Below are 144,179 nucleotides of genomic sequence, written 5' to 3'. Positions count from 1 at the left end.
CAGTGAAAAGAACCAAAGAACTTACACAAAGACATTGCCAGTGATATGACCAAAGCTATCTTGGCACAGCACACTCTGGCTAACGCTCAGTTCAAGCCTCCAGTCATAACAAGTCAGAAGAAGATTAGTGAGAGACTGCTAGCCAGTTGGGAAAAGGCAAGAGATATCTCTCTTGGGAGAGGAAAACTTGCAGTTAAGGACAGCTTTGCCAAGCAACTGGACCAGTTATTTGACATAATTACTTGCAAGTGCCCAATTGTTCACTGTCCTGAGTTTGGATGCGATCGTGACTAAATCCGAGGCCCACATCTCCTGTATTTGCAAGCGTGAACTGAAGATTCCTGTGATCGAACTGGCATTTGTCAAAGCACAGAGAGAGAAGACTGGCAGTATAGGGGCTCTCATGATTTCTAGCCAAGATATTCCGGAGTCCAAGAGACAGGAGGCTGCCACAGAGAGACAGAAGAGGAGAAGAGTTGCCGAGGAAAAGAGACTTGAGAAGGCCCAGGGTGAGGTAAAAAAGGCCGATGATTGGAGTCAAGCTGATTCAGAGTTTAATGACTTCCCCATGGCTGATCCGAGTGCTGACCAGGAGAATGGTGACTTTGTCCCTAACCCAGAAAATAATGATCCCAAACCTTCCAGGCATAACATTCGAAATAGGAAAGATATCCCGAGCATAGCTCTGGCCAGCATGCGACACCACACTGGTCTCAGAGAAACTGCAGAGATAGCAACAGCTGCCTGGATTGACGGTGGTTTGATAACACCTGATGATGTTCACCTGGTGATAGATCATAACAAAGTAAGGAGAGCTCAGGAGAAACTTGTCAGTAACCTAGAAGAGGAGTTTGATAAGGGAATAAGAGAAAATGGAATCAATTGTTTGTTCTTTGATGGGAGAAGGGATGACACTAAAGTGTTCATGAAAGTTGGAGATTCTGACAAGTTGTTCCCTGCCATGGTGAAGGAGGAACACTACTCCTGCTGCAGTGAACCAGGAGGGAAGTATTTGTGGCATTTCACTCCAGAGAAAGATGACATGAGGAAACCAGCTGAGATAGTGGTAGATAACATTGTGAACTGGCTCAGAGAGAGGAACGTAGACCAGACCCTGCAGGCCATTGGAGGGGACAGCACCAACACGAACACAGGGTGGCAAGGGGGGTCATACAGTGGATAGAGCGGAAGATTGGGAGGAAGCTGGTCTGGATTGTTTGTGACCTCCACACCAACGAGTTGCCACTCAGACATCTGATCCAAGCATGTTTTCAACCCTCCTCTTGGCAAGATGCTGGACTCTGCCACTGAGTTAGAAATAAATCCGAGCTTTGAAAAAATCACAGTTGGCCCTCCACTCGTTGAGCTTGCACATACTGTCATTGACGACCTGAGTACTGACCAGTACTATGGTTACATGATTTGCAGTGCCATCAAAACTGGGGTCATGCCTGATAGACCTGCTTACCTGCAGATAGGTCCAGTCTCACATTCTAGGTGGCTCAACGGCTCTCAGGTTCTGCAGAATTTGGGTCGCTCATCATAACCTGAAAGGGAACCAGCTTCACAACCTGAGACTTATTGTCCAATTCATCGTGAGTGTCTACTTGCCAAATTGGTTCAACACCAAGGTCAAGTCATCGTTCTCCGAAGGTCCGAGGCATGTTCTCTTCCAGCTTGAGCTCCTGAGGAGTCAGCCAAGGAAGGTTGTTCAGATTGTGGAGCAGACTGTGAGGAGATCTTCCTGGTATGCTCATCCTGAGGCAGTTCTGCAGACAATGCTCTGCAGTAAGGATGAGGAGGAGGAGAAAGAGTGATCAAAAAGATCTTGGATATGAGACTTATGAGAGGATCTGGGCATGACGAATCAGTTGGTGACGATTCCTTCAGGGTCAGGAAGACTCCTGAAGTCAATCTAGGTGCCAAGACCCTCACTGATCTCATAGATCTGGATAACATCCAGGCTGGCAGTGAGCCCCTCTTACCTGCAGCCTCACCAATGTTCAAGTCAGAGCTTTCCTGGACAACGCCATGCATGTCCCTGCCTGGCCCTCGCACACCCAGAGTATAGAGCGTTGTGTACAGCAAGTGAGCGAGGCCAGCAGTCACGTGTACAGCCAGGAGAGGAGGGAAGGCTACATCCGAGCTCAGGTGGTCAGCAGGGAGGTGATGAGTAGAAACAGAAGCAAGAAAGACATGTTCTCTATGGTGTGCAGCAACACCGGGTCGTAGTAGTAAAACCGGTTTTTGTATTTGATGATTTTGTTTTCTAAAGGAATATTAAATTTAATAAATGTGTCAAGATCATTCGTTTCACTATTCTGGATCATTTTCATCCTAATAAATTAACCTGATACATTTACTTTACTTTAAATAAGCTATTTAGTGGTGTTGGTAAAAGGGTGGGAATACTGAATTTTCATAAGATTTCAAGTTAAAATTTACCTAGCAAAAAATGAAAACTTTTCAAATCTGAAGATATCACATGATTCTGCACATAGAACTACATCATTAATACCATGGGCCGATTTTTCAAACTCAAAAAAAAAAATTCGCCTCCGTATGACACACCCTACTAGGTTAGTCTTTTGGTAGTCCCCGTGGTGCTGTGGTAACGCTCCCAATTCCCACGCTGAGGTCCCGGGTGGATTGAAACATAGTACAAGACCATCTCTTAGTCCCTCCGTACCTCCCTACTAAATTTCCACAGTTTTGAAAATATATATGAAATTCAGTTGGGAAGTGCGGATGGCCTGGAGAATGCACTCGGGTTTGGAATATAATGGAACTGTGTCTGTGTCCTTACACAAGCATACAGGTACTGGACATAAATATAACATACTATCCTCCTCCAGCGGGTATTGAACCTGGGCCCTTGGCTTGGAGACAGGATCGCTACCTATGACCTACATAGTGTTTCAATTAGTAGTTCAAGGATTAAGGAACTGGTCTATTCGATTACGAATCACATATCTGTGAATTTCTCAGGGTTACTGGCTTACTGCCTCTAACACACACACACACGAAAAAAGGCACATGGAGGTGTTAGCAGTGTATTTGCCTATCACCTCCCTGGCCTGGTACAGTTCAACACAGGAATAAGACATCATTCCTACATCCTTGTTAATGGGGCTAGGACCACTAATTTCATATTTCAGAAAGTGTAAACTAGTTATTAATACACATGTAGTAAAAAAGTGGAAGTGGGTCCCATCGGCACGACTACCTCTTAGGGACTGTAGATACAGCACACTATACCAAGCCTTTGGTACACTCGCAACAGAAGGTATCTGCAAGGAGGGGTCCGGTGCATGTCAAAATGAACACTGCGACTCCTATTTTGTCGGCAGTATTGTCCATTGAGTCATATTGACTAGCAAAAAAGTTTGGAATACTTTTTGTAGAGTGTTCACAAGGAGGCAGCATGACCGATACTGCACTCGACAGCCTTCATTTCCTCAAGATGTAAACTTAGTTCCCCATTTACAATTGAGTGAACTGGGAGAGCCCGGGAATCGAACCACCGACCCCCGGAACAGGAGGCGAACGCTGTATCCACTGCCCCAAAAAAGAAAATAAAAGAGAAAAAACTGGTTATTTATCCTTATGTTGGGTAGTTAATTATGTGAGCAGTTACGTGTCGTTGACCACTCAAGTCTTCCTTCACTGACCTCTGCAGAGTTTATTATAGATACTTAGTGCCATCAGCGGTATGGTGTTGTGAGCACATTTGTAAAGAGAGATATAGGGAAATATTATAACACCAATTTTAGATAAATAAAGATGTTAAAGGAGTGAAATCTTTAGTCGTGGTTGTTAATGAACACAGAAAATGGGAAACTGAAGTGAAATGTGTTGTGACGGAGAGTGGGAAACCGAGAGGTGACGGGGGGAAACATGGGGTGGTGGGGGTCCGGTGGAGGAACGGTGTGTGTTCATCAGCACAGGATGTAGATATCAAGCCTTGTGAACACAACAGAAGGGAGAGGAAGTAGTGGATGACGAAGGAAGTATAATCAACGTTGGAGGAGGAGGAGGAGGGTGAGACCAGAAGTGAAAGTGTGGAGTAGGAACAAGTATATCTTAAGAGACGTTGGACTGTGGGCACTTTTGGTCTGCTCTTTTTACTTATTTTCATATGAATCGTAGTTCACTGAGGAGGTGGTTCTATATTTGTGTATGATCTTTATTATTATTGACTATTATGACAACTTTACAACTTCACTTCAGTACAGGCCTACTACTGGATATGATTACATCCGGCTTCTCAACTCTTCCATGTTCTTTTGTCTGCTCTCCCCCCCCCCTTTCACTTCATCAACTCTTTCCTTGTGGTCACTTCCCTTTCATTCTTCCCTCTTCGACATTCCAAAGCAGTCCCTCTTTCTTTCTCAACACAACCAATCTAGTTCTTTCTTCATGTTACCACGTAAAGGCATCTTCTTTCCCAAGCCCTCTGCAGAACAGCCTCGTTTGTCACACTGTCCTCGTAACTAATCTCCATTTTCTTCCATACTTAGTCTCCGTAGTTTTCAATGTCCAAAAAACAAATCCGTATAAGCCAACAGTTTCCAAAACCTTTTTTCACATCTTTGTTCATTGTATTCATCAGCAGCTTTACGCTCGTTGAATACTTTCTCTGGCATCTCAATTCTTGATTGCATCGCCATCCTCCGTGATACAAGCTCCCACGTACCTTACCTGAACTTTTCCATGACCTGTCTATTAGTCGAGATCCTCACACTCCTCTCCCAGATATTCTTGTATTATTTTAGTAATGCCAACATGAATTTTCATACTGTACTCTTTACTCCTCTTATCTACATTGTCCAAGACCTGTAGTCCACCTTCTGTCTCTGACTTCATCCCTTGTTCGTCTGCATACCTGACATCTGGTGTTGTTACGGTCAGCCAGGCGGACTCCAGCTAGTCAATGACCTTACCACGCAGGGCCCCAGCCAAACAGGAAGACGCCGGGAATGTTCTCCACTGGAATGCTGCTTCTGCATGACAATGTATCTCACATATGTCAGAGTTAAAAATGCTGCAGCTCCGGAGTGTGGCTTTACAGAACTTTTACACCCTGCGTATACTCTCCATAATTTGCCCAGGCAGTGACTACCACGTGTTACCAGAACTAAAAGAAGATCTGCGTGGCAAATGCTTCAGCGATGATCATGAAGTTAGAGGAAGCTGTGGATGTAGTTTTTGAGAGGTTCAAAACAACAACAACTGAGAATATAATGAGAAGCTGCGGGAGCAATACCAAAAGTTTATTAAAAAAGAGTGGCACTCGAAAAATATAGAGCTCGAGATTGTTTTATTTGTTTAGATAAAAAAAGACATTTGTACCATAAAACATTTTATATGTAGATCAACAGCGTCTGGGCTTCCAGGCTATCATGACGGTGATATATACCAAAATTAGCTATTAACAAAATAACTGCCAGGATTATAAATCTTTAGAAATGTGTTTAATTTTGTACATCATGATAACTGATGTGACACATGAATAGCACCAGAACATGTTTGAGTTTGCATTAGAATTATTGGTAGTAATAAGGTTTACTACTACTTATTGGTTTCACAGCACCAGCTTGGGAGTCACCAGCTCGTTCGTCATGATGGCAGACATTATTAATTTTATTGTTGGGCAATGAGAAATCAAGCAAAGATGACGTGTGTTTATATGTACTGGTAATTGTTTTCCAAGGAACAGTGAGGGTAGAAGGCAGCTCCTTGAGGCGACACGGAGTGTTTTCGCCATTAGTGGTTTACGATCAAACAGCTGTGGTGAAGTGTTAGCAGAGGCGAGTCGGCAAGAGGAAGACGCCTGTTTGTTGACATTGTGTTGCGCTTCACTGGTCCAGATGACGTTGTGTTATGTTGTACCGCAAGACTAACACAATTACGTCCCTTTGTAAGAACTTAACGCTGTCGTCTGCAAATATTAAGAAGTCGCTGGTCGCCAGAATTGCAGTTTCGACATTTGCTTTTAAATGGGGGTGCTGGTGGTAGAGTGGTACCGCTCTTGCCTTCGCAAGCGAGATGTCACGGGTTCGATTCCCGGGCCGGTGGAAGTTGTTTGGACATACTTCCTAGCCCCCATTAGTCCCTGTTCACCTAGCAGTAAAGTAGGTACCTGGTGTAAATCGAAAGTTGCGAATTCGTATTCAGGGACAAGTTGTTGGAGCTTCCAATAACTTGATGACATAAACCACTGACTCTTCAGGCTATGCCCTTGACTCTTCAGGCTTCTACGCCCTAACTCATGAGACATAAAGGCAAGCATGAACTTAGCATGCTTCCCTGTTGGGCACTGTAAACGCTTCTGCGCTTCACCTTACACAAGAATGTAGGGGGGTGCCCAGTAAAAAAAAAAAAATTGCTTTTAAATGACTCGCCAGTTTTGACTTTAGATTTAAACATTCCTAAAGTAATTAAGTACATTACTGGCGTTGTAACGTGGAGCCATTCTAAAAAAAATCCTAATTGTCTGTAATTATGTTCTTATGATATTTTACAATAACCGATCCATTGTGCTTATGAAGGTGTACCTCTGTATGCCGCTAAGTGTTGAATTTGAGATTAGTAATAACTACACTTCACATAGTTCCATATAAAAAAACTCTTCTCTATTTCAGGTAAGAAAAATTCTGGGTTGAGTGTGGCGGCGAGCAGTGGAGATCGGACCAAAGGCGGGTGAGGTGAGGCACACAGGACGCCTACGGTAAGTGAGGTGCGTCCACACGTGCGTACATTTTGTCGCCAACGTGATCAACAAGAAGAAACACTGATTTAGTGCACGCGGCCGCACCCTACCAGTGTCGGAACCCTGTGCCTTATTTGGTTTTGTCGATCACATGTTGGCAACAAAATGTACGCTTGTGTAGACGCACCTTTATGTTCAACTGGCTTCTTGCACACGGTGGGCGATCGTCTCAAACACCTGGTGCTGTGAAGAGATGGCAGAAACTAGAGAGAAACATTTAGCAAGTTACGAGTTATTGTGGGGGAGTTTTGTGTTGACTCGTACCTCTTGGTAGTGTTCTGAGTCGAGGTTAGTAAGTCACTAGCCAGACGCAGTAGTACCTGGGCCCTTTAGCCCCAACGAGGGGTAGCTTTCTTTCAATAAATGTCAACGAAATTAACCAAAATAAAACAAACTTGCACAAGAACACCTCAGAATAGGTACTGACCCGAGCGAAAATTCATTAGCCTCGGTCTGGCATCAGTTTTGTGCCCTTGGTCATATTCAACAAGGAGTGTCATAGAGGGAACGCTGCCGGACGTGAAAGTGTAGACTGACTTACTACTATTTTTATCAAGGTCGTCTTCATGTCATGTATTGGTGTCTAGCGTTCCTGGGTACTTTCGTCTCAGTTGCTTGGGAACGAGAACAGGTTTGCTGATATAACATAAATCAACATAAACATCCGAGTAAAAGTTTCGTTTACTAGTTGTTATGCAGCGACCATCACATGAGTCTAATATTGTCTGAGGTTAAGTTGAAATCTCTTGTACTTTTATGCGGAGTTCTGTGTAGTGGTGCTGAACTTCGAGTGATCAATACTTTAACAGGAGAAACAACTTATTATGTTGTAATTGTCTGGGGGTAATTTACATATGCTTTGTAGTGTGTACATAGTCTGCCCCTGTGAATTTTCAACACTGTTAAACACCTCAGATATGACTATGAATTTAGGCTTTGTAAATTTGTTTAACATTTCAATACAACTTACTGTATTATAAGATGTTTGATGTTAAACTCTCTAAAGATGACGTTGTTCATATTTTGACCAAAGTAAATATACCAAAGTTATTCCTAAAAGTAGCTACGGCTTTTGAGCCAAACGGTGGCTTATCAGCTGTTTAAATGATACTCTTGGGTAGTATCTTCTTGCACACCACACATTGAAATTCAAGATAGTCAGAAGGCGGCTTTCACAAGGGGGTGAGGGGGGTGGGGGTTCGTAGTGGGTAATTTTTTACGGATCCTCTTATAAATTTCCCGTTACATACTGTAAATGATTCTCGTCATCGCTCCGTCAGGCACCACCTACTGTATTGTATACGATAACACAAACGTCTTACTTTACTAGACTACTTATTTATGTATATCTTTATTCAAGACACCAATTTTGGGGAATGTTGGTTCAAAGGTGGCCAAAAGCCCTTTATTTAATGCAACCTGGTATAAACAGAGTTGAGTTGCCAAGCAGAAAGCCTGTTTTTAAAAAAGAAAGTGACTACACACGCACATACTAACTTAAACTCTTTCAGACTGGTTTACCAATGTGTGTGTGTGTGTGTGTGTGTGTGTGTGCGCGCGTGTGTGTTTGTGTGTGTGTTTGTGTGTGTGTTGTTTGTGTCTTTGTGTGTTCGCGCATACGTACGTGTACGTGTGTGTTTCTGTCTGTGCGTGTGTGTTTGTGTGTGCGTGCGTGTGTGTTTATGTGTGTGTTTAATTTTAAACAAAACAAAAGAACACAACAGTTACTAGCTGATGCAGACTCTCTCCACCCACCTTCCCTTTGCTCTTTGACCTATGAAAGAGAAACAGAGCCGTCAACCCACGTCTTCGTGTTCCGGTGTGGGATTCTGTTGCTTGATGCTTTATCCCACTCTTTGTTAAGAAACCTCACGCGCCATGATCAGGGCAGAAAAACACAAGGATCACGTGAAGAGTATTTCTCACCTGCGTATTATGACTGTGATTAACCACCCCAATCCTAACTGAACCTAACCTAGCCTAAATTTACTTTCCCAGATAGTGTTAGGGTGTGAAATCGTCAGGTGAAATAAGCTGGGGGATGGGGGTTTTCATCAGCTCTCGTGTCATGTCTCTGTGTATGGGATTCAGACAGTGTCCTGCCGACTATCATTGTACTGTACTTGGCTGACTCGACTTCACTGTTTACCCTTGCTGGTATGTCTGCATTTTTCATGTACTGTGCGGTACGTGGTGAAGTAGTGTGAGGTTATAAAAGATTTTACTGAATAAACAAATATCTAAATAAAGGAAACACCAAGAGCTATGTGTGTGTGTGTGTGTGTGTGTCTGTGTGTGTGTGTGTGTGTGTGTGTCAAACGGAGACGTACACAAAAGGTGCATATTTGTTGACTAAGCGGCAGGGAGATTTGATTTTTTTATTTTGCCGCTTCCAGCGGCTACTTTATTGTGCACCCCACACTCATCCTGTGAGCGGTAGCGCAAAAGGATTACAGAGTAGATTTTACAACGGGACATAATAATTAACCCCCGTTGTCAGGATTACATTATTTGTGAGACGACGGTGCTGGTGGTGGTGCTGGTGGTGGTGGTGTGTTGGTGAAGGTGTGAGCTAATGTCCCTCCCTTTACCTGTACACACATGACCTCTAATAAAATGATTGCCCAGGTGTGTTTATGTGTCGGGATATGGGGGGAGGAGGGTGGGCGGGAGGGCAGAGACGTTCAAGGAAGTCAGGAGATAAACTGAACTGCAAGCTGGCACGAGGAACAGGTATACCATCTCCCTCCCTCCTTCCCTCTCCCTGCAGTGTGAAGCTCCTGGGTGTAGGGTCTCCATTGTCTACGCCTCTATGGGTTCTCACCACACACACACACAGAGGCCGAGTATATCTCAACGCATGTGCCTGTGTTGACTCATCTAACGGAATGAAATGTGCTTAGAAATATAGAAAGTGGGCGCATCTCCCCTCCTCATCCCCTGCCCCAGCTACCCCCCCTTCCCCCTCCCAACCCCCCTTCCACCTCCTAACCCCCCCATTATTAACCTAAGGAACGGATATACCAGTATGGAGTTTTCTTGTTGTGTTTTTGTTTCTTGTATAAGTGAATTGATAATTTAGTTAAGACGTAGACACATGTGAGCTGTGGTCTGGTGATATCCTTAATTAACAAATAGGTGAATTTGACGTACTGCCTCTTTATCAGGAACAACCAACACTTATTAAATCGTAGGAAGACTAGATACATCATCCTGCCAGAGTGAATTTGTAGTTCTTGGGTAATGCGAGTTGTTAAAGGCATGGAATTTCGTATGTATTGGTTTTGTTTGTATTTTGGCTTGATTATCTAGTGTACAGTATTGATTACCAAGTTGTTTATGGTAGTTTTGATCTAAATGCTCTGCGTCATTTTTTATTTATACGAGTAAAATTATGATATTAGACTTTGACGATTTTTACATTCATAGATCGATCAAAGAAGTTTATATAAATTAAGAGAGGAAGGATTAATGGAGACAGGGCCAGGCGGATATTACTGAGAAGACGGGATAAATCACAGGTGGAGGAAAAAATTGTGGACAATATTACAGTGCAGTAGTGGGTGGGCTCCTTACCTGCCAGCCCCACCCGGGACACTGATGGAGGTCAAGGTGGTCTTGTGCTGCGATGTTGATGTTATTACTGACACCTTGAATCAGCATCATGTTGTATTTAATGTATAAGTCAACATCAGTAGTGAAACTATTAATTGAATATGATCGTGAGTTGGATATTTATTCCTGAGAACCGTATAACAATATTAAATTGGCACACAAGTGCGCCTTTCCTCGTCAAACCTTACCTTGATCATTTCCAACTTTTTCTTCGTGTTTGATAACCCGCTGACACAAATAACCAACGTCAGTTAAATTTTACCAGAAAATTTGAAAGTGATTTTCATTTGGCCTACGACAGTTGTTACTAAAGAACTCCCTTCTCTTGTTTCGGTCTTGACCAGGTGTCATGTATCTGCCAACACACCAAGTAAACATTGTTTCAGTTGAGTGGGTTGTGTGGTGGTCCCAGGTGCTGCAACAGTGTGCAGTAAGGTCGTCCTTCACTCACCTGATGAGGCAAGGCAGCGAGAGGCGAGACAATCAGAGTTATCCTCGGATCTGTGCTCAGCAATACCTCGTATTGGTAACTTATGGAAGACGCCACTTTCCTTATGTTATCTTATTATAAGTAAACTCGTATTTTTGGGAAGTGGAAAGACCGACAAGTAAAAAGTGGAAGACAGCCCTGTCAACTTAATTTTAAATGAGTAATTTATTGGCAACAACAGTAACAAATTCAATTTGGTAACTTATGGAAGACGCCACTTTCCTTATGTTATCTCATTATAAGTAAACTCGTATTTTTGGGAAGTGGAAAGACCGACAAGTAAAAAGTGGAAGACAGCCCTGTCAATTTAATTTTAAATGAGTAATTTATTGGCAACAACAGTAACAAATTCAATTTGAAATCACCTCGTAAATACGAGTTGATCAATAATTCAGAATGACGTTACTAGAGGGTCGTTCGTGTCTGGTAAATTTATCATCATTCTTTTCAAAGCTTTTTCGATTCTGCAGACGATGGACACAAGTATAATAAGATATTCCTCGACTTTAGCAAAGCCTTTGATAGAGTCACTCACGAAAGACTAATGCATGAAGTGGAGGCAGCAATAATGATACAAAATCCGACTGGATATCCATAGAAATCAAAAGTTTGATATCAATAACCTACTGACTATATATGAATAGTTTTACTGAATAATGTGGCGTCATCGCGTGTAAGGCTTAATGTATTTTTTACTTATCAGCCGCTTGGCAACACTTGTGGGAGGATAAAACAGGGCTTCCTATAGCATGGGCCAATACTGCCATTTGCTTCATTCTTATTCTTTTGTTCCTATAAAAATGAATGTATCAGCTATAGAAAAAAATATCCAATACCAAGGAAATTTTTTTTTTAAGCAAATATAATTTGTATGTGAGTTGTGACTACCGTAAGAGAAAGCTTGTTGTTAGAGGGAGTGTACAGTGCATGGCCTTCGCTGTGTTTGTTCATAAATACTGTGGTCACAACTTAGTGAGAACAGGGAAATTTACGTTTGATTTTCTGTTGCCATTGAAATACCATTTGGCGCTTTTAAAAGGGCAAACGCTGCTGTGAGGTCTGGACCAGCTGTTGTCAACCTTGTACTTACATTGATCTTGCTGGCGGAAAAGTCTCAACATTACTACTGTTAGAAGTTGTAGTAGAGGCGCTTGAGTATTTTGTGATGGTGTAGATCTTACAATAGTACTTATGTCTCGAAATTTTAGCACAAATACCAGATACCAGCTACAGTAGTTGAAGAAATAATAGGTGTACCGTGTGTGTGTGTGTGTGTGTGTGAAAGACGCAATGTCAAGGGGTGAAGGAGACGAGTTTCAAATTGTTGCCGTCATGCACCTGTGTGACCCCAGGCCTTACGTAATACTGTGTTGTGACCCCAGGCCCTACATAACACTGTATTGTGACCCCAGACCTTACATAACACTGTTGTGACCCCAGGCCTTATATACCTGTATACTGTGTTGTGACCCCAGACCCTACATAATACTGTATTTTGACCCCAGGCCTTACGTAACACTGTTGTGACTGCTGGCCTTGCATAGCACTGTATTGTGACCCCAGGCCTTACATAGCACCTGTGACCCCAGACCTTACATAGCACTTGTGACCCCAGGCCTTACGTAACACTGTTGTGACCCCAGGCCTTGCATAATACTGTTTGTGACCCCAGGCCTTACATGATGCTGTTTGTGACCCCAGACCTTACATATCACTTGTGACCCCAGGCCTTACATATTCTGTGTTGTGACCCCAGGCCTTACATAACACTGTTGTGACCCCAGGCCTTACATAATACTTTTTGTGACCCCAGGCCTTACATATTCTGTGTTGTGACCCCAGGCCTTACATATTCTGTGTTGTGACCCCAGGCCTTACATAATACTGTTTGTGACCCCAGGCCTTACATATTCTGTGTTGTGACTCCAGGCCTTACCTGGTACGTGTGACCATAGCCTTGACTGACAGTGATATCTTAACCTCAGTTTATAAGGTCAAGCAGTTAATGTCCTTCAGTACTCTCTCACTTATCTCTACGACTGACGTGTTGGTACAGTTGTGTGTGGCGAAGATTTTGAAAATAACGAGGTAACTCTTAATGAATACTTCTGTAGCTAGTTATCACTTTTGGGTGGCGTGCGTGTGGAGCGTGGCCTCTATATGTGTTGTTAATTTATAATGTTCCACGACAGTCAGGTTTCACGTCACTGAGGTTAAGATCACTCATATTTTAGTTCAAAGCAATATAGTGTGTTGTGGTGATATAAACATCGAAGATTACTTTATACAAAAATCTGCAAAAAGTAATATTAAAAGCAAAAATATATAATTGCTCAGAAAATGCAACCCCACTTCTGCTGCCTCTAGTTGCATGGCGCAAGCAAAAACGTTGCTAAAAGTAGAGGCTAATGCCTCTTGAACCTGCGCGCGCAGGCAAGGTCACACGAGGAGAGAGAGGGCTTTGAGGGTGGTTAAGGATGTAACGAAAGTGACTCTGACTAAATCCAGGCAGTGAATGGCTGTATATAAGGTAGGGAAGACGTAGCACGTCAACATTCTCCACCATGAAGCTCCTGGTGAGTCCTACCTCCTCTTGTCTCCTTTTTTTTCTTGTGACATCGTGTTCCCTTGTGTTCTGGCGAGGTGGTAGTGCACACTGATAATATCTCTTAGGTTCAGTTTGACTACCCAACCCGAAGTCATCATAGTGTTATGCTCAGTAGCCACAGAAGTCAACAAAGAGCTTCGATAGAATGAAAAGCACCAGGTTTAAGATCCCTACCCTCTTCCTCAGTAGTGAATTGCTTCAGCTGAGCGACTGATAATATTTATGTGAGTTCCCGTAGTGTGACACTGTTGCTGCGTCAGTTTATTGTTTCATTTTCTTTTCTTAAGTCAGTGAGTTTTATATATTGATCAATATAGTGGTGCTTGTGGGATGTCCTGACCTTTGTAGTAATCACTCGGAAGACTGTAGTGAAGTAAATGATGACCGGTAGGTGTGTGGTGTTATGGTGCCACTGGTGATTGCTCATAGGTCTGTGGTGTTTTGGTAACATTATAGTGGCAAATAGGTTAGTGATGCGGTAACAGATAATGTCAGTCTTGTGGTTTTATGGTAACACTGGTGATGAAAGTTGTTCTGTTATGGTAACGCTGATAATGACATTTGTGGTGTTATGGTAATACAGTACTGCTAATAACAGTGTCTTGGTAAATTATAGTTGGATGCTATAATTTTAGTGCTATTGCGTTTTATGTTAAACACGACGCAATATACACAAGGTTTATAGAATGAAATATTTGAGTATTTCAAATTTTGCCAAGTAGTTGAAGCTTTTTATTGGAGGCATCTTTAGTTAACCATCACCCTATACCGCCTTCATTAGTGTGTACCTGCTAATGTGATACTAGTAAGACATCTGGAAACACTGGTCCAGCGAGTCGGTAATGACTGACATAGAGAGGAGGTTGTCACTCACCATATGTACAGTCCCCTTCACTAGTGCGTTTACAGGGGCTTTTCATATGAACATTCCACAAATCATTATCGTTGAGATATTTGGTTTAATATTGCTAGTTCCTTCTGTCGAATGAAAACAAATACAGGGCTTCCACACTGCACAAAACCTGACGAGCCCCTGTAAACGCACTAGTGAAGGGGACTGTATATCTAAATTGATTCAGATATTTATTGGCAACTCCAAAGGGTAGTAAATGGAATTATTAATATATTTCTACTTCATCACACTTTTAGGCAAGAATATTTATTGTGTTTTGGTAATCCACGAGGTGTGGTCACTGATATGCATGAATTTATAGGTGAAAATGAACAGAATTATTGTACTCTGTTTCAAGCCATATGCATATGTGGAAATGCGAGTCCTTCCACGCTAAGTTCATAAAACTGATTACAGCTGACTTCATATAGTTAGGGTACATGATGGATCATTTATCATCCCACAGTGATCATCCGACGGTTTCATCCTACATACTTATAAGAAAAATCAAAGGTTAAATACAGCAGATAGATTTTTTTTATGAACTTTGCTGTTCTTAAAAAAAAATGTACATTTAAATGTACATGGGTGACTGGTAAGTTTGTTGCAAAATTCTATATTAATTACCCGCTAACATTGTCTACAGATCTTGGCTTCCGTGCTGGTGGCTGCTGCCAACGCAGCCCCACAAGGCTACACTCTGCCCTCCCCCTCTGGTCCATCGTACTCCTCTGGGAGCTCAGGATTCTCTGGGAGCTCAGGATTCTCTGGGAGCTCAGGCTTCTCTGGGAGCTCAGGCTTCTCTGGGAGCTCAGGATTCTCTGGGAGCTCAGGCTTCTCTGGGAGCTCAGGTTTCTCTGGGAGCTCAGGCTTCTCTGGGGCCAGCTGTGGAGGTGGACAGGTCCGTCATGTGGACGGAAGCTGCGTAACCCCTCAGGTCACCCGCAACCTGTATGTATTTACCGCCCCTCCGGTATCTCCTATTGTGGGTCCCCGACCAAATGTTCCTCCGCCAAGAGTTGAACATAATATACTGTTCATCCACACCCCAGAGGGAATACTGGGCCAGGAACCCGTCGTCGTGCCGCCGCCACAGCAGAAGAACGTCGTGTATGTCCTCAACAAGCGCACTCAGCTAGATCACCAAGTTGTCCACGTACCAGCACCAGAACAACAGACTCCACAGGTGTACTTCGTCAATTATGCCGAGGGGGACAACCCAACTCTGCCCAGCGGTGAGGACCTCCAGTCTGCTCTTAGCTCTGCTTCTCATGGTAGTGGTGCAGTTATTGGGGGCGGCGGTGTCGGCTTTTCTGGAGGCGGCGGTGGAGTCTCTTCTGCTGGTAGCATCCCTTTTGACATTAAAGGCAGTTCCGGAGGCGGTGCCAGCTTGTCTAGTGGCTTTAGTTCTGGAGGAGGTTCAGGCTTTGGTGGTGGCACAGGTTTTAGCAGTGGAGGCGTTCATGGAACGCCGTCCACTCAATACGGCACTCCTTAGGCAGCCACATTCAATCTGTGGAATGATGTTAATGATGTTGATAACTCCTTCCATCCTGAAAGGAAGAGCACCAGGCAGCCACCTGCCCTACCCCCCAACATTCCCCATCCATCTGTCCTCAAAGAGGCACAACAGTGTAAGGAACTATATACTCGACTATGCCATGGTTGATGCTTTGTTGCCACTTATTGCCAAGAAAATTTATTATTTATTTGTAACGAGGATGAAATTGACTTTAAAAAAAATCCAGAAATTTATATTTATTAATATTATAAAAATCTAATAAAAGAGATTGATATATATTTTCGTTTTCATGAAATATGGAACACGACACCAAGATATTTCATAAACCTTTTCCTCTATCATTTAATGGTGAATTTATCCTCTTGTATGAGACTGTACAGTTGAGAAGAATGTGAGCGTGGAACAGGAGCAGTGGCAAAGATAAAATACAAATAAAATATGATTTAAGACTAACAGGTTTTCTCACTACGTGGTTATGGCCCCAGGCCACAACAATACTGTATACTGTACCATACTGTCACAGATCTGTGTGGCTCCTGAGATTTGTGACAGTATTTTTTCTTATTAATACAATAAACAAACAAACTCTTACTAAAATATTAATTTTATATTCTAGAGATAATTTCCTGGAACGGAAATAAGAATTTTAACTCATTAAATTCACTTAGAATCACGTTAAATATGCACTAGAATTACAGCGTCTGACCGTTGTTGACATTAAAATTTTTTGAAACTACAACATGTAATTACAAATGATTGATGACACGAACCCGACTAACCTGAGTGAAAATCATAACGATCTCTACATCAGGCCAGTAAGGTTTGCTTTAATAATGATAATAATGATTAACGGTTTATTGAAAGAGCATAGCAGCCAGAAGGCTGAAAATATACAATTACATAATTGGGGACTGGGTTTCGATTTACATAGTGCCTTTGTGTCATCTTGCTTGAATTATTTAAAGTCGTGGTCACAGATCGTTTAGTGAGGTTGTCCATGGCGGGAATGGGACAACTGGCCGCCGCCATCTGGCCGCCGCGGACTGGGGGTAAACTGCAAACGCCTAATTTTGCGCTCTCAAGGCAGGTTAGGTTAGGTTAGGTTAGGTTAGGTTAGGGACTTCATGGGCTGCGGCCAGATGGCGGCGGCCAGTTGTCCTAGACCCGTCCATGGCCGCTTGTCTTCTGATGAGTTTAGTGCCTTAGACCACCACCTCTTCCTTTAATGACAAAGTTGACACCATCTCCATAATTGCATTTTTTAAAGTTTTCATTTCCGACAACTTTTTTGATCATCCAAGATGTAACCAAGATGTATGGTACTTGCTGTCACGCCTTAGGAGCAACAACTAAAATATCAATATTAATAATACGATGATACTATGCATGATAATGGTATTAGGTGTGATGATGATAATTCCGTAATAATTATAATATAATAATAATAATAATGATAATAATAATAATAATAATAATAATAATAGTGAAGTAAAAATAATAAAAAATGTGAAATACAGTACAAGAATTAGCTGTATCATAGGGCACGTCCCCCTCCCGACCCACCCCCAGTTTTACAGCTACTTTCTTGACACACACACACACACACACACACACACCATAATTAAGGAAGTTTTTAGAAGTCTTCAGGTAAAAGAAAAAATATGCCACCCCTTCTCCCTCATTGCTGGGAGCGCCTTTTAAAGATGTTATGTCGCTAGAGTGACCATCGACAGTACCATTACTCATCTTTATAGACAACCAAAACACAAACACCATAATGCAAATCTGATTAAAGTAAAGTGTCATGCTACTATACATATCTCTGGCCATTGACCTTACATCGTAGTTATCACTTTTCGCTCAAGCTTCATACAATAATGTGATAGATGTATAAAAATAAAAGAATATAAAACAAAATTTCGATTAGTTTTAAGAAGATGTGTGACACCATCATTAGACTCCTCCACCAGGATTATTAAAATTTAGGACATTAAAGCCATTTAATTAGTATGTGTGTGTGTGTAAAGAAGGCGTTTATAGTAAGTCCATTTATATGAAATCATTGTCAAGTTGCTGTTGAATCCATGAACTTATGACATACATATTGCAATGAACAATCGCATAACTTCAGGGGATCTGAGTTGGCATGCCGCTGATTGCAGGCCCATAGAACACACAGGTTCTAAACACAACATCGTTCCGTCTTTGTGCCTTAGATATGGAAACGTAAGGCAGATGTTTTTCTCTCATCATTCCGCCGACACTCAAAGACTTCTTGCATCGTTCTTTATATTAGTGTTGATTTTCTTTACGTCAGTTACCTGTGAGTCGGTGTATGTAGATAAACACTCGAATCGTGCCGTTACAAAGTAAGACTCGTTGGATGTTATTTAAATTTGGTATGTGCCATAAGTGACACACTGATGGGGTGTAACAGGTGACTCTCTGCAGCTGACTCACACCGGTGGGATGCCACAAGCGACTCAAATTGGGGAGCTGTGTGTAAGCCTCAGACGCCTTAGGAAGCACTACCAAGGAAGATGTACTGTTTATGTTTATTTTCAACTGCACCACCACACTCACACGTAATGTGTATCCTCCACATACACTGTTCTCCTTACTTTCCCTCCTCATTCACTTCCTCCTCTTACTCTCACTTTTCTACCCAGTTCCCCAGGATGTTGAGTTCCTTTGTTTTGGAGAGTCAGTTAAGCCGGCAGAGAATACTTGAATGTGACCCTGCAACCTACCCATCTGATAGTAGGTGGAGCTTAACCTTATAGTAGCATTTAGAGAGGCTATTCACTGAAGCGAATAGTCCCTGGATGGTATTAATGTAAGTTTGGGACAGGATAGGTCCTTAATGCTCTTACTGGCATGGAACAATTTCATAATGATGGGTAAAACCATAATAATAATGAAAAAACTCGGCTAACCACCCACATTTTCAGGCGCCATTAACTTTGTTATAATGGTTTTGTGATTTATGGGACAACTGTAGGCCTGTGGCTTGTAGGCTTGTGAGGAGTAAGACTTATCAGTATACATAAGAACATAAGAAAATAAGGAGTCTGCAATAGGCCGGATGGCCTGTGAATGGCAGCTCCTGTCGAGAGTTACTACCACTCTCTATCATCCATGAATCTATCCAGCCTCCTTTTGAAACTTTCCAGCGTTCCAGCACTTACTTCAAAGTTGCTAAGCTTGTTCCACTTGTCCACCACCCTATTAGTGAACCAGTTCCTTCCTATCTCCCTCCTAAACATAAGCTTATCCAACTTAAATCCGTTACTCCGAGTCCTATCCTGCTCGGATATTATAAGAACTTTATCTATATTCCCATTATTTATTCCTTTCACCCACTTAAATACTTTTATCATATCTCCCCGCACTCTTCGTCTTTTTAGGGAATGCAAGTTTAGCTTCTTTGACCTATCCTGATATGGAAGGTTTCTAAGTCCCGGAATCATTTTCGTCATTCTTCGCTGCACCGACTCTAGTGAATTGATATCCATTCTGTAATAAGGGCACCAGAACTGAACCACATAATCGAGGTGCGGCCTGACTAGCGCAAGATATAGTTGCAATAAGACCTCTGCACTCTTAATACTTACACTTCTAGATATAAAACCCAATACTCTGTTTGCCTTATTTCGAACATTAACGCACTGTTTTCTAGGCCGTAGGTCCGGGCTTACAAGTACCCCAAGGTCTCTTTCACAAGTCGACTTCTCTAGGTTGATGTTGTTAAGGCTGTATACACTGACAGTATTTGTTCTTCCGATATTAAGTACGCTGCACTTGCTGGTGTTGAATTTCATTTGCCATTTTTCAGACCACCCCTGCAGTTTATTTCGATCCTCCTGTAATGTATTTGCATCCTGCCCTGAATTAATCTGCCGCCCTATTTTGGTGTCATCCGCAAACTTGCTTATGTCACTGCTGATCCCAGTATCTAGATCGTTTATATAGATTATGAACAAAAGTGGGCCTAGTACTGACCCCTGGGGAACCCCACTGGTTACACGGCCCCACTCAGATTTAACACCATCTACGCTGACCCTCTGCGTTCTATCGGTGAGCCATGATTTTATCCAATTTAAAACTTCCCCTCGATACCCTGAGCCTTAACTTTTCTCAGAAGCCTTTGATGCGGTACTCTGTCAAATGCTTTGCTAAAGTCTAAGTAAATAACAAAGTAATTTTCGTCATTATCTACTACCTCGAAGACTTTCCTAATAAACGTCAGCAGATTTGTTAGACAAGGTTTTCCCTTTGTAAACCCATGTTGAGAGTCGTAGATTAATTTGCTTTTCTCTAAATGCGATCAGATACTATCTGCTATAATTGATTCAAGAAATTTCCCCACTACTGATGTCAAACTGATCGGCCGGTAATTTGATGCTGAGGCTCTGTCTCTCTTTTTGAATATGGGTACTACATTTGCCTGTTTCCACAAGTCTGGCTAAATATTAATTTGCTTGTAGTTTTTTAGAGTCCCGTTGATATAATAATAAATAATAATAATAATAATTAACAGTTTATTGAAAAAGTCGGCTGAAAATATACATTAGAAAAAAAAAAGACTTATTACATACAAAGACATGGGATGGGTGGGTCGTTTAACAAAAGCTTTAAGAACATAAGAACATAACATAAGAATGGAGGAAACTGCAGCTGGCCTATTGACCCATACTGGGCAGTCCCGTTTACACCCAACCCCTATTGCTCATATATCCACCCAACCTATGTTTGAAGCTATCCAGCGTATTCGAGTTAATGATGATATTTGGTAACTTGTTCCATTCATCCACTACTCTGTTTCCAAACCAGTGTTTACCTATTTCGCACCTAAATCTAAATTTGTCAAATTTAAAACCATTGTTACGAGTTCGCTCCTGGTTGGATAGTTTGAGTACCTTTGTAATGTCCTTTGTTTAGCCCTGACTTCCATTTGTACATCTCTGTCAGGTCGCCTCACGCTCTACGTCTCTCGGGGGAGTGTAAATTCAGATGCTTTAACCTGTCTCTATACTCAAGGTTCCTAATGCCCGGGATTAGTCTTGTCATTCTCCTCTGAATTCTTTCCAAGGATTCTATATCCATTCTGTCATACGGTGACCAGAACTTAACTGCGTAATCCAGGTGTGGTCTCACAAGCGCAAGATACAGTTTTAGGATGACCTCACTAGTCTTGTAACTAACACTCCTTTGTATGAACCCAAGTACTTTATTAGCCTTGTTACGAGCAAAAACACATTGTTTACTTGGCTTAAGGTTCCTACTTATCATTACTCCTAAATCTCTCTCGCAGTCGGATTTCTCTATGGCATCATTGTTCATCTGGTATCTGGTTTCCCTGTTTACATCTCCTATACTGAGTACTTTACATTTGTCCACGTTGAATTTCATCTGCCATTTTTCAGACCATTCGAAAAATTTGTTTAGATCTTCCTGTAGTTTTGCGAGGTCCTCGTCAGATTTAATAACACGTCCTATTTTAGTGTCATCAACAAATTTACTTATGTTGCTGTCTATGCCGATATCTAAGTCGTTTATGTATATAATAAATAATAATGGTCCAAATACTGAGCCTTGGGGAACTCCACTAGTGACGTTGCTCCAATGGGACTTAGTGCCGTTAATGGTCACTCGCTGTTTCCTGCCCTGTAACCACGCCCTAATCCATTTAAGGATATAACCTTTGATGCCATGTGCTTCTACCTTTCTAATTAGTCTTTCGTGGGGGACTCTGTCGAAGGCTTTGCTAAAGTCGAGATATACCGCATCATAATTGTGCCCCTCGTCCACCGATTCGAAAACTGATGAAAAGAATTTTAATAGATTAGTTAGACATGAACGTCCGCTTGTGAAGCCATGTTGGGAATCATTGGTCAATCGGTGCTTCTCCAGGTGATTTCGAATAGAGTTTGAAATGATTGTTTCCAGTAATTTGCCTACTATTGATGTTAGACTGATTGGGCGGTAGTTAGAGGATAGTGATCTGTCCCCCTTCTTGAAAATCGGTATTACATTCGCTATCCTCCAGGATTCTGGTACTAGACCTGTTTCATTACTAAAAGAAAAAGAAACAATGATTGAACATACAAATTATTTTAGTTTACAGTTGATGGCCTGGGCGTGAGCTGGTCATGGAGACACCAGGTGGTGAGGTGTTCACGTGGTGTAGTAACTCGTCCCCGGGTGTTGATATGAGGGACCTTACGTGGTCATGGAGACATCGGGTGGTGTGATGTTTTCGTGGTGTGGTAACTCGTCCCCGGGTGTTGATATGAGGGACCTTACGTGGTCATGGAGACATCGGGTGGTGTGATGTTTTCGTGGTGTGGTAACTCGTCCTCGGGTGTTGATATGAGGGACCTCACGTGGTCATCGAGACACCGGGTAGGATGCCTAAGACTGTCGATAATGATGGCCCAACAGAGCGGTCACGTCTTCCATAAAAGGGGGGGATAAATTATACCCAAAACTGGTGTATGTGTACAGTGTGATATTTACAAGTCCAAATACTGTACAGTTAATTAGACTGTCCCCGTGATCTTTTACTGGCAGTGTTCTCAGTGTGGGTTGCGCTGTAACTGAGGCAGGCTCTGTGTTAGGCGTGCCGGAACTGAGGTGGTCCAGGTGTATATCTTTACTCAAAGGGGTCCAGTTCAAGACAACTTAGGGGCTTGGTTTTGCCACGCCCGTAGAGAGAGTAATTCTTACACTCGCCACCAGAGAGATCTATGAATCAAGGTTCTCGAAGGAGGAAGTAGTCATCTCCGTGGAATGTCAAGCAAAACTATAGTCAGCGGTGTTTACATAACGTGTATAAATAACCGGCTGGTAAATTATCCATTTGACCCATGAATCACTCTTAACTGGCGGTGCCATTTTCTATATATTACTTAACTAACTATCTAACATACTTGACGCATTGCAAGTGTGAAGCAAAGTAACCAATTAGTACAAATGAGCAATCTATTCAGTGTTTAAAGAAATACCTACTACTGAGAGAGCTGGATCATACTGCAACGCTCGGGCTACACAAAACATCCGCGGAATGTTTAATACGGCTGTAATGGGGAGGGGTTTTAGATAGCAAATATAGATAGAATATTTAGTTGTAGGAATGTAAAGTGAGGAAGTTTGGTAGCGTGGCCGGTTAGTTATTTACACTTGATATTATCTTAGGGGAAATCTTCTCAAACGCCAATTCTAAGTACAGCTATTTATTATTCACTCAATGACACGGGCACATTAATATATTGACATTACTTGAACATTATGTTTGTTTCTTATTTTTTTTTATTTACGTTACTAGACCCTGACTCTCGGACACAAATATGAAATTGTTACACTTCCCACCTTAAGTGATTCACCCTATGGATAGCTCTGACAATGACTCACGTGTGACCTGAGGGAGGCCCAGCAGGTGCTGTTGAAGGGAGCGCTGGACTATGTCTCATATGGGAGACCCTGCTAGCTGGAGATGCGGTGCTGGGGAGGGAAGTCTCCCTCCCGACCTCGACTAGTGACGAGCGTCACTAAACTGGTTAGATCTGGACAGTTGTGTTTGCCCAGGTGCTTGGTCATGTCGCCGGTCGGTTATGCTTCCTAATTATTACCACCCGGGTGTGGTTTCTTTAACACGGTCATATCGCAGGGTTAACTCAAGTACTTTGTGGCCGTCAGCTCACCTGGGACAGACCTTGCTGTCACTGTCGGGTGTCAACTTATGTGGGTTACCACGAGGGCATTTATTTACTGTTCTATGTGTTGTTCTTCTGTGGGCTGTAAGCTGTGGTATGATAAAACAATCATTACACCTCCCGCCTAAACCAAAGCTTCCATACCAGAGAACTGATGACACATATAGACAGTAATATCATGTGCAGTATCTAAAATAGTCCCTGAGGCGATAATACATCCTCACATTTTACAAACAATAACCTCATAGAGTATGTTTTTCTATTGGCTTAGTTTGATCTGACAAAACTTACTATACCTCCCGCCAAGATCAAAGCTTCTATGCCAGGAGAAAAAACACATGCACAGTAAGTGATCATGGTGTGAGCTTAACTGAGCTAAAAATCCGACATATCTAGCATAGTATCCGAGACAAACTTGCAAATCACATTCTACAAACAATTACAGGTGTTACGTGGCCTTGCCAGCCCATGTCAAAATAATGATTAGCCCAATTAGTAATATGGCTACAACATTGCATTAGGTAGTACAAAACATTGATGAAAAAAATAAAGTTTATCTGTAGTAAATGTTATAAGAACATAAGAAAATAAGGAGTCTGCAATAGGCCGGTTGGCCTGTGCATGGCAGCTCCTGTCGAGAATTACTACCACTCTCTATCATCCATGAATCTATCTAGCCTCCTTTTAAAACTTTCCAGCATTTCAGCACTTGCTACGAAGTTCCTAAGCTTGTTCCACTCGTCCACCACCCTATTTGTGAACCAGTTCCTTCCTATCTCCCTCCTATATCGGCATAGATAGCAACATAAGTAAATTTGCTGATGACACTTAAATAGGACATGTTATTAAATCTGACGAGGACTCCGCAAAACTACAGGAAGATCTAAAAAAAATTTTCGAATGGTCTGAAAAATGGCAGATGAAATTCAACGTGGACAAATGTAAAGTACTAAGTATAGGAGATGTAAACAGGGAAACCAGATACCAAATGAACAACGATGCCATAGAGAAATCCGACTGCGAGAGAGATTTAGGAGTAATGATAAGTAGGAACCTTAAGCCAAGTAAACAATGTGTTTTTGCTCGTAACAAGGCTAATAACGTACTTGGGTTCATACTTAGGAGTGTTAGTTACAAGACTAGCGAGGTCATCCTAAAATTGTATCTTGCGCTTGTGAGACCACACCTGGATTACGCAGTTAAGTTCTGGTCACCGTATTACAGAATGGATATAGACTCCTTGGAAAGAATTCAGAGGAGAATGACAAGACTAATCCCGGGCATTAGGAACCTTGAGTATAGAGACAGGTTAAAGCATCTTAATTTGCACTCCCTCGAGAGACGTAGAGCGAGGGGCGACCTGATAGAGGTGTATAAATGGAAGTCAGGGCTAAACAAAGGGGACATTACAAAGGTACTTAAACTATCCAACCAGGAGCGAACTCCTAACAATGGTTTTAAATTAGACAAATTTAGATTTAGGCGCGAAATAGGTAAACACTGGTTTGGAAACAGAGTAGTGGATGAATGGAACAAGTTACCAGTGTTAGGAATGATGACAAAACTAAATTAGACAGGGAGTTTAAAACTAAGCGCGGTAAGGGGAGGACTCATAACACGACTAACTTAAACGTATACTATGCGAACAGTAGAAATATGAGAAACAAAATGGATGATATTAGGGCCTTGGTATGTACCGAAAAAATCGATATAATAGCATTCACTGAAACGTGGATCAACCTAGACACACGTGAGTTACCGGTCAAATACCAAATTGCTGGTTACAAACTGTTCCATGCCGATAGGCAGACCAGGAAAGGAGGCGGAGTAGCAATCTATGTTCTGGATAATCCGAAGTGTGAAATAAATAAGGAAATAAAAACTGAGCAGAGTACAGAAGCAATTTGGATAGAATTATTCGACGGTAGGGAAAAATTAATCACAGGAGTAATATATAGACCTCCCAATCTTGATAGAGTCAATGAGCGACTTATCTGGGATGAAATGCGCAGGGCTTCCATACACAACAAAGTCTGTATAGTAGGCGACTTTAACCTTGGCCAAATAGATTGGACTGACCTTACAGGTAACCCAGAATCAGAGGATTTTCTCGAGACGATCCAGAACTGTTTTCTAAGTCAACATACAACCGAACCCACCCGGGGTAATAATATGCTCATTTAGTTCTGTCAAACAGAGAAAACCTCAATAGCAATGTCGAGGTAGGGAACGAACTTGCAAACAGGGATCACAAAGAAATTTGATTCCAGTTAGATTTTCAGGGCAGACGTAAGGAAAATTCCACTAAAGTACCAGATTTCAGAAGGGCAAACTTTGACAGTTTGAAGAGGCAGCTCAGAGAGGGGGTGTCGCGCTTGGCCGTGAACCTGACAGATGACACCAACCTGATAACGAGATCTGAGATTGCCGAGTTCCACGACAATTTAAATAGTGAGTTACTTAATGCACAAAGGCAGAACATACTATACAAAAAACTAAGATCAGACAACAATGACCCTAAATGGATAAATAATTATTTAAAGAACATCATTGGCCAAAGGAAGGCTATAGGTAGAAGGATAAATCGTGGCGAAATTTACCTCCGGGATTATTATAAGGTATTGGCGAGTAGGGTTAAAACCGAGATAAGGAAAGCCAAGAGGAATAATGAGGTAAGGATAGCAAGGGAGGCGAAGACAAACCCCAAAGGATTCTACCAAATGTATCAAACTAAAACACGAGAAAAGATTGGACCAATACGGTCAGACACCGGCGAGCTCACTGTTAACGACAGAGAAATGAGCAATAATTTGAATAAATATTTTTCAACAGTTTTCACCACCGAAAATTTAAACATGATACCCGAGGCACCGACTCTATTCAGAGATAGTGAAGAAAACAAATTAAGCGAGATAGTAGTGACTAGTAACGATGTAGTAGTAAGCAAATAGACAAACTAAAGCCTAATAAGTCACCGGGTCCTGATGAGATATTTGCCAGAGTAATGTAAGGAAGAGCTTAGTATGCCCTTAGCAAAGTTGTTTAACATGTCCTTAAAAACAGGTGTAGTACCAGAATCCTGGAGGATAGCGAATGTAATACCGATTTTCAAGAAGGGGGATAGATCACTATCCTCTAACTACCGCCCAATCAGTCTAACATCAATAGTAAGCAAATTACTGGAAGCAATCGTTTTGGGCTCTGTTCGAGGTCACCTGTAGAAGCACCGATTGATCAATGATTCCCAGCATGGCTTCGCAGGCGGACGTTCGTGTCTAGCTAATCTGTTAACATTCTTTTCATCAGTTTTCGAATTGGTGGACGAGGGGCACAGTTATGATATGGTGTGTCTCGACTTTAGCAAGGCTTTCGACGGGGTCCCCCGCGAAAGACTAATTGGAGGGGTGGAGGCACGTGGCATCAAAGGTAGGATCCTTGAATGGATTAGGGCATGGTTACAGGACAGGAAGAAGCGAGTGAGCATTGATGGCGCTAAGTCCCATTGGGGAGGCGTCACGGGTGGAGTTCCCCAAGGTTCAGTGCTTGGACCATTATTGTTTATTATGTGCATAAACGACATAGATATCGGCATAGACAGCAACATGGGCAGATTTGCTGATGACACTAAAATGGGACGTGTTATTGGATGTGACGAGGACTCCGCAAAACTACAGGAGGATCTAAACAAATTTTTCGAATGGTCTGAGGAGTGGCAGATGAGGTTAAGCGTGGACAAATGTAAAGTACTCAGTATAGGAGATGTAAACAGGGAAACCAGATACCAGATGAACAACGATGCCATAGAGAAATCCGACTGCGAGAGAGATTTAGGAGTAATGATAAGTAGTAACCTTAAGCCAAGTAAACAATGTGTTTTTGCTTGTAACAAGGCTAATAAAGTACTTGGGTTCATACAAAGGAGTGTTAGTTACAAGACTAGCGAGGTCATCCTAAAACTGTATCTTGCTTTTTGTGAGACCACACCTGGATTACGCAGTTCAGTTCTGGTCACCGTATTACAGAATGGATATAGAATCCTTGGAAAGAATTCAGAGGAGAATGACAAGACTAATCCCGGGCATTAGGAACCTTGAGTATAGAGACAGGTTAAAGCATCTTAATTTGCACTCCCTCGAGAGACGTAAAGCGAGGGACGACCTGATAGAGGTGTATAAGTGGAAGGCAGGGCTAAACAAAGGGGACATTACAAAGGTACGCAAACTATCCAACCAGGAGCGAACTCCTAACAATGGTTTTAAATTAGACAAATTTAGATTTAGGCGTGAAATAGGTATACACTGGTTTGGAAACAGAGTAGTGGATGAATGGAACAAGTTACCAAATATCATCATTAACTCGAATACGCTGAATAGCTTCAAACATAGGTTGGATGCTTATATGAGCAACAGGGGTTGGCTGTAAACGGGACTGCCCAGTATGGGCCAATAGGCCCGCTGCAGTTTCCTCCATTCTTATGTTCTTATGTTCCAACTTAAATCCGTTGCTACGTGTCCTATCCTGCTCGGATATTTTAAGAACTTCATCTATATCTCCTTTATTGATTCCTTTCACCCACTTAAATACTTCTATCATATCTCCCCGCACTCTTCGTCTTTCTTTTGAATGCAAGTTTAGTTTCTTTAACCAATCTTGATATGAAAGGTTTCTAAGTCCCGGAATCATTTTCGTCATTCTTCGCTGCACCGAGTCCAGTGAATTGATATCCATTCTATAATAAGGGCACCAGAACTGAACCGCACAATCGAGGTGCGGCCCGACTAGCACAAGATATAGTTGCAATAAGACTTCTGCACTCTTATTCCTTACACTTCTAGATCAGATGTCACAGAATGAAATACTTCAAAATACACAAAAATTGTGCCTTCTTTCACATGTTAGGGTGTTCTCTCTTTTTATTATACATAAACAACAGCAATACGGTAGTGGGGCCCAGCATGGCTCACGTCCTCCACCAGCTGGTATCAGGGAACTGGCAGCACAGCAGGGGTGGTGGGTTGGTGCTTCCGATGATCCACCTCTTCATCGTCGACCTTCTTCTGATGCCAGCACAGCACGTCTTCTGTCTTCTCTTCAGATTGTACATTTTTCTTTCTTCAATACCACTCCTTGTAGGTCGTGTCTCCACACCTTTTGACTTCTTCTCACTTCCTACTGGTTTCTATCATATTCCAGATACGTTTTTCTAGCCCCATCTGTGTTTCTTATATACAGCGTAATTTTCCGCCTATCCGGCCGGGGGCAGCCGGTCACACTGGGGGGATGCCATCACTCAGGATGACGTGCAGGGCAGGATACATGGACCTTGGTTCGCCCTCTGTACACGAGTATCGGCTGGATCCTTGACCCCCTGCCCCACGCCCCCACAGCGGAAATCCCCTCCCTGGTTCGGCTGGCCAGGGTTTGATGTGTGGTGCTGCATTCCACACGTCATTAACTTCCTAAAGTAGAAAAAATATAAAATCTCCTTAATCCTAGACCAAGGGAGGACTTGAAAGAAGTGAAGTGGTGTGTGGTGGGTGTGGTGCTGCATTCACCACCCTGCTTCTCCTCTGCTCGTATGAACATAAGAACATAAGAAAATAAGGAGTCTGCAATAGGCTGGTTGGCCTGTGCATGGCAGCTCCTGTCGAGAGTTACTACCACTCTCTATCATCCATGAATCTATCCAGCCTCCTTTTGAAACTTTCCAGCGTTCCAGCACTTACTACAAAGTTGTTAAGCTTGTTCCATTCGTCCACCACCCTATTTGTGAGCCAGTGTCTTCCTATCTCCCTCCTAAACCTAAACGTATCCAACTTAAATCCATTGCTCCGAGTCCTATCCTGCTCGGATATTATAAGAACTTTATCTATGATTGATTGATCCGTATATTGAGATACAAAAGACATTAATACATCTCAAAGGGATGAAGTGACATAAGTCATCCCCACCCTAGTCCAGGAATGTCCCTCTCAGTACTCACATAAATCCCTAATATTTCATATAATCAGTTATAGTACATAGTTATATTCTAGATGCAAAATTTCTATATTTCTTTAATATTTCATCTATTTTCCCAATTTTAAACATCCACTGTATTTGCTTGGGGACATTATTTATATGGGCATTTCTATATACATTAAGCAATGGGCAGCCCAGTATAAAAGAACATAAGAAAATAAGGAGTCTGCAATAGGCTGGTTGGCCTGTGCATGGCAGCTCCTGTCGAGAGTTACTACCACTCTCTATAATCCATGAATCTATCTAGCCTCCTTTTGAAACTTTCCAGAGTTCCAGCACTTACTACAAAGTTGCTAAGCTTGTTCCACTCTTCCACCACCCTATTTGTGAGCCAGTGTCTTCCTATCTCCCTCCTAAACCTAAACTTATCCAACTTAAATCCGTTGCTCCGAGTCCTATCCTGCTCGGATATTATAAGAACTTTATCTGTATCCCCTTTATTGATTCCTTTCACCCACTTAAATACTTCTATCATATCTCCTCGCACTCTTCGTCTTTCTAGGGAATGCAAGTTAAGTTTCTTTAACCTATCCTGATATGGAAGGTTTTTAAGTCCCGGAATCATTTTCGTCATTCTTCGCTGCACCGACTCTAGTGAATTGATATCCATTCTATAATAAGGGCACCAGAACTGAACCGCATATTCGAGGTGCGGCCTGACTAGCGCAAGATATAGTTGCAATAAGACCTCTGCACTCTTATTACTTACACTTCTAGATATAAAACCCAATACTCTGTTTACCTTATTTCGAACATTAACGCACTGTTTTCTAGGCCGTAGGTCCGGGCTTACAAGTACCCCTAGGTCTCTTTCACAAGTCGACTTCTCTAGGTTGATGTTGTTAAGGCTGTATACATTGTCAGTATTTGTTCTTTCAATATTAAGTACGCTGCACTTGCTGGTGTTGAATTTCATTTGCCATTTTTCAGACCATCCCTGCAGTTTATTTAGATCCTCCTGTAATGCATTTGCATCCTGCCCTGAATTAATCTGCCGCCCTATTTCGGTGTCATCCGCAAACTTGCTTATGTTACTGCTGATCCCAGTATTTAGATCGTTTATGTAGATTATGAACAAGAGTGGGCCTAGTACTGACCCCTGGGGAACCACACTGGTTACACAGCCCCACTCAGATTTAACACCATCTACGCTGACCCTCTGCGTTCTATAGGTGAGCCATGATTTTATCCAATTTAAAACTTTCTCCTCGATACCATGAGCCTTAATTTTTTTCAGAAGCCTCTGATGCGGTACTCTGTCAAATGCTTTGCTAAAGTCTAAGTAAATAACATCATAATTTTCGTCATTATCTACTACCTCGAAGACTTTCCTAAAAAACGTCAGCAGATTTTTTAATGTGGCAGGGTATGGGATCTGAATGTTCTACAAACTCTACATTCTTTATCCTGTTCACTTCTCTCAGCTCCAAGTTACCAATAATATTTATATCCTAATCTTAACCTCATATACACTGAATCTTTCCACCTACTCCTATCTTTCCCATATGTAAATTTTGTGTTCATGAGAACATGATGGTAATGTTTCATTGTTTCACTTTTCTCGTATATTTCATTCCTTTTGAAATTATCTGCTATTGATTTATTTTCCGTAATTTGCTCCTTAATTGTTTCAAGGTTTTAGTACATATTATGTCGATCTCGGCCTTTTCCGTGGCTCTTTTTGCTATTATATCTACTGCTTCATTAAGACCAATGTCTACATGTAAAGGGACCCATACAAATTGAATATTATGGCCATTTTTCCTTATTGTATTCACTAATTTTCTTCATGAACCAATAATGTGTCTAAAGACTGGACTCCCACTGTTCAAAGAATCCAAAGCTGCCCTACTATCAACAACAAAATATGCATCTTTATACCTCTTTACAACATTTTCCAATCCTACTAACATTGCATATAACTCAGCTTGTGTTGATGATATAAAACTGCTCAACCGAAGTCCAATTTTGATGTCATCATTTCCTTGTTCTGTGTAACTGTCTTATAAGGATCCCGCACCCTGCCCTGCCACTTGACATAACTGAACCGTCACAATATACATGCAATGTGTTTATTTTAGGCAAATTACTAATCTTATTCCCATATAAAGCCCTTAACTGTCCTGGCTCAATGATTTCTTCATTGTGAGAGGCACTGTGTCTAACTCTACTTCTCGTTCTTCCCAGGGTGGAACTTTATCTATATCCCCTTTATTTATTCCTTTCACCCACTTAAATACTTCTATCATATCTTCCCCGCACTCTTCGTCTTTCTAGGGAATGCAAGTTTAGTTTCTTTAACCTATCTTGATATGGAAGGTTTCTAAGTCCCGGAATCATTTTCGTCATTCTTCGCTGCACCGACTCTAGTGAATTGATATCCATTCTATAATAAGGGCACCAGAACTGAACCGCATAATCGAGGTGCGGCCTGACTAGCGCAAGATATAGTTGCAATAAGACGTCTGCACTCTTATTACTTACCCTTCTAGATATAAAACCCAATACTCTGTTTGCCTTATTTCGAACATTAACGCATTGTTTTCTCGGCCGTAGGCCCGGGCTTACAAGTACCCCTAAGTCTCTTTCACAAGTCGACTTCTCTAGGTTGATGTTGTTAAGGCTGTATGCATTGACAGTATTTGATCTTCCAATATTAAGTACGCGGTGGTTGGAGTCAATGCTTGGTCCATCGTCATCTCTTGATTGCTGCTGTGTCGTAAGGTGACGTCATCCTGGCCGATCATTGCATTTAGCTTGGACATGCGACATCAGGTCATGCCGAAGTGAGATGGTTATCTCTAATATCCGGCTGGCCATGGGGCGGTACTGTGTGTGACATTTGACAGAGAAAGACAATCCTAAAGGGATGATGGATTAGTTGGAAGTGTATCCGTAAAAAAAAAAACATTTACTCTATACGTTACGTCAATATTTGGCAACTATGGTTTCCGTCACGACAATGTTCTCAAGGCTGGTTCGGGGAGTGAAGCTCTGCTCACTACGCTGAATGTTACGTGTCAAAGTTTACATTATAAATCATACTAGCCTAAAAATACACTGAGTGAAGCTCTGCAATTATCGCAATATTAAGTTAGACTAACCATCAATTTCAAAGCATAACTTAAGGAACAAAACAGACTCGACGGCGGGGCGGGTGAGGCGGGGCGGGTGGAGTGGGGATTTGTGAGGTCACACGGGGTGGGGCAGAGTCAGGTGAGACGGGGCAGGGCAGTAGGTGGGCAGACGGGTGGGGTGAGGTGGGTTGAGTAGGGATTAGGACAGGGAGGAGGATGGAGGTTATAAGATATGTTAGGTTATAACAGTTAGTAGTATAGGCACAGCTTCTATCACTAAAACACAATGGGTACATTTAACACTGACCGACAATTAAAATGCACTAGGGATACTGAGAACGTTAGAAATCGCGGGGGACACTGTCAGATTATATTAAGCACTGAACATATATTGGGGAGAGTGTTATGCTAGTAACAATTTGCACATACCAAGATGATAAACATTTACTTGAGCTGTAAAGATGACACACTAGGACACTTTTCACGCTGTACTACTACACAGAATTCCTTACTACACACGGTTAAGCAATGCTCAAGCTGACTTAAATGAAGGAGGAGACGAGCCAGGTGTTATGGCTAAACGAGGGGGGGGGGTTTACGTTAAGTGCGCTGCTACCAGTGTAATGGGGGGGAATGTAGAGGTAAAAAGTATAGATAGATATTATAGCAGGAGGTTTGTAAAGAGATGAAGTTACACAGCCATACGAACATGAACCTTGTGGTCCCTCATAACACCATCTGGGAGGGAGTTACTACACTACGTGTTTGCTGTTCAACACGTACAATCCTACATTAATCTGTATGCTCACTGTATATTCCTTTACCTCTCTCTAATGAAGGCTTTTGTTAAACCACCAATGTATGTAATAAGTCATCTATGTCCAATGTATATTTTCAGCCTTCGGGCTACAGAACTTTTTCAATAAACCGTTAATTATTATTATTATTATTATTATTATTATTATTATTATTATTATTATTATTATTATTATTATTATTATTATTATTATTATTATTATTATTATTATTATTATTATTTTTATTATTATTTTTATTATTATTATTATTATTATTATTATTAGTTTACCTTCAGTCATCACCTCCACTCTATTTTATTTTCTTAGATACTGTACTCAGGTTTCCCCAGCTCATGACCTCTAAGGCTTAACGGTACTTAATTCCCAACTAAGCATTCATCTCTTCCTTTTTCCGTTCAGATCTTCTCTTCTAGTATCAAACCTCGTGTGCTCCAACCATGATCTGCTGCGGCGCAAGCTTTCACTTCTCCATAAACTTACTTCCTTCTGTTGCATCTACTTTTCCCCAACCTCACTCTTCTTACACTCAATTTTTGACCTAAAAAACTGAAATCTTCTCCTCCTTTAAACGCCCTCCTGGAATTTTCGTCCTTGATATCAGTGTACACATTATCCCCTCTCTTCTCGGACACACAGACCCGATTTGAAAACCTTTCCTTTAAGAACGACTTCATCCACTTAGTCTCTGACCCAACACGAATCCGTGAATGACCTGATAACAGGAAAATGATGAACCGGTGCTCTTGATTTGTGCCTCGTTGGTGGGTGGTGGGATGCCACAAGTGACTCAATTGTGGGATGTCACAAGTGACTCACACTGGTGGGATGCTGCAAATGACTCTCACTGGTGGGATGTCATAGGTGACTCAGAATGGTGGGATGCCACGAGTGACTCACTGTTGTGATGCTGCAATTGACTCAATGGTGGGATGCCACAAATGACTCACTGGTGGGATGCTGCAAGTGACTCACACTGATGGGATGTCGCAAGTGACTCAAACTGGTGGGATGCTACACATGACTCACACTGGGGGATGCTGCATGTGATGCTCTACAAATAATGATTAAGAGAACAAGTTTGGGAGGAGTCAGTGAGAATTATCAGGTCATAGATGAAGAAGACTTGTCGGACGAGTGGCATCACACAGGGGGTACATCAACCCCAGACTCAATGTTTACCTTGTACAGGTATATTTTTCCAAGGGTGATTCTGTACCAGCCTTGTACAGGTGTTTTTTTTTCCAAGTTTGTCTCAGTACTTACCTTTCGTAGGTGTCTTGATTCAAACCTGACTCGGTATTAACCTTAGGCAAGTGTTTTTATATAAGCTAATGTCAGTACAGGTCTTATATGAGTGGGTGACCTTATGCAGGTATGTTACATATTATAGTCTCAGTAATGGTCACGTGCTGGTGTATTCATCCAAGCATGATTACACTGGCCTTTACAGGTGTTTGTACCAATATTGATTCTTGACCCCAAGTAAGCGTGTGACTAATTATTAAGCCCAGACGGGTTCGGTATCTGTACTGTTGACTAAGATGTGATAGACTCCAGCTCTGATTGGCACTCTGGTTTATTAGAGATGTGTACTACCCTTGACCTTAAACGACCACCGGAGTGATCATCTTGAAAGTCCTGTACTCACGCAGTCGTGATGGCAGCGATTGAGATAAAAAAAACTTGCTAGAACTAGTCTCGGCGGACATCCTTCGAATTCTCCGAGAGAGATTTCATTGAAGGCCACCATATTAGTAAGAGGCAGGGCTACTCGTTCACCTTCCACAGTGAGAGGGATAACTTTTCTGGTTGACGTTTAACCACAAATAACAATTAAACTTCCGGGAGGAGGACACTCATATGGCGTAGAGGTAAATACTTCCGAGCTTTTGGCAATTAAAATAATCAGAGGAAGAAATAGACTCACCTGACATATTGGGAGTTGTTTTTTCATGTTTGTCTGTCAAGGATGGTCACGAACGTTTCAATATCTAATGCAGGTCAGTGCTCCAGTAATCTCATGTGTACCTGAAGGCTTACGTCTGAAACTACTTCGGTGATGATGATGAGAGAGTAAAATTAAATAAATGATGAATTTACACTTAAAGAAAATATAATAAATTGTTTAGAATGAATTGGCGGGGAGGTACAGTAGTTGTGTGAGGGTGAGCTGCCGGTGACCACATACACACTACAGTCACTATATATTATTCTCTCTTACATGTTTATCAAATTTTATTGATATTTTATTAATTTACCCTTGAAGTGTATGATTAAATGGGGGGTGACAAAGATACATAGTTAATAAGGTACCCAGTAATCAAAATAGGAAAAGAATAACCAAGTGGTAAACAAGGAAAGCAATATATGGTGTTGGCATTGACTCTCGAACCAGGATGTTGATAATGAAGTGGGAACGGAACGACGGAAGGGGAAGAGGATCAATGAAGGACACAGGATGTTCTTTCCGAGGTCAGTAGGAGTTGTAGTATAAAAGAGGAGAACGCTCGAGTGGATAGTACAGTACACTCCACCATGAAGCTCCAGGTGAGTTGTCTCTCCTCTCTGAATGTGACCGTGAGGACGAGCCAGTGTTATTATTCACCACAAACTCGAACGTTGAAGTGTGAGGCGACTTAGTGATGAAGTGTTCTCCACCAGCCGGTCGTGCGAGGAATAACACGCGTGTTCTGGAAGAAATTAAATCCTAGCATGGCCCATGTGTTGAGCTTCGGTAAAAGCGTAGAGGTTTGATGCGGTGTAGTAACAATTGTTGTCTGTATCTATAGGAGGTCTTCAGTGATAGAATCAACTCGCCTGTGGTAATTTGGTGACACTATTAATGGTTAAGAGTTTATATTATTTAGGTATTGACTTGAATCTTTTATTGCTGTGGTAGTATTGGCAAAGGCTGATAATTTACATTGTCATGATAGCATTGATTATGGCTGAAATTTTGGGGTAATTTAGTGGAAAGTTATGATCATTGTTGCTAAATTTAGAGTTTAAGAGTCCGGACCATAACAAGAGTTGTATGTACCGACCGTAATGATACTTGGTAGGATTCATTTCGACAATTTATTCCTATTCATGATATTGTGTAGATGTCTTTATTTTTAGGATAGGAAAGTCCTTGTCGATTTTAGAATCTGTCTCAAAGGTATCTTGCTCCAGGTTGTAAGAAGATACTTGTCGAGTTTGCGTACAGCGGGCTTTGCTTATAAATGTTGAATGTTAGCTTGGATGGTCAGTGTTGGTGCAACCTGACGAAACAAAAACCAGGGCCGGTATACACAAAGCTTTTAAGTTGTTAAGGTTGACATTTTCCTGTTAAGCACTAATAGTACATACACAAAACTTTTAACGGCCTTAATAGTACTGTTAAGTTATAAGACCTCGGGAGCACTTTTAAGTCCCGTAATAGTCGTCTGTCAGTTGATACCCTGGCGATCCAACAACATTATCAGCGGTGGCAACGCATTTATCGGGAAAGGAGAGATATATTTAATGAATATAGTGTGTATATTATTAAATATAGTGTGAATATATTACGTGTATTCCCTCTTTATAGCAGAGATCTTCTTTCTTGACTTGGACAATACTGAGAATCAGCGTGTCTCACACTCTGCCACACCAGGAAACGCAGCATTGACTCTCTTAGTGATTTCCAGTCATCCCCTCTTTGTTTATTTTTTGTGACCCACCCATCAACTTTTTTCACATGAAAAAAAATCGCTAGTTTTCTTGCTGTTTAAGATGATTCTGACATTTATCTTTGGGGCAAATCACATTTTTTATTTAGGTTAGGAGGTAAGGACGTGGCCTTATAAACAGTAAATTTTATTTTCCTTTTCCAGAGCCAGATTGTTGAAAAGATTTATCTAACACAATCTGCACCAAGAGAATGTTTAAATGGCCATGACAGATGTGTCCATATCTCAGTAAAAATAATATATTCCACAGATACTGGTGTCCATATTCGCAGTGGCCAGAGCCGGAAGACTTCAGAGTTATAGCCTGCCAACCATCCCTGAACCCTACAATACAGAGAGTCCTACTGTCGACTTAAGACAATTCCTAAGGAGCGGAAAGAGTCGTTTAGAGGCCTCCACTAATAGTTCGATGCACTATGGCGACGCAGGGTATGAAGGGAGCCCCAGCTGTGGATCAGGACAGGTCCGTCATGTGGACGGCAGTTGCGTGACTCCTCAGGTCACTCGGAATGTGGTCAGAGCCGAAAGACTTCAGAGCTATAGCCTGCCAACTACCACTAAACCCGACAAAACAAAGAGTCATTCTGTCGACTTAAGACAATTCCTAAGGAGCGGAAATATTCCTTTAGAGGCCTCCACTAATAGTTCGATGCACTATGGCGACGCAGGGTATGAGGGGAGCCCCAGCTGTGGATCAGGACAGGTCCGTCATGTGGACGGCAGCTGCGTGACTCCTCAGGTCAATCGGAATGTGTATCACTTTAGGATTCCTCTTGCATCCTCGATAGTGGATCCACGACCAGTCCTTCCTCCACCGATAATTGAAAACAATATATTCTTCATCCATCTTCCAGTGGGACTTTTGAATCGAAAACCCATTGTGGTACCCCCACCACAACAAAGAAACGTTGTGTACGTCCTCAACAAGCAGCCTAACCAAGAGCACACGGTTGTTCACGCACCAGGACCTGAACAACCAGCTCCTGAGGTGTACTTCGTCAACTATGCTGAGGGCGAGAACCCGACTTTACCTCGTGGTGGGAAGCTCCAGTCCGCCCTCAGTATCGCTGCTGAGAGAGATGGTGAGGTTGTTAATAGCGGTGTTAAAAGAACCAGTGTGTTTAACAACGAAGATATACTTTACACCAGGTCTAGTGTGCATGGCTCACCCTACACATTGTAATTTGTTTATTTTCAGGAATTTTTTCTTCAAAAGCAGAAGTAAGTGGCATTATTTCTGCTACTGTAATATATATTAGTAATTTAATATTTGTGTGATTTTATATCTTTCATATTAATGAAAGTAGTGGCCCAGATTCAAAGAAATCAAGAGAACATAAAACATATTAAATGATGCTAATTTTTTGTTATAGCTGACCGCTTAATATGTAACTATAAAATTAATTCGTGGGGTTACTGCAGACAACTTTTACAGTTTGTATATGTACATTTAGTGTACTTATTGGTTTATTTCAGATGGGATCTTACGGGTAATTACTCGAAAACAAGGCTCTTGTCAGTGTATTTCGAGTAGAATTTACAGGTAATGAATATAGGAGCTTAATTTTACGATACAGGTAGACAAATTTTAGATAATGTTTTTAATGACACGTACAGGACAAACGTGTGATATAAATACATGGTCAGTTTGTGTCAGTTGACTAATTAAAGGTATCCATCTTATGCTTCCTGTCTCGTGATTTAAATAGATCTTGCCCTCTGAGCATCTGTTTAGTAGTTGGTGTTTTCCTATTTCGTGGAATCCAGTAGAGGCTCTCCTTAGTCCACTGATGACATGTCCTTTGTCACTTCAGGTTCCCAGCCCTCGTTCATAATGTATCTTGTTGACCCTATGATTTTTTTGAACGACTTTAAGAACTTTATTTTGGCCAACACCAGACGATTCTATCCAGATGAGGTATACCCATAGTAAGAACATAAGAACATAAGAAAATAAGGAGTCTGCAATAGGCCAGTTGGCCTGTGCATGGCAGCTCCTGTCGAGAGTTACTACCACTCTCTATCATCCATGAATCTATCTAGCCTCTTTTTGAAACTTTCCAGAGTTCCCGCACTTACTACAAAGTTGCTAAGCTTGTTCCACTCGTCCACCACCCTATTTGTGAACCAGTTTCTTCCTATCTCCCTCCTAAACCTAAACTTATCCAACTTGAATCCGTTGCTCCGAGTCCTATCCTGCTCGGATATTATAAGAACTTTATCTATATCCCCTTTATTGATTCCTTTCACCCACTTAAATACTTCTATCATATCTCCCCGCACTCTTCGTCTTTCTAGGGAATGCAAGTTAAGTTTCTTTAACCTATCCTGATATGGAAGGTTGCTAAGTCCCGGAATCATTTTTGTCATTCTTCGCTGCACCGATTCTAGTGAATTTATATCCATTCTATAATAGGGGCACCAGAACTGAACCGCATAATCGAGGTGCGGCCTAACTAGCGCAAGATATAGTTGCAATAAGACCTCTGCACTCTTGTTACTTACACTTCTAGATATAAAACCCAATACTCTGTTTGCCTTATTTCGAACATTAACGCACTGTTTTCTAGGCCGTAGGTCCGGGCTTACAAGTACCCCTAGGTCTCTTTCACAAGTCGACTTCTCTAGGTTGATGTTGTTCAGGCTGTATACATTATAAGTATTTGTTCTTCCAATATTAAGTACGCTGCACTTGCTGGTGTTGAATTTCATTTGCCATTTTTCAGACCACCCCTGCAGTTTATTTAGATCCTCCTGTAATGCATTTGCATCCTGCCCTGAATTAATTTGCCGCCCTATTTTGGTGTCATCCGCAAACTTGCTTATGTCACTGCTGATCCCAGTATCTAAATCGTTTATGTAGATTATGAACAAGAGTGGGCCTAGTACTGACCCCTGGGGAACCCCACTGGTTACACGGCCCCACTCAGATTTAACACCATCTACGCTGACCCTCTGCGTTCTATCGGTGAGCCATGATTTTATCCAATTTAAAACTTTCCCCTCGATACCATGAGCCTTAATTTTTCTCTGAAGCCTCTGATGCGGTACTCTGTCAAATGCTTTGCTAAAGTCTAAGTAAATAACATCGTAACATAGTAATCAGAGGGTTAGACCTATCTCGATTATTGAGTGCAGGAATTTCAGCAATACTCCAAGAAATATTTTATAAACTGAACTGAATGTGGTTAAGGTAACTGGATAAAACAAAAATAAGATAACGTGTCGTGGCCTTTGACCTCGAAAGGCAGATTACACTAATTCCATATTCTGTTGACGACAAGTTGTTTTATGAGTAGTATTGTATTTTATTTCCTCTGAGACAATTAGATCAGCATTTTGATATTCATCATATTATAATGTTTAATATTGAACATAACCTGAAAATTATCTTAAGTGCCAATATAAAGACCGTAAATACACAACACTAACCTTGAAACATGAAGACTGGAGGTATTCCTACTTCACTGCCAGGTTACAGAAAGGTCTTTGATGTGTATGTAGCAATAATACGGCCATATTTTAGATTTTTTCAATTCTGCTTCTTTAATTACCATGGAGAAGTTATGTTAATTACTCGAAAAATAAGCGTTCTTGCTACTATGGACTATTCAAACCTAAATACATATTAAATTATGAGTTTTTTTTTTATTTAACCTTCTATATCCTTAACTCGACATGTTGTATTTGTGTTAAAATGTTCCTCACTATAGTTGCAAATCTCTTGTTCATTTCTTTTCTCTTGTCTGTTTCTTCCTAGTTTAGTATCGCTCCATACTTGTTCATTAGTGGTTTGGAGATGTTATATATAATTTTCTCTCGTAACTGCTGCTATGTTCTGCATTTTATCTGTTGTATTTACACTCACCTCTCGTGCACCACACCCACACGTAGGTCATATTGCTTCTGAATACATCGGCTGCAGAGGAAATAACACTGAGAAATTATGTATTTATCATGAATATTACTGGGATGGAGTGGTCAGTCAGCTATGTTGAGCTTAGGTTGCATATATCACTTGGCAATGACGATTCTATTACCGTGTTTCAACCACTAATGTCTTTCAGCGCGTAACTTGGTTAGTAATTACATTTGTCCACTAACAAGTAAAGAATTATAACTGATAAAACTCTTTGTCATTAATTGAACAATAGCGTTACAACGTCCTTATCGCCTGGTGTAATTTCATGGTGATCGGTAATGAACAACGCTGGGAGATGGGTGAGTTATTTTGGGTGTTATTGGTCTCTTTTGTTTCTTATGGGACGGAAGACACGCGACATAAGAAAAACTTAAGGCGTCACAGAAATTCGTGACCTTTGACCTTGAACTTAAACCTAACCTAACCTAATTAAACCAATGCAGGGCCGGCAGTCTTCCGCACAGACAGCATGTTTGCGTGCTTGAAGGCCATCATCATTTAGTGCGAGAGAGTTTCTCCGAAGCTGCGACTTTTCCGCCTCCGTATGTTGTCGGCGGCAATGTCAAGTAAGACCTTGGTCGTCGGTTAACCTAAATCGTTTTTACGTCTCCTCGCTCTGTACTTCTCGGAACATCATATATATATATATATATATATATATATATATATATATATATATATATATATATCGATAAAATCACACGGGAAAAGGGAGTTCTGTGGGTTCTGTTACTTACAAATTATCCAAGTGGCTGGTAAAGATGCTATCCCCTCTTACAGGCCAAATATCTAATTCACATATACACAATAGCAGTGATTTAATTGATAAACTCAAGAAACACAATGAACCTTGTGAATTAATAAGTTTTGATGTAAATTCACTTTTCACTAGAGTACCTGTGAAAGACCTACTTTCATTTCTTAAAGATAAATTACAACTGTTAGATTTAACTATTGAACATGATACTTTTCTCAAATTGATAGAGTTATGCGTAACTGACAATGTGTTTAGAGCAAATGGGAAGTTTTACAAGCAAATATTTGGCATGAGCATGGGTAATTGTCTTTCCGCTCCTCTAGCCTGAAAGAGAAATAAATGGATCCCTTCCATTCCTTGATATGCTTATCATGAGAAATGGCCAAAACTACAAATTTAAGGTATACAGAAAGCCCACACAGGTAGACAGTTTCATACACTTATTATCGAATCACCTGGAGTCTACCAAAATGTCAGTTTTTTCTGCTATGTTCTTAAGATGTCTGCGTATTTGTGACTCTGAATTTATTGATGATAAATTGAAACACATTCCTTCCATTGCACAAAAACTTGGGTACCCTTCTGTGTTTGTTGATCGTTGTTTTAAGAGGGCTAAAAAATCCTTTCATTCCTCTCAAACCAGGCAAATTCCTACACGTAAGAATATTTTGACTCTGCCCTATCGTAATGAATTTGTCCCGTTAGTTCGGTCCCTCAAACTACTAAATATTAATGCTGTTTTCAAGTATGACTCAACCATTACCAATATGTTAATAAAAAATAGCCCAAGTTTAAATGTAAATGGAAGTGATTATTGTATTCCATGTAGCAAATGTAATGGTAATTATGTAGGACAGACAGGAAAAACACTGCAGCTCAGAATCAGACAACATAAGTACAATATCAGAACAGCATCTGAAAGCAGTGCCCTGTTCGTTCATGTTAGGAATAATAATCATCCCATTGCTTGGGAAAAAAGCTTAGAAGTATTTAAATCATCTTGTGTCACAGAAAGACTTCTGGTTGAAGCTAGTTTGATTAAGGAATTAAAATTAATAAACCTTAGTGATGGTCAGTTCAAAACTGATAATATGTTACATAAATTTATTTGTCAGTGGCCCAAGGTTAAAAATGCTTTGAAAACCTTTCATCTAGATGTAGGATAGTTATTTTGTGGGTCCCTTATTTTTGACCTGACCTGACTAGTCACGTCGCCCCTTCTCTTAAGCTCCTCTACGTGTGTGTTGGTGTGGGGATTTGTGGATGACATCATTATGACCTGACCTCATGTTTAATAAGGTCACCCTGTATATTTAAGCCTTTCTCTGTCCATGTAATCCAGTTGCTTCTGAGGATGTCTTGAATAAAGACGGAAGCTAAGGTGCTCCGTTGTTTCCCTTTTCCCGTGTGATTTTATCAAGATTTATCTTATCCACGTTTTCATTGTGGATCTACAATGAAAACGTTTATATATATATATATATATATATATATATATATATATATATATATATATATATATATATATATATATATATATATATATATATATATATATATATAAACTACTCTATCATGCCATTGCGGTACAGCATTAGATAGTTATTTGTAGATGGCAAAAGGAATAATTCAGTAATCTGGCAAATTACTTTGAAGTCTTTTTAAGTCTACATCCTGATGAGTAGCGCATGTTTGTGACGACTGTTCACCTTTAAATGTTATAGAGTGGCGACAATGGGTTAATTTCTGATCTAACCTCTCACATCGTTGCTCATAGATCGTGATGATCCCAGCCACCGGTACAGTAGAGTCGCCAACATGTACGGTACTGCTGGTGTTTGAACGACTCGCTGGGACGCGGGTGTCCATGCAGGTTGTAGGTGGAATCGGCGTAGCTTCACGAACTTTTTTTCGTGTGTGTGTGTGTGTGTGTGTGTGTGTGTGTGTGCGCGCGCCCGCGCTGATGCTTGCAGAGCGTTGTTGGCCAGTAGTAACTACAAGTGATCGCGGGCACCTTCGTGCCCAGTGAAAGTTTGAACGCTCGTCCTTGACTAGCGTACGGCGAATGAGGGTGCGCCAAGTCCGTAGACTTGCATGGTTAATTAGGGTGCGCCAAGTCCGTAGGCTTGCATCGTTTTCCATCGTAAATAAAATTGTTAATGCCGTTTCGGCTGCCTAGAACAGACAGACAGACAGACACACGTCTAGTCCTATATTATATTAGATACTGGACCCATAATAACTAAGTTGGTTTAAATAAGCGCTATTAACTTCTCCACCCGATATCACATATTTTCCTACATTTAGACAGACATATTTTTTATTAAAATTATCATAAAAAATAATGACATCCTTTCCTTATCTTTTATTTCTTTAAAGAGTCGGTGTATAATTCACACATGAAATTTCGTAAAAGATTGAAGATTGTGGGTGAACATTTATGTTGGTGCATTTATACACTCACTTGTTTAGTGATGAGTAACTCTCCATCATTTATATTACTCGAGGAGCTTTTCTGAAAGTCTGGTCTACACGATCATTAGTATTATTTACAATTTATTATAACTTCTTATCATTATGATCAACAGGTAATTTATCACAACTATTATGAGAAGGGCAGTTAGGCAGAAACTAAATATTTGTTAGTTTATTATAATTCGAAGATAAAAAAACTTGGGTAATCATAGAGGAAAATTTAATAAAGACAGAAGCGATATAAATAAGTGTGCCATAAATAAATGAACCTTCCAGAATATGTTCTCCTTAAGAAGAAGAAGAAGAAGAAGAAGAAGAAAAATAAGGCTCTTAGTGTTTGGCACCTGGAGTAGACGCGTCGTCCTAAGGAACGCCATATATATCAGACGGGGCGGAGACGCCGGACACACCGGTGCCACCACCGCCGGTGGTGATGCCACTTATGCCCCCAATGCTGCCTCCGCTGTCACCAACCAGTTCACCTCCACCGTCAGAGGCTAAGCTGAGGGCGGACTGGAGGTCTCCACCACTAGGTAATGTCGGGTTCTCGCCCTCAGCATAGTTGACGAAGAACACCTCAGGAGCCGCTTGTTCAGGTCCTGGTGCGTGGACAACCGTGTGATCTTGGTGAGGCCGCTTGTTGAGGACGTACACAACGTTTCTTTGTTGTGGTGGTGGTACCACAATGGGTTCTTGGTTGAGAAGTCCTTCTGGAAATTCGATGAAGAGTATATTGTCCTCAACTCTTGGTGGAGGAACGTTTGGTCGTGGACCCAAGATCGGGGTTGCTGGAGGAACTCTGTACCGGAACAAGTTTCGGGTGACCTGAGGAGTCACGCAGCTGCCGTCCACATGACGAACCTGCCCTCCTCCACAGCTGCTGTCAAACGGGTCGGGGCCCCCAGAGAACCCTGAGCCCCCAGAGATCCCTAAACCTCCAGAGAACCCTGAACCTCCAGAGATCCCTGAACCTCCAGAGAACCCTGAAGCTCCAGTGATCCCTAATCCTCCAGAGAATCCTGAGCCCCCAGGGAACCCTGTGCTACCAGCCGAGAAGCTGCCGGCGGAGAAGCCAGAGCCAGAGTGTGATGGTAGGCTGTAGCTCTGAAGTGAGCCGGCCGTGGCCGCTGCTAATATGCTCGCCAATATCTGTGGAATAATACGTACATATCTCAAACACTTATTTTTGATGACTCAGTATTTTCATAATATTGAGTATGCTAATTGTGTGTGTTTTGATACCTACTTGAAATATGAAGATATAGGATATGATATTAAGCATATTATAAAGAAAATATTTAAATGCACTAGAAACTTGTGACTAATTACATTTTGCAAGAAATTTCGCATCTAAAATGTAAACAACACAAAAAAACAAAACACCCATTGCTTAGCCTTCAATAACATTACAATAATTGTTTAATTTTTAATAGTGATCCCGTGCATTAAAACCTTTTCGGCCTGTACCAGTGTTCCGATACACAATACTAACAATAAGCAACACAGCTGCCACTATTACCGGTACCTGAGATTCAGTGTTACCTTGAAGCAGTGGCTCTTACCATAACCATCCATAACCACTGTATGTTTCTATGAACGACAAAGACTTCACTATTCTTATCACTTGACAACTATGTTGCTGAACATAAATTTTTTTACTAATATCGTCATCCTCTTTTACAGCGAAAAATAGTACAATTAAACAGTTTAATAGAAGCAGAGTCGTGTGTGTGTTAGCCTTAGTATGGTAACCAGTGGTTCTTCACTGAACAGTTACAGACACGATAAACACCTAAGATATGTTCCGTCACTTCTCCGCCTAAACCTTCTTCCAGGAATTAGTTTTCTTTCTGTACACAAGAGTTATTCCTCAGACGACTGGCTGGTGGAGAACACTTCATCACTAAGTCGCCTCACGTATATACATCCCGGGTAACTGTCCGGGTTTGTGGAACGTAACACTGGCTAGTCCTTATGGTCACACTCAGAGAAGAAGAGAGACAACTCACCAGGAGCTTCATGGTGGAGTGTACTGTCCACTCGAGTCCTTCCCTCTTTATATACTCTCAAAGACTTGCATGTGTCCTTCATCAATAGTCCCTTCCCTTCCTCTCCTCTCACTTCAAGAATCTCATCTGACGCGTGCAAGAGACCGCCACCTACTTTCCCTCTTACCAACGTTTTGACCTGAATGTTTTTTTTTTTAATTCTGTTTTTCATTTTATTATTGTCTTTTTTAACTCTACTCTCATCTCATTGATAACGGCCTGTATAATAAGAGTTGTGGATTTTTTAATATTATCCTGAATGAACGTAGGGGAGGAATATGGTGTTTGGTAATGTTCCAGGGTCCACCTGGTGATGGTCACCTGCCTGTCACGTGCTGGACGAAGACATTCGGCTCACCAACACACACCTTAATACTACGCTAACTAAACCGCAGCACATCGAGTTACTTTTGTTTTCAATCGAATTATTGCACTTAAAAGGGCGATACACAGTACTGCTTCCTTTATTTTTAAGGACCCAAAACATATGCCGAATTACTGGTAACAAGTTGATATTTATTATAATACAATATTATTATTAGTTTTTAATGTGATCATATACTGTCTGTGTACCTGTGTACGTATCATTATTTTGTGCAAATATAAGAAGTTTATCGTACGTGTTAGTTGGTAATATTTGCTTCGTTTAAATAGTATCTACCTCACGCTCCTCCTGTTTTGTTTTGTGCAAGAGAATGTTTAATTTACTGTAGTTATTCTGCGTTTTTTTAATTTTCTCTTATTTCATATTCTGGATATTATTAATGCCACTGTGATTCCGAGTACATTACAAGTACCCAAAAGATTGCGAAGGTTATAAGAATACTTCGTTATTTGTCAAAGGCCTAGGCTCTTACTTATTGGATGCCTTAAAGGACAACTTAGATATTCATATATTGAAATTATATATTTATGTAACTATCATAATGGGTAAATCACCGATAGTGTTCATTTCATGGTTACAATAATGAAGGCACTTTGGTACACTCAAATATAGAACCCCGGACACAGTAAACTATAACCCTCAAATTTTAACGTGAAAATAGTGGTTATCGAACTCAGAGATTTTGTGTTACATCCTCTTATTAAGATTTACCAGAATTCAGTTCTGTTTGTTTAATGTATTGTGTTTACAGGATACCCGTACAGAAGATGTTTCCATATTTCCTGTAGGAGGCGACGGGTACACCGAGAGACGTGGGCGGCATCACATTACTTCACTTTCTCCCCCATCATTGCCTATCTCCCCCCTCTCCATCATTGCCTCTACTGTATCTCCTCCCTCTCCTCCTTCACTGCCTCTATCTCCTCCATTACAAACTTTATCTCCTGTCTCTCTCCGGCACCACAGCCTTCACCAGGGTGGCATAATATGTGATACACAATGACACATGACCCAGGTGCGACCCTCTGTCCCATCTCCTCCAATTCCTCGATTTATCCATGTCAAGATGTGTGTTACATAGTTGAGGTCCTTCTCTCTGCTGCCTCACCTCTTGGCAAAGGAGTTACCATAACACCCAGTAGGAGATTCTTGCCGCAGCAATATCAGGAGAGAATTTTATATATATATACAAGGTACATGAAGTCTCTGAGCAGCTCCAGAAATACCTTCTCCCGCTCACATGCCATACAGCCGACCAACGGCTCCCCAGGAAAACTCTCTTCCGGATATTCAGGTCATATGGAATTTAGGTTTTAGAGTAAGTTAAGGTGTTTGCTATCCGATGGTATTTTACTGGTGGTAACCCCCCCCCTCCACTCAGATTAGGACACCTTAACTACAGTGATGATGTTGATTCCTGCATTAATGAAGCTATTCCCCTGTCACACCTGGGTGAAGTCTTCCCCCTGTCACACCTGGGTGAAATCTTCCCCCTGTCACACATGGGTGAGGCCATCCCCCTGTCACACATGGGTGAGGATGTCCCCTGTCACATACGGATGAGAACTTCCCCCTGTCACAGATGGATGAGGACTTCCCCCTGTCACACATGGGTGATGACATTCCCCTGTCACACATGGGTGAGGCCATCCCCCTGTCACACATGGGTGAGGACTTCCCCCTGTCACACATGGGTGATGACATTTCCCTGTCACACATGGGTGAGGCCATCCCCCTGTCACACATGGGTGAGGACGTCCCCCTGTCAGACATGGGTGAGGACGTCCCCCTGTCAGACATGGGTGAGGACGTCCCCCTGTCACACATGGATGAGGCCACCCCCCTGTCACACATGGGTGAGGACGTCCCCCTGTCACACCATGGGTGAGGACGTCCTGTCTGGATGGATGAGGACTTCCCCCTGTCACACTTGGATGAGGACGTCCCCCTGTCACATATGGGTGAGGACGTCTCCTGTCACATATGGATGAGGCCCCCCTGTCACACATGGGTGAGGACGTCCCCTGTCACACATGGGTGATGACGTCCCCAGTCACATATGGGTGAGGACGTCCCCCCTGTCAGACATGGATGGGCCACGTCCCCTGTCACACATGGGTGAGGACGTCCCTGTCACACATGGGTGAGGACGTCCCCTGTCACAGATGGATGAGGCCACCCCTGTCACACATGGGTGAGGACGTCCCCTGTCACATGGATGAGGCCACCCCCTGTCATGGGTGAGGACGTCCCCTGTCAGACATGGGTGAGGACGTCCCCTGTCAGACATGGGTGAGGATGTCCCCTGTCAGACACGTCCCCTGATGGATGAGGCCACGTCCCCCTGTCACACATGGGTGGACGTCCCCTGTCATGGGTGAGACGTCCCCTGTCAGACATGGGTGAGATGTCCCCCTGTCAGACAGGGTGAGGACGTCCCCCTGTCAGACATGGGTGAGGACGTCCCCTGTCAGACATGGGTGAGGATGTCCCCTGTCAGACATGGGTGAGGACGTCCCCTGTCACACATGGATGAGGCCACCCCCTGTCACACATGGGTGAGGACGTCCCTGTCACAGATGGATGAGACTTCCCCTGTCACACATGGGTGAGGACGTCCCCTGTCACATATGGGTGAGGACGTCCCCTGTCACACATGGGTGAGGACGTCCCCTGTCACACATGGGTCGTCCCTGTCACAGATGGATGAGGCCACCCCCTGTCACACATGGGTGAGACGTCCCCCTGTCACGTCCCCCTGTCAGACATGGGTGAGGACGTCCCCTGTCAGACATGGGTGAGGATGTCCCCCTGTCAGACATGGGTGAGGACGTCCCCCTGTCACACATGGATGAGGCCACCCCCCTGTCACACATGGGTGAGGACGTCCCCCTGTCACACATGGGTGAGGACGTCCCCCTGTCACACATGGATGAGGACGTCCCCCTGTCACACATGGGTGAGGACGTCCCCCTGTCACATATGGGTGAGGACGTCCCCCTGTCACATATGGGTGAGGACTTCCCCCTGTCACAGATGGATGAGGACTTCCCCTTGTCACATATGGGTGAGGACGTCCCCCTGTCACATATGGGTGAGGACGTCCCCCTGTCACATATGGGTGAGGACTTCCCCCTGTCACAGATGGATGAGGCCTTCCCCTTGTCACACATGGGTGAGGACTTGACCAGCAGACAAATACGACATCATCAGACAAGGTTTATAACCCCTCTGCCGCCATAGGCCAGAGGGAATTGTCATGACTCATGCCATCTGTTTGTCCTGTGCCAGTCGTTTGGCGTTTGTCTTCTATAAACTTTTGTGTAAAATTGAAACCTTCAGAAAAGAAGTTAACTATCCCTGAAAAAGAAACTTAAACGGGTATATTGTCGGTTATCTATGTGAGATGATCCCCTAATTTACATAATCAGTGACACTATTATGTCCATTAGGTCAAGGGGTCATCCATGGATCTCTTGCAGACTAATTTTTCATTTTCGGGTTCTGAAGATATATGTGTACAGTACATGGTCATTGTCTTCTGTGTTTTGCGTTACTTATTAAGCACCCTGTATAATTTTAGCAAATAATTATAATTTTAAAGGTAATTTGGAGGAAACAGCCTCAGTCGTAGCATTATCCACAAGGCGTGAGAACTGAGGAACAACACGTAGACACAGTTACTCTTACGTCCTTTTGTGCACATTTTTGATATTCCTGCAAAATTATCTTCGTCTCCCGTATTCAATCTTCACAGTATTCAAGAATGATCTGCTTTATTTTCACTTATATTTATTATGACTGAAGAGGAAAATCATGTACAAAGGAACTGTTTTATATTATTTACTGTTTTCGTAATATTTTGTGTGTATTGGCTTACTGGAGTTGATTATTAGAGGTAAAAACATCTCCAGCAAAGAATAAATAGTAATATATAATTACCACAAATATGACCATAGAAATAACATTTACTGCCGCCTTTAAGAAGAGTCATGAAGGCTTTACAGTTACGGCGCCTGTGTGGGATTCATCTTCCTAGGGCAGACCGTAGAGACCAGAAGGGGCGGAGGTCCCGGATGTGCCGCTGCCACCGCCACTAACAATATCACTGACGCCGACGATGCTGCCACCGCTGCTGATAATGCCACTGACGCTGCCACCGCCACTAACAAAGTCACTGACGCCGACGATACTGCCACCGCTGCTGACGATGCCACTAGTGCCTCCACCTCTGCCACCGCTATCGCCAACAAGTTCACCACCACCGTCAGAGGCTGAGCTGAGGGCGGACTGGAGGTCTCCACCACTGGGTAATGTCGGGTTCTCGCCCTCAGCATAGTTGACGAAGAACACCTCAGGAGCCGCTTGTTCAGGTCCTGGTGCGTGGACAACCGTGTGATCTTGGTGAGGCCGCTTGTTGAGGACGTACACAACGTTTCTTTGTTGTGGTGGTGGTACCACAATGGGTTCTTGGTTGAGAAGTCCTTCTGGAAATTCGATGAAGAGTATATTGTCCTCAACTTTTGGTGGAGGAACGTTTGGTCGTGCACCCAAGATCGGGGTTGCTGGAGGAACTCTGTACCGGAACAAGTTTCGGGTGACCTGAGGAGTCACGCAGCTGCCGTCCACATGACGAACCTGCCCTCCTCCACAGCTGCTGTCAAACGGGCCGGGGCCCCCAGAGAACCCTGAACCTCCAGAGATCCCTGAACCTCCAGAGAACCCTGAACCCCCAAAGATCCCTGAACCTCCAGAGAACCCTGAACCTCCAGAGATCCCTAACCCAACAGAGAATCGTGAGAACCCTGAGCCCGCAGAAAATTCAGAGCCACCAGAAATTCCAGAGTCGCCAAAGAATCCTGTACCGCCAGCAGAGGATCCCAAATCGGTAGAGGAACTGCCTACTGAGAAGCCAGGGCCAGAGGGTGTTGGTAGGCTGTAGCTCTGAAGTGAGCCGGCCGTGGCTGCTGCTAACATACACGCCAGTATCTGGAAAAATATGTATTTTTTTAGGTAACATTACCACCATAAAAACACGTCTTTTCATGTATAATAAAATTGGGTAAATAGGACTTAATTCAGAAAAAAAAGGTAAGACAAAGAAAAAATCTAATTTACTTTGTTTTATAAAACAAAGAATGTGATGAGTCATGTAAACAAAACTCATAAAAATTTATTCTTTTCTGAGGACAATGACTCCCGGTCACTTCCAGTGCAGCCATAACGCCGAACTTTAATTTACCATCATTATCAGTGGTAAGCCAACCCTACGCCCCCCAGAATGTGTAAATATTAATATAAATTACCGTTTACATAAGCATTGTCTCTACCACATTCTCAGATAAGTAACGTTGAAAGACTCCGTTCATTGTTTAAGAGACTTGCCCAAGCGCAATTTCATAACTGTTGACGTGGTACACTGGTGGCACAAGTATCATCTTACATATGTGGGGAACTACTTATTTATACACCGTCAGTTAGTTCTCTGCATCAGCTTTACTCCTGGTAGAATTGTTTCTTTATGAAATTATTTGGTTGACCCATTGCCCGCATTTCCTGGCATAAATAAAATGTGTTTTCGCATTGAGGTATGTTAAGTTTTCAAGTGCGGCTTAACGCAACTAGTGACTACTGTTGGTCACCTTTGTCTCAGTACACAAGAGTTATTCCTCAGACGACTGGCTGGTGGAGAACACTTCATCACTAAGTCGCCTCACGTATATACATCCCGGGTAACTGTCCGGGTTTGTGGAACGTAACACTGGCTAGTCCTTATGGTCACACTCAGAGAAGAAGAGAGACAACTCACCAGGAGCTTCATGGTGGAGTGTACTGTCCTCTCGAGTCCTTCCCTTCTTTTATACTACAACTACTGACCTCACAAAAGACCATCGTGTGTCCTTCATCAAAACTCCTTCTCCTTCACTCCGCATCCGCTCACTTCTATAATCTCACCAGACGCACACTCGGGTACCAACAGGTACTTTCCCTCTTATTGACTTTATGACCTGCAATTTTTTTACGATCGGTTTATGTATTTATTTTTTAAGCTTTATTGATAACTCCGACCTGTGCATGTCATCTTTTTTTATTATTGTATGGTAACAGTTGTTGGATTTGATACCGTAATATTATCCCTAATGAGCTTGGATGAGGAGTATGGTGTTTAGGTATGGTAATGTTCCAGCTGTCCAGGGTCCACCTGGTGATGGTAACCTGCCTGTCACACGCTGGACGAGGACCTCGGCTCACCACCACACAACACACACCTCCCTACTCATCCACCAACTAACTCACAAGTCAATTTATTGAGCGTTTTGTATTAATGTAAATGTTATGTTTATCTGCTTCCTCAGTCTTCATCAATGGCTGCCTCTGACATAAATAGTGGTTAGTGAACAAGGCAATGACGTATCTACTGTTTCATAAGTGTTCGTTAAGCCATAATTTTGACTTGTGGTGAATCATACCATGTTTACAATGATGTTAATTAACGTTCATGCATTAATAGTTTGTATTATTATTCTAGAGGTGTCTCTGTACCGCACCAACAATATAGATGCCATATTCCGGCGACTGTAAAATCTATTGTACACGTAATTATGCTTAGTTTTGTATGTTAACCTTTTCTGTCTTGTTTGTGTGTATTTTTATATGGCAGAATGATTGTTCATTCATCTTACTTTTATTAAACATTAAAATTTATACAAGTTAGAATTATTATGATGACTCCGTTAATCTTCCTAATAGATGATGATCACACCAAGATAAACTCAAATCAATGCAGTATATTAAGTATTTATCCAGAGTAAATAGATGGATATTTATTCAGTAAAATCGTCTTACAAGTTCACATTGAAATAACATGATAAAGACAATGTAGATATACTAACCTAATAAAGAGATCCGTATTTATAAAATGTAAAAAAAACAAAACAAAACTTTATTTAGGTCACAAAATAACACCGAAGGAACAATATAAATAAATCGGAGATGTTCTGATACATTACTTTAGCCAAAAGTCTAATGGAGACAACGTTGGTTCACCCACACGTCTTTTAACATCTTCACTACAGAGACGCCACTTTTAACATTTTATTTGGCTAACTCGAGACGATTTTACTTGGCACAGAGAGGACCCCGTATGCACCAGGGGTTAGGTTTAAGAGAGCAACAGTAGTACAGTACATTATGGTTACTTCCCCTTCGGCAACTGGTCAAATGAGCCCCAATTCTGATTGGTTTAAGTATAATGAGTTGTGGGAATTAGCTTTCGGATGTATCACACTATTTTATTAGGCCTAATAACATATGCATGAGTTGCAGCAAAAATGTTTCATAATTTCGAGAGCTTAAACTTCATTTATTTGTTTTAGAGAAATGGGTGGCTTATGTTTCTCATAAATAGAAAAAAAATGCTTGTTCTCAGGTAATATTGTTTTGTATTATTTCACAAAAATGATTTTGAAAAACACACATTACGTCATATATTATAATTATGCAGTAGTACATATTACTTTCTTCGTATCCCCTAGATATTTTTTTGTTGGGTGGGTCGTGCCATTTATTGTTTGTAGTTTTGGCTCAAGATTATTTTGACTCATATTTTTCAACCTTTCCACTAGTTACTCGTGTACAAACTCATGTTCAAGTACATGGAATTTTATGTTAAAATGTCAGAGTTTGTTGGAAAGCAGCGTGCTTTTCTCTGCTCTTAATTACCACTAGGTACGGACGTGAGAACAACCAGTAACATACTGGCGAAGGCAAGTGACGTCCTAATTGTTATATAACTAAAGAAAAATGTGACCGGAGAGGTTAATTTGCTTTCGTTTTTTGTATGATGACTTAGAAACAACACACATCATTGTTGTTAATGTGAGCTAGTCAAATTGTTCACCTGGGTATGTTATTAGGAGTGGGGCTGCTTCTTTTACCTTAAAACGGTAGGTACACTCGCAACAAAAAGTATCGGTGCATACTGTAGTGTGAACAATTTGAGACCAGTGACGATAGGTATTGGGAAAGGCGAGTTGTTCTAGCCGTATGTTGGCAGCCCTGATTGTCAGCCATATGGCAACACCTAGTGGAGGGGGGGGGGGGTTATGAGGATACACTTACCAACCTTCCCGACATATCACAGTGTATACGTATCGTTTCGGATCTCGTCGATCTCACCCTGCACCGATACTTTTTGGTGCGAGTGTGCAATGAAAGGGGATTGCTGAATGTATGTACAGTAGGTAGAGTGTGTCTTTAATGCATAAGTGAAGGTTAAATGAAGGAAACAGTTTTGGCAGCCGTATTACCACAAGCTCCGAAAACGGCTATGAAATCCCAGTCACAGTCAGTACCAGTACCTCAATGCTTTCAACACAAACCCAAATCCACAACATGGTACGATACACTCCCCCGTAAGTGTATAGTTACTCTCGTATTTGCTAATTTGTTTTTTTTTAACTCAAATTTTAATTTCAACAATATATTGTAATAGTTTGCTTTATTATTATATACTAATATCATAAGGAAAAGGATAAATGAATGTTAAAGGGCATCATTCATAGTATATTTATTATGCTAATAAAATTTTGCTGGGCTTGGGTTACCAGAAGCGATTATTAAAGATAAAAACATTTTCAACAAAGAATAAATAGCAATATATAACTACCACAAGATGTGGCAACAATAACAGCATTTACTATCGACCTTAAATACACCAGCCATGAAGCTCTACAGTTAAGGCATATGTGTGAGGGGCGGGGAGCGGGGTGACTTAGGGAAGACCGTACAGACCAGACGGGGAGGAGATCCCGCTGCCACCGCCGCTAACAATACCACTAGTGCCGCCAATGCTGCCACCACTGCTACCGACCAGTTCACCGCTACCGTCAGAGGCTGAGCTGAGGGCGGACTGGAGGTCTCCACCACTGGGTAATGTCGGGTTCTCGCCCTCAGCATAGTTGACGAAGAACACCTCAGGAGCCGCTTGTTCAGGTCCTGGTGCGTGGACAACCGTGTGATCTTGGTGAGGCCGCTTGTTGAGGACGTACACAACGTTTCTTTGTTGTGGTGGTGGTACCACAATGGGTTCTTGGTTGAGAAGTCCTTCTGGAAATTCGATGAAGAGTATATTGTCCTCAACTCTTGGTGGAGGAACGTTTGGTCGTGGACCCAAGATCGGGGTTGCTGGAGGAACTCTGTACCGGAACAAGTTTCGGGTGAACTGAGGAGTCACGCAGCTGCCGTCCACATGACGAACCTGCCCTCCTCCACAGCTGCTGTCAAACGGGCCGGGGCCCCCAGAGAACCCTGAACCTCCAGAGATCCCTGAACCCCCAGAGATCCCTGAACCTCCAGAGAACCCTGAACCTCCAGAGATCCCTGAGCCCCCAGAAAATCCTGAGCCCCCAAAGAATCCTGTGCCGGTAGAGGAGCTGCCGGTGGAGAAGCCAGAGCCAGAGGGTGATGGTAGGCTGTAGCTCTGAAGTGAGTCGGCCGTGGCCGCTGCCAATATGCTCGCCAGTATCTGTGGAAATATGAATACATATTACAGGTTAATCGTCATTATCACCATATCATGTTAATGTCTTAATTGCTTTTAAATATTAACATGAGCTGAATATACAAGAAACTAGCTAAGTAGGACTGGCGACAAACATAAGGCTACAGAGGCTCACCCGTGTGTCAGTTGTTTCTCACCCACACTATGAATAGGATAATAAATTATAGGAAAAAAACAAATGTCAGTAAAAACATTCTGTTAAACATGAAATATGAAAACGCGATTTTTAAGAAAATTATATTCCGTTGCTTGTAATACCACTGACGACCTTACCAGTATTAATATTACCACAATGTTTTATGGCAGTGGCTCTTACTATATGTCTTTGATTTTGATGATGATCGATTGTTTACACGGTGCTCAGTATTCGTAACCTCCACTTAACCTAAATTGACGAAAAATCAACCTAACCTAACCGAAGCTTTCCTTATTAATAACGTTCTTGAAATTTCGCGAAATTTAAGTCTTGTTTTCTGGCCTGGATATGCGTGTATCTTTGGTCAGGATAACGATGCCGCCTTCTTGTTCACGCGCAGCAAACCAAGTATTACAATCGTGAGTATTTGCATCATATTTTTACTAAGACAATGATCAAACATTCATTGTTCTTGCCACTCGAAACGTACAGTATCTCAGGGAATGTAAGCAAGTGTGTGAAATATCCTGTAAATTCATCAACAGTTAGACTATTTCCATGGCTTTATTGTCTCTGCCCGGTGAACACTCCATCAGCATCGTGGATACTCACAAATATCAACACTCACTACTTTCCTTTTTGGCTACCAGCAGAGTTATTGTAACACCGTAAAAGCTTTTCAAACTTTGTAAATATTATTATAACTTCCTTCATACACGAGACAATCTTAGGACATTGAACATTTAAAGAATCATTTTAACAATCTGCAACGTGTACTCTAATACTGTTAGAGGAACCCCGTGTGAAGTGGTCGGTAACAGATAGCCACAGAACGCCTGGACCGACACTATCGTTTTTTTGGCAGCTCTTTGTAATTAATTAGTTTTTTCCGATCACAAGAGTTATTCCTCAGACGACTGGCTGGTGGAGAACACTTCATCACTAAGTCGCCTCACGTATATACATCCCGGGTAACTGTCCGGGTTTGTGGAACGTAACACTGGCTAGTCCTTATGGTCACACTCAGAGAAGAAGAGAGACAACTCACCAGGAGCTTCATGGTGGAGTGTACTGTCCACTCGAGTCCTTCCCTCTTTATATACTCTCAAAGACTTGCATGTGTCCTTCATCAATAGTCCCTTCCCTTCCCTCCCTCTCCTCTCACTTCAAGAATCTCATCTGACGCATGCAAGAGACCGCCACCTACTTTCCCTCTTACGTTTTGACCTGAATGTTTTTTTTTTTATTCTTATTTGTTTATTTTGTTTTGATTATTGTATTTTTATCTTATTTTTATCTCATTGGTAAGGGCCTTCAATGTTAACCTTTTCTCTAAATGAATAATAAGTTATTATTTGTTATACTGTAATCTTTTCCAAATGAGCTCGGAAGAGGAATATGGTGTTAGCTGTGGTAATGTTCCAGCTGTCCAGGGTCCACCTGGTGATGGTCACCTGCCTGTCACACGCTGGACGAGGGCCTCGGCTCACCTCCACACGACACACACCTCACTATTCATCCGTCAACAAATTCACAAGTAATTTTCTTAAAAGCTTTGTTTAAATGTAAATTTTGCGTTCATTTATCTTTTCATGCGCCCTCATTGGCTTTCTCGAATTTGAATTTAAAATGATAAATTTGCTGTTTTTAAATTACCAATGGGTAGATGCTTCTTAGCAGCTCATAGTCAATACATCAGTTTTTTTTAATAATGTTAAGTATGATCTGTGTCTGCCCATGACATCATTCTCTGTGTTTGTAAATAATGATCATACCGGTACAGTTGCCAGCAAATGTGTCTTCACTCTTGTTTGTAAATATGTGCAAGGTACTACAACGCCATCTGTGGGCAGATGAGCAGTTGGGAGACTTTCCTTTCAACAGTTTGGAGTCAAATCGTATAGAGGACTTAAGTTCATGACTCTTCACGCACTTAATATATCCCGGTATTTATTAAGTATAACTACTCATTATGAAAACAAATCCACAACAAAAATATGTTTCTTGGTGCTAAAGAATTAATTATAGTTTCCTGAAGTAATTTTTGGGGTATTTTAATCATGTGTCACAGTGAGCGCCGTGATGTTAGATACCAATTTATATCTGACAGATGAAACAAAGTCGCCAAATCTATCCAGCTCAACGTAATTAACCCGACCTAACCTACCCTAACCTTATGTGACCTAATTTGATATAACCTAACTTAACTTTCCTTAACCTGGTCTAACCTAACTCAACCTAACCTAACCTGGCCTAATCCAATATCATCTGGCCTAACCTAACTTAACCAAACCAAACGTAACCTGACCTGACCTAACAGACTTAAACTATTCCTTACTTGATCTACCCTAACTTAACCTGATCTGATGTAACTTAACCTAACATAACCTAACTTAATCTAACTAACCTAATCTAACCTACCCTCATCTGACGTAACATTAAGCCTAGTGTAATAACCTAACTTAATCAAACATCCTAACCTACCCTAATTTGCCCTAACTTAACCTAACATAAAAGGTATATAAGGTTTGTGGGTTCAGCTCCGTTGGTTTTTATCGACTGTTTAGCCTCAACAAACAAACATGGTCACCAACATCGCCCGGCCCAGCTGATAGTTTCCCCTGTGCATTTCACGAAAGGTAAAAAAAAAAGTAAATAAAAAGAATTCAGGGAAATCATTTATTTCTAGTGAAAATTAAAACATGTTTCTTATCGTGGAAACATTTCTTATATTAAAATTTATTAAATCTCTACTATACCTCTGGCTCGCGACTGTACCACACTTAGGTTTCATTAGTATTTATTTATTTATTTATTTATTTTTAACTGAAATATGCGAATGCCCCTGACACTTCCGACTGGATAATCTTTAATACCCGAAAATTTGGAAAGGAAGTGAATATGTTTCTTCATCATTTCTCCAGACTGTTGCCTCGCCAGTGTCCCGATGAACACATAAAATACGTGTCTGGGATCTGGAGTCTTTTTCCGAGTATTAAGGGTTTTCCCCCCATCTCGAGCCTTCTTAAATGCAGCTTCACACCTTGAAAACACTATATATATATATATATATATATATATATATATATATATATATATATATATATATATATATATATATATATATATATATATATATATATATATATAAATTTTTTAACCGCCAGAGTCCATAGAAGTGGCTCATGCTAGGTCTATCTGTAGAGGTGGATTCTCTTATTTGTATATATTAGGAAATTTGCTAATGGATCATCTTTGGCCAACTGGGGATCTACTTTTAGAGTCGCTAGATGTAAACACTGTTATTAACATGAAACTGATAAAAGGAGGTATGCATTAGCAGTAAGAATTCCAAGTCGTAATTAGCAAACAAATAAGTACTGGATGGAACACCAATACAACACGTCAAACAAGACTCGCATTGTGGAACCTAAAGTAAATAATATCGCTTGACCCAAAGACTTACTGTATAATAGGTGAGGTTGTTGATCCGTGCACGATGTGACGCAGCAGCCTCCCTCACTGTCATCATCACTTCTGAAAACAATGTGATTATGTTTTCTTCTACCATAAAACACTTGAGCTTGGAAAGTTACTAAGTGTATGTGCCATTGCTTCATAAATTTAAAGGGAAGAGGAGGAGTTTTCACCTGTTGTTTGTGTACAGACTCATGTTAATGTGTATTTTCGTTAAGAATTGATGTACTTGCTGGGGTCCTCGTCACATTCTTTTTTCAGTTGGTATCGACACCAATTGTTGACGACGTTACACATTCGATAAACAACTAATATTAGATACTGACGAAGGCGAATGACGTCCTGATTATTACAAGTAAAGAAAATAATATGTTGAGTTGTATGGGGTGACGTGTTATTATTAAATCCTGGTCATTTAATTCATCCGGACACCGGATTTGGGATGTGTTATTAGTTTTGTTCTTAAACAATAGATACAGTCAATAGGGAATACTCTTTACACTTGGGTACATATTTCATAAATAGGTAAGGGTTATGTGGAGGAAACGGCTGTCTGAGAGCCACGGAGAAGTGCCAGACCAAAGCCAATAACTACCTGGATGTTACGTCCGGAACATAATCTGGTGTGATTGCTCGATTACAATACACGTGTAAGTATATTTTCATTATTTTTTATGAATTTCTGTTTTATCATGGCAGTTATTGCTAATAACGTACAATAAGGGTCTGCTTTATCATCATTTATTATTAATATAAACGAAGAGGATAATAATATGTTAAGAACACTATTTCATATTTTATTATCCTTGTAACATTTTGGTGGGCTTGGCATACCAGAGGCGATTATTAAAGATAAAAGCATTTTCAACAAAGAATAAATAGCAATATATAACTACCACAAGATGTGGCAACAATAACAGCATTTACTATCGACCTTAAATACACCAGCCATGAAGCTCTACAGTTAAGGCATATGTGTGAGGGGCGGGGAGCGGGGTGACTTAGGGAAGACCGTACAGACCAGACGGGGAGGAGATCCCGCTGCCACCGCCGCTAACAATACCACTAGTGCCGCCAATGCTGCCACCACTGCTACCGACCAGTTCACCGCTACCGTCAGAGGCTGAGCTGAGGGCGGACTGGAGGTCTCCACCACTGGGTAATGTCGGGTTCTCGCCCTCAGCATAGTTGACGAAGAACACCTCAGGAGCCGCTTGTTCAGGTCCTGGTGCGTGGACAACCGTGTGATCTTGGTGAGGCCGCTTGTTGAGGACGTACACAACGTTTCTTTGTTGTGGTGGTGGTACCACAATAGGATCTTGGTTGAGGAGTCCTTCTGGAAATTCGATGAAGAGTATATTGTCCTCAACTCTTGGTGGAGGAACGTTTGGTCGTGGACCCAAGATCGGGGTTGCTGGAGGAACTCTGTACCGGAACAAGTTTCGGGTGAACTGAGGAGTCACGCAGCTGCCGTCCACATGACGAACCTGCCCTCCTCCACAGCTGCTGTCAAACGGGCCGGGGCCCCCAGAGAACCCTGAACCTCCAGAGATCCCTGAACCCCCAGAGATCCCTGAACCTCCAGAGAACCCTGAACCTCCAGAGATCCCTGAGCCCCCAGAAAATCCTGAGCCCCCAAAGAATCCTGTGCCGGTAGAGGAGCTGCCGGTGGAGAAGCCAGAGCCAGAGGGTGATGGTAGGCTGTAGCTCTGAAGTGAGTCGGCCGTGGCCGCTGCCAATATGCTCGCCAGTATCTGTGGAAATATGAATACATATTACAGGTTAATCGTCATTATCACCATATCATGTTAATGTCTTAATTGCTTTTAAATATTAACATGAGCTGAATATACAAGAAACTAGCTAAGTAGGACTGGCGACAAACATAAGGCTACAGAGGCTCACCCGTGTGTCAGTTGTTTCTCACCCACACTATGAATAGGATAATAAAATATAGGAAAAAAACAAATGTCAGTAAAAACATTCTGTTAAACATGAAATATGAAAACGCGATTTTTAAGAAAATTATATTCCGTTGCTTGTAATACCACTGACGACCTTACCAGTATTAATATTACCACAATGTTTTATGGCAGTGGCTCTTACTATATGTCTTTGATTTTGATGATGATCGATTGTTTACACGGTGCTCAGTATTCGTAACCTCCACTTAACCTAAATTGACGAAAAATCAACCTAACCTAACCGAAGCTTTCCTTATTAATAACGTTCTTGAAATTTCGCGAAATTTAAGTCTTGTTTTCTGGCCTGGATATGCGTGTATCTTTGGTCAGGATAACGATGCCGCCTTCTTGTTCACGCGCAGCAAACCAAGTATTACAATCGTGAGTATTTGCATCATATTTTTACTAAGACAATGATCAAACATTCATTGTTCTTGCCACTCGAAACGTACAGTATCTCAGGGAATGTAAGCAAGTGTGTGAAATATCCTGTAAATTCATCAACAGTTAGACTATTTCCATGGCTTTATTGTCTCTGCCCGGTGAACACTCCATCAGCATCGTGGATACTCACAAATATCAACACTCACTACTTTCCTTTTTGGCTACCAGCAGAGTTATTGTAACACCGTAAAAGCTTTTCAAACTTTGTAAATATTATTATAACTTCCTTCATACACGAAACAATCTTAGGACATTGAACATTTAAAGAATCATTTTAACAATCTGCAACGTGTACTCTAATACTGTTAGAGGAACCCCGTGTGAAGTGGTCGGTAACAGATAGCCACAGAACGCCTGGACCGACACTATCGTTTTTTTGGCAGCTCTTTGTAATTAATTAGTTTTTTCCGATCACAAGAGTTATTCCTCAGACGACTGGCTGGTGGAGAACACTTCATCACTAAGTCGCCTCACGTATATACATCCCGGGTAACTGTCCGGGTTTGTGGAACGTAACACTGGCTAGTCCTTATGGTCACACTCAGAGAAGAAGAGAGACAACTCACCAGGAGCTTCATGGTGGAGTGTACTGTCCACTCGAGTCCTTCCCTCTTTATATACTCTCAAAGACTTGCATGTGTCCTTCATCAATAGTCCCTTCCCTTCCCTCCCTCTCCTCTCACTTCAAGAATCTCATCTGACGCATGCAAGAGACCGCCACCTACTTTCCCTCTTACGTTTTGACCTGAATGTTTTTTTTTTTATTCTTATTTGTTTATTTTGTTTTGATTATTGTATTTTTATCTTATTTTTATCTCATTGGTAAGGGCCTTCAATGTTAACCTTTTCTCTAAATGAATAATAAGTTATTATTTGTTATACTGTAATCTTTTCCAAATGAGCTCGGAAGAGGAATATGGTGTTAGCTGTGGTAATGTTCCAGCTGTCCAGGGTCCACCTGGTGATGGTCACCTGCCTGTCACACGCTGGACGAGGGCCTCGGCTCACCTCCACACGACACACACCTCACTATTCATCCGTCAACAAATTCACAAGTAATTTTCTTAAAAGCTTTGTTTAAATGTAAATTTTGCGTTCATTTATCTTTTCATGCGCCCTCATTGGCTTTCTCGAATTTGAATTTAAAATGATAAATTTGCTGTTTTTAAATTACCAATGGGTAGATGCTTCTTAGCAGCTCATAGTCAATACATCAGTTTTTTTAATAATGTTAAGTATGATCTGTGTCTGCCCATGACATCATTCTCTGTGTTTGTAAATAATGATCATACCGGTACAGTTGCCAGCAAATGTGTCTTCACTCTTGTTTGTAAATATGTGCAAGGTACTACAACGCCATCTGTGGGCAGATGAGCAGTTGGGAGACTTTCCTTTCAACAGTTTGGAGTCAAATCGTATAGAGGACTTAAGTTCATGACTCTTCACGCACTTAATATATCCCGGTATTTATTAAGTATAACTACTCATTATGAAAACAAATCCACAACAAAAATATGTTTCTTGGTGCTAAAGAATTAATTATAGTTTCCTGAAGTAATTTTTGGGGTATTTTAATCATGTGTCACAGTGAGCGCCGTGATGTTAGATACCAATTTATATCTGACAGATGAAACAAAGTAGCCAAATCTATCCAGCTCAACGTAATTAACCCGACCTAACCTACCCTAACCTTATGTGACCTAATTTGATTTAACCTAACTTAACTTTCCTTAACCTGGTCTAACCTAACTCAACCTAACCTAACCTGGCCTAATCCAATATCATCTGGCCTAACCTAACTTAACCAAACCAAACTTAACCTGACCTGACCTAACAGACTTAAACTATTCCTTACTTGATCTACCCTAACCTAACCTGATCTGATGTAACTTAACCTAACATAACCTAACTTAATCTAACTAACCTAATCTAACCTACCCTCATCTGACGTAACATTAAGCCTAGTGTAATAACCTAACTTAATCAAACATCCTAACCTGCCCTAATTTGACCTAACTTAACCTAACATAAAAGGTATATAAGGTTTGTGGGTTCAGCTCCGTTGGTTTTTACCGACTGTTTAGCCTCAACAAACAAACATGGTCACCAACATCGCCCGGCCCAGCTGATAGTTCCCCTGTGCATTTCACAAAAGGTAAAAAAAAAAGTAAATAAAAAGAATTCAGGGAAATCATTTATTTCTAGTGAAAATTAAAACATGTTTCTTATCGTGGAAACATTTCTTATATTAAAATTTATTAAATCTCTACTATACCTCTGGCTCGCGACTTTACCACACTTAGGTTTCATTAGTATTTATTTATTTATTTATTTTTAACTGAAATATGCGAATGCCCCTGACACTTCCGACTGGATAATCTTTAATACCCGAAAATTTGGAAAGGAAGTGAATATGTTTCTTCATCATTTCTCCAGACTGTTGCCTCGCCAGTGTCCCGATGAACACATAAAATACGTGTCTGGGATCTGGAGTCTTTTTCCGAGTACTAAGGGTTTTCCCCCCATCTCGAGCCTTCTTAAATGCAGCTTCACACCTTGAAAACACTATATATATATATATATAAATTTTTTAACCGCCAGAGTCCATAGAAGTGGCTCATGCTAGGTCTATCTGTAGAGGTGGATTCTCTTATTTGTATATATTAGGAAATTTGCTAATGGATCATCTTTGGCCAACTGGGGATCTACTTTTAGAGTCGCGAGATGTAAACACTGTTATTAACATGAAACTGATAAAAGGAGATATGCATTAGCAGTAAGAATTCCAAGTCGTAATTCGCAAACAAATAAGTACTGGATGGAACACCAATACAACACGTCAAACAAGACTCGCATTGTGGAACCTAAAGTAAATAATATCGCTTGACCCAAAGATTTACTGTATAATAGGTGAGGTTGTTGATCCGTGCATGATGTGACGCAGCAGCCTCCCTCACTGTCATCATCACTTCTGAAAACAATGTGATTATGTTTTCTTCTACCATAAAACACTTGAGCTTGGAAAGTTACTAAGTGTATGTGCCATTGCTTCATAAATTTAAAGGGAAGAGGAGGAGTTTTCACCTGTTGTTTGTGTACAGACTCATGTTAATGTGTATTTTCGTTAAGAATTGATGTACTTGCTGGGGTCCTCCTCACATTCTTTTTTCAGTTGGTATCGACACCAATTGTTGACGACGTTACACATTCGATAAACAACTAATATTAGATACTGACGAAGGCGAATGACGTCCTGATTATTACAAGTAAAGAAAATAATATGTTGAGTCGTATGGGGTGACGTGTTATTATTAAATCCTGGTCATTTAATTCATCCGGACATCGGATTTGGGATGTGTTATTAGTTTTGCTCTTAAACAATAGATACAGTCAATAGGGAATACTCTTTACACTTGGGTACATATTTCATAAATAGGTAAAGGTTATGTGGAGGAAACGGCTGTCTGAGAGCCACGGAGAAGTGCCAGACCAAAGCCAATAACTACAGTACCTGGATGTTACGTCCGGAACATAATCTGGTGTGATTGCTCTATTACAATACACGTGTAAGTATATTTTCATTATTATTTATGAATTTCTGTTTTATCTCTGGCAGTTATTGCTAATAACGTACAATAAGGGATCTGCTTTATCATCATTTATTATTAATATAAACGAAGAGGATAATAATATGTTAAGAACACTATTTCACATTTTATTATCCTTGTAACATTTTGGTGGGCTTGGCATACCAGAGGCGATTATTAAAGATAAAAACATTTTCAACAAAGAATAAATAGCAATATATAACTACCACAAGATGTGGCAACAATAACAGCATTTACTATCGACCTTAAATACACCAGCCATGAAGCTCTACAGTTAAGGCATATGTGTGAGGGGCGGGGAGCGGGGTGACTTAGGGAAGACCGTACAGACCAGACGGGGAGGAGATCCCGCTGCCACCGCCGCTAACAATACCACTAGTGCCGCCAATGCTGCCACCACTGCTACCGACCAGTTCACCGCTACCGTCAGAGGCTGAGCTGAGGGCGGACTGGAGGTCTCCACCACTAGGTAATGTCGGGTTCTCGCCCTCAGCATAGTTGACGAAGAACACCTCAGGAGCCGCTTGTTCAGGTCCTGGTGCGTGGACAACCGTGTGATCTTGGTGAGGCCGTTTGTTGAGGACGTACACAACGTTTCTTTGTTGTGGTGGTGGTACCACAATAGGATCTTGGTGGAGGAGTTCTTCTGGAAATTCGATGAAGAGTATATTGTCCTCAACTCTTGGTGGAGGAACGTTTGGTCGTGCACCCAAGATCGGGGTTGCTGGAGGAACTCTGTACCGGAACAAGTTTCGGGTGACCTGAGGAGTCACGCAGCTGCCGTCCACATGACGAACCTGCCCTCCTCCACAGCTGCTGTCAAACGGGCCGGGGCCCCCAGAGAACCCTGAACCTCCAGAGATCCCTGAACCTCCAGAGAACACTGAGCCCCCAGAAAACCCTGAGTCTCCAAAGAACCCGGAACCCCCAGGGAACCTTGAGCTTCCAGAGAACCCTGAGCCCCCAGAGAAGCTAGGGCTAGATAGTGTTGGCAGGCTATAACCCTGAAGTGATCCAGCGGTGGCCGCTGCCAACATACACGTCAGAATCTGTGGAAAATATTGTGTAAATCTTAGAATTATCATATCACTATAACATATGGGTCTCATAATTAATATAAAATCATACCATAATTTGCTTATTTAATAAATTGAAACAAGTAAAGGTAGATTATGGAAAAAAATGTGGCTTGTAACATGATAAAAATATGTTTGATGTTAAAAAAAAAGTAATTTTCCGTTGCTCGTAATACCACAATCTCCTTATCAGCACCCGGTAAAACCACTACCTTTTCTCCGCAGTGGCTACTGACACAGAGTTGTATCCCGTTCGTGATGATGGACTATTCGCACTGTGTTGATCACTCCTAACTGAATATAAAAATCCTAAGTCAATTATTTTGTAACTTTCACTTATATCTAACCAAAGTAACCCCAAGCCTGCATCAGTGTTAGTCACACAAAACACCTGAATCTCATTTTATCAGTATTTGTACAACATTTCATTTTTGAACTTTTCTTTTTGAACACAAGAGTTATTCCTCAGACGACTGGTTGATGAAGAACACTTCATCAATAAGTCGCCTCACACTTCAACAACACATGAAATATCTACATCCCGGGTAACTGCCCGGGTTTGTGGAGCTTAACACTGGCTCGTCCTTATGGTCTCACTCAGAGGAGGAGAGACAACTCACCAGGAGCTTCATGGTGGAGTGTACTGTCCGCTTGAGTCCTTCCCTCTTTATATACTCCCAAGGACTTGCATGTGTCCTCCATCGAAAGTTCCTAACCCCCTCCCCGCCCCCTTTCCTCTCACTTGAGTAATCTCACATGGTGCACACACAGGATCACTTGTCAGTACCCACCACCATCACCTGGTGCTTTCTCTGTTACTGACATCTTGACCCATTATAAAAGTGGAAGAGGAATGTGGAGTTTGTTAACATCACAGCTGTTCTGCGTCCACCTGATGAGTGTCACCTGTCTGTCACACGCTGGAGGAGGATTTCAAGTTACCACCACACAGCACACTACTACTCCACCAACAAACTCTGAATTAATTTTCAGACATCATTTACACCATTTATGTAATATTTTATTTAGTTTTTATTCTAATGAGTATAGTAAATGAGAATATTTACTACAGCACAGCACCACCTTACTGGTACTTTATGGAAGAGAAAACACTAGCTGCAGTATTCCTTTTAAATTTCTCTGGATTTGATTTCAAATAAAAAAAAAAGATTGACTTTGCAATTAAATTCTATAAATTAAAAGCTCTCATATTAACTCACAGGGAATTTCAAATATATATGATTAATTTTGCTAAAACTCAGACGACTATGGACAAATACAGACAAGTCAAAACACAACATTGGGAGGATGGACACAGCATAATAACCCCCCCTCCTCCACACACACACACACACACACACTACCCTCTTTCAGCACAGGGCTTAATTATAGTAAAAATTTTCAAGATCCAGTTGACCCGTATACACTCGGATAATTTAGGGCTTAACTTAAATGTTCAGCAGGTTGAAAGTATTTTATGTCATCAATGCCTTAGAAAAAAAGATATTTGCATGTTCAATTCTGTTAGGGGAGTAGCTGCTTGAGTAGTCAGGTGAGGAGTGATGATGAAAAATTGGAAGTACAAACATTGAATTTAGTGCCAGTGTCGACTCGCTGACCACAAAACTGAACCATGCATTACAACCTCCAGTAAATAATATGTAGCGGGATATATTGTACTCCCTTCTGCAGGTTTTGGCTGAGGATCGCATCGTTGATATAAAAGGAAGGGATTACAAGGGGTGAGAGAACACGAGGTCAATATCTATACACTAAAGCAGATGTTCATTAGTGGTGTCTTCTGACCCCAACAGACATGACTGGCATAACAAATGAGAGGTCACCGGAGTATCAAGATGGGAGGGACACAATACCTTGTCACTCGGCTGGTAATCTGCATAACAAATGAATTTGTGGAGCCTTTCATGGGAGACACAAGGCACCTCTGAGGCTACGAAGAATATGCTTCACGTGGAGTGTGTTGGAAAAAAGGAAAGTTGTAATGCTTTGATGTGAGAGGCAGAGATGCTTCTTAAGGTTGTATTACCCAGTTTCCAGGACATCAATAAGAAAGGCTCTTGTACTTGTGTAAATATATATTATATCTAACGAGGTCACGCCTGTGAAGATAATTCTACACTTTATATCATTGTTGAAGAAACAATACAAATATAATGCTTCAGTTTTCCTTTCCTTTGTTTTTAACCAAGTAGCAGCACGCAGATGCCTGAGGACGTGTCAAGTTATAAGAGATTTAATATAAAATTGAAATACGACAATTTTGTCAGGTATTTTTATTCCTTGTACAGTACAGTGTTCGACGTGTTGATGATCATAGAGCTAATCATAACGTAAAAAAATTACGTTTTGTTGAAGTTGACATATCAGTGTTGCTGGTAATGCTATAGGGATACACTTGAGGGAGTTTCAGTCGTGCACTTCCCATATTCGATATTTTACCTTTACTTAGTTCACCGGCTTGTAGGCTGCACCCTGTTCATGAGACTTTTGGAAACGAAGTTGCAAGTTTTTCGTACAATATTGGACAAAATTAAGCTTATTCTGCCTACTGCGCATAATTTAATTAATGTGAAGGAAGTAAACGTATTGATTTAATAAGAATCATGTGACCGTAGTCAGGATATTGAAGGTGATATTGTGGTGACAAGTGAAACAAACTAATTTTGGAAAATATTTACTTTCACTTATCATTCAGTGGGAAGATCGGAGAGTTAAGATCATTTCATCCCGTTAGGTGTTACCCATTCATATAATTTATTGTCACATTGGAGCAAGAAACATTGTACATACATACAGTAGTATACAGAAAAGTGGCTCCTGCCTCTAGACCTGAGGCAGCGTTCGATAACTAAGCCAATCATCTCAACTTGGTGTGAGGGGCTGCAGCTGCACAAACTGTTGTAAAAGTGAATATACCCTTGCTTGAATAAAAATATAATTCCATTTATTTTCATAAATGAGAAGATATGGAAGATGTGACCGGCGGCTTTGATGTCAAGAGTACCGTTGTTGATGGCGACTGAGCAAACACCTGCCACATGTTTCAAAATTCTTTATGGTTAATATTTAAGTTGTTTTGTACGAATTTTCAAATGACTTTTGTGCAGATTTTCAGGTCGTTGGGTGATGTATCAATTGTTATTAAAAAATAAATAAATTCCCAAGTAGCAAAGGAAATACATTAATATTATATAAACTGTGGGTGGCAGAATTATGCAATGAATTTAATTATTTTGTTATGATATTTGATTATCAGAAAGTATTATCGGGGTTGTTAGAGTCCGTTGGTGAAGAACGTAAAGATATGAGAATTAAAATCGAAAGATGCCAGAAGGTCCTCTGGGACCTGCTGCTTCCCGCACGTATCAGCAGCCTCGTAAACACGATATATGATGCGAGCTTTTACAACGAACTGACGCAAGTTGTCTTTGTTTAAACACCATTAAGAGGTGAACATTTTCTTTTAGATTTTTAATATAAACAAAATTTCTTGTTGATATCATTATTCACATTATTTTCATTTGTAACTTTATTCATAATGAGTACTACTTTGTGAGCTGGGTCGCTTTATTTTTGCTTGAAAATTTTTGTTAAATGTATGATATAAAAACACTAATTATTCCCTAGAATGTGATGTATTTACGCTCTGTTAATGACACTGTTAATAATTTTAAGATAATTGCCTTGGGTAAACACCAGTTAGCAAAATACAAGTGGCGTAAACTTCCCGGGGATTTGTTAAGAAGAGGACTTAGTTCACCAAAAAGCACTCAGTTACTGTATTGAACTAACTGAGATATGAAAGGTTGTGTTTGTATTTGGTAACATGACTTAACTTCCCGGTTTTCATTTTATTCAGTAATTAATGGTAATATCACTGTGGTAACACCCAGCAGGTAACAGGACATCCTCATTAACGAACAGTGTGGTGGACGTAAGTTAATGTTGCCTCAGGAAGATGTATCTGCTTCACAACTTGAATTTAAAATCAAAGGAATACATTGTACGCTTTTAACAAGAGAAACCTGCCTTGCTAGCTAATCCAATATATAACTTGTTCTGACATTCATTTTTTATAAAATTAAATTTCTATATACATAGAAGTTCGCCTTCAATGACTCACGCGAAATTTAAATAATTAAAAAAGACACCACAATCATTTTCAGCAAATTCTGAGACCTGTATCAAATATTAAAAGTTTAAGTTGTTCTCATTTGCTTTGTTACTTTTTCATTTTATAAATATTAACTATCCGTTAAACTATTTTCGACAACTTATTATTCACTCTGGGTTACTTAGTGTCATTACTCGTAGGATATTAAGAAATAATTACATGGTATTATGTTTATTCATTGTTTTTTCTAATAAATAACATTATATTATCTTCACTAGATATGGTCGAAGCGTTAACATTTACCGATGCTCCGTAAGTGAGAAACAAATTTGAAGACAACATTAATTTTCTGGTGTCAGAAGGGGACACTTCTTCTTAGGGTAAACCATATACACCGCTCCCACCACCACTAACACTGCCACTGACACCGCCAATGCTGCCACCGCCGCTGACAAGGCCACTTGTACTAATGCTGCCACCACTGCTACCGACCAGTTCGCCGCTACCGTCAGAGGCTGAGCTGAGGGCGGACTGGAGGTCTCCACCACTGGGTAATGTCGGGTTCTCGCCCTCAGCATAGTTGACGAAGAACACCTCAGGAGCCGCTTGTTCAGGTCCCGGTGCGTGGACAACCGTGTGATCTTGGTGAGGCCGCTTGTTGAGGACGTACACAACGTTTCTTTGTTGTGGTGGTGGTACCACAATGGGTTCTTGGTTGAAGAGTTCTTCTGGAAATTCGATGAAGAGTATATTGTCCTCAACTCTTGGTGGAGGAACGTTTGGTCGTGCACCCAAGATCGGGGTTGCTGGAGGAACTCTGTACCGGAACAAGTTTCGGGTGACCTGAGGAGTCACGCAGCTGCCGTCCACATGACGAACCTGCCCTCCTCCGCAGCTGCTGTCAAACGGGCCGGGGCCCCCAGAGAACCCTGAGCCCCCAGAGATCCCTGAACCTCCAGAGAACCCTGAACCTCCAGAGATCCCTAAACCTCCAGAGAACCCTGAACTTCCAGAAAACCCTGATCCCCCAAAAAATCCTGTGCCACCAAGGGAGGATCCGAAACTGGTAGATGAGCTGCCGGTGGAGAAGCCAGAGCCAAAGGGTGTTGGTAAGCTGTAGCTCTGAAGTGAGCCGGCCGTGGCCGCTGCCAACATACCCGCCAGTATCTGTGGAATAAGGAAAACTTATCAGTAAATTTTACTACCTTGCACAGTATATTGACAACACTTGTTGTTCCATGCGTAGTGGTTATCCTATTTCAAAATGGATTAAAATCTGGACCTACAAACTAACAGACTTGTATACAATAGTCAAAAAGTTAAACCCTAACCTAATATTGTCCCGAAGTTTACACAGGTCTTATTCACTACTGTTGATACTATAAATGCTAATATATCTCAGTCACTACTCATGTTTCCACAGCTGATACAACAGTTGAAGTTTTAGTCCACTGGATGTTAACGCGCAATATAATGTAGGTACAGTCTAATGTCATCTGGATCTATAACAAAGTTAGCTATTGTCTTCGTCGTGCAGTTACAATGCACACAACATCTGGAACGTCACCATGAATTATTTGCCTAAACCTTATTTCTGGGAGTTCTTTCCTCTGTACACGAGTTAATCCTCTAACGACTGGCTGGTGGAGAACACTTCATCACTTAGTCGCCTCACACTCTAACATCACATTTCAACATCCCGAGTAACTGTTCGAGTTTGTGGAGCTTAACACTGGCTCGTCCTGATGGTCACACTCAAGAGAAGAGGAGAGACAACTCACCAGGAGCTTCATGGTGGAGTGAGTGTACTGTTCACTCGAGTGCTTCCCTCCTTTTATACTATATCTCCTCCTCACCTCAGAAAGGACCCGCATGTGTCCTTCATCGATAGTCCCTCCCCTTCCCTCCCTTTCCTCTCACTTCAATAATCCCACCTGGCTCACACACAGGAGCAAGTCTCAGTACCCTCCTCCTCTTCCCCTCCCCTCCCCCCACTACCCGGTGCTTTCCCTGTTACTGACATCCTGACCTGAGATTTCTATATCCGAGATTTTTTATGGTATTAATATTGGCATCGCAGGTCTCATTCTTTAGTTTATTGAGGTTTGCTGGAATACTATAAGATTCTAATAAAAGGTGACTAAAGGGTGTCCAGATTGAGGGTCCACCATTTGATTGTTCATCTGATCCTTGGCTGCTTGCCTGTCACGTACTGGACGAGGAACTGACTGACCAATACATCATCATGCCTCAATAATTCTCTTACAACTTAATGAGAAAATTTTCAGTTTTTCTTTTAAATCAATCCATGTTTTGTTGTTGGATTCTTTTGTTGGTATTCTTGGAGATTCTCCTCAGCCATTATTCCTCTGATAATGAGGATGATTTGAGTTGTAAATTCTGGAAATTACGGGATTATTTGGCCTAGAACATTTGTCCCTTATATAGTATGAGTGGTCAGTCGAGGCAGGAATCATCTATATGATCCTTGCTTCATGAAGTATCACCAGCCAGGACCGGGATCACATACTTCAGTACAGTATTGAGTTAAGATTGTGGTACATTATATTTTGTCTGGCTGCTCAGGGTGTAGAGATCCGCGTGTTTGTCATTAGTGTTACACTCAGTACTATACGGGGTTTGTACATCTGTGTGAGGCTAACATTGAGGCAGGATGGTTCATTCTTTCGTGAACCTTTTTATTCCACCATCACTGGTATGTAAATTGTGAGTGTGGTCAGTGGTCCTGGACTTTACAGCACATTTCCTTCACAAGGGTATGGTAATACTCCCCCGTATTTTAGTGTCTCTTAAATGATTCTTGCACTAGGTAACTTAGGGTGACAGCTGGTGGGACTGAAGAATTATGTCTATATTATCCGAAAAATAAGCACCGGTACTGTATATACCTAATGGGACTTTGTTCCAAAATTAACATTGATTTATATTTTGGTATGTTAACACTTTTTCTCTATAGGTTGTAGTATCGCACTTTATTGCCGCCACGGGGTATTGTCGTGTAAGCACAATTTCATTTTATTTTTATTCAAGTGTGACTATCTCGCGGCCACAGCTGTTTCAATTTTGCCTTTCGCATACATCGTACATGAAGGTCACACACATACACGAGTCCGTATCCATCTTGAAAACCACGAACACGAAATATGATGGCCACTACTAGTGTCAATACAGTGTGTTATTGTTACAATGTAGAGACGTGCTACAGTGGGTTAAGTCTTAAAGCACAGGACATCGGTTTCTTGGGTAAACAGCTGTTGAAATTAGAAGAAGTAAAGTTCTCGCAGTCAACAGTCACCATCACGGGGTTGAGACATGTACTGGCACAACGATTCACAACAACACACTGAACACTATCAGTGATCAGTGTCCACACGGCACATCTCCAGCAAGTGTTTGTGAAAATCCTGATATAATGTGCGGTTTTTTGTAATTTATTTAACTATTCATGTTCCAAGATTAATACGTTTTTGATGATATTCCCCAAGTAATATACAACAACTGCTTTAGGTACCGGGTACAATAAAATGTGTTTTAAAGACCAAGAATGTGGGATATACTGTATATGACTGACACTAGCAAGAGGTTATGGCACCAGATGGTCACCTGCTGCGCATTATTGTGGACCTGACTGAATATATGACGATATTTCAAGGATGTATTAGTAAGCAAACTAGAGGTGATAAAGATGGAGAGTATGGCCCGGCGTCAGTAATAGCCTCGCGCCAGAGGGACCGACAGCGGGTTGTAATAAAAAACTAACACCAACCTTCAGCGTGATTAATCTCAGAGTTGGCAGCACAATACAAGTACTTACGTGATAAAGATAACAACAAAGTACTATAATTGACCGCTTGACCACACTAATATTGCATGGCTGAATACCCGGCAATACTCAATCGACAAGCAATTTTACTAATGGTAGAATTTTGGCAGCGATAAAAAGGGAAGCTTATCTCCTCTGAAAAATTGCTTAACGGACAAGCGATTAAGGCAGAGTAAGACGTAATTGCACATAATGAAATAATTACATATGATGATGCTTGTTTTTGACAGTTACTGATAACCAGCGAGAGTTTGATAGAACTTGATCTTGTGTTACCAGTGATAGTGACAATTGATGACCAGTTGAAGATACTTCTAACATAAATTAGTCATTAGATTGAACCTTTGTTGATATTATTGAGACTTATAATAGCGACTGAGTGGATGCAGCTCTCGTCTCGTGTCCCAAGGCTCGCAGTTCACCCAGTTATCAGTTCAAAAGTTCGAAAGTTGAAATATAACAAAAACAAATGGCCCGAATGTTGTGTCAGGGTAAAGGTATCTACGTGTTTGTTATTAGTATTGTATCGGGATGGGGTTGGTACATCCATATGAGGCAAAGTGCTGAGTCAGGATACTCACACTAGTTGAACATTATTTTTATCCCTCCATCACTGATACGTAACTTGTGAGTGTGAATGTAGTGTGCAGTGTGCTGTATCCACACTGCTCTTTGGTGGAACTTTTACTTCTTTATTACTAAGGTGTGGATATGGTAACGTAATGACTGTTTTGTTTTATCAAATTGTGTTTAATTGTGAAAAAGTCGATCCTGTTTTATTTGTGATTTTGTTTCGTTAAAAATCTCAAAATGTGATTTTTCGAAATTTTTACTGTGTAGTAACTAAGCTTAGTGAGCATTGTTTATATATGTGTCGGTTGAAGTATTTAGATAAACCAAAAATATGTCGATGAAATATTTTGTAATTCACCTTCTAGAATACATTTTAACACTGTTAATACCAATATACTGTATATTATTATTAAGCAATGTTGGCATAATGCTTGATTATATGAGGTTCGCTATATCCATGGGACAAAACCATTAACTTGCATAAACTGCAGCACTTGTGTTCACACACACACATATATATATATATATATATATATATATATATATATATATATATATATATATATATATATATATATATATATATATATATATATATATAAAGGGAAGTCTTGAGTTGAGGCAGAATATTACTCATCAGCTTCATATCGGCGTCTTATATCGTCAGCCTGCAAATAGAAAACCTTTGGTGCTGGCAACATCGATAAAAATAAACAGTATTAATTTGCCCAGGAGATATTGACAGACTGTTAATTTTAACAGAAGATTATCAATTACCCAGCAGGAAATTGCTGCTTATAAAGTGGTTTCCAGCTACAGAATATCTGGAGGAGAACAGGTTCTGGACACCATATCGTGTGAGCGTGTTTCAGGCTCGGTGCTGTAGTGACAGTGCTTTCACTACAGTATAACTATGGTGTCGTCAACCTCTTAACACCACACCACCACCACATAAACAAATCATATCTTATGGCAACACTCAACTAGTAAAAAAACAAAACAAATTTTATCACGGTTGTGTAGGCCAGACCAGAAGCTTGATGTCAGCACCTGCATGTTAAGTAGCGGTTGAGGTGAGGCAGGGGTCAGCCTCACACACGCTCACTCCACTATAACTATTAACACGCAGAAGCTAAACCTCTCTAATTTATATGGGTCTGTATCTTGTAAACACCTCTGTCTGTCTCTCTCCCTCTCTCTGAAGGTCGAAGAGACATTTAACGACTATACCATTTATTATTTTAATTTTAACTACTACTTACCACACGCATCCATAAGGGTTCAACGTAATTAGCTTATCATTGTGTATATAAGCAGTAGTTATGGTGGTAAAGTTACATAATTTATTTAAGGTATAATAATCAAACCTAAATAAAAATAACAAGTGGCACGTACGAAAAGAACGAACGATATTCAGGAGGAAGGTGTAGTGGGTGGGTGACTCTTGTGAAGAGTGGCGCCGGTCGGGAGGCTCTCTTTGACGAGGGGGCTGCACTCATGAAGGAATCCACATGAACGTTTACATAAATGTTCACTATCTCTTCCATCAACTGCTTTCACTTTCCCAGTACCGAAGACGTATATGTGACGGAACTTTTTATGGTCTGTGATGGCTTTTTGATTGACGATAAGTCAGAGTACCCACGAGTCCGTTGTAGATAAATACCCACAAGCAGGGAGGGCACTCACCTTGGTGTAAGCACACATTCTAACACGGGATCGTCTTAAGCCAGTGAAGTTATATTACTGACGAGTTACATGTACGGAGCACACGTCCTGGCCACATGGGGCCTGATGGGGGAGAAGATTTATTTTATTGTTTTCAGCTACCTTATGGTTCATTGTCCTTACCTCTAGCAAGGTGTCTGCCATTGTAGCAAGAAGTAACTGCTTCGCGGCACCTTTAAGTCATTAGCATTTTTAAGAACGTAATGATAGGTTCTTGCTTAAGATGAAATAAAATGCACAGCACCTAACCCGAATATTATGTTACTTCAGTGTGTGTTTATATAATTTGTTACGATGTGTGTGAAATTATCACCTGTGTCAACGTGTGTCAACTACGGTATGTTGGCAGTACTGTGAGCTGAAGCTACCATGTTATAGCCTCAAATTGTGTTCATTAATTTATATTAACAATTAGTAATTAACAGCTTGATGCAAAGAAAGACGTCCCTTTTATTCACCGAGTGTGAAAATTTTACCCACGATTGATGCAAATAAAAGTGAAAAGTTTTACCAGTAAGATCAGCGCGTGTTGCCCAAAAACACACATATATATATATATTTTTTTATTTATTTATTTTTTTTGCGGGGATTAGCCCACCCGGGCACAGATCACTTAACCACATCAGGGCCTGGGGGGGCGAAAGTGTAATAATAATATTAATACTAATACTAATAATAATATTAATACTACTACTACTACTAATAATAATAATAATAATAATAATAATAATAAAAATTCATAGTAAATAAACATTTTAATAAAAAAAATAAGGTAATAATAATAATAGCACTGTAATAATAATAGAGAACTATAAAGAAATACAAAAACGAAAAAAAAATAAAATAGCGAGAAACGATACATGTACTGTATGTTGTGTTGTTAAAGTAAGAGGACAATTATTGAGACCCTACAATTGTGTGTAAATGAGGCAGAAAGTCAGATGAGCAACCTGGGACTTGGTCACAATTTTTGTGATGCCATATGGCAGCAGGGTCTACCATTAGGCAACACATTATGCTTCCAATATCTTCCCAGGCGGTAGTACCTCCCTATTTAATAGCTGTCTACTACCTACTACCAATATACCGTGTTTGTGCATCAGGCGCTAGACTTACGACACTGGTAGACTTAGCCTCCAATACTTAGGTTTAGTTGTTTAACGAATATTAAGAGTGTATACTGTATCCATCCTGTGACGCAGCGTCTAATGAGTATGTACTGTACTGAAGTAAGCGACAATATTCACGTGAGGTAGTGATGGTTAGATACAGATAGACAGGTAGAGGGAAAGTGTAGACAGTTTGGGGTACATTAATTATTGTGTTGACACAATTTATTGGAATTATTCAGTGTAGAATTGCTAATGTGGAGGTTATAAATTATGAACATTGTTGAGGTCGATTTTATCCAGTTAGTTGGCCTAATTTCTATAAATGCGATAATTATCAGATTGTCCAAATTTAACCACAACAACTTCTTTTAAAACGCAAGAGAGCTCGGACTCTCAATTGGCTCAGCCATGTCAATATTGTCATTATTCACTCTGTATCTGTATTTTTTTGGCTAAATAAACTGTTTCAATATCAATAACAAATCTCAGGCAACCTAAACTACTTACCTTAACCTAACATCTAAGAATATATTTTCGTTAGATAATGCTGTGTGTGTGTCAGGCTGAGTTAGGTGTCTTTATTTTGTTTGTTTTAAGAGAACTTGATACCGCAGCCGCCATGATGAAAAAGGTCTGCGATGTTCATCTTAACAATTACCATGCGAACAATAGACCACTGTGTGCCAACCTCTCTCACCCAGCGTCTCTCCTCACCTTTACTACCTGACGGGGAAATGTTGCCTCCTCGTTATATGTTTACTTGAGTCAACATTTTATTGAAATTCTCATTCTAGCTGTTAAAAAAATAATAATCTATAATCTATTTATTATTCAAACTGTGTGTGTGTGTGTGTGTGTGTGTGTGTGTGTGTGTGTGTGTGTGTGTGTGTGTGTGTGTGTTGACCCCCACGCACAAAGGCCAGCACTACACGCCTCGTATGCCGATTGATTGATGGTCGGCGTCTTGACAGCTCACCGGCCGTCGTCTTTTGCCTTAAACATTTATATTAAAATAGGTCTAGTTTCAGTTTTAAACTTCTTCGTCAGGTCACCTGGGCAGTAATAGCCCTCAGAAAACAGAAATCCAATTAACAGAGATGCAAATATCATATACTGTATATTCTACAGCTTCTTTCCTTGTATCTGACGGCGGTTTTGGCTTCAAAGGAAATTAAAAAAAAAAAAAAAAAAACATTTGCCCGGTAATTTCATTCGTGTTGTTTTAAAGCATAAATACACGAGGGTGATCCATCTTACACTTTCAAAAATTCTCGGTGGTAGGTAGTGTATAGTGGATATAAAGAATTCGGCAGGCAGAGAGGGAAGGGATTGATTTTTTATTTTGCCGCTTACAGCGGCTACTTTATTGTGCACCCCACACTCATCCTGTGAGCGGTAGCGCAAAAGGATTACAGAGTAGAGTTTACAACGGGTCATAATAATTAACCCCCGTTGTCAGGATATTATGGCACTGAATGTTACACAGTATTTCAATTACATTATTTGTTTAGTTCTATACATAAAGGGTAACTTATTCACAACTGCGTGAGTACAGGCGTGTGAGGCAGTATGTCTGGCCTCACACTTTGTTATTCACATTTACGTGAGAAGTATTCAAGCACATTGCGTATTTGGTTCTGTACATGAGAACTGATATAGTTACTAAGAGCAAAAAAGTAGATACAATCTTAATATGTCGGCTACCTTGCCATTAGAGATGAAGTGTTGTGCCATTTCACACACATTGTGCTTGGACCTGTCCCTAAAAGGTTCTATCTTCACACAGTCGAGGACGTAGTGTTCGAGTGTGTGGCCATATGTATGGCCACACACTTTACATTTAGTTTTGTTTACATCTGCTTGAGGAACATACTGCCAAAGGTACTTATATCCTAACCTTAATCTAGCGGTTACAACATCTTGTAATCTAGTGATCTTGTTACTTGCTCCATATACATGTTTCACTTGATACATCTCATCATGGTAAACTATGGATCGACTAGTGCCTGTTTGCACTAGTCTACTTGCGTCAAACTCATCAATAAGTTCTTTCCTAATTACAGTTTTAAGGGTTCTTTTTGACAGACCCAAATTGTATTCAACGGTGTCTTTGTTAGACGCGAGTTTGGCGAGGGCATCAACTCTGTCATGTTTTATGAGGCCTATATGAGAGGGGATCCACAACAGTTTGACCTTGACACCCCTGTCAACAAGGCACGCATATTTGTGTCTGGCTTCAGAGACAAGAGCGTGACAACCTGATTCGAGGGTGTCAAGGGCAAGTAGTGAGGATAGAGAGTCAGTGATAATTAGACTGTCAGTAACAGTGGTTTCAATGAATTTAATAGCTGTGAGTATGGCAACTAATTCAGTTTGTAGAGTGGATGCCCAGTTGTTAATTCTAACTCCTTTCTCAATTATATTACCGTCAGGTTGAGTCACAACAATAGCACTTCCAGTCCTCCCACAGGCGGTGTTAAGAGATCCATCAGTGTAGATGGTCTGTGTGATATTATCATCAGTCTGTAGAGTGTGTATGTGTTCAAGAGCTCTCAATTTGGCAGTGTGTTGGAGATAAATGCTTTGTATAATTGATTTTTTAGGCGGATATGTCGGTATTGTGATATCGAAGGGAACTGTCCGCCAGGGTGGCAGGAAGCGCTGTTGTGTCTCAACTTTGTACAGGTGGTCTAGTCCAAACATCTTCATATGAGTAGCTGTAGTTTGGATCCATTTAGAAGGAGTGAGGGAGGTGGTGTATGGGAGGGTAGCGGTAGGTGGAGCCTTGACACCTTCGTATTGGGGTGGCTTTCAAAAGTGCGATTTTCTTTCCATACCATATTGTTTTTTAGTTTAATTGTGGGGCAGAGGCGGCTTACACTCCCTCCCTGCCGAATTGACAAGGTGGTGGTGTGTCCTGCGTCCACCTGTTGAGTCATCACTTTGTCTATTCATCAGTGACCCACTATCTTAAGCCTCCCCTGCCGATTGAACCCCTTTCTTATCGCGTGGATTTTTTTTAGATTGCCCCCGAGGGGTCTAGTTTATTGGGCACCCCTTACATCCTGTGCAAGGTGAAGCGCAGAAGCGTTTACATCGCCCATCTGGGAAGCATGCGGAGTTCATGCTTGCCTTTATAACTCATACATTAAGGGCGTAAAAGCCTGAAGGGTCATGGATTTTTTCAGCAAGTTACATAAAGTGACAGAATGATGAGTGTGTGGGGGGAGATTTCCCGGTACAATTTATCTGTTTATGGCAAAGTGTGGCAGGTCCCTATTAATGTCAAGTGCCAGGCCATAGCCATAGGCATTGACAATATTGAGGGACATACCTTTTAGTGTGATTGTGATGGCGTGTACGTCGGTAGTGTCGGCTTCAAGGGGGACGTCGAGAGGTTGGTAGGGGACGTCCTTCTTGGCGTAGATACGTAGTCCACTAGCATGTCCGCATGGTGGTCAATTGATGTGAAGAACTGGAGTGGATGGGGCCCCAGGTGCCGTCATGCCGGTGGGGGACGGGGAGCCGGGGGTGGTGTCCTCGGGTTTTTTTTTTTTTTTGTAGAGAAAGGAGGGGTGAAAGAAGATTAGAGGTGGGGGAAGGAAGTTATAGTTCGGAAATTGAAGAAGTTTAGGAGGAGGTAAGAGAGAGCGGGCTGATCGCCTAGCTAAGCTAATAGTGTGTTAGGGTTGTGTCATGGGTTAGTTATTGTCTGTCGGTACAGGCACTAGACATCCTACCCTATCCCATACATGGGTGTTTTAAGTCCATGAGCGCGCGGTGGGTGGACGGGGGCAGCCGGGCGCGGGGCAGGCTCGGTGTGGACGCCAGTAGTGGTGCCAGGCTGCGGTGGAGGTCAGTTGAGAGGATATTCATGAACCCACTCGTGACCTGTTACCTTTACCGCCTTGTGAGTTCCTTTATCCTTATGATAAGATCTTGTACTTTGGTTTCACATCTCACCAGTGCGTTTAGCTTCTCGTCTGTTTGTGTTATCCAGCATATATCTGTTCGTTCTTTGAGTTGCTCTTGAGGTTATCATCTTCGTTCACATGTTACGCTTCTCTTTCCCAAGACAACACAGGTGGTAACCAATTTTTACATGCTGTACCCTTAATTAAATATGTATAGACAAAAGGCATCTTGCTTTTCAGTATATGACGTTTCACCAAAGACGCTCCAGTTTACCTTGACTTTCTTTTTGAGTTTGATTCATCCGTTGACACCAGTTGTAGTAAATATCTAAATTTTGTGATTTGCTCTTATTGTAAAGTAATGAACATAAATTTTGGTTAAGTTCATTTCCATTCCCGGCTTATCCCGCCATTGTGTTGGATTCGTTCACCTCTTGTGTTCGTAGTGGAATTCCATGGGTCTGACGCGAGTATTATGACGTCATCAACAAGACGATATAATTATGGTGAAGTAAACCTTTGATTGTTGAACATATTTCTTGACGCTCCTCGATATAGTGAACCTGTTGACAACGTGTCTGCGTCGAACACTCCACATTATGAATATAATCTGTTTAACCAAAAATATTCCTGTATATGTCGCAAATGGTATTAAAGTTTGTTTATTAAATTTCCTGATCTATCAATTGATTTATAAGATATTGTACTGAATCAAATGAAAGTCTTTGTAATAATGATCAACCCCAATTGTAATGTTAAGTCAAAGTGATTGCTTCTCAAGAACACTTTGTGGATGGCTAATGGGGCCAGTATGACATAAAAAACACCTTCTAAACCTGGGTGTGGGGGAGGAGGATCATGAATCATATCGAGCGGTGGCTAATCCCGGTCACTGTGTGTGTGTGTGTGTGTGTGTGTGTGTGTGTGTGTGTGTGTGTGTGTGTGTGTGTGTGTGTGTGTGTGTTCTCGTAATGTTTTGCTTCTCTTAAAGACACATTTAGTGGTTACCAGCAAGTTTAACCTCACAATCCCTCCAGAAAACAAAACGACCCTCCAGTTTGGGAACCACTAAGTTAGGTGATATGGTATAGGAAGTTTTGAAGTTTCCTATTCATTAATTTTTTTTTTTTTGCTGGTGCTAAATAAAAGTTTATTCTGAAGGTAGTCTTTCAGTTTAATTATCGTAATATTTTTGGATAATAATTTTGTCTACTTCATCCTAAGTTATTCTGTGGGTGTGTTCTAAAGTCATGAGATACGAGGAATATATATCGTACTGGTCTCTCGTAAATATAATGTATGTTGTCAGAAGAACTCTTAAAGATCGCTGTCTGGGTAAATCTGTTCGTTTGAGACGTCTGATGAATCGTTGTAAAGAAACCTACTACAGGGTACGGGGCTTTCACATCCTCGACAATAATTAAAGTGAAGATGACTGATATTTTCTTCTGCTCAACGATGAATTTCATATATGTTTCACGCATGATTTGTGGGTAAGAAAAATTATGAGATAGAATATAGGAACTTTCTTTACGTTACTGTAGGATTTTTTTTTTTTAGGTAGCTATATTTTTTTTGTACCGTAGAGGTGAAAGTTATATCAACAGATTAGTGAAGAAAACATTATTAAAGCTTCTATAGAGAGTTTTATTGTATTTAATCAGAAAGTGAGAGAATTGTTTGTTGTGACACGAATCCAGACGCTTATATTCTGTATATATACAAGAAATGATAAAATGTACTGTTGTATCATGTTATTTGTATGGTGTTGTATCGTGCTATTTGTTCATTATTGTTTCCTATTAAATAAAAGGTGTTATATCATGTTAAATGTAGTGTGTCCATGGTTGATGTACAGGGTTGTATCATGATAGGATGATAGATATACAATATTATATCGTGTTTTGTGTGTGTTGTTGTATCATGTTATATGTACTGCACGCGTCATGTGTCGTGTGTAGGGAGAGGCGTGATGGGTAGTACCAGGCTATGACACATTCTCCAACCATAGGATTAATGTTGACACGATCCTGTTACGCGCCGGTTCATGTAGCATCATTCCCTGCCACGTCATGCTACCCCCATCATGGTACTCCTTCATTCACCAGGTGTCCCACCGTGGCCCCTTTCACTCACCAGCTCCCCCATCATGGTAGCCCTTCACTCACCAGCTGCCCCAATATGGTACCCCTTCACTCACCAGCTGCCCCATCGTGGTACCCCCTCACTCACCAGCTGCCCCATCGTGGTACCCCTTCACTCACCAGCTGCCCCATCGTGGTACCCCCTCACTCACCAGCTGCTTCATCGTGGTACCCCTTTACTCACCAGCTGCCCCATCTTGGTGCCCCTTTCACCACCAGCTGCCCCCATCGTGGGTACCCTTCACCACCAGCTGCCCCATCGTGGTACCCTCACCACCAGCTGCCCCGATCGTGGTACCCTTCACCACCAGCTGCCCCATCGTGGTACCCCCTGATCACCACTAGCTGCCCCATCGTGGCACCCCTTCACTCACCAGTTGCCCCATCGTGGTACCCTCACTCACCAGTTGCCCCATCGTGGCACTCTCACCACCAGCTGCCCCATCGTGGTACCCTTTACTCACCAGCTGCCCCATCGTGGTACCCCCTCACTCACCAGCTGCCCCAATATGGTACCACCACCAGCTGCCCCATCGTGGTACTCCCTCACCTCACCAGCTGCCCCACCGTGGCACCCTCACTCACCAGCTGCCCCAATATGGTACCCCTCTCACCAGTTGCCCCATCGTGGTACCCCCTTCACCCCCAGCTGCCTAACATGGTACCCCTCACCACCAGCTGCCCCACTGTGGTACCTCACTCACCAGCTGCTCCCACCGTGGTACCTCACTACCTTTCAGCTGCCCCAATATTGTAATTCTCTCTCACCAGTTGGCTCCCCACCGTGGTACTCCCACACTCACCAGCTCGCCCCCATCGTGGTACCTCACTCACCAGCTGCCCCATCGTGGTAATTCTCACCACCAGCTGCCCCAATATGGTGGTACCCCCTCACCAGGCTGCCCCATCGTGGTACCCTTCACCCCCAGTTGGGCCCCAATATGGTACCCTCACTCACCAGTTGCCCCACCGTGGCACCCCTACACCACCAGCTGCCCCCCATCGTGGTACTTCACCACCAGCTGCCCCATCGTGGTACCCCTTCACTCCTGAAGCTGCCCCAATATGGTACCTCACCATCAGTTGCCCCAATATGGTACCCTCACTCACCAGCTGCCCCACTGTAGCCCTACACTCACCAGCTGCCCCCATCGTGGTACCCTTCACTCCAGCTGCCCCAATGTGGCACCCCTTCACTCCCCAGCTGCCCCAATATGGTACCCCTTCACTCACCAGCTGCCCCACCGTGGTACCCCCTCACTCACCAGCTGCCCCACCGTGGTACACCCCCCACTCACCACCTACTCCTTCGTGCCTCCCTTCCACTTCACCAACTCGAGCTTCCGTAACGATAAGACTTTTTCCTATCAAGTGTCTGACTCAAGAAGAATGGCGACTCTTTCTTATTAACATATTAAATGAACGTTAATAAGCAAGTTAGATTAATAATTACAGTGGAAAAGTGATTAGCTATATGAATTGCCATCATTATTAATAGTAATTCATGTAAGAAAGGTAAAGTAATTGTAGGCGCGTCAGGTAATATTGGTAATTATACTATGATTGATAGGTAATTGATAGGTTGTTAGTGTGATATAGGTAATTAGGTTAATAAGTTGATAGGGTGGTCATAGGCTTGGTAAACTAATATAATAAGTTTTTAAATTGAATACTTTTGTAGTGGAATATTATAATCAGTATTACATAAAATCTATGTAGAATAAAAAAAATGTAGAAACACGATAGATCTAAAAAAGTATTTCTGGCTGCAAAACCCGAGACCATAATTTAAAAAAGACAGAATATAAACCTGTTCAGTTCATCCTGTATCTGAACAACAACAAAAAACCCGGTGTGGTTGGTTGCTTTCGTGTGTAATGTGATAGGATGAGTATCAAAGTTTTTTGTTAAACTAGTAGAAGTAAGCAGGGTGATCACATACGTATCCGGGATGGGGCATGATAAGAGTTGACGGTGTTTATATAAGGAAAGTGTGTAAATACAGGTATGTGTTTGTGTGTGTTTGTTTATGTGTGTGTGTGTGTGTGTGTGTGTGTGTGAGTGTGTGTGTGTGAAGTCAAACTTTTTTAGTCTTGACATGATGTGGTGTATTACATTACCTGGCAGGAGGGTGAAGGTGCTCTACGCCAGAAACGCTAATGTGTTTTCATTTCACCGAGCGGAGGAAGGAAGGTGAGGAGGACGCTACCCCCCTACCGTCCTCCCCCCCCACACACACTACACCTCCCCCTACCCTCCCCGCACACACTACACCTCCCCCCACACCCACACACCCCTCCCCCCCTCCCACACACACCACACCCTCCCCCCCTCCTCCCCACACACCACACCCCCACCTACCCCACACACACCACACACCTCCCCTACCCTCCCCACACACACTGCCTCCCCTACCACTCACCCTACACCTACCCTCCCCCACACAATACACCTCCCTACCACTCCCCCACACACCACACCTCCCTATCCCCCACACACACCTCCCCTACCCTCCCCACACACACCACCTCCCCTACCCCTCTCCCACACCCCTCCCCACACACCTACCCCACCCTACCCCTCCCCACACACTACACCTCCCCTACCCTCCCCACACACTACACCTCCCCACCCCCACACACACCTACACCTCCCCTACCCTCCCCCCACACACACACATCAAACCTCCCTACCCCCCACACACTACACCTCCCTACCCCCACACACACTACACCTCCCCCTACCTCCTGCACACACTACACCTCCCTACCCCACACACACTACACCTCCCCTTTACCCCCTACACACACTACACCTCCCCTACCCCTCCCACACACACCACAGCCCCCAGCCCCCACACACACCACCCCACCCCCACCCCTCCCCACACACTACACCTCACCCTACCCTCCCCACACACACTACACTCCCTACCCCTCCCCACACTACACCTCCCCCCTACCCTCCACACACCCCCCACCCCACACCACACACACACCCCACCACCCCACACACCACACCACACCACCACACACACCCTCCCCACACACCCACACACACACACCACACTCCCCTACCCTCCCCCACACACACACCTCCCCTACCCTCCCCACACACACCACACCCCCACCTCCCACACACCACACCACACCACACACACACACACCACACCCCCCCCCCCCACACACCCACACCCCCCTCCCCACACCCACACACACCACACACACCCCCACACACCCCCACACACACACCACACACACACACACCCCACCCACACACCACACACACCACACACACCCCCACCCCCCACACACCACCCCCCCCACCCCCCACACACACACACACACACACCACACACACCTACACTAACCCCACACACACACCCTCCCCACACACACCTCCCACCACCCTCCCACACCACCACTCCCCACACCCCCCACACACACCCCACACACCCTCCACACCCCCACACACACACACACACACCTCCCTCACACACACACACACACCCCCACACACACACACACACCACACCCCCCACACACACACACACCACCACACACACACACACACCACACCACACACACACACCTCCACCTCCCACACCCCCACACACACACACCCTACCCCACACACACACACACCACACCCCCCACCCTCCCCACACACACACACCACACACACACTACACCCCCCACACACACACACTACACCTACACCTCCCCCTACCCTCCCCACACACACTACACCTCCCCCTATCCCCCCACACACACACACTACACCTACTGCACCATGACTCAGACTAACACCCAACCCAATCTTCATCACCATATTGACTTACAGTGTTGTCACCAAGTTTGATAACCATGTTGACCAATAGCGTCACCAATTTGATCACGCCCCTGCCGACGTCATCATTAGGTATCTTTACTTCTTAACCTACGTCATCAATTAGTTTATTTACGGGGCCAAGCATACATAATATCCACGTAGTAATGTATGTTAAGCCCAACGACATCCAAATAAACAGTCAAATGAAAATGTATTATAAGGCGTAAATACAAAGTTCAGATACTCTAATATACAAAAATACAAGAATATAAATATTAAGAGTATAATGAGTGGAATTTTTACATCGTCGGTAAAGGAAGTATTGTTGACTGAGGTGAACCGCGTGAGGTCGGTGGACGGTGTGGCCTGCCTGCACATAACTAGAGAGAGAGAGGGAGAGAGAGAAAGAGAGAGGAAAATCTAGGGAGGAGGGTAAAGAAAGCAATACTTGCAAGGCTAAGGGGGGGGGGGTAAAGAGAAAGGCAGGTATATAAGGCGGCGGACGACCTGAGACTACATGCACACTGCACCATGAAGCTGCTGGTGAGTGGCACACGCTTTCTGCCGGGTGTGAGGTGCCGTCCATTCCTTCACCTTGTTACTAATGCGCTACCTGGGCCGCATATCCGGGAGTTCATGACGTACTCCACGATTACTCCGGTGTACATCTCGTCTGGGTACACCTTGCTTGTGTGGCTGGAAGACTCTATCTGTGTTATACGCCTACCGCTGGTCACTGTAACCTTGGCTCACCGGCAACTCTACTCAAGAATACAGAATTGCTTAAAAGATTTGCCTTTTCTTAAATTAATGTCTTTGTTCTTTTAGCAGTACATAATTTAATCAGTTTTTATCGGTGATTCTACTTAATACGTGTGCCACTGGGTGTTAGGAGGGCTATAACTGATCTCGTTACCATGATAGAAATTTGTACTTTTTTTTTACAAGTTATTAATATTCTTTTTTGTACTAAAGTCATGATCCAGCTGTATCCCGTGGCGCCGTAACATTTTTAATAGAATTTGAAGAATGTAAATTTTATAATATGTAAACTTTTTTTCAGCGATTTTTTAAAATTTGCGTCTAGTAAATACAAGAAGAGGACTCAAGCTTCGTTGTCTCACTTAGTCACCATATTCAAGGTGACCTACTCCCTCAATATTCACTGTTAATACGTTTAGTTGTCGGAAGTGCCTCCCTCCTCATCCCTCAGTACCACACAAAACTCAGGAGTCAGTGTGAGTAGCGGGGAGCAGAACCTCGTCCACCTGCCCGCCACATTTTGCGGTGTCATTGTGTTTGTGTATCCCTTTTCTTGTCTCGGGTATATAGATGAAGAGCCGCATCTCAGTATTTACTTATTCCACGCTTAAGTCCTCCCCAGTAGCTTCATTTTCTGAAGTAATGCCTGATATTTCTAATAGTTCCTTCCCATGAGAAGAAAGTCGTATAAGTCAGCACGAGTGTTAACCAAACACCTTAAACACTCGAACAGTGTAAACATTGTTTTATTTTATCTGGGACGAATGCCACTCCCGTTTGTCTATTTGTTTTTAAACTAACTTATTCAGTTTATATATATGCACACATTATCAGGTTAGAATATAATACAGTATGCAAGCACATAGCAACACAGATTCTGGTGTGAAGTCAGCATGTGTCTGTCAAATGGATTAGTAACATTGTTTTGCTTAATAACGAAATATTTTTAAAAGTCCCCGTCAACTTTTACTGAATATTACACTTCTATCAACACTTCCATTACACGTCTTTGATGTTTTTCAGATACTTGTGTCCCTGCTGGCGGCGGCCTCACACGGCGCCCCTCAAGGCTACAGCTTTTCACAGCCCTCTGGTCCAGCTTTCTCTGCTGGTTCACAATTTTCCAGTAGTTCCTCTTCGGAAGGTTTTGGGCTCGGAGGAGGCTCATCTTTTGGCTCTGGATTTTCTTCAGGCAGTTCAGGATTCTCCTCAGGCGGCTCTGGCTCCTATGGGGGCTCTGGAGGCAGCTGTGGTCCTGGACAGATTCGTCATGTGGACGGCAGCTGTGTGACTCCTCAGGTCACTCGTAATCTGTACGTGTACAGTGCTCCTCCAATACACCCAATTGTTGGCCCACAACCATACGTTCCTCCACCAAGAGTTGAACACAATATATTATTCATTCGCACCCCAGAGAACGGTCCAGGCCAGGAACCCATTGTCGTGCCACCACCACAAACAAGGAACGTCGTGTACGTCCTCAACAAGCGACCTGAACACGGCCAACAGGTCATCCACGTACCAACACCAGAACAAGAGACTCCTGAGGTGTTCTTCATCAACTACAGTGAAGGAGACAACCCAACTCTGCCCACCGGCGAGGACCTCCAGTCTGCCCTCAACTCTGCTGTCCAGGGTGGCGGCGATGTCATTGGTAGCACTGGAGGCGGCATTGGCGGCGGTGGTGGTGGCTTTGGCGGTGGCAGCATCGGCGGCGGCAGCATTGGCGGCGGTGGTGGCTTTGGCGGTGGCAGCATCGGCGGCGGTGGTGGCGGCTATGGTGGTGTCAGCATCGGCGGCGGTGGTGGCGGTATCAGTGTTTCAACGCTGTCACCACTGTATAGACAGCCTTAACCAGCCGCTTCAAAGGAATGTTAATTTTTTTAACCTGTTTCGTTTTGTTATGTTATAGTCTTTTTTTTTATCAGTTTTCCCATAGAACTAATGTTTGTATACATAAATCAACCTCTCAAGGAACATATTTGAGACGCTTGTTTTATGGACACAAACAAGGAGTAGTACAGTGACTAACCCAAACTCAGGTTCATATAAGGTGATGAAAATTGCCTCAGTCCTTGTCTATGTCCCTGTGGATTTACTGACAAAGAGAAACACATTGTATGATCTTTCTATGTTTATAAGAAATATATTTTGGTATGTAATATCTTATTTAATTTCCCTCTGGTATTATTTTTAGTCAACTGAAATATTAAGACTTATCTTCTGTTTTGTTGTTGTCTCCCTAAATTTTATTTGTCTCTTCCTGAAAATAAACAAATAAGAGAACCAAATATATTATAATAGTAAACCATGAGACAGCCCGTGATGCCTTTGTAGCATGATCTGATTTTACACTGACACTAAAGAAATTATAAGGAAGTAAAGCAAAATAGATACACGTACAGTTGCGTACAAAATTTGATGGTGTTGGTAGCTGCCACACCTGTATATTATTATCGTTATATTAAGCCTTGAAATATAAAGGATTAGTTTGCTATATAGGGATGTTTTTTGTTTGTATTATTAGAGTGCTATGCGAATTTCTGTGTATATGGTAAATTTAACATAGCCAAACTTCACCAAATTAGGTATGGTTAGGGTAGGTGAATATTGATGATATTCGCTCGTAGTATGTATTACAGTATGTTAATAATGGTTGCCACTCGTGGTCGACACCTTGACGTTATTTTGTTTAAAGTGTAGAAGCTGTCGCCAACACAGCAACAGCACCCAGAGTTAATGTATCACCCAGTGTCAAGGATAGTCCAACTGCACTGGCTAACCATTACTCAGGAATACGATCCGCCAATCGATTAACATCTAAGTTCCCAGTTACTGCTGGGTAGACATAAAGAAACTTGTCCGTAGTTTCACCATACCGGGGATCGAAACCGGGATTACTCGCTTGCTCGGCGATAATGCGGACCGCTACTCCACTGGTCGTATTGTCTCACGTTTAACAACACAATCGACCATACATACACACCAGTTCAAAATTTAGAAAGGAAAGTAGAAATATGCAGTATTGAAATTATCGCTATGTCGTACTTATTCTTAACACAGAGGACACCACTAAGATTATAGATTACGTTATGTTTGTGGCGTCTAGAGTGACAGTAGACGTGCTTTACACCCTCGCCCTCCCTCGGTAACTTAACATCGGAGAGACCGTCGGTGTTTAACCTGAAATGACAGATGAGAGAAGCACGAAGGAGCTGCCGTGCCACACTGGCCTCTCATCACCTCCAACTTACCGTCAGGGTGGAGGATTCCTACATCAAGCCGTGTTGCTCATGGACTGCAAATATTCATCTTTGTTTTTTATAGCATGGTTTAGCGGCTGTGGGCACGTAATATGTGTAATGTTCGTGAGTCTGTGTGTGTATGTAAAGCTTATCAACATTCTGTTTACAATTCTAACTATTAACCCTTTGAAGACGGACTTACTCAAGGGGTCAAGATATTGTAACTCAAGGGGTTAAGACATCGTACTCAAGAGGTAGAGAAATCGCAATTTGCAATCAAGGGGTTAAGACATCGCACTCGAGGGGTTAAGACATCGTACTCAAGACGTAAAGATAACGTACTCAAGGGGTTAAGATATCGTACTCAAGGGGTTAAGATATCGTACTCAAGAGGTTAAATAATTTAAGGCTGGTAAAAGAGAAAGGAAGAAAGTCGCCAGTCCAGTCTAACGCCCCTCTCACCTTTAGCTTTTTGTAACCAGTCACTTCCTCTCAGGTGTGGAGGTGGTAACAGGCTTCCACTGCATCTCCAGTGCAGCCACTATCAGGTTTAATGCATTTGATTTATTTATTCAGAGATATTTCCATTATTGTTTTCCGGGGAGACGATTTTGATGACGTATTATCGAGGGATAGGCATTCTAAGCAGTGTTTAGTATAATAACTTCACATTTATCGCTGCCAGAATACCGTAGTAAATCATAGCAATAAACAGGTGTGTGGGGTACTGATAGTTTGGGTTCACACTCAGGATGGGATGGAGAAAGGAAACTCACGATGTGCTCTCTGTTTACATGTTGTATTGGATGTACAATGCAGCTTGGTGCTGGGAAGTGGCAGCGTGGTTACAAGCGTGATGTAGAGAGAGCTGGTTGGTGAGGGTGCTCAGAGGAGGACAGCTTGTGGGTCGCCATGCTCGCCGGCGGGAGCGAGGACCGCCAGGCAGCGGCGGAGGAGGAGGTGTTGCTTGCTGGTTGGTGTAGGTAGAAAGGAGGGTGGTCACCACGAGGTCAGGTCTTAAATAGCGGAGGTAGGCGTGACTTAGTAGTTGACCTCCGTCATGTAAGGCGGCGCTGGTTGACCTAGACCACGAGGCATACACTGGGGAATTCGCGGGGTCGGCTACCCAGCGACAAACAGCGTTTGTAGGGGAGAAATCCACTACAGGTGAACCTCTGCTCTAGGGTAGTGACTTGGGGGTATTGTATTTGCCCTACACTCGTCGTACATGGTAGTTATGTCCTTTCGTCAACCTGTGATGTTAACTTCACTATGGATAACGTGTCACATCTCCTAAACTTAATAGGTATCCACATTGCATCGAACTGAATGGGAGGATTTCATTTTATTTCTGCCGCAGAACAAGTTACTCATCATTCCGAACCATTTTCTTTGTTGTTGGGAAGATGGGTGAAGCGGCCAGTCACCCAGGACGGAGGGGGGGTCACTAGGCGCTGGTCACGACGACAGCGCCACAATCTCTGCCACCACTCCCCAGTCCTCACACATACTATATCATTATGTTGGAGCTGGAGAACTTCTACCTCCCTCACCCTCATTCAATACCATCCACATATCCTTTATTGTCTTAACTTGCAAGGATTGTGATAAAGTGTTGGACTAAACCTAAATTAGGATTTATTTTATTAATATCGGTTAATTTAATATATGAAAATCGACTAAATTTTTACAACAATTAGTTAAAGAGAGATTTTGCCTCCTTTACGCCCATAACACATACGAGAGGAACCGTCCCTGTCGATAGCAGCACAGTGATCGATGTGCAATTTAAACAATATAATAAAACCTTAATATACTTTGTGTTTAACCATTTAGAAGAGAATAAACTAAAGAGATTCGATGGAGTTAATGGTTGATAATGGGAGGTAAGCCAGGTGGTGCTTGCAGTTAACATCTTGAGGAGAGAATGGGAAGTGAAGGACGGTTTAATTCAGAAGTTGATGGTAGGAGAGAAAGGGGAATCCCAAACCGGAGCTGCAAATATGGAGTGTGTGAGGTACAAGACAGGAGGTGGATTGGGCTGGGGTGTGCCATACATGCATGACCGGAAAGCGCTGCGTCGAATGGATTTTGAAGATGAAAGTGGTGCTGGTGTGTGCCTCTTTAGGTAACATACGAAGCAACAGGAGTAAACACGAGGGGTATTTTGGGGCCTTGTTTTGGAAGGGAGAATACCGTGGCAGAACACAGCTGGTACGAGTAGATGGAAGGAATAATTAACAGGGAAAGTGTGTCGCTCTTGGTCCAGTCACTCTGCGCCAAAAGGGGAGAAGACCTGTAACAGTAATAAAAAAATAAGAATGTGTACGTGAAAAAAACCCAAAACAATACATACAGAATAAACATCGAAAATCAAAAGGGAATATCACCATGATATACAAGACGGTTAACCTGGTCCTGAATACATATATAATCTATAGCAGGTTCAAATTCTTGCCTTAGCCTAGAAAAATAGTGGGAAGAAGGGTAGTCTGTACTGGTGACTCTGTTGTCTAGTGTAGGAGCAGAGATGGATCAATATTTCACCTTGGTTGACATCACTTGGTTAACAATACCTATACTATTTAAATCCTGCCTAAATCCTTACTAGACTAACATTCTCTCGTGAGCTTGCGTATTAGTATTCTCGGAGCTCTTGCTGAAACCTGTTACTGGACTCGGCAAACAGCGCCTCACCTTTATAAAAAAAAAGGAATACCTTTATCTCTAGCATGCGGTGTGGGTTTTATTCTTGCCGCTTCATGGCTGAGCCTTTCTCTAGTGACACTCCTTTTTTTATAACCTTGAGGGATCTTTCTCGTTTCATCACATCCTTCAAGTTGAGCACCTGGCACTTAATGGTAAAAATGTAATGTGTGGCCTTGCCTCTATCTGTTATTGGGTGTCCTTTATCCACTCAAAATAATGTGTAGGTGGAGTGCAGCGCTATGAGGTATTTGTCGTGACCTTCATTCCATTGCACGTCAGAAATCTCCTTAAATGCAAAACCGAACAAATTCACTCGTAGACGACACCAACCCTCTCAACGTTCCTTCATTCAAGTGATTCTGTATGATCATTATTCTCTTATATTTGAACTTGTAAATACTGCCATGATAATTCATCCTATAATACCCCTCAAAATTGTCTTCCTAACTGAGGGTAGAATGTGATATTACCTGGAGCTGACGTCTTCCAGGGACGCTGACTTAATCTTTTGGAGATTTATCGCTTACTGACATGTCTTTAGGCACTGTGATAATTAATATTCTCTGTTCACGATACAGTCATAAAACATACACACGTTTTGTTCATTACAAGATTTAATATGTCATAAATTCCCGAGTCCTGAGGAGCACGATGAGTCTCTTACACGACACAGTTGGCTCAGATCTTCATGTGCCACAAAATTTTGCTGAATTTGACTTTACATAATTTCTTGTCCATTTTTTTAAGAACAAATAATTTTAGCTTTGGAATTATTCATATGCGCGTGGGATGTGCGTCTTTTGGTGTGCACTTAGACCATTAATTGAAGTTTGCATTTACTTTTCGTACGCAGCTCTGGCACGCGGGGACTCAGGGGGGATGGAACGTTGACTACGTTGGTGAAAGTTCCCCAGTGTTTTTAATTGTCTCTTTTATGTGGCCCATGTTGTCGCTGCCACACAGCAGGGTGGGGAGGGCGAGGGCCACTAATCGATAATTTAAGTTCCCTACAGTTGAAGATACAGGTACTATACAGTTTGTCAAAGCGCTGAGATGCACATCTGATCCGATGTTGAATCTCTTCATCGATGTCCGCGGTGGTGGACGGTTCAGGCGTGTCTGCGTAGGTGTTCAGGATTTCTTGCGGGTCGCGTTCAGTGTGAGTGATGAAGATGAGATCGTGATGCGTTCTGTGATGGAAGAGGCCGACACCTCCGTCTTGCCTGAGTTATTGTATGTTGAAAAGTTCCTTCATCCGGTATTGGATGTCCACCCCGCCGGCTAAATTGGTAATGGCACAGATAAGGAAGGCAGTCAAGAAAGTGAAATAGTGAGTTGGTGCCAGCATACATCCTTGTTTTATTCCCGTTTTGATGGGGAAGCGCCACGACTGGGTGCCATTATACAGGACTCTGTCGCTCATGCCATCGTGGAGTTGCTTCATAATGGCGATTAATTTTGGTGGGCAACCAAAACGACTGAAGGTCCGCCAGAGGGCTTCCCTGTTGACCGAGTCGAAGGCCATAGTAAGGTCAACAAAACCCATGTGCAGGTCACAGCACAGCTCTTTGCAGAGATCATGTCAATGGTGCTGCGAGGTGGTCTAAAACCACATTGGGATGCCGAGTGGTTTCCACCTCAGGTAGGAGTCTGTTAAGGACTCAAATGAGAATCTTGCCAGCTATGGGTGAATAGTAGTAAGATTCTAAGTTAGCTGCTGCAGTCTGGCGTGTCTCTCGTGTGAGTCATGATACGCGACACCAAAGTGATCTATCATACTACTCAGCTTCACACAAAATAAAATTCTTCCTGGACATTTGATGACGCCTTTGTAGTATCATTAATATGTTATGACGTGATGAATGTAGCCCTGTGAAAGTTTAGGAAGATATAGACAAGGTTATCGAAGACAGCGAACCAAAAATATTTTATCAATCTGGTACGATGCCGTAAACCTGGATGATGAGTGATGCCATCAGAGATTGAAGAGTATGTCGTTGAGAGGATATTGGTGATGGTGGGATCGTCGAGGGTAAACCATGTCGATATCTTATTACCTTGTGCGGACGTCATCATGAAGATAACTACTGATTTCAACAATACACTATTCCAGACCAAGTAACCATAGGAAAACATTTCAAAAGTGGAATAATTGCAGCACAAAAGAAATTATAAGTGTGAAACTACACTAAGTAGTATCTCTCCTGTATCACCACTGCTGTGTCGATATTCTCTCAAGGCTTGGTTGTATCTAATCATTGAGTATTTGGTGACAAGGTATGTGGCTGATTATGGCTTATCTGAAAACTTGGGCGGCTGGAGTTAGATGTTAAGTGGTCCTTTACAGAGTTAATAACTTCATTTCACGGCCCTACGCGTCTATGAGTGATGTTGACGTTATCAGTAGTTTACATGTCTGGATTTATGATATGAGTTAGCTGAAGCGGTGATGTATTTTGATAACATACTTTTCACGAGCATCAGTCTTACATTATGTTTTTCAATATAAATTGTTTATAAGTATAGTTTGATGTACTCGGGGAGCCGCACATGCGGGTCTTCTCACTGTACCACCACCTCACACTCCAATAACGAATTTGATACCTCGTGTGTATTTATGCATCATAATAAATCCTGGAACCGCGACGTCATATTAGTATTACCACATGGAAATGTGCTTTGTGGTAGGATCGTCATACATCATGCCATGTATGTTAGTTAGGTGTCATTGGATGTCCGCCTTTCCTGTCCTCATATGATAATGCCAAGCATGTATTTCTTCTCGGCCCGCGGGGTAATTCGTACATCTCATGAGGCACAGCCGTTTATCCACGCCTTCTTCACATCAGTTACACTGGTTTGGTTTCCTCCTGGCCTGTGCACTTTGTCTGTGCTGCCACGTGATGAATGTGAGTCTTTTTTTTATAATTTCACGTTAAAATTTTCTTGTAATGGATTATAAAAGCTAATCAAGAGATTCTGTAAATGGATATTATAAGTATAAAATGCAGAAAAGAAGAGATTGGTGGCACCCTGGAAGCAGAGTAGCCTGCACTCAAAGTTACGAGGTGTATGTGTACAATATCTGCCAGTCCACCTAACACTACAAAAGAAATGATGACGGGATTGGCTTGTTTATGAGAGGGTACTTGGGTCACTATTGAGTTGACAGGTAATAACAGCCGCTGCTCACCTGTATGCAAGGGAAGAGCATCGACGAGTGGTTCACAAGTCTTGTATTTCATTAGAGAGTTAAAGTGGGAGCTTTTGTAGTTGTTCACATGAAAATGTTGGTTGAAGGTGGGATCCTACTTCTTCAAATTCAATGATTTATTAGTTTTATGAAGAGCGTTTGAGAGTCCTTGTTCCTGAGATCTTCAGTAATACACGTCTGGAGGAGACTTCTTGTACTGTATTAACGAACACAAGACTGCTGGATCAATCAGATGTAAAATTCACATTTCTTGAGTTTATTGAAGGCATGTGATAGTTATTAAACTATAACCTTCTTGTTTATGATTATAGGTATGATTCTTCTTCGATTGCTAATTGATCCAAAATTTGTCGAGAGGAAATTTTCAGATAAGAAAAAAAATTCTACCACCTGTAACTCCTTATGTCGCAACTCGTTAAGTGGTGCACCAGGCTGGAGTATGGACAACTAGTCGATGAACCAAACTTATGGTCCTAACACCACCAGGTTGAGGAAGGGCAATGCATGACACTGGGCGTGGGAGCCCGTCTAGATGACCCTGCTTGGGGCACTTACAGCCTAAGTAAACTCCCCAAGTGCGTATGGAAGTCAACGCGTGGTTTGCACAACTGCGGATAATCCTAAGTGTACCTCCCATGTAGTGGTCTTTGTATCTGAAGCATAAACATTGAACATTAACGATGTACATGGTATGCAAATTCACTTAAGTGTTATGACTAATCGCAGTGTGTGTGTGTGTGTGTGTGTGTGTATGTGTGTGCCCATCCCTTGTTATTTACTTAACTGATCATCCTTTAAGGTTTACATGGTGATATCAATCTACCCTTCAATTGGTAGTGAGGTGGGCAGCCTCTGTTAGTGGGTATAGTGGTGCAGCCTGTTAGTGGGTATGGTGGTGCAGCCTCTGTTAGTGGGTATAGTGGTGCAGCCTCTATTAGTGGGTATAGTGGCGCAGCCTCTGTTAGTGGGTATAGTGGTGCAGCCTCTGTTAGTGGGCATAGTGATGCAGCCTCTGTTAGTGGGTATAATGGTGCGGCCTCTGTTAGTGGATATAGTGGTGCAGCCTCTGTTAGTGGGAACAGTGGTGCAGCCTCTGTTAGTGGGTATAGTGGTGCAACCTCTGTTAGTGGGTATAGTGGTGCAACCTCTGTTAGTGGGTATAGTGATGCAGCCTCTGTTAGTGGGTATAGTGGTGCAGCCTCTGTTAGTGGGTATAGTTGCAGCCTCTGCCCATAGTGGTGCCTCTGTTAGTGAGTGGTAGTGGTGCAGCCTCTGTTGAGTGGATATAGTGGTGCAGCCTCTGTTAGTGGGTATAGTGATGCAGCCTCTGCTTGTGGGTATAGTGGTGAAGCTTCTGTTAGTGCGTATAGTGGTGCAGCCTCTGTTAGTGGGTATAGTGATGCAGTCTCTGTTAGTGGGTATAGTGGTGAAGCCTCTGTTAGTGGGTATAGTGGTGTGGCATCAGTAGGTATAGTGGTGTGGCATCAGTAGGTATAGTGGTGCGGTATCTGTTAGTGGGTATAGTGGTGCGGCCTCTGTTAGTGGGTATAGTGTTGCGGTATCTGTTAGTGTTTATCGTGGTGTCAACTTTACCTCATCTTATCTAGTAACTTCTTTCCCGTTGTTGCAGGAGAGAGGTAACGTCCAGGAGGGGTCGTCGTCTTCATTCTTTTATCGATACAAAATTGCAAATACCGATGTGTTCAGCATTACTTTGTCTCCTGCAGCTTGTGTTAAATACCCGCAAATCAATACACAGTAAAATTAATTATTTTGTCGATGACTCGCTCAAAGTGAAAGTGTAGAAGGAGACTCAAGGTTGCTTACTCCCCCATTTTTTTTTTTTTTTACAAACAAGACTTAACATATATAATGAATTAAGTATCCGGACTCCGTACTCGACCTACAATGACTAGGAGTTTAGCGGCTGGGTAAATTATGAAGTCTCTCAACATTTAAGGTGAATGGTCGATCCCAGCAGGACGAAATGTAGTTAAAATATCCACAAGTCGTTCAGGACGACCGTTTCGTCTTGATCTGGAATATGTTATCATGGCCTTGGGCGTCTGAGTGTTTCACGGGGAAAACTTTCTTGGTGGGGTTTGTGCGTATCATTATGCAGAGGCAAACACAGGTCGGGGTAGATTATAATTTATTAACAATTTGATGTATCTCGGCAAAGCGACGCTGGTGCACAAATTTGATCGAAGAAATATTTCACCGAAGGAGCTACTCGCCGTGACATATACAGGGTTACTTCACTATATGCTATCATAACCTAGTGCTCTGCCGATTGAATATGTGGCCTCTTAACCTTGATTTTTCGAACAGTTTCTTTGAGAGTTTTGAAGAATACGTCCAGTTCAGGTGATATACAATCCTCCGTAAATTGATCCAGTCCACTGCACTGAATGTTTGACTACCGCCGTGACCTCTGTGAGCATTCATTACCTTTCACTTCTCTATCCTCCCATGGTGACCAGTGTGTGCGGCCGACAATTCAGCATATCAGATGGTAATGAGAATATGAAAGAAGTATTTGGGACAGTTATACCTATGACCTGTTGTTTTGTTTGTACAAGGTAATATGAACTTACAGTGGTACAGTACCTACAAGCTGTAACAACCGCCATTTTGTAAACTTGCTCGTATAATTTGTTTAAGTAATGCATGTAAATACTTGAGAAAACGTCACCTCTGTCCACCGAGGTGAGCATCATCGCTGTGCACATCTCCAATTAGGGTTAAAAAACAAGCTAACATCGAGAAAATTGCCACCAAACTTTAAGATTGTTCTTGGTAACAAAAGCTGGGTACAGGCAGACAACACAAAGACACTCAGGTTTCTTTTAATCAACGTTACTGTACCTGTATATCTGACACAGGTTACAAACGTACCTGTATTGTCAGCGTTTACCCACACAGCGCCCAGATGATGTGCCCTTGTTTGTTGTTGGAGCTTATCACCAGAAACAGTGTAAGTAATTAAGTTAACTTCCAACACCTTAACACTGTATTTTCAACATTACTACAAAAGTATCAGTGTGAGGCAGGAAGCTACAGTTATGCATTAATGTACAGTATATTAGGCTATTGTGTTATAGTCTTTAATCATACAATATGTGAACTATTTTACCTACACTTTGCTGAACCATTATGTATTCATAAGATTTGTTAACCAGATTTTGTCAGTGCAGACTACATACAACACAGCGGATGTTCCAAGAGGACAGTGCTAGTTATATATGGAAGAGTTGACGAAGAAGGGGAAGGTCATTAATGGCCGCGTGACAGAAAGCTGTAGTGGTGGTGGGCAGGGGATTAAGTCTTCCTCATGTCACGTTGCTACTCAGACCACAAGGTTACCCAATTCAAGCCGAGTGAATCAATTTTGTATTGAACACATAATGAACACTGATTAAAATATTTTTTTAAAGAAAATGGTATATAGTGAAAGTAGTCGTAACTGTCACTTGAACAGTGTTTATTTACGCACTAATATTGATTTAGTAGCTGCGCTCGCGTATACTCAGCTGGGATACACAAAGAGGGAAGGGAATGATTCGTCCTCCGAAGGAGGGTAAGGAAAGCAATGTTTGCGAAGCAGAGTGAGAGGCCGGTATATAAGACGGCAGAGGCGGTGGCCAGACATCACACTCCACCATGAAGCTCCTGGTGAGTGACGCCTTCTGTAGGCTGTGGTTTGGTTTCCTTTACATGTGTGGATCACACCATAATGGTGTTGTACTAACTCCGGTCGGCAGTAATATCGCTTGAGTAGTAATAATTCTTTTCTCTGAGACAGAACAAGGTTTGAGCTTTGGCATTACACCAGACTCTAACACAGGATACATGTAGTCAGTAGACGTTCGTGGATTTTCCGTTTCCCTGTGTTGATTAACTGACATATACGAGCAAAGATGTGGTCTCCCAGTAATTAAAAAAAATCGGTTAGCTTTACAAGGAAGACATATATCGAAGTATATGTGTCGTGCTGAGCTACGGGTCTGTTCAGTCCTTGAACTCGGTGACTTATAGGTGAAGTCATGCGTGGACGTGCGAGTATTAAGATAATAACTCAGTACCTTATTATAGAATCCCTTTTTTTTTCGTGTCTTGGATGGAATGTAGAATGTAGTACAACTAATTTACCGTCCTTTGTGTAGCGTGAGGAGGGCCCTTAGTGTGAGCAACTCCTAAGTCGCCTTAGCAAAGTTAACATCATCAGTTCTACCCGACGCTTTTCACAAACTGTAATAAAGGACTATGTATTGTTGAAGTAAATTATGAAGTAACTGTATTTTGGTGACAACTGACAAGGTATATAGAAGAGTCAAGTCCACGTATGATACATATATTTACCACCTTATTCCATTAATTTACTTTTGCGTATTAATATTTTTCAGTAAAATAAGAGTACGAATAGATACGTAGACCTGAATATCTGTTCTTGAGGATTCATTAAAATTAGGTGTTCAGTTTACCAGGAGGATCTGATTATATTTACTGCGTTTGACTTCCGTTATCGTGTCGTTGATTCTATTATATATTACTCCTTTTGTAGTAAACTTATCTGCCAATCATCCTTTGTTATGTTTTCTTGTTCTGAGGAGAAGTCTGTATGATTTACATGTGATAAGGGATCTCTTAATTACATAGCTATCAAAGTAGATGAATACGTGTGAACCTTACAACACGAGTAAAGAAGTTGTTAGTCACTATGTGGTTCAGACCGCACCAGTAAGACAACACACGTAGCACCAAATTTCTTCACTAACTCACCGATCTTTCAGTAACACCATCAACTCTCAGTTATACCTCTGTAGGCTCTCATAATGTGGTATTTAATCACATTGCACATCCCATAACTTACTGTCTTCTCTGTGATACTGTATCAATTTTTAACAGCTTCCATATTAATGATTCTAGGTTACTGTGTCCAAAGCTCACGGATGACATGCATATTGTCCACAGGTACTTGTTTCGGTGTTCGTGGCGACAGCCTACGCCTCTCCCCAAGGCTACAACCTGCGCACACCGTCGGGTCCAAGGATCTCCATCGGTGGATCAGGGTTCTCAACAGGAGGTTCAGGGTTTATCTCAGGAGGTTCAGGGTTCTCCTCAGGCGGCTCTGGCTCTTATGGAGGTGGAGAGACTAGAGGCAACTGTGGTCCTGGACAGGTCCGTCATGTGGACGGCAGCTGTGTGAATCCTCAAGTTACTCGCAACTTGTATGTGTACACCGTCCCTCGAGCAGCTCCAATCGTGGGCCCACGACCAAACGTTCCTCCACCAAGAGTTGAACACAATGTTATCTTCATTCGCACCCCAGAGAACGGCCCAGGCCAGGAACCCATTGTCGTGCCACCACCACAAACAAGGAACGTCGTGTACGTCCTTAACAAGCGACCTGAAGAAGACCAGAGAGTCATCCACGTACCAGCACCAGAACAAGAGACTCCTGAGGTGTTCTTCATCAACTACGGTGAGGGAGAAAACCCAACTCTGCCCACCGGCGAGGACCTCCAGTCTGCTCTTCGGTCCGCTTCCCAGGGTGAAGGCGATATCATTGGTAGCACCGGAGGTGAGATTCGTGGCGATGGCTTAATTGGTGGTGGTGATGGAAGCATTGCGATTGCTGGAGGCGGTGGATCTATTGTGAGCGGCGGTGGCAATGTAATTTCAGGAGGTGGTGTCTCCGTGTCTCAACCTTCAGGATTGTACGCACAGCCATAACTCATGGACCCTCACTTCTGAAGACGGAGTAGCTGACTATACATTATATTTATATTAGCGCTTGTGTGCAGAGGTCTCAGATATCTATAATATATTTATGTTTATTAACGTTGTAAATGAATTTGCACTTTATTCAAAATTCATTAAATACCAAATCAACTGTCATAACTCTTAGCTTCCAAAAAATAAATTATGATACATATTTTAACATTTTTTATTTGTTTCCTGAATATGTCGTGATCATAAACTAGATAGATTTTGACACAATGATAACCCGGTGAGCACCTGGTGACTAATCTGAAATCGATTGAACCTCATACACTAAAAAAAAAAATATGTTTTTGAGTTTCCCATCTAGAATAAATGGTCCTTACGAATGCTATCACCATTAAGAAATAACAAAACATTGCAAGTATTAGTTTACCGGAAGAAATCCGGATTCAGTAAAGCCACATTTAGCCAAATTGTAAAAGGTGAAAATAGTTCTGTTTTGGGCCTTACAATGTTTCTCCCATAATATATAAGCACAACTAAATGGTTTACACAAAATAGTTTACCTTCAGGTGAAACAACATGAGCATTTGTCAACTTCATGTTAGCTGCAGCAAGGCATCCTCCGATGTCCCTTACACGAGTTAAGAATCTCTCGGTGACTCACGACTTTGTTCTTTGGTGTACAACATGTGGACAGCCTGTATAATTATGCAGTAGCTATGTTTTGCTTGACTGTGACCTTTAACTGATTAACCCCCAGCACACACCAGGTTCTCGGAATGATCCCCACGAATTTAGTGTGAAAGTTTGACAACAAAATGTACGTATTTGTTTATATAAGTTACACACTTCTAAACACCGATAGACAAAGACACTCATATCATCACCACATAAATTTACACAGCAGACTTTTGTATAGTAGTTAACAGAAACACAACAATTAAATTGGTATTAAATAATATACTGTATGATATGGTTAAATAAAAAAAAAAAACGTAAACCTATTCTGAGATCCTGAATGCTAACTCGTCTGATTTTTATCCAACAGGTGACTGAGTGATCCTGGACACCCGAGTTCCTGCGCTAACATAAGGTAATGTGTTGGAGATCTTACTCAAGTTAAAGGTTATAAAAGTTTCCTCTCTCTCTCTCTCTCTCTCTCTCTCTCTCTCTCTCTCCGTGTTCGCTTGTTACTGTCTCCCTCTCGTGGTCAGAGGTAGTAAATGTCTCAGAAGCGAGTGAGGACATTATTCTTGTGGGTGTAAGGTAACAAGTCTACCATGACAGTTACAGAGTTTAGACAACAGCCTCCCTCCCCTGCCTCCCCTCTCCCTGCTCCTTCCATTAAAGAAATAATCATTAGAAATTAAAATTCGTCTCTCATTCACTTTCATTACGATGTTGGTAAAAACTTAATGGAACGAATTGATGAAGATGCAATTGTACTAATGTTATGGCATCATTCACACTGCCTGTTAGCTTCAGGTTTTAGTAATATATTCATCAACAGTGACAGGTGGCAGTCTCGCAGCATTTACATACATTTGAATATACATTAAGTGGAGTTTATTTGTTCTCGGGAGATTGGTTGTCTTAGCTCTTAAAATTTCGTTTGATTTATCGATTGATTTTAGAAACAACTTTTTATCGTGTTCTGAATATACCAAACAATACTGTAGAATATGAAGGCGTTTATTAGATAGCGAATATTCGATAAAAAAGATTTTTTTTAGCTGATTATTCGACTCACAGGAGGAGTTTGGTGTCATAATGAGGTACAGTTGTAATTCTTAAGGCAGTATGGATCAGGAGGTATGCTAGGTGGCCCTCCCCAGCGTGAAGCAGTACTGTTATATTACCTCCTTATTAGTTATACTTCGAGGTCATCTAAACATACGCAGTGGCAAAGACAAGTGAAGCGCCGGGTTGGGACAGACACCACTCTTTTTCCACAGAACATCGAAAGTTACTATAATGTGAACCGTAATTTTCCCCAAAAGGCAATATTTCTTTTTTTTCTTCTCACAAATATGCACCCATGTACAGTACCAGTATAATTACCAGTGATCAGGGCGCCTCTTACTGCTAACAAGGCATGCAGCTTACAGGTGTCATGGAGCGCTGAATGACAGTCTTTAGCTGCAGTCTCTTGTGTGCAGTGATTATATATTATTTTGTGACATAATTAAAAATATGTAATAGTGGTTACGTCACTTTCTCAATACTCATCACTTCTCTTATAGTCTAGTGTAGGTATTTCACGTAACTCATTGTAAAATAATTATGAAATCGTACATCTCCTTAATTTAATAAAGTTGTAAATACCTTTAATATCCCCCAAAAAAAACAGTAAGCCCAATTGCACTAAAATACTATGGTCGATTTTCTTATAAAGTTGCTGACATATTTAATGTAAACCTAAGACCATTTCCAGAGTCTTTACAAAACGTTGGAATTAACTTGTCCTAGAATGATTGCAAAAGCTAAATTACCATTGCTTAAAAATACACCAAATGTATTCTCTCAACCCATTTCGGAACGACCCTCCTACCCCCCCCCAACCCCATTGAAAGAGCCAGGTTACGTCCCTGTGGTGGTGGTTAAGTGTGTTTGTTTGTGTGAATGCTATCTACCAGAGTGTTCCCCTCGATTACAAAACAAACTAGTTCCTTCATTTAACACAATTCCCCATTTACTCTTGTCAATTTCCTATTTAAAAATGCGGCACAGCGTCGCTCCCAAAGTTCAGTCCATCAAAGGAGTTAACTCTATGGTATCACTATTTTCTATATTCATTAGAATGGAGTCAGCGTGTTGTGGTGGTCCGTCTGATAATACTAATGGTGAGGAAAAATCACACAGAGCCGACCAAAACCACTTGACAGCATGGAGTGTGTACAGGGGCGAGATCGCTATATGAACTTGATAAATATAAAATAAATTAACACTTCCACCATATATCTGTTTACGTATGGATGATGAGCTAGATAACATAACATATATCTATAATTCTCCCAAAACTTATTGTAAACATTGTCCCTAGTCCCTAGAACACCTGGGTAAGAGACCTCTACTTAGTAGTCTTGCCACCTGCCCAGGACTTTGTTTATTTTTGTTCTATTAAATACATATTGATACATGTGACCTGAATAACAATGCTTTGACAAGATTAAGAGTAGCCACAGCATGTAACAATACTGGGTAAATATACATGTACAGAGGAAAGAAGAAAAAGTTACGAAAGCTGGAGGAAAATTGAGGTGAAGGAGAGGGAGGGAGGGGGGTGGGAAGAAGACAGTGGTCGCAGATGAGGAAGTTTTACTGATGAGTCAACAGATGAGGTGATCACCAGGAATATGCTCACCAACCCTGCAATAGCCATGACTTTAGCTAAATAAAATACCGAAAGTGGCGACGCCGTAGTGAAGGGTTAAGGGTGAACTTAAACATAATGGTTAAACAGTAATATTTGTTTTACAGTATATATATAAAGAGCCTACACAAACGTCACCAAAAGCTCATTGTTTACCCCTATAAGCCGGGTCACTCAATCACATGCATTTTTTTTTTTTACATATTTTCTACAGACGTCGTATGCAGTTGAAAACATACGATAGTTTTCAGTAATTTTTTAAAGGCAAAAAAGGTTACAAAAAACATTGGTACCTCTGTGTTCGTCTTGATACCTCCAAAATGTTCTATGCTACTGAAGGTATATATAAACACTTGCTATCTTAAAAGTAGGTTCTATTCTCGTACGGGAGATATATATACAGAGGGACCAAGAAGCTCACTTCCGCACCACAAGGACTGGCAGTCTTCACTCTCTCTATGTATTACTGCGTGCTTGCATGTACAGATGCCAGCATTCACAAGCTGAATACATAAAGTATAAATATGATAATTTATATACATAACATGGTGCATAATAAATGGGAATATTACATAGAATTAATACATGTTCTGTAATACTTACTATACATAATTAATAGAGTAATATAAGAGTAATATAATAATACACAGCTAAAGGTACTACTTTGTGTCCATATATACAGTACCTAAAAGTTCTAATTATTATGTGTATATTGATCTTATTTACATTACAAATACAGTTTTACGAGAAAAAAAACGAATTGAAAGTATTACAAACCTTGGATGTATTCTTGGATGGATATGAGAACGACATTTTGTTGAGTCCATCCCGAGTGAGAGCTTAATTAATTCTCTACAAATTTCACATAACGCGGGTACCCAACTTTACATGCTCTCTATGTATTTTGTATTTGTATTTTCTAATTCATAATACCTTTTATCTCGACAAATGACCCAACTACACTAACCACATTTTGTTGGATTCATTTTTGCTTAGTAACAAAAAAGAAGTGGAACGTTTAGAAAAAGGGAACAGGGTTAAATATAAGAAGGGAAAGGATGCCAAGAATAAATGAAACGAGAATTATTTGTTTTTGTAAGTATTTTTCTTCATTGGAAAATTGGTTTACCTCATTTTTTATAAGGTGAAGCAACACGTTTGAACTGTGTAAATATTTATTCTGGTGAGAGAGGATTGACGTTCGCAATAAAACATAATAATCATACGTTCTTGCTTTAAGGACATTACTCACATAAGATAAATTGTTAGGAATTTAAATTTTTAGACACGTTATGTGTGAGCTACAGCATGACTACCAGTGAAGCCTTCGGGAAATACTAGACCCGCTGCTCCCATAAGTTAAGTTGTAATATGTCAAAATTTTTCCTATAACGACACATGACTCATTGGACATTGAAAAAGGCCATTTACAGGTACAGTACCACATGTATGCTAAGAACATTTGGACATTGATTGAGAGGCTATAAATGACTAATCTTCATGCTAGAGTACTTAATGTACTCTCAGTGAGTAGCTGCATATTGTAATCTACTTTAATGATCTGAACGCTGCACAGCCTGGAGTTGGTAGTTGACCTCTTGTCTTTGGTGCTTAGCAGAATTATTCTAAAATATTTCTGTTTATTCACTTGAATAAAAAGGAACAAACATTATTGGTTTAAAAGAAGAATTTTGTTATTAAGTCTGATATTAATCCAAATTTTTATTGTGAATATTTAAATTTTTTGTTTGAGGGATTATAATCCATGACCTAGCAAGGCTGTCTTAAATTACCGCATATAATGTGAAAGTCATCTATAACGGAGCTCAACCGCTGAGTCATGGGTACCATCCTCTCATCCTCTTCTCAAGACTTGTGCAATGTCGTGCCTGCCACACCTGACGTACTGGCTGGCTACTGGTCATGCTGCACCACCACTAATGCATCACACACACTCAGTGACATTTTCTTATTGTATCATTATTACCCGGAGATATCAGTCAAGAAATTTTGTTTACTTTTGTTGGATCAGACATCATTATTTCCTACTGATTCTTTAATAAATTATTTGCTTTCTACGCCCTTAACTCATGAGACATAAAGGCAAGCATGAACTTAGCATGCTTCCCTGTTGGGCGCTGTAAACGCTTCTGCGCTTCACCTTACACAAGGATGTAGGGGGGTGCCCAGTAAAAAAAAAAAAAAAAAAATCCCCGTAAAAAAAAAAGTTTCAAATTACAAACGAATATTAATGGTAGCTGTACAGTAGTAACTTTAACGCTGTCACATATAGCTTCTATCTCCGTAATTTAGATACTGCAGCTGTTGTGAATAAAATATTTTAACGATGACCCAAGAAATATGTGTTGAATCAACGTTGACAACTAAATTCATTCTCCAATTAACCCCAACAATAACCACCTTGTCTTTTATGTCACTGCACCTGCCTTGTTATTTATATTATTATCCTTTACTGCACACAACCCAAAGTATGTGTGTGTGTAGTAAATTCTCATAATTTCCAGATTAACACACACACACACACACACACACACACACACACACACACCTATGTATTAACAGCACAATGTTGTGATACACGTTATTACATCCCAGGAGTTTCCGTGGCATTTTCTTTCATTGGTCACTTCATAAGACTGGTAGCATGTCAACAGTTTGTCACAGAGTTATAGTGGTGAAAACAAACAAAACTTTATTACTACGGTATGTCCTGGAATAAACATTAAACTATATTTAGTAATACTTTAGTGCGTATGTATATGAGTCATGTGACATGTTCAGCTCCAAGTGATTGCTTTGCCTGTTAATACTTACTACATCTGTCACTGAAATGCTGTATCACCGTCTGTTTTCTTCATGCAATATTGATGCAGAGAGGGCTGGCGAGACCCAAGAAGAGCAGTGGAATGCTACCTGCTTGACATACTGAATATATGAGGTGAAAGGCGGGAAAGAGGATTAAATCCACCCACTGTGTGTCATGCATCTTGCTCAAGGTTGGTAGCCGCAATTATGTATTTAAAAATAAATGACAACACTTTGTAGATATTTCTAATGTTATTTTATAATTGTAAATAGTAATGTTTATATATACTGACTATTTATAGCTTACCACAATAATGATCACTTATACATGTTTACACAGTGAGTAAGTAACGCCTCAGGGCAGATGAGCCCCTCGCCCAACTGGAACACAAGACGAGAGGAGAGGAGGAGTCCTACAGTAGGTGATGAAAGCGAGGATCCCGAGTGAAAGAGAAAGAGGTATATAAGGTGGTGGACGCTTTGAGCTGGCATCACACTCCACTATGAAGCTTCTGGTGAGTGACGACTCCTGCAGGCTCCAGTTGTGTCTCCCTTACAATGACGCAGTGCTGTTCATACACACACACACATCATGTTCTTACCCTTGACAGTCAGCCAGGCTGTAGAACTGTGATTATATTTGAGGCATAAGTGAGCGATACGCAGTTTAGCAAAAATGCCTGGCAAACTTTCCAGGCTTTAAGGATATGCCCCCAGGCTTGTGCTTAGAGTTGACAGGATGAAAACTGAGGAGGACTGAAACTGTAAAGACGTAAATCCTGTATTGATACAATCTATGGACATTGTTACATTGTTTCAAAACACGAATGATTTTTTATGTTGTGTTCACCTAACTTCAGTGGTATTAATGAACTGTAATAGTACAAGTTAAGTGCCAGCATAGATAATGGGTAGCGTAGCGATGGATACCATTATCATTATGCATAGTGCCACAGTTTTTGAAAGGAAAATTGATTTGATTAATTTATATACTTTTTAACTGTTGTTTACATATGCATTGATGTGCCTCTACTATCAATCTCCCAATGTGTTGTTCTTCATAATTTTTTAATCCAATGTTTAGAAAAACTATAAATAGTATTCTGATTAAGTGTCAGCCTAAGTATGAAAGGTCCATTGCTTGTACTATTACGGTCCATAGTGCATCTCAGCTTATGAAGAAAACACTTTGATGAAATTTACCTCCCCTACCCCCACATCTTCTATTGGTAACCTAACCTAAATACATCCACATCTTAGAGTCTCACAAACATCCAAAATTTCACATAGTATTCATGTTTATTATATAAGCGATAATTAACAAGCACACTCCCTACCAGTCTATGGAGTAACATAGAATTTTCCTAAAAATTTTTTACAAAATATAATTATAAATTTCTAGAGTCAGCAGATTAATAAACAGTTGGTTTATTTCTTTTACCACAGATACTCTGCTTCTGCATGGCGGCGGCTGCTGACGCCGCCCCACAATTCTACAATCCACCTACTCCCTCTGTTCCAGGGTATTCCTCTGGATTCTCGTCGGGTAGATCAGGGTTTTCGGGCAGCTCAGGGTTCTCGGGTGGCTCAGGATTCTCGAGTGGCTCAGGGTTCTCGGGTGGCTCAGGGTTCTCGGGTGGCTCAGGGTTCTCGGGTGGCTCAGGGTTCTCGGGTGGCTCAGGGTTCTCAGGTAGCTCAGGGTTCTCTGGTGGTTCAGGGTTCTCAGGTGGCTCTGGCTCTTATGGGGGTGGGGGAGGTGGGGGCAGCTGTGGTCCTGGACAGGTCCGTCATGTGGACGGCAGCTGTGTGACTCCTCAGGTCACTCGCAACTTGTATGTGTACACCGTCCCTCCAGCAGCTCCAGTAGTGGGTCCACGACCTTACGTTCCGCCACCAAGAGTTGAACACAATGTTATCTTCATTCGCACCCCAGAGAACGGCCCTGGCCAGGAACCCATTGTCGTGCCACCACCACAAACAAGGAACGTCGTGTACGTCCTCAACAAGCGACCTGAAGGAGACCAGCAGGTCATCCACGTACCAGCACCAGAACAAGAGACTCCTGAGGTGTTCTTCATCAACTACGGTGAGGGAGACAACCCAACTCTGCCCACCGGCGAGGACCTCCAGTCTGCCCTCAACTCTGCTACCCAGGGTGGCGGCAATGTCATTGGTAGCACCGGAGGCGGTATTGGCGGTGGGTCTGGTATCATTGGTGGTGGTAGCAGGGGCGGCGGCGGCATCATTGGCGGTGGCGGCGGTGGCATCATTGGTGGTGGAGTCGGCGGCGGCGGCGGCATCATCATTGGTGGTGGCGGCAGCGGCGGCGGCGGCATCATTGGTGGTGGCGGTGGTGGTTACAGTCCTCCCTCATCATTGTATTCACAGCCATAGTCACGGTCTTTATTCCTCTATATTGATGTGAATAATTTTGTCAAGTGACTGCATCTATCCTCTCCAATATGTTGATCATTGTTACAAATTAATTCAGGCTCAGTTGATTTCCTTGAATTACTGATTTATTTTTGTTTATTAAAATGTTATAAAAATAAATGGTTGTATACATTTAAGTTTTCAGTTCCCTTTTTTGATGATTTTATGATGTTATGTGATGTATCTTCTGCTGAATATTCTCGTCATATTTTTTTATACAACACTAAACAATATTTATTCATTATCCATTTTGATAACGATTGAAAATTTCAAAATCACAGTTTCTTGGAGATGGGAGAAAATGCCTCAAGACGCCAAAACTCAAAGTTTTGAAATGAAACCCAATTAAGAACCATCTGTTTGGTCAATACGTTTCCAAATACGTAGAGATCGTATAAGAATATTAGAACATAAGAATGGAGGAAACTGCGGCGGGCCTATTGGCTCATACTGGGCTGTCCCGTTTACACCTAACTCATATCGCTCATATACCCATTCAACCTACTCTATCTAGCGTAAATCTAAATTTGTCTAATTTAAAACCATTGCTACGAGTTTACTCCTGGTTGGGTAATTTGGGTACCTTTGTTATATCACTTTTTTTAGCCCTGACTTCCATTTGTACACCTCTATCATATCGCCCCTCACTCGACGTCTCTCGAGGGAGTGCAAATTAAGATGCTTTAACCTGTCTCTGTACCCAACGTTCCTAATGTCCGGGACTAGTCTTGTCATTTTGCTCTGAATTCTTTCTAGTTATTCTATATCCATTCTGTAGTACGGTGACCAGAACTGAACTGCGTAATCCAAGTGAGGTCTCACAAGCACAGAATATAGTTTTAGGATAACCTCGCTAGTCTTGTAACTAACACTATTTTCTATGAACCCATGGAATTTGTTAGCATTGTTTCGAGCAAGTACACATTGTTGACCTAGTTTAAGATTCTTACTTATCATTACTCCAAAATCTTTCTCCCAGTCGGATTTCTCTATAACAACGTTGTTTGTCTGATATCTGGTTTCTCTGTTTACATCTCCTAGACTAAGTACTTTACATTTATCCACATTAATTTTCATCTGCCATTTTTCAGACCATTCGAATTATTTTTTTTAGATCTTCCTGAAGTTTTGCGGAGTCCTCATAAGATTTAATTAAAAGGCCCTATTTTAGTGTCATCAGCAAATTTACTTATGTGCTGTCTACGCCTATATCTATGTCCTTTATGTATATAATAAATAATAATGGTCCGTGTACCGAGCCTTGGGGTACTCCACTAGTGATGTTACCCCAATCGGATTTGCTGTTAATCCTTAGTCGGTGTTTCCTGTCCTGTCACCATCCCTAATCCATTTTAGTAAATCTCCTCTAATGCCACGATCCTCCACTTTTCGTATTAGTCCTTCGTCGGGGACTCTGTCGAAGGCTTTGCTAATGTCGAGATATACCACATCATAATTGTGCCCGTCGTCAACTGATTTGAAAACATTTAAAAAAGTATGTTAATAGATTAGTCAGACATGAACGCTCACTTGCAAAGCCATGTTGGGAATCATTGATCAACTTGTACTTCTCCAGGTGAATTTGAATAGAATTTGAAATTATTGCTTCCAGTAATTTGTCTATATAATTGACGTTAAACTGATTGGGCGGTAGTTAGAGGATAGTGATATATCTGGCAGGGGAGAATTATATATCAATATTCTTGTCACATCTAGAAACACAATAGTCATACGTGACTTGTTTTGTCCTTTGTTAATTTTATATAATGTATCATGACCTTGAAACAAAGATGTATGTTTATGAAATGTTCACTACATTATTGAGTTCCACAATCGCCGTCGGGGGTAGTTGGTAGAGTCTTATAATCTCCGACCTCTGGCATAAGCTCTGTGTTGATTGTTGTATCACGCGTGCTAAGGGTCCCGCCAGGTGAAAGGGGGAGGTTCACGAGCCTTTCTCAGGTCACAGCTGAGAAAGAAAAAAAAACAGTAAAAAGTAAGTTTCTTACTAATAATGTAAAGGATCACTTTCATCGCAACTAAAATTCCCATTAATACATCAAAAGAAAATGAGAAAACTTTTGTCGATTAAAATCTGAAGTTTGAGTGTAAATGAATCTAGACTGTTCAGGATGCCTCTATCAGCCTTTTATTAGATGACTGAAAAGATGAGCGAAGTTTTCCCAGATGTCCTCAATTGAAGATTATATTAAGCACCTACTGTACGTTCGCGTTTTACTAGACAACAAATACCCAACTTTGTGTCTGTGTTACGCACTGACAACATCACGTCACCGCACTATAACAATATTTCTGTACACGGTCATCCAAAAAGAATACTCAGATTATAACATATAGCCATTTTAAACCATGACATTCTTTTTCTATTTTATGGTATTGTTTCTTTCAAAGACCCCTTGCGTGTTGCTTGACTGACGTCATCCCCATAAGTGAGGTGCACAGCCCTAACCAGACCAAACAGTTGTTCTAATATGAATTTATTATTTCATTGATTTATTATGTCTAGTCATGGTGGACAAATAGTAAAACCAATAACAGTTAAACACGGATGTTTTATTTTTCATTCACAGTTACCTAACCAGTTAACATATGTAAATAAGTAACAAAGTTTATTATGTAAATAAATAACTAAGTCTAATGTGTAAATGAATAACATGGTATTTAATATACAAATAAAATAATCCGTTTTGATTGAATTAACACAATGCAAAATAATACTGTAGTGTTTTCGAAAATGCCCGTCACTTCATGGATATGGTAATATAGTAGTTTGTTGCGATGTTGTAGCAGCTGGGACGAGCAAAATTTATATATAATGAAAGATACTCGAATGTCGTGCAAATGAACCTTTTGGAATATCCATCAAACAATAAATGTTCTCTTCTTAGTGTATATTTGGGTCGTGTGTCCTGGATTGCTCCAGTCCGAAAAATTCACGCTGGTAATGGTGGCTGCCTGATGTCACTTTATGTTTGATGACTGCGGAGTGGAGCATCACTCTTCAAGTCTAATTCCACTGACGGCCACTTCATCAACTCCATTCTATAGTGATGCTAGACTCGTGAGTCATGTGATGAGCAGCGGTGAAGTAGAAATTATAAAGTGAAAGACGGGAACAGAAGATTAAATCCTTTGTGTGGTCGTCCATATAACTCAACGCTGGCTTCCATAAACCCTTCTTATGTTTAGTGAAAAATGTTTACGGCTATGAAATCAATGTGCCAACATGAATATTATAGAATTAACATAGATATTTGATAGTTCTGTAGCCAATTACCAGATTTTGAAGATTAGGACCACTTGGTTGTGTTTACCAGTGATTCATTGTTTGACGCCTCGGGGCAGATGAGTCCCGGGCCCAGTTGAAACGCAAGACGAGGAGAGAGGAGGAGTCCTGCAGTATATGATGAAAGCGAGGATCCCGAGCCAGTGAAAGAGACGGAGGTATATAAGGTGGTGGACACTTTGAGCTGGCATTAGACTCTACCATGAAGCTTTTGGTGAGTGCCGCCTCCTAGTGTGGTGCTGCTCACACCCACATAGTGTTATCTTCACCCTCAGCAGTCCCTCGGGCTGTAGAACTGTGGTGGTGTGTGGGATAAGAAAGTGATACGCTATTTGACCAGGACACAGTAGCTATAAGATGTTTAACTCAAGTTGATCATAAATGTTTGTGACACGATCAAGATGAGCCACACCTGTGGAGTAACTAGAATTTACTGACAAGTATGAAATAATCAAATTGAATTGAACTATATTGTTATCTAAACCAAATCAATTAACCCTCACCATAACCACTAGAATCTTCTTACGTAGTAAAAGTCAGATGTATATTTTTTTTTGTACAGAAATCAGTGTCTGATACATTGAACGACGCCATTATTTCTACTGTTCAAACATATGAATACTGTCGCACCATTCCCTACAACACATTCTTGCCAAACAACGGTTCTAAATATATATTTCAGAAGTTCCATTTTCAATGATTTCTCTCATATTTAGCCTCTTACCCGTTCTTCTAACAGTGCCATTAACAGAATGTAATTGATCAACCCAGAATATTATGTGAGCCAACAGAATATAGCAGCATAGTGTATGAGGACTAGTAAACGATTTAGATAACAGTAGTGTTTCACGCCGATAAGTTAAAGGTTGTTATTAAACCTAAATGTAAATATTCCCCATCTAACCCAAATCTTGTAGTGGTAACATTAACCAAGAAACATCCACATCTTGTAGTGGTAACATTAACCAAGAAACATCCACATCTTGTAGTGGTAACATTCACCTAGAAACATCCACATCTAGTAGTGGTAACATTAACCGAGAAACATCCACATCTTGTAGTGGTAACATTAATCTAGAAACATACACATCTTGTAGTGGTAACATTAACCGAGAAACATCCACATCTTGTAGTGGTAACATTAATCTAGAAACATACACATCTTGTAGTGGTAACATTCACCTAGAAACATCCACATCTTGTAGTGGTAACATTAGCCGAGAAACACTTGTATTTCTTAGACATCGGAAATTAGCTTTACATGTTAACGTTGATATTAATTATCTTTTGGATGTAGTTAATACAAACACCCTCCATGATACTCTTACATAGTATCGATGAAAATTCTTACTTGTTTATCGGTAAAAATCACCACATATTAAGCAATTTCCTAAAAGAGTTTTCTGTTCTTCTACGACAGATATACTGCTGCTTGTTGGCGGCTGCTGCAAACGCCGCCCCTCAAGGGTACAGTCTGGCCACACCCTCTGGTCCACGGTTCTCTTCTGGCTCTGGGTTCTCCGGTGGCTCTTTTCGTGGTGGGTTCTCATCGCGTGGCTCTGGCTTCTCAGGCGGTTCATCGTTTGGTTCGAGTTTCTCTTCAGGAAGTTCAGGGTTCTCAGGTAGTTCAGGGTTCTCGGGTGGTTCAGGGTTCTCAGGTGGCTCTGGCTCTTATGGGGGTGGGGGAGGTGGGGGCAGCTGTGGTCCTGGACAGGTCCGTCATGTGGACGGCAGCTGTGTGACTCCTCAGGTCACTCGCAACTTGTATGTGTACACTGTCCCTCCAGCAGCTCCAGTAGTGGGCCCACGACCAAACGTTCCTCCACCAAGAGTTGAACACAATGTTATCTTCATTCGCACCCCAGAGAACGGCCCAGGCCAGGAACCCATTGTCGTGCCACCACCACAAACAAGGAACGTCGTGTACGTCCTCAACAAGCGACCTGAAGGAGACCAGCAGGTCATCCACGTACCAGCACCAGAACAAGAGACTCCTGAGGTGTTCTTCATCAACTACGGTGAGGGAGACAACCCAACTCTGCCCACCGGCGAGGACCTCCAGTCTGCCCTCAACTCTGCTACCCAGGGTGCCGGCAATGTCATTGGTAGCACCGGAGGCGGTATTGGCGGTGGGGTTGGTATCATTGGTGGTGGCGGTGGCGGCGGCGGTGGCATCATTGGTGGTGGCGGCGGCGGTGGCATCATTGGTGGTGGCGGTGGTGGCATCATTGGCGGCGGCGGCATCATCATTGGTGGTGGTGGTGGCGGCGGCGGCATCATTGGTGGTGGCGGCGGCGGCGGCATCATTGGTGGTGGCGGTGGTGGTTACAGTCCTCCCTCATCATTGTATTCACAGCCATAGTCACGGTCTTTATTCCTCTATATTGATGTGAATAATTTTGTCAAGTGACTGCATCTATCCTCTCCAATATGTTGATCATTGTTACAAAGTAATTCAGGCTCAGTTGATTTCCTTGAATTACTGATTTTCTTTTGTTTATTAAAATTATATACAAATAAATGGGTTATACATTTAAGTTTTCAATTCCCTTTTTTGATGATTTTATGATGTTATGTGATGTATCTTCTGCTGAATATTCTCGTCATATTTTTTTATGCAACACTAAACAATATTTACTCATTATCCATTTTGATAACGATTGAAAACTTCAAAATCACAGTTTCTTGGAGATGGGAGAAAATGCCTGAAGACGTCAAAACTCAAAGTTTTGAAATGAAACCCAATTAAGAACCATCTGTTTGGTCAAGACGATTCTAAATATGTAGAGATCGTATAAGAATATAAGAACATAAGAATAGAGGAAACTGCAGCGGGCCAAATGGCCCATACTGGGCAGTCCCGTTTACACTTAACTCCTATCGCTCATAATTATACCTATCCAACCTATGTTTGAAGCTATCCAGCGTATTCGAGTTAATGATGATGTTTGGTAACTTGTTCCATTCATCCACTAATATATTTTCAAACCAACGCTTACCTATCTCGCGCCTAAATCTAAATTTGTCTAATTTAAAATCCATTGCTACGAGTTCGCACCTGGTTGGGTAGTTTGGGTACCTTTGTTATATCACCTTTGTTTAGCCCTGACTTCCATTTATACACCTCGATCATATCGCCCCGCATTCTTCGTCTGTCAAGGGAGTGTAAATTAAGATGCTTCAACCTGTCTCTGTACTCAAGGTTCCTAATGCCCGGGATTAGTCTTGTCATTCTCCTCTGAATTCTTTCCAAGGATTCTATATCCATTCTGTAGGACGGTGACCAGAACTCAACTGCGTAATCCAAGTGATGTCTCACAAGCTGAGGATATAGTTAAAGGATAACCTCGCTAGTTTTGTAGTTAACACCATTTTCTTTGAACTCAAGCAGTTTGTTAGCCTTTTTTCGAGCAAATACACATTGTTGGCCTGGTTTAAGATTCCATATTATCATTACTCCTAAATCTTTCTCACAATCGGATTTCTCTATAACAACGTTGTTTATCTGATATCTGGTTTCTCTGTTTACATCTCCTAGACTAAGTACTTTACATTTATCCACATTTAATTTCATCTGCCAGTTTTCAGACTATTCGATTTTTTTTAGATCTTCCTGAAGTTTGGCGGAGTCCTCATAAGATTACATTAAACGCCCTATTTTAGTGTCATCAGCAAATTTATGTATGTTGCTGTCTACGCCTATATCTATTTCCTTTATGTTTTTAATAAATAATAATGGTCCAAGTACTGAGCCTTCGGGTACTCCACTAGTGATGTTACCCTAATCGGATTTAGTGCCCTCAATCCTTAGTCGGTGTTTCCTGTCTTGTGACCACGCCCTAATCCATTTTAGTAAATCTCCTCCAATGCCACGAACCTCCACTTTTCGTATTAGTCCTTCGTGGGGGACTCTGTCGAAGGCTTTGCTTAAGTCGAGATATACCACATCATAATTGTGCCCGTCGTCAACTGATTCGAAAACAGTTGAAAAGAATGTGAATAGACAAGAACGCCCACTTGCGAAGCCATGTTGGGAATCATTGATCAACTTGTGCTTCTCCAGGTGAATTTGAATAGAGTTTGAAATTATTGCTTCCAGCTACTTACTTATATAATTGACGTTAAACTGATTGGACGGTAGATAGAGGAAAGTGATATATTTGGGAGGGGAGAATTATATATCAATATTCTTGTCACATCTAGAAACACAATAGTCATACGTGACTTGTTTTGTCCTTTGTGAATTTTATATTATGTATCATGACCTTAAAATAAAGATGTTTGTTTATAAAATGTTCACTATATTATTAAGTTCCACAATAGCCGTCGGGGGTAGCTGGTACAGTCTTATAATCATCCAACCTCTGGCATAAGCTCTGTGTTGATTGTTGTATCACGCGTGCTAAGGGTCCCGCTAGGTGAAAGGGGGAGGTTCACGAGCCTTTCTCAGGTCACATGTGAGAAAGAAAAAAATGTAGTTCAAAGCAACAGTTTCTTACTAATAATGTAAAGGATCACTTTCATCGTAACTAAAATTCCCATTAAAACATCAAAAGAAAATGAGAAAACTTTTGTGGATTAAAATCTGAAGTTTGAGTGTAAGTGAATCTAGACTGTTCAGGATGCCTCTATCAGCGTTTTATTAGATGAGTGAATCGATGAGCGAAGTTTTCCCAGATGTCCTCAATTGAAGATTATATTAAGCACCTACTGTACGTTCGCGTTTTACTAGACAACAAATACCCAACTTTGTGTCTGTGTTACGCACTGACAACATCACGTCACCGCACTATAACAATATTTCTGTACACGGTCATCCAAAAAGAATACTCAGATTATAACATATAGCCATTTTAAACCATGGCATTCTTTTTCTATTTTATGGTATTGTTTCTTTCAAAGACCCCTTGCGTGTTGCTTGACTGACGTCATCCCCATAAGTGAGGTGCACAGCCCTCACCAGACCAAACAGTTGTTCTAATATGAATTTATTATTTCATTGATTTATTATGTCTTGTCATGGTGGACAAATAGTAAAACCAATAACAGTTAAACACGGATGTTTTATTTTTCATTCACAGTTACCTAACCAGTTAACATATGTAAATAAGTAACAAAGTTTATTATGTAAATAAATAACTAAGTCTAATTTGTAAATGAATAACATGGTATTTAATATACAAATAAAATAATCCGTTTTGATTGAATTAACACAATGCAAAATAATACTGTAGTGTTTTCGAAAATGCCCTTCACTTCATGGCATGGTAATACAGTAGTTTGTTGCGATGTTGTAGCAGCGGGGACGAGCAAAATTTATATATAATGAAAGATACTCGAATGTCGTGCAAATGAACCTTTTGGAATATCCATCAAACAATAAATGTTCTCTTCTTAGTGTATATTTGGGTCGTGTGTCCTGGATTGCTCCAGTCCGAAAAATTCACGCTGGTAATGGTGGCTGCCTGATGTCATTTTATGTTTGATGACTGCGGAGTGGAGCATCACTCTCCAAGTCTAATTTCACTGACTGCCGCTTCATCAACTTCATTCTATAGTGATGCTAGACTCGTGAGTCATGTGATGAGCAGCGGTGAAGTAGAAATTATAAAGTGAAAGACGGGAACAGAAGATTAAATCCTTTGTGTGGTCGTCCATATAACTCAACGCTGGCTTCCATAAACCCTTCTTATGTTTAGTGAAAAATGTTTACGGCTATGAAATCAATGTGCCAACATGAATATTATAGAATTAACATAGATATTTGATAGTTTTGTAGCCAATTACCAGATTATGAAGATCAGGACCACTTTTTTTTTTTTTTTTTTTTTTACACGGGGATTAGCCCACCCGGATACAGGTCACTGACCCACAGGGGCCTGGGGGCGAAAATGTAATAATAATAATAATAATAATAATAATAATAATAATAATAATAATAATAATAATAATAATAATAATAATAATAATAAATAATAGTCATAATAATTCATTATAAATAAAATTTATGATAAAAAAACAAAAATAAAATAATGATGATAATAATACAGTAACTGTAATAATAATAATAATTTTAATAATATTGAACTATAAATACAAAAATGAATAAAAAGATCAAAAGTGAGAAACGATATATGTATGTTGTGTTGTCAATGGTAAGAGAAACAATTGAGACCCTGCAATTGTGTATAAATGAAGCAGAAAGTCAGATGAGCAACCTGGGACTTGGTCACAATTTTCGTGATGCCATATGGCAGCAGGGTCTACTTGGTTGTGTTTACCAGTGAGTCATTGTTTGATGCCTCGGGGCAGATGAGTCCCGTGCCCTGTTGAAACTGTTTGCATGACGAGGAGAGAGGAGGAGTCCTGCAGTATGTGATGAAAGCGAGGATCCCGAGCCAGAGTGAAAGAGACGGAGGTATATAAGGTGGTGGACGCTTTGAGATGGCATTAGACTCTACCATGAAGCTTTTGGTGAGTGCCGCCTCCTAGTGTGGTGCTGCTCACACCCACATAGTGTTATCTTCACCCTCAGCAGTCCCTCGGGCTGTACAACTGTGGTGGTGTGTGGGATAAGAAAGTGATACGCTATTTGACCAGGACACAGTAGCTATAAGATGTTTAACTCAAGTTGATCATAAATGTTTGTGACACGATCAAGATGAGCCACACCTGTGGAGTAACTAGAATTTACTGATCAGTATCAAATAATCAAATTGAATTGAACTATATTGTTATCTAAACCAAATCAATTAACCCTCACCATAACCACTAGAATCTTCTTACGTAGTAAAAGTCAGATGTATATTTTTTTTAGTACAGAAATCAGTGTCTAATACATTGAACGACGCCATTATTTCTACTGTTCAAACATATGAATACTGTCGCACCATTCACTACAACACATTCTTACCAAACAACGGTTCTAAATATATATTTCAGAAGTTCCATCTTCAATGATTTCTCTCATATTTAGCCTCTTACCCGTTCTTCTAACAGTGCCATTAACAGAATGTAATTGATCAACCCAGAATATTATGTGAGCCAACAGAATATAGCAGCATAGTGTATGAGGACTAGTAAACGATTTAGATAACAGTAGTGTTTCACGCCGATAAGTTAAAGGTTGTTATTAAACCTAAATGTAAATATTCCCCATCTAACCCAAATCTTGTAGTGGTAACATTAACCAAGAAACATCCACATCTTGTAGTGGTAACATTAACCAAGAAACATCCACATCTTGTAGTGGTAACATTAACCAAGAAACATCCAAATCTTGTAGTGGTAACATTAACCGAGAAACATCCACATCCTGTAGTGGTAACATTAACCAAGAAACATCCAAATCTTGTAGTGGTAACATTAACCGAGAAACATCCACATCTTGTAGTGGTAACATTAACCAAGAAACATCCACATCTTATAGTGGTAACATTAACTTAGAAACATCCGCAGTTTATTGTGGTAACATTCACCTAGAAACATACACATCTTGTAGTGGTAACATTCACCTAGAAACATCCACATCTTGTAGTGGTAACATTAACCTAGAAACACTTGTATTTCTTAGACATCGGAAATTAGCTTTACATGTTAACGTTGATATTAATTATCTTTTGGATGTAGTTAATACAAACACCCTCCATGATACTCTTACACAGTATCGATGAAAATTCTTACTTGTTTACCGGTAAAAATCACCACATATTATACAATTTCCTAAAAGAGTTTTCTGTTCTTCTACGACAGATATACTGCTGCTTGTTGGCGGCTGCTGCAAACGCCGCCCCTCAAGGGTACAATGTGGCCACACCCTCTGGTCCACGGTTCTCTTCTGGCTCTGGGTTCTCCGGTGGCTCTTTTGGCGGTGGGTTCTCATCGGGTGGCTCTGGCTTCTCAGGTGGCTCATCGTTTGGTTCGAGTTTCTCTTCAGGAAGTTCAGGGTTCTCTGGTGGCTCTGGCTCTTATGGAGGTGGGGGAGGTGGGGGCAGCTGTGGTCCTGGACAGGTCCGTCATGTGGACGGCAGCTGTGTGACTCCTCAGGTCACTCGCAACTTGTATGTGTACACCGTCCCTCCAGCAGCTCCAGTAGTGGGCCCACGACCAAACGTTCCTCCACCAAGAGTTGAACACAATGTTATCTTCATTCGCACCCCAGAGAACGGCCCTGGCCAGGAACCCATTGTCGTGCCACCACCACAAACAAGGAACGTCGTGTACGTCCTCAACAAGCGACCTGAAGGAGACCAGCAGGTCATCCACGTACCAGCACCAGAACAAGAGACTCCTGAGGTGTTCTTCATCAACTACGGTGAGGGAGACAACCCAACTCTGCCCACCGGCGAGGACCTCCAGTCTGCCCTCAACTCTGCTACCCAGGGTGGCGGCAATGTCATTGGTAGCACCGGAGGCGGTATTGGCGGTGGGTCTGGTATCATTGGTGGTGGTAGCAGGGGCGGCGGCGGCATCATTGGCGGTGGCGGCGGTGGCATCATTGGTGGTGGAGTCGGCGGCGGCGGCGGCATCATCATTGGTGGTGGCGGCAGCGGCGGCGGCGGCATCATTGGTGGTGGCGGTGGTGGTTACAGTCCTCCCTCATCATTGTATTCACAGCCATAGTCACGGTCTTTATTCCTCTATATTGATGTGAATAATTTTGTCAAGTGACTGCATCTATCCTCTCCAATATGTTGATTATTGTTACAAAGTAATTCAGGCTCAGTTGATTTCCTTGAATTACTGATTTTCTTTTGTTTATTAAAATTATATAAAAATAAATGAGTTATACATTTAAGTTTTCAATTCCCTTTTTTGATGATTTTATGATGTTATGTGATGTATCTTCTGCTGAATATTCTCGTCATATTTTTTTATGCAACGCTGAACAATATTTACTCATTATTCATTTTGATAACGATTGAAAACTTCAAAATCACAGTTTCTTGGAGATGGGAGAAAATGCCTCAAGACGCCAAAACTCAAAGTTTTGAAATGAAACCCAATTAAGAACCATCTGTTTGGTCAAGACGATTCTAAATATGTAGAGATAGTATAAGATTATAAGAACATAAGAATAGAGGAAACTGCAGCGGGCCTAATGGCCCATACTGGGCAGTCCCGTTTACACCCAACTCCTATCGCTCATAATTATACCCATCCAACCTATGTTTGAAGCTATCCAGCGTATTCGAGTTAATGATGATGTTTGGTAACTTGTTCCATTCATCCACTAATATATTTCCAAACCAACGCTTACCTATCTCGCGCCTAAATCTAAATATGTCTAATTTAAAAACCATTGCTACGAGTTCGCACCTGGTTGGGTAGTTTGGGTACCTTTGTTATATCACCTTTGTTTAGCCCTGACTTCCATTTATACACCTCGATCATATCGCCCCGCATTCTTCGTCTGTCGAGGGAGTGTAAATTAAGATGCTTCAACCTGTCTCTGTACTCAAGGTTCCTAATGCCCAGGATTAGTCTTGTCATTCTCTTCTGAATTCTTTCCAAGGATTCTATATCCATTCTGTAGGACGGTGACCAGAACTGAACTGCGTAATCCAAGTGATGTCTCACAAGCTGAGGATATAGTTAAAGGATAACCTCGCTAGTTTTGTAGTTAACACCATTTTCTTTGAACTCAAGCAGTTTGTTAGCCTTTTTTCGAGCAAATACACATTGTTGGCCTGGTTTAAGATTTCATATTATCATTACTCCTAAATCTTTCTCACAGTCGGATTTCTCTATAACAACTTTGTTTATCTGATATCTGGTTTCTCTGTTTACATCTCCTAGACTAAGTACTTTACATTTATCCACATTTAATTTCATCTGCCATTTTTCAGACTATTGTTTTTTTTTCGATCTTCCTGAAGTTTGGCGGAGTCCTCATAAGATTTAATTAAATGCCCTATTTTAGTGTCATCAGCAAATTTATGTATGTTGCTGTCTACGCCTATATCTATTTCCTTTGTGTTTTTAATAAATAATAATGGTCCAAGTATTGAGCCTTGGGGTACTCCACTAGTGATGTTACCCTAATCGGATTTAGTGCCCTTAATCCTTAGTCGGTGTTTCCTGTCCTGTGACCACGCCCTAATCCATTTTAGTAAATCTCCTCTAATGCCACGAACCTCCACTTTTCGTATTAGTCCTTCGTGGGGGACTCTGTCGAAGGCTTTGCTAAAGTCGAGATATACCACATCATAATTGTGCCCGTCGTCAACTGATTCGAAAACAGTTGAAAAGAATGTGAATAGACAAGAACGCCCACTTGCGAAGCCATGTTGGGAATGATTGATCAACTTGTGCTTCTCCAGGTGAATTTGACTAGAGTTTGAAATTATTGCTTCCAGCTACTTACTTATATAATTGACGTTAAACTGATTGGACGGTAGATAGAGGAAAGTGATATATTTGGGAGGGGAGAATTATATATCAATATTCTTGTCATATCTAGAAACACAATAGTCATACGTGACTTGTTTTGTCCTTTGTGAATTTTATATTATGTATCATGACCTTAGAATAAAGATGTATGTTTATAAAATGTTCACTATATTATTAAGTTCCACAATAGCCGTCGGGGGTAGCTGGTACAGTCTTATAATCATCCAACCTCTGGCATAAGCTCTGTGTTGATTGTTCTATCACGCGTGCTAAGGGTCCCGCCAGGTGAAAGGGGGAGGTTCACGAGCCTTTCTCAGGTCACAGGTGAGAAAGAAAAAAAGTAGTTCAAAGCAAAAGTTTCTTACTAATAATGTAAAGGATCACTTTCATCGTAACTAAAATTCCCATTAAAACATCAAAAGAAAATGAGAAAACTTTTGTGGATTAAAATCTGAAGTTTGAGTGTAAGTGAATCTAGACTGTTCAGGATGCCTCTGTCAGCGTTTTATTAGATGACTGAATCGATGAGCGAAGTTTTCCCAGATGTCCTCAATTGAAGATTATATTAAGCACCTACTGTACGTTCGCGTTTTACTAGACAACAAATACCCAACTTTGTGTCTGTGTTACGCACTGACAACATCACGTCACCGCACTATAACAATATTTCTGTACACGGTCATCCAAAAAGAATACTCAGATTATAACATATAGCCATTTTAAACCATGGCATTCTTTTTCTATTTTATGGTATTGTTTCTTTCATTGACCCCTTGCGTGTTGCTTGACTGACGTCATCCCCATAAGTGAGGTGCACAGCCCTCACCAGACCAAACAGTTGTTCTAATATGAATTTATTATGTCTAGTCATGGTGGACAAATAGTAAAACCAATAACAGTTAAACACGGATGTTTTAATTTTCATTCACAGTTACCTAACCAGTTAACACATGTAAATAAGTAACAAAGTTTAATATGTAAATAAATAACTAAGTCTAATGAGTAAATGAATAACATGGTATTTAATATACAAATAAAATAATCCGTTTTGATTGAATTAACACAATGCAAAATACTACTGTAGTGTTTTCGAAAATGCCCCTCACTTCATGGCATGGTAATACAGTAGTTTGTTGCGATGTTGTAGCAGCGGGGACGAGCAAAATTTATATATAATGAAAGATACTCGAATGTCGTGCAAATGAACCTTTTGGAATATCCATCAAACAATAAATGTTCTCTTCTTAGTGTATATTTGGGTCGTGTGTCCTGGATTGCTCCAGTCCGAAAAATTCACGCTGGTAATGGTGGCTGCCTGATGTCATTTTATGTTTGATGACTGCGGGGTGGAACATCACTCTTCAAGTCTAATTTCACTGACGGCCGCTTCATCAACTTCATTCTATAGTGATGCTAGACTCGTGAGTCATGTGATGAGCAGCGGTGAAGTAGAAATTATAAAGTGAAAGACGGGAACAGAAGATTAAATCCTTTGTGTGGTCGTCCATATAACTCAACGCTGGCTTCCATAAACCCTTCTTATGTTTAGTGAAAAATGTTTACGGCTATGAAATCAATGTCAACATGAATATTATAGAATTAACATAGATATTTGATAGTTTTGTAGCCAATTACCAGATTATGAAGATCAGGACCACTTTTTTTTTTTTTTTTTGGGGATTAGCCCACCCGGACACAGGTCACTGACCCACATCGGGGCCTGGGGGGCGAAAATGTAATAATAATAATAATAATAATAATAATAATAATAATAATAATAATAATAATAATAAATAAATAATAGTCATAATAATTCATAATAAATAAAATTTATGATAAAAAAACAAAAATAAAATAATGATGATAATAATACAGTAACTGTAATAATAATAATATTAATAATATTGAACTATAAATACAAAAATGAATAAAAAGATCAAAAGTGAGAAACGATATATGTATGTTGTGTTGTCAATGGTAAGAGAAACAATTGGGACCCTGCAATTGTGTATAAATGAAGCAGAAAGTCAGATGAGCAACCTGGGACTTGGTCACAATTTTCGTGATGCCATATGGCAGCAGGGTCTACTTGGTTGTGTTTACCAGTGAGTCATTGTTTGACGCCTCGGGGCAGATGAGTCCCGTGCCCTGTTGAAACTGTTTGCATGACGAGGAGAGAGGAGGAGTCCTGCAGTATATGATGAAAGCGAGGATCCCGAGCCAGAGTGAAAGAGACGGAGGTATATAAGGTGGTGGACGCTTTGAGCTGGCATTAGACTCTACCATGAAGCTTTTGGTGAGTGCCGCCTCCTAGTGTGGTGCTGCTCACACCCACATAGTGTTATCTTCACCCTCAGCAGTCCCTCGGGCTGTAGAACTGTGGTGGTGTGTGGGATAAGAAAGTGATACGCTATTTGACCGGGAGACAGTAGCTATAAGATGTTAAACTCAAGTTGATCATAAATGTTTGTGACACGATCAAGATGAGCCACACCTGTGGAGTAACTAGAATTTACTGACCAGTATCAAATAATCAAATTGAATTGGACTATATTGTTATCTAAACCAAATCAATTAACCCTCACCATAACCACTAGAATCTTCTTACGTAGTAAAAGTCAGATGTATATTTTTTTTAGTACAGAAATCAGTGTCTGATACATTGAACGACGCCATTGTTTCTACTGTTCAAACATATGAATACTGTCGCACCATTCCCTACAACACATTCTTACCAAACAACGGTTCTAAATATATATTTCAGAAGTTCCATCTTCAATGATTTCTCTCATATTTAGCCTCTTACCCGTTCTTCTAACAGTGCCATTAACAGAATGTAATTGATCAACCCAGAATATTATGTGAGCCAACAGAATATAGCAGCATAGTGTATGAGGACTAGTAAACGATTTAGATAACAGTAGTGTTTCACGCCGATAAGTTAAAGGTTGTTATTGAACCTAAATGTAAATATTCCCCACCTAACCCAAATCTTGTAGTGGTAACATTAACCAAGAAACATCCAAATCTTGTAGTGGTAACATTAACCGAGAAACATCCACATCTTATATTGGTAACATTAACTAAGAAACATCCCCATTTTATTGTGGTAACATTCACCTAGAAACATACATATCTTGTAGTGGTAACATTCACCTAGAAACATCCACATCTTGTAGTGGTAACATTAACCTAGAAACACTTGTATTTCTTAGACATCGGAAATTAGCTTTACATGTTTACGTTGATATTAATTATCTTTTGGATGTAGTTAATACAAACACCCTCCATGATACTCTCACACAGTATCGATGAAAATTCTTACTTGTTTACCGGTAAAAATCACCACATATTATACAATTTCCTAAAAGAGTTTTCTGTTCTTCTACGACAGATATACTGCTGCTTGTTGGCGGCTGCTGCAAACGCCGCCCCTCAAGGGTACAATGTGGCCACACCCTCTGGTCCACGGTTCTCTTCTGGCTCTGGGTTCTCCGGTGGCTCTTTTGGCGGTGGGTTCTCATCGGGTGGCTCTGGCTTCTCAGGTGGCTCATCGTTTGGTTCGAGTTTCTCTTCAGGAAGTTCAGGGTTCTCTGGTGGCTCTGGCTCTTATGGAGGTGGGGGAGGTGGGGGCAGCTGTGGTCCTGGACAGGTCCGTCATGTGGACGGCAGCTGTGTGACTCCTCAGGTCACTCGCAACTTGTATGTGTACACCGTCCCTCCAGCAGCTCCAGTAGTGGGCCCACGACCAAACGTTCCTCCACCAAGAGTTGAACACAATGTTATCTTCATTCGCACCCCAGAGAACGGCCCTGGCCAGGAACCCATTGTCGTGCCACCACCACAAACAAGGAACGTCGTGTACGTCCTCAACAAGCGACCTGAAGGAGACCAGCAGGTCATCCACGTACCAGCACCAGAACAAGAGACTCCTGAGGTGTTCTTCATCAACTACGGTGAGGGAGACAACCCAACTCTGCCCACCGGCGAGGACCTCCAGTCTGCCCTCAACTCTGCTACCCAGGGTGGCGGCAATGTCATTGGTAGCACCGGAGGCGGTATTGGCGGTGGGGTGGTATCATTGGTGGTGGTAGCAGGCGGCGGCGGCATGGCATCATTGGTGGTGGAGTCGGCGGCGGCGGCGGCATCATCATTGGTGGTGGCGGCAGCGGCGGCATCATTGGTGGTGGTGGCGGTGGCGGCATCATTGGTGGTGGCGGCGGCGGCATCATTGGTGGTGGTGGCGGTGGCGGTATCATTGGTGGTGGCGGCAGCGGCGGCGGCGGCATCATTGGTGGTGGCGGTGGTGGTTACAGTCCTCCCTCATCATTGTATTCACAGCCATAGTCACGGTCTTTATTCCTCTATATTGATGTGAATAATTTTGTCAAGTGACTGCATCTATCCTCTCCAATATGTTGATCATTGTTACAAAGTAATTCAGGCTCAGTTGATTTCCTTGAATTACTGATTTTCTTTTGTTTATTAAAATTATATAAAAATAAATGGGTTATACATTTAAGTTTTCAATTCCCTCTTTTGATGATTTTATGATGTTATGTGATGTATCTTCTGCTGAATATTCTCGTCATATTTTTTTATGCAACACTAAACAATATTTACTCATTATCCATTTTGATAACGATTGAAAACTTCAAAATCACAGTTTCTTGGAGATGGAAGAAAATGCCTCAAGACGCCAAAACTCAAAGTTTTGAAATGAAACCCAATTAAGAACCATCTGTTTGGTCAAGACGATTCTAAATATGTAGAGATCGTATAAGAATATAAGAACATAAGATTGGAGGAAACTGCAGCGGGCCTAATGGCCCATATTGGGCAGTCCCGTTTACACCCAACTCCTATCGCTTGTAATTAAACCCATTCAACCTATGTTTGAAGCTATCCAGCGTATTCGAGTTAATGATGATGTTTGGTATCTTGTTCCATTCATCCACTAATATATTTCCTCACCAATGCTTACCTATCATGCGCCTAAATCTAAATTTGTCTAATTTAAAAACCATTGCTACGAGTTCGCACCTGGTTGGGTAGTTTGGGTACCTTTGTTATGTCACCTTTGTTTAGCCCTGACTTCCATTTATACACCTCGATCATATCGCCCCGCATTCTACGTCTGTCTAGGGAGTGTAAATTAAGATGCTTCGACCTGTGTCTGTACTCAAGGTTCCTAATGCCCGGGATTAGTCCTGTCATTCTGCGCTGAATTCTTTCTCGGGATTCTATATCCATTCTGTAGGACGGTGACCAGAACTGAACTGCGTAATCCAAGTGATGTTTGACAAGCTGAGGATATAGTTAAAGGATAACTTCGCTAGTTTTGTAACTAACACTATTTTCATTGAACTCAAGCAGTTTGTTAGCCTTTTTTCGAGCAAATACACATTTTTGACCTGGTTTAAGATTCCAAATTATCATTACTCCTAAATCTCTCTCACAGTCGGATTTCTCTATAACAACGTTGTTCATCTGATATCTGGTTTCTTTGTTTACATCTCCTAGACTAAGTACTTTACATTTATCCAAATTTAATTTCATCTGCCATTTTTCAGACTATTCGATTTTTTTTAGATCTTCCTGAAGTTTGGCGGAGTCCTCATAAGATTACATTAAACGACCTATTTTAGTGTCATCAGCAAATTTTTGTATGTTGCTGTCTACGCCTATATCTATTTCCTTTATGTTTATAATAAATAATAATGGTCCAAGTACTGAGCCTTGGGGTACTACACTAGTGATGTTACGCCAATCGGATTTAGTGCCTTTAATCCTTAGTCGGTGTTTCCTGTCCTGTCACCACGCCCTAATGCATTTTAGTAAATCTCCCCCAATGCTACGATCCTCCACTTTTCGTATTAGTCCTTCGTGGGGGACTCTGTCGAAGGCTTTGCTAAAGTCGAGATATACCACATCATAATTGTGCCCTTCGTCAACCGATTCGAAAACAGTTGAAAAGAATGTTAATAGACAAGAACGCCCACTTGCGAAGCCATGTTGGGAATCACTGATCAACTTGTGCTTCTCCAGGTGAATTTGAATAGAGTTTGAAATTATTGCTTCCAGCTACTTACTTATATAATTGACGTTAAACTGATTGGACGGTAGATAGAGGATAGCGATATATTTGGGAGGGGAGAATTATACATCAATATTCTTGTCACATCTAGTAACACAATAATCATACGTGGTTTGCTTTGTCATGGTAAATTTTATATTATATTATCTTGACCCTGAAACAAAAATATATGTTTTAAAATGTTCACTATATTATTATTTACCACAATAGTCGTCGGGGGTAGCTGGTAGACTCTTATAATCATCCAATCTCTGGCATAAGTTCTGTGTTGATTGTTGTCTCACGCGTACTAATGATCCCACGAGGTGAAAGGGGAAGGATCACAAGCCTTTCTCGGGTCACAGCTGAGAAAGACAAAATAGTTATAGCCAACAGTTTCTTACTAACAATGAAAAGGATCACTTTCATCGTAACTAAAATTCCCATAAAATATTAAAAGAAAATATTCAAACTTTTATGGATTAAAATATGAAGTTTGAGTGTTAGTGAATCTAGACTGTTCAGGATGCCTCTGTCAGCGTTTTATTAGATGACTGAAAAGATGAGCTAAGTTCTCCCAGATGTCCTCAATTGAAGATTATATTATCCACCTGTGTTCGCGTTTTACTACCGACAACAAATACCCAACTTTGTGTCTGTGTTACGCACTGACAACATCACGTCACCGCACTATAACAATATTTCTGTACACGGTCATCCAAAAAGAATACTCCGATTATAACATATAGCCATTTTAAACCATGGCATTCTTTTTCTATTTTCTGGTGTTGTTTATTTCAAAGACCCCTTGCGTGTTGCTTGACTGACGTCATCCCCATAAGTGAGGTGCACAACCCTCACCAGACCAAACAGTTCTTCTAATATGAATTTACTATCTCAGTGACCTATTGTGTCTAATGGTGGACAAATAGTAAAACCAATAATAGTTAAACATTTAGAAATGACTGTTTGTTTTTAATTCACAGTTTCCTAACCAGTTAACATATGTAAGTAGGAAATTAAGCTTAATATGTAAATGAATAATAACTAATTATAATGTGTAAATGAATAACATGTCATTTAATATATATATATATATATATATATATATATATATATATATATATATATATATATATATATATATATATATATATATATATATATATATATAAAGCTAACTTAAAGATTGGGGCATATAGTACAAGGCACACTTAAAGTTAATTGTAGCGAAGCAGTTGGTATTGTCATACTGTTGTATCTCCTGTGATAGCTGGTATAATCTTATGTCACCAGCAGTTTCAGGTATCACAGTCCACTGTCTGAGGGAGTCCTGAGGAATAATGGCGTATACTCAGTTTCTCTCGATTGTTTTAGGGTACCATTAGGTGTTACCAAATTATTTAGGTAGTCTCTCTGAACATAGGTCACCTTCCTGATTTACACCATGCTGCAGCTAGTGGTGTGTGCCAGTTCTCACGGGGCATTGTATTTAGCGATGTGGTGCAAAGTTGCAACTGTACGACGTGCTCAACTACACGTTGTATATGCCTGAAAAATACGGGATTATGCTGTAAATTGTGTAAATGTTACTCACCAGGTACTACCTGTAAGAATCTTTTTGTGGTAGCCTATCAGTTATGTAACGTTTAAACTATCCCATCGTTATACATGTGATCAACTCTCATGTTTGGATGGTAATGTCATTTGAATGAGAGATTACGGTATAACCTATTTCCTGAAGAGCTTTGTAATTTCATAATGGATACAATTCGGCATGAGATCAGTGGTTTACTCACAGTAGTTGCTATTTCAAATAATGAAGCTCAGAATATGCCGCTTTATCTATTAATATGTTTCATATTAACCTCAAGGTAACTTGCTATTAAACCTGCTTATAACTTTGATTTAGACAAATTTATTCCCTTTTGACTGATAATTCACTTGGATGGGTAGCGCATACACTGAGGTCGAGACGGTCATTTTGATATGCGTGTTGTCATACTTTAATTTGTCATGCCTTGTGCCAGTCCGACTGGCCCCACATAATAATAATAATAATAATAATTAACGGTTTATTGAAAAAGTTCTGCAGCCCGAAGGCTGAAAATATACATTGGACATAAATGACTTATTACATACATTGGTGGTTTAACAAAAGCCTTCATTAGAGAAAGGTAAAGGAACATACAGTGAACATACAGATTAATGTAGGATTGTACGTGTTGAACAGCAAATACGTAGTGTAGTAACTCCCTCCCAGATGGTGTTAGGAGGGACCTCACGTGGTGTAGTAATTCCCTCACAGATGGTGTTATGGGGGACCTCACGTGGTGTAATTGCCTCACAGATGGTGTTATGAGGGTCCTCACGTGGTGTAGTAATTCCCTCACAGATGGTGTTATTAGGGACCTGACGTGGTGTGGTAATTCCCTCACAGATGGTGTTATGAGGGAACCTGACGTGGTGTAGTAATTCCCTCACAGATGGTGTTATGAGGGACCTCACGTGGTGTAATTACCTCACAGATGGTGTTATGAGGGGCCTCACGTGGTGTAGTAATTCCTTCACAGATGGTGTTATGAGGGTCCTCACGTGGTGTAGTAATTCCCTCACAGATGGTGTGATGAGGGACTTGACGTGGTGTAGCAATTCCCTCACATATGGTGTTATGAGGGACATGTGGTGTAGTAATTCCCTCACAGATGGTGTTATATGAGTGAGGTTTGGTCCCAGGCCTTCCTATCGTAGACGGATTAACACATCGCTGGTTATCATGGGCCGTTATCACTGGGTACCTGGGACCTCACTGTGTGAAGGTTAACTTGGGTACAACTGTTACTGTTGAGTTGTTCTCACTGACTTAAGCACGGTTCACCACTGTTCACCTCTGTTTAACACTGGTTCCATTCCTTTCCTAAATGAAATTGTAACTTCTGGCGAGAACTTGTTGATATTCCGGTGGGGAGGAGGGTTCAGGGGAGGGGGTTGGTATGGGCCAACTTAACAGTTGACCTGGCTGCTCCGAGAGGAGCGCCAGGTACGTCTTGACCCTTCGGTGGTCAAGGATGTAGTCCTAAGGGTACTCATACAAAAGTGAATTTTTTGCGAGAATAACCATTGATCAGAAAGTCTACCCATAGGGTGTGTCATTTTAGGGGGTGAACTGGCTAAATTGAAAATCGAGTAATTTGGTAGCAATTTATTGTAGTCTTTAAGCATGCAAAACAATATTCTGGCATAAATTTTGTTTTATAATAAGTCCTACCTACATCAAATGGATTTTTAAATGTACATATTTGTGAATTTATAACATAACCAGCGTTTGCACACATGTTACTGTTTCAAGTTTCAAATTATTATATTTTATTATCCGTAGTCTATTTGAAAGTAACCAATGCCTTCATACTCTCTTTGCTTTGGTTTCTTGTCATCAGTAGTCTGCTTGCTATTTGTGCTTTGATGTAACCTTCTCGCCTCTCGTGGCTGTAAACATGGCCCGCTGCTTCTGTGACCATTTTCACACATCTCTCCACACTTTGAGTGTGGGAAGGCCACTTCGGCACCTGCATTGGAGTCTCTTTAAGGTTTCTCAATTCTTGGCTAGTTAGACTTGTTGTCAATGGTGGCTCTAAGACTTCCAAACTCAAGTCAACCAATTCTGACAATTTGGTGGCATTGACGTTTATTGGGGGAACTTTTCTTGAATGAAACGAACAGTCTCCCAACTGGTCGTCATCTATTAGCGTTCCTCTAATCTTTAGAATGACTTCTACAGCCTCGGTTCGGAGATTGGTACATTGACTGCAAAGCATTGCTTGCAAAACTGCTTCTGATCGAGCATACCAAGCGGACCTTCTTGCCACAGGTAGCACGATGTCCCTCACTAACTTCCTCTGTGTTCTTACTAGCTGCAATTGAAACAAAAGGTGATTGGGCCCATCCACCCACATAGGATTAAGTTTCACACTAAACCACTGGGGAAGATAAACTCCAATAATAAATTCAACAATTAACCTCAAATTCTTCAGCACTTTGCCCTTCAATTCGTGTTTGGAAATCCAAATCCTGCAGAAACGAAGAGCTGTAGTTAACCAACGGCTGTGACTGACAGGTCCAATCTCCAAGAGAGCCAATGACTGAGGCACTTCTCCTGATCTTATTGCTTGGGCAATACGATAAGCATAGGATTGATCTGTGCTGAGATCTTTGATGACTCCTTCAGACAACGCCGGAAGGGGAGGGCCAACTTCGACCTTTGGAAAGGTTGTATTTATTTCTAGTTGTGTTGCTTCATCCAGCATGATGCCAAGGGGACCTGACCACTTGTTGTTGCTCTTTGTAGGACCATCAAGTTCCTGGATGAGATGACGAAGAGGTAGCTCGCCTGTATGTAAATCACATACAATCCAAACAAGTCTTCTTCCTAGTTTTTTCTCTAAATGCGTCATTACACCCCCCTGCCATCCGGTGTTCACTGCAGTTGAATCTCCACCAACAGCCTGCAGTGAACTGCCAAGTCCTCTCTCCTGAACCCAACATAAAATATGATCAGCAATGACCTCTGCATGTTTCTTCCCTTCTACTTCAGTTTCGGGAGCAAAGTGAAACAAAAACCGACCACCAGGCTCAGAACAGACAGAGTAGTGTTCTTCTTTGATGAGACCTGGAAACTTTCTGTTCACTCCCTCTACTTCTAGCAAAACTTTTGTGTCATCTATTCTTCCATCAAACAAAAGACAGGAGAGCCCTCCCTCGCTTAAATCTTTTTCATGCTGATCAGATATTTCCTTCATTATTTTTTCTTGTGCTCTTCTAATTTTATTATGATCTATCACCAAAGATACATCCTCTCGGCTGATGAGGCCTGCATCTATCCAAGCGGCAGTTGCAATTTCTGCAGCCTCACGAAGTCCAGCATGGTGGCGAATACTAGCTAAAGCAATGTTTGAAATATTTCTTGTGTTGTATTTCATTTTCTTTGGTAAAGGTTCAGATGGCTCTTTGGAACTATCATCTGATGTTGCTTCCTGTTCATCAGAAGAACTATCAAAGAAGTGATAAACATCTTGACACAGCTCTTCCTCTCTTTGGATGGCTTCTTCACTCTTCATTTTCTTCTTTTGTTCCCTCTCTCGGATTTGTTCTCTCTTCTTGGCATTAGCAATCTGCTTCTTTGTTTCTGAATAATCTATTGAACCCATTTGCATACTTCCTTGGCCTTCTGCCTTTGTCCTCTGTGCCTTTATAAATTCAAGCTCTAAAACAGGGATCTTCTTTTCACGAGGACAACCACAATCAATGTGGGAATTATTTTCTCTCTTACCTGAGTGAGAACAGTTGGATTCAGAACATAATTGTATGGAGCACTTGCAGGTCAAAATGTCAAACAGAGTATCAAGTGTGTGCAGAAATTCATTTTTCCTGGCCAAGTTTCCTTTACCAAGTGATGTTTCAACTGCTTTGTGCCATAATTTCGTTAGTTTTAGCTCAATAGTTCGACACTGATTAATCACAGGTGGTTTGAATAGTGCATTAGCTTTTGTCCATTGATGCAGAAGAGGGACTATCATGTCATTTATGAGTTCTTTATCTGTATAGTTCCTTCTGTCCTTTGCATTTTTTTCTCGAAGGAGTAACCCTAATCTTAGCATGTCTCTCACTGTTGGAAGTTCTGATACAGGAAGCTCCTTCCCTTTACCAACTAGCAGGCTCAAGTGGGTTGACAACTGACTTCTTGTCTTCAATTTTGACATCTTCACACTATCTGACAAATAGAAAAATATTTCAATGTTTCATAATTCAATTGTTGTTTCAAAAAATATCAATTTGTTTATCAAAAATGCTGTAACAGAAATAACATAATAATTTCTTAGAACATAATGTTTTATACAATGATATAAGTAACTGCGACAATCAATATGCCCTACTTACAATAATTAAAATGTAGAATTCGTCTGGTAGAGTAGGTGCAAGTGCAATGAGAGCAAACCACCGTCTATGATATCTAGAAGGAGAGTGAGCCGGGCGCCTTATCCTCACGCTTGGTACAAGTCAAAACAAGAATTAAACTGTCCCACACGGAGAGCCTGTTCATGTTCATGTTCTGACATGCATATTGTACACAAGCTATAGAACCATAAAATACTCCATAATCCATATGCTTACATGAGATTAGTTAATATCAAGTGAATAATTCTAATCAAGTCTCATTAATTTGTTGAAATACTGATATTTGAAACTTTAAGGTATAATTGATGTAGGTGAGGGGTATTTCAATTCATTTTTGTTTGCTAATCTCAAGTTTAGACATAAAGAGGCACAATATTTTGACTACCAAATTTGATTTTTAACATGTTGACAAAATTGACACAACCTACTACCCAAGTTACTTGTAACACCTAATGGTACAAATCAAGAGAGAAACAGAGTATACGCCATTTTGCCACAGAACTCCCCCAGACAGTGCATTTATCAGGTGTGTGTTGGTTGTGAAGTAACATGAACAACAGCTCCTGCTAGCCGGAAGGTAAATAAATACCGGAGACACCCGATAAGGTGAAGGATCGCGAGTCATCCTCAATTCAGAGGTGGGAAAGGCCAGCACTTGTGAGGAAAACTTTCTTCACACTGGTGGAAAGCTTCACGTTCACTTTTCATAGCAAAAACACTCGCAGCATTGAAGAAAATGATGTCACAAATGTATAAACAAGTCTTACTCTTTATTGCTATTTCTTTATTCAACAATATACAGATCATCGTCGCCTAGCAGATGAAACTGGAACTAGGCGCCCGATAGAGCATAACCTTGTATATAGGCTGCAGTACAAGCAGTAGTTTTGAATACATCTGCCGTGTGAAAGTTTGTACAAAAAAATAGTAAGCTTTTTTGTTCGATTTCTAAAATGTCATATACAGTATTTTGCTATTTACAACAGACCTTTAGTTGGTCGCAACTTAAATATTTATCACTCTTGCTGTAAAATTGTCACATATTAGGCCCATTACAATTAAATAAATGTGATCACATGAACGACAGTCATTATGCACCAAATATCAGAGCCGCAACGTGAAATAACTTAGTGTTCGGTTGATCACATGTTCCAACTGTGCACTTTTGTGCCGAATACAGACTTGAATACGACAAGCGTTGTTGTTGATAATGCTTGCATTCGGCAAATGGGATGGACCTAACTGTCTCTGTGATTGCTTCTTGAAGTTCAGGGATACACCAAGTGGGTTCAGATCAGGGGAATGTGGAGACCATTCGGCAATGAAGCGCCCGCCACCACTCTCACCGAAGTGGCTTTTCACCCAGTCAAGGAACTTTTTTGCCGTGTTAAGGGTCGACCCAATTTGCTGAAACCACGTGTCATCACTCCGAAAGAACAGCTCAGAACTCCTTTAGCACTCTGATGTATGGCTCAGACGTTATAGTCACGGCATCACCATACTTGCCTTCAAACTAGAAGAGCCAAATGATGTGTTTGCTCGTTGCACACAAACCAATTTAAGGTTTCTGGCAAATTTCACGGAGGTACCGTACCACAGTATACAGTATGTTGCTTCTTAGAGCTGACTTGGCCATTGAACAAAACGTGAGCCTTGTCGGAGAACCAAACGGCTGACCTTTCGGACCTTTCAACGACCTTACGAGTATTTAGAGAATGAGTTGACTTATCCGTTGGGTTTGAGTTTTGGACAGTATCTTGCTCCAACTTTCTTCGTCCATTTGAATATTCTTTCTTTGCATGGGATGTATCGACATTCTTTGACCCTGCATGAATGATTGTGTTGCATATGGGATTCTGCACAAAATATCTTTTCTCAACTTGTCCAAGACATAGTTTAATCTTGTTTACACCACTTCGGCCACCATTAACTAGAACAAGAGAAAAAGAAAGATAATAGGTAAATTATTGAATTAAACGGTGACTTTGGTCCTTTAAGAACTCCCTGTATAAAACCGTACTCGGAGAAAATGGCACAGGAAAATATGGCACAGGAAAAATGGCACAGGAAAAATGGCACAGAAAAAATGGCATAATTTTCATACTAGGAAAAAATGGCACAACAAATTTCACTTTGAGCTCACGAACCACAAACGAGCTAATGAGCTACGGCATGTATAGGTTAGGTTAGGTTAGGTTATAAAATTTTAGCGAAAACATGTCAAGAAAAATAATTTTGCCATTTTTTCCTATTGTTATATTTATGCCTTTTTTCCGGTGCCATATTTTCATATTGCCATTTTTTCCTATGCCATTTTCTTCTGTGCCATTTTTTCCTGTGCCATTTTTCCTACATTCGTATACACACATATATGAACACAAACCTATATCAACACAAATACATATCAACATAAGCTTATGCATGCAAACAAACATAACTTTATAAACATGCGTATATTAACAAACAAGTATAAAACATATAAACACAAACAGGCCTATATAAACATAATCAAATTTAAACGCATTCACCTGCAATCATCTCTATATAATCGTAAGCCTACATGAACACAAACTTAAATAAGCAAGCATATATAAACACAAACCCATACAAACACAAATCTAAATAAACATGTATATTTAAACACAAAAATTTACAAAATACAACCGAGATATAAATACACGAGTAAACAATTGAACATCTTAGCCACTTGTGCACAATCATTTTCCTCCACCTTTAGCTACACACAAATGTTGTTGTTGAAGATTAGAAAATATAAGACGGTGGGGGGTGAATAGGGGGGGGGGGGGCAGCCTTTCACAAGACGTGGTGAGCTGCAGACACCACTTTTGCTAACAAACAACTTCACCCTGTATGGTGGGGATTTCGTCTGTCGATGTTTTAGCCTTGCCGCCGGTTTTTTTTGTGTGTGTCTGTAATAATAATAATAATAATAATAATAGTAATAATAAACAGTTTATTGAAAAAGTTCTGCAGCCCGAAGGCTGAAAATATACATTAGACAAAAATTACTTATTACATATAAAGACATGGGGTGGGTGGGTCGTTTAACAAAAGCTTTCATTACTGAAAGGAGAAGGAACATGAACTGAACATATAAATCATTATAGTTTGCAGCTGATGTCCCGGGCTGGTCTCTTGCCATACTGTGTGAGGTCACATAGGCCTCGTGGTTCAGTAACTCGTCCGTCGGTGTTGATATGAAGGACCTTACGTGGTCATGGATACACCGGGTGGAGTGGTGTTCATGTGGTGTAGTAACTCGTCCGTCGGTGTTGATATGAAGGACCTCACGTGGTCTTGGAGACACCGGTGGAGTGGTGTTCATGTGGTGTAGTAACTCGTCCGTCGGTGTTGATATGAAGGACCTCACGTAGTCATGAGACACCGAGTGTTGTGGGGTGGTGTCACAGTACTTCATTCTCTGTTAAGTGGTGTTGTGTTATCTCGTAGTCAGGTGTGAAGCCGACCCACTGTTGTTCCCATGGTGGACTGATTAGCACCTCCTGGTCAGGAGCTGGTGGCAAGTTCCAGGGGTGCTTATCTCACTGGTGGGTCACGGCTCTCACCGGCACTGTCTAGTGCTGAATTCACTGGCTCAAACACTGTTCATTACTGTTCAACACTGATCCCACTTCATTCTGAAACGAAATTTTCACTTATGATTATGTTGATATCCCGGGGGTGAGGATGGGTCGGGGAGAGGGACTTAAGGAATGGGGCCGAACATGGCCAAGGGGGGCCGCTGCGCACAGCGCCTGGTAGGTCTTGACCATCCGGTGGTCAAGGGTGTGTGTGTGTGTACACGAATGTCCATGTATTGACATCAATATAATTAATACACTCATGGGGATATATTTGTAAGTAATGGTATATTGTATGAGGATGACGAGTAGAGTATTTCTTCCATTCACCTGTTTGAAGTGTATTAAGACCTAATGCATGAAATAATATTAAGTGGACAAAAAATGAACACATTTTATTTTTATCTCATGTTTGTACGAGTTGCCGAATGGTAGAAGCAGAAAGAACATTGCATTGTAATGCAACGTATATGAGGTTTAATGTATTTGGTGACTACATAGTTCAGGTTTCATCTACTTGGTTGCGTCGAAGTTGGGAAAAAAATGAAAAAAAAAATGGATGCCGGGTTTCGTACCCGGACCACCACGACTGGCAGTCTGACGGCTTATTCAGTAGACCACAATGGGTTAAAGCTACATCACCAAAACTGTTCTTTTGATTAAAAGCTGTCTGGGACCCGAGTGTGGGCGGGCTGCCTCATCCTTTCTAGGCCATCAATGGTGGGCGAGGAATCTTGGGCTATAGGAGAGTAGTTAAGATAGGGTAGCTTATTGCACATCGTGGTCTAGTGGAAAAACTGCCATACTGCCAATCTTCGTGGTCCGGGTTCAAAACCCGGCACCCAGTGGTGAAAATTGTTTACATTGATTTACCTGTGTAGATTACAGGTTCTGATATATAGAATCGGAAATTGGGCCATTGTCAATATGGGAACTGTGTGTGTGGAATTCCTCTAGATGAGGATGATTATTACTATTAGATCACATTGTTGTGGTAGAGAGGCTAAGCAATGTTAATGTACTAGTCTACAGAGAGACACGTCTGAGAACATAAATCTAACTAGAAAAATAATATTTTAGTATCTGTTTGTTGGGATAATTTGCCCTGGACATTAACTCACGCGTACAGACACCTGGGTTACCTCTTCACCAACTATATTCTTACCACGCAATGGTTTCGGGGCTAGTGAGTTCCAGGAGTAGTGGAGTAGTGCTTGCATGAGCAGCATGACAAAAGATCTGTATGAGGTGAAAGGCGGAAAATAGGATTAAAACATCCCATTGAGTGTTAGGTATCTTATAAGCAACTGGGCTCCGCTTTCAACTGGGACACTTGACCAGGGGAGAGGGTCCTGCAGGTGATGAAAGTGACACTAGTATATAAGGTGGTCGATGTTATGAGTTGCCATCACACTCCACCATGAGGTTCCTGGTGAGTGACGTCTCCTACAGGTTTTGGTTGAGTGTCCCTAACCGTGGTGTGGATCTTCTACTCATGTTATTTAGTCACCCGGGCTGAGTGGTGTGTGGGATGAGTGACTGTTATTGTACCCTGTTTGGCCAGGAGACGGTAATATTTGACTGAATGCGTCGGTAATATGAAACAAGTGTTGATAAGTTCACTTTATTGTTTTAAAGACGGAAATGAGTTGAACTACATTTTTATCAAGTCAATATGAGCTTATCTTCAACTCTGTCATGTAAATTGTCTAAAATAGCACAGATGATGTAAATAGTGTAGTAAAATGAGCCACAATTAATGTATAACAAACTACAGTAAAGTCCATTGATTTGGCTTCTTAGAAAGGTTATGGTTGATTCAATTATTAACTGAATTGGTTTACATTTAAACATGATCTTCGAAATATTTCAATAACTCGGTCATCATTGCCTTCTTATCTATAATTTTTGAAGCCTACAATACTACTAATACAATTTATAGAAACTCAGAGGATTAAAAAAAGTACAACAAATATTACCTGATTTCCATTAGGCCAAAGTGGACGCTAATCTGTAAGGTACTCAAACTATCCAACCAGGAGCGAACTCGTAACGATGGTTTTAAATTAGACAAATTTAGATTTAGGCGCGAAATGGGTAAACATTGATTTGGAAATAGAGTAGTGAATGAATGGAACAAGTTACCAAACATCATCATTAACTCGAATACGCTGGATAGC

At 41.3% G+C, this 144,179-nt stretch overlaps 15 protein-coding genes across 15 annotated transcripts in view; 9 read left to right on the top strand and 6 right to left on the bottom strand.

Annotated features, from left to right (window-relative positions):
• Window positions 1-13,369: 13,369 nt before the first annotated feature.
• LOC121864249 (pupal cuticle protein 36-like) lies at window positions 13,370-16,175 on the top strand. Its single transcript, XM_042363311.1, has 2 exons — window positions 13,370-13,453; window positions 15,024-16,175. Exons 1-2 carry the CDS (start codon window positions 13,442-13,444, stop codon window positions 15,873-15,875), a joined length of 864 nt encoding a protein of 287 aa, XP_042219245.1. The 5' UTR covers window positions 13,370-13,441; the 3' UTR covers window positions 15,876-16,175.
• Window positions 16,176-36,056: 19,881 nt separating this feature from the next.
• LOC121864309 lies at window positions 36,057-39,247 on the top strand. The gene is made up of 2 exons (XM_042363398.1): window positions 36,057-36,077; window positions 37,494-39,247. The coding sequence occupies exons 1-2, from the start codon at window positions 36,066-36,068 to the stop codon at window positions 38,424-38,426; spliced, it is 945 nt and encodes a 314-aa protein (XP_042219332.1). The 5' UTR covers window positions 36,057-36,065; the 3' UTR covers window positions 38,427-39,247.
• A 5,355-nt stretch (window positions 39,248-44,602) lies between these two features.
• LOC121864308 (pupal cuticle protein 36a-like) lies at window positions 44,603-46,492 on the bottom strand. Its single transcript, XM_042363397.1, has 2 exons — window positions 46,407-46,492; window positions 44,603-45,546 (listed from the first exon to the last, which is right to left on the bottom strand). The coding sequence occupies exons 1-2, from the start codon at window positions 46,416-46,418 to the stop codon at window positions 44,761-44,763; spliced, it is 798 nt and encodes a 265-aa protein (XP_042219331.1). The 5' UTR covers window positions 46,419-46,492; the 3' UTR covers window positions 44,603-44,760.
• Window positions 46,493-50,659: 4,167 nt separating this feature from the next.
• LOC121864306 (keratin, type II cytoskeletal 2 epidermal-like) lies at window positions 50,660-52,666 on the bottom strand. Its single transcript, XM_042363396.1, has 2 exons — window positions 52,640-52,666; window positions 50,660-51,819 (listed from the first exon to the last, which is right to left on the bottom strand). Exons 1-2 carry the CDS (start codon window positions 52,649-52,651, stop codon window positions 50,866-50,868), a joined length of 966 nt encoding a protein of 321 aa, XP_042219330.1. The 5' UTR covers window positions 52,652-52,666; the 3' UTR covers window positions 50,660-50,865.
• A 2,716-nt stretch (window positions 52,667-55,382) lies between these two features.
• Window positions 55,383-57,660, bottom strand: LOC121864305 (WAS/WASL-interacting protein family member 1-like). The gene is made up of 2 exons (XM_042363395.1): window positions 57,577-57,660; window positions 55,383-56,356 (listed from the first exon to the last, which is right to left on the bottom strand). Exons 1-2 carry the CDS (start codon window positions 57,586-57,588, stop codon window positions 55,604-55,606), a joined length of 765 nt encoding a protein of 254 aa, XP_042219329.1. The 5' UTR covers window positions 57,589-57,660; the 3' UTR covers window positions 55,383-55,603.
• A 3,126-nt stretch (window positions 57,661-60,786) lies between these two features.
• LOC121864304 (WAS/WASL-interacting protein family member 1-like) lies at window positions 60,787-63,063 on the bottom strand. Its single transcript, XM_042363394.1, has 2 exons — window positions 62,980-63,063; window positions 60,787-61,759 (listed from the first exon to the last, which is right to left on the bottom strand). Exons 1-2 carry the CDS (start codon window positions 62,989-62,991, stop codon window positions 61,007-61,009), a joined length of 765 nt encoding a protein of 254 aa, XP_042219328.1. The 5' UTR covers window positions 62,992-63,063; the 3' UTR covers window positions 60,787-61,006.
• Window positions 63,064-66,112: 3,049 nt separating this feature from the next.
• LOC121864303 lies at window positions 66,113-67,744 on the bottom strand. Its single transcript, XM_042363393.1, has 2 exons — window positions 67,718-67,744; window positions 66,113-67,070 (listed from the first exon to the last, which is right to left on the bottom strand). The coding sequence occupies exons 1-2, from the start codon at window positions 67,727-67,729 to the stop codon at window positions 66,333-66,335; spliced, it is 750 nt and encodes a 249-aa protein (XP_042219327.1). The 5' UTR covers window positions 67,730-67,744; the 3' UTR covers window positions 66,113-66,332.
• A 3,703-nt stretch (window positions 67,745-71,447) lies between these two features.
• LOC121864302 (pupal cuticle protein 36-like) lies at window positions 71,448-73,076 on the bottom strand. The gene is made up of 2 exons (XM_042363392.1): window positions 73,014-73,076; window positions 71,448-72,399 (listed from the first exon to the last, which is right to left on the bottom strand). The coding sequence occupies exons 1-2, from the start codon at window positions 73,023-73,025 to the stop codon at window positions 71,608-71,610; spliced, it is 804 nt and encodes a 267-aa protein (XP_042219326.1). The 5' UTR covers window positions 73,026-73,076; the 3' UTR covers window positions 71,448-71,607.
• A 15,802-nt stretch (window positions 73,077-88,878) lies between these two features.
• LOC121864301 (ATP-dependent RNA helicase A-like) lies at window positions 88,879-91,302 on the top strand. Its single transcript, XM_042363391.1, has 2 exons — window positions 88,879-88,921; window positions 90,164-91,302. Exons 1-2 carry the CDS (start codon window positions 88,910-88,912, stop codon window positions 90,992-90,994), a joined length of 843 nt encoding a protein of 280 aa, XP_042219325.1. The 5' UTR covers window positions 88,879-88,909; the 3' UTR covers window positions 90,995-91,302.
• A 10,612-nt stretch (window positions 91,303-101,914) lies between these two features.
• Window positions 101,915-104,247, top strand: LOC121864248. The gene is made up of 2 exons (XM_042363310.1): window positions 101,915-101,983; window positions 103,283-104,247. The coding sequence occupies exons 1-2, from the start codon at window positions 101,972-101,974 to the stop codon at window positions 104,042-104,044; spliced, it is 774 nt and encodes a 257-aa protein (XP_042219244.1). The 5' UTR covers window positions 101,915-101,971; the 3' UTR covers window positions 104,045-104,247.
• A 6,407-nt stretch (window positions 104,248-110,654) lies between these two features.
• Window positions 110,655-112,802, top strand: LOC121864245 (probable H/ACA ribonucleoprotein complex subunit 1). Its single transcript, XM_042363306.1, has 2 exons — window positions 110,655-110,752; window positions 111,684-112,802. Exons 1-2 carry the CDS (start codon window positions 110,741-110,743, stop codon window positions 112,629-112,631), a joined length of 960 nt encoding a protein of 319 aa, XP_042219240.1. The 5' UTR covers window positions 110,655-110,740; the 3' UTR covers window positions 112,632-112,802.
• Window positions 112,803-116,134: 3,332 nt separating this feature from the next.
• Window positions 116,135-118,509, top strand: LOC121864246 (probable H/ACA ribonucleoprotein complex subunit 1). The gene is made up of 2 exons (XM_042363307.1): window positions 116,135-116,191; window positions 117,398-118,509. The coding sequence occupies exons 1-2, from the start codon at window positions 116,180-116,182 to the stop codon at window positions 118,337-118,339; spliced, it is 954 nt and encodes a 317-aa protein (XP_042219241.1). The 5' UTR covers window positions 116,135-116,179; the 3' UTR covers window positions 118,340-118,509.
• A 3,911-nt stretch (window positions 118,510-122,420) lies between these two features.
• LOC121864247 (probable H/ACA ribonucleoprotein complex subunit 1) lies at window positions 122,421-124,769 on the top strand. The gene is made up of 2 exons (XM_042363309.1): window positions 122,421-122,451; window positions 123,730-124,769. Exons 1-2 carry the CDS (start codon window positions 122,422-122,424, stop codon window positions 124,597-124,599), a joined length of 900 nt encoding a protein of 299 aa, XP_042219243.1. The 5' UTR covers window position 122,421; the 3' UTR covers window positions 124,600-124,769.
• A 3,832-nt stretch (window positions 124,770-128,601) lies between these two features.
• LOC121864287 (pupal cuticle protein 36a-like) lies at window positions 128,602-131,092 on the top strand. Its single transcript, XM_042363374.1, has 3 exons — window positions 128,602-128,665; window positions 129,764-130,513; window positions 131,036-131,092. Exons 1-3 carry the CDS (start codon window positions 128,654-128,656, stop codon window positions 131,090-131,092), a joined length of 819 nt encoding a protein of 272 aa, XP_042219308.1. The 5' UTR covers window positions 128,602-128,653.
• Window positions 131,093-143,415: 12,323 nt separating this feature from the next.
• The window catches only part of LOC121864244 (loricrin-like), a 12,107-nt gene continuing 11,343 nt past the window's right edge, over window positions 143,416-144,179 (top strand). The window contains exon 1 of the mRNA XM_042363304.1: window positions 143,416-143,431. Within this exon, the coding sequence (XP_042219238.1) occupies window positions 143,420-143,431 (12 nt within the window). The 5' untranslated portion in view covers window positions 143,416-143,419. The remainder of the gene's footprint in view (window positions 143,432-144,179) is intronic.

This window comes from Homarus americanus, unplaced genomic scaffold (genome assembly GCF_018991925.1).
Source record: "Homarus americanus isolate GMGI-L3 unplaced genomic scaffold, GMGI_Hamer_2.0 scaffold26351, whole genome shotgun sequence".
NCBI lineage: Eukaryota > Metazoa > Arthropoda > Malacostraca > Decapoda > Nephropidae > Homarus > Homarus americanus.
Note: the sequence above shows the minus strand (reverse complement) of the source record. Positions and strands in the feature narration are given on the sequence as shown.

Coding starts and splice junctions, on each gene's coding strand:
- LOC121864247 (XM_042363309.1), top strand. CDS start 122,422: ATGGCATTAGACTCTACCATGAAGCTTTTG. Junction 122,452..123,729: donor ACTCTACCATGAAGCTTTTG/GTGAGTGCCGCC, acceptor CTTCTACGACAG/ATATACTGCTGCTTGTTGGC.
- LOC121864287 (XM_042363374.1), top strand. Junction 130,514..131,035: donor TGGAGTCGGCGGCGGCGGCG/GCATCATCATTG, acceptor TCAAAATCACAG/TTTCTTGGAGATGGAAGAAA.